This window comes from Patiria miniata, unplaced genomic scaffold (genome assembly GCF_015706575.1).
Source record: "Patiria miniata isolate m_02_andy unplaced genomic scaffold, ASM1570657v1 HiC_scaffold_1, whole genome shotgun sequence".
Taxonomy (NCBI): domain Eukaryota; kingdom Metazoa; phylum Echinodermata; class Asteroidea; order Valvatida; family Asterinidae; genus Patiria; species Patiria miniata.
Genome location: NW_024037047.1, coordinates 20,414,492 through 20,544,581, shown reverse-complemented (window position 1 = coordinate 20,544,581; position 130,090 = coordinate 20,414,492). Strand labels below are relative to the sequence as shown.

Below are 130,090 nucleotides of genomic sequence, written 5' to 3'. Positions count from 1 at the left end.
TTGCAAAGAAATTACGGATATCCCATTTTGAAATGATTTTGTACCATCCTAAATGTCCGAAATGTCCCATTCCACTTGTATACACGGGTTCAGGGACTCTCAAACTGCATTCTATTCGCGCCCCGAAAAAATCAGTTTTGAAACAGAGTCAGCCTAATTAAATTAATCCAACGATTGATAATTACGATACAAAAGACCGGTTTTTGCAAAGAAAATACGGATGTTCCATTTTGAAATGATTTTGTACCATCCTAAATGTCCGAAATGTCCCGTTCCACTTGTATACACGGGTTTAGGGACTCTCAAAGTGTATTCTATTCGCGCCCCGAATAAATCGGTATTGAAACAGAGTCAGCCCAATTAAATTAATCCAACGATTGTTAATTACGATACAAAAGACCGGTTTTTGCAAAGAAAATACGGATGTTCCATTTTGAAATGATTTTGTACCATCCTAAATGTCCGAAATGTCCCGTTCCACTTGTATACACGGGTTTAGGGACTCTCAAAGTGTATTCTATTCGCGCCCCGAATAAATCGGTATTGAAACAGAGTCAGCCCAATTAAATTAATCCAACGATTGTTAATTACGATACAAAAGACCGGTTTTTGCAAAGAAAATACGGATATCCCATTTTGAAATGATTTTGTACCATCCTAAATGTCCAAAATGTCCCGTTTCAATTGCATACAGGGATTGAGGGACTCTCAAAGTGTATTCTATTTGCGCCCCGAATAAATCGGTATTGAAACAGAGCCAGCCCAATTAAATTAATCCGACGATTGATCATCACGATACAAAAGACCGGTTTTTGCAAAGAAAATACGGATATCCCATTTTGAAATGATTTTGTACCATCCTAAATGTCCGAAATGTCCCGTTCCAATTGCATACACGGGTTCAGGGACTCTCAAAGTGTTTTCTATTCGCGCCCCAAATAAATCGGTAATGAAACAGAGTCAGCCCAATTAAATTAATCCAACGATCGATAATTAACGTACAAAACAGCCGTTTTACAACGAAAATACGGATATCCCATTTTGAAATGATTTTGTACCATCCTAAATGTCCGAAATGTCCCGATCCAATTGCATACACAGGTTCAGGGACTCTCAAAGTGTATTCTATTCGCGCCCCGAATAAATCGGTATTGAAACAGAGTCAGCCTAATTAAATTAATCCAACGATTGATCATCACGATACAAAAGACCGGTTTTTGCAAAGAAAATACGGATATCCCATTTTGAAATGATTTTGTACCATCCTAAATGTCCGAAATGTCCCATTCCACTTGTATACACGGGTTCAGGGACTCTCAAACTGTATTCTATTCGCGCCCCGAATAAATCAGTATTGAAACAGAGTCAGCCTAATTAAATTAATCCAACGATTGATAATTACGATACAAAAGACCGGTTTTTGCAAAGAAAATACGGATGTTCCATTTTGAAATGATTTTGTACCATCCTAAATGACCGAAATGTCCCGTTCCAATTGCATACACGGGTTCAGGGACTCTCAAAGTGTTTTCTATTCGCGCCCCGAATAAATCGGTATTGAAACAGAGTCAGCCTAATTAAATTAATCCAACGATTGATAATTACGATACAAAAGACCGGTTTTTGCAAAGAAAATACGGATGTTCCATTTTGAAATGATTTTGTACCATCCTAAATGACCGAAATGTCCCATTCCGGTGGTATACACGGGTTCAGGGACTCTCAAAGTGTATTCTATTCCCGCCCCGAATAAATCAGTATTGAAATAGAGCCAGCCCAATTAAATTAATCCAACGATTGATCATTACGATACAAAAGACCGGTTTTTGCAAAGAAAATGCGGATATCCCATTTTGAAATGATTTTGTACCATCCTAAATGTCCGAAATGTCCCATTCCACTTGTATACACGGGTTCAGGGACTCTCAAACTGTATTCTATTCGCGCCCCGAATAAATCAGTATTGAAACAGAGTCAGCCTAATTAAATTAATCCAACGATTGATAATTACGATACAAAAGACCGGTTTTTGCAAAGAAAATACGGATGTTCCATTTTGAAATGATTTTGTACCATCCTAAATGACCGAAATGTCCCGTTCCAATTGCATACACGGGTTCAGGGACTCTCAAAGTGTTTTCTATTCGCGCCCCGAATAAATCGGTAATGAAACAGAGTCAGCCTAATTAAATTAATCCAACGATTGATAATTAACGTACAAAACAGCCGTTTTACAACGAAAATACGGATATCCCATTTTGAAATGATTTTGTACCATCCTAAATGTCCGAAATGTCCCGATCCAATTGCATACACGGGTTCAGGGACTCTCAAAGTGTATTCTATTCGCGCCCCGAATAAATCGGTATTGAAACAGAGTCAGCCCAATTAAAATAATCCAACGATTGATAATTTACGTACAAAACAGCCGTTTTACAACGAAAATACGGATATCCCATTTTGAAATGATTCTGTACCATCCTAAATGTCCGAAATGACCCGTTCCAATTGCATACATGGTTAAAGGACATCCAAAGTGTATTCTATTCTCGCCCCGAATAAATAAGTATTTTAACAGTGTCAGCTCAATTAAATTAATCCGACAATTGCTATAAATTAACATATAAAACACCGGTTTTCCAAAGAAAATACGGATATCCCATTTTAAAATGATTTGCCTTCAAAGGGATAATCGAAAAATATTTCATATAAAGCGCCCCGAGAAAATCTGTTGATTGAAAAACCCAGCCCAATTTTTTTCTAATGCAGTTGGAGGAATTGGGCAGACTTGTAAGGACACACCGCAGACCTCACACCGGGAAACACTGTTCTATCAATCAACATGCAGATAAGATAATTGACCTCACAAATAAGTCCCCAGCGGCCAGCCTGGCCACTGCCAGCCACATGGTCGTAAAATTAATGGTTCCCATGTGGATGGCCTGCCCGAGCTGAGGCGTATGTATCAGCCCATAGATCAGCCACCAGCCAATCCAAATACAAGTAGTGTGGTTTCGCTATATGGTATGGAGCGATTGTGTGCTGAAATATAGGTGGACAGGTTTTTTTTGGAACACAATACATACGGAGTATTAGTTTTTCCTTCCTATGGTATACCACACTAATCCACAAACTGTCCCTGATTATGTTTTAATAAATCATGCTGAACAAGGCAAGGGCAAATTCACCAAAATGTTCCATACTGTTCAGACATATTTCAGCACGATAATTTTATCTGCACGCTCATCAAAGTGTCAGGTTTATTTGGAGTGAGGAATGGCATTCATAATTATATTACAAGATAAGCGCCGGGGGGGGGGGGGGGTGATTTTATCTATACTCATCAAAGTGTCGGGTTTATTTGGTATGGTGTGATGAATGCCATTTCACATACAAGATAATGAAAAGCGTATACATGTATGTTTCTGTAATGTAAGTGATTTTAGTTTCCATATTGAGCAACATGCAATTTTTAAGGTTGGCATATTATTGTAATTTCATTGATCTTATGGGTATTGAAATACGAAATCTAATACACACCACTATTGGTATTTACCCACATGAGTGAATTTGTCCATGTCCATGATTTGACCACACTGTAATGAAGTCAAACCCTATTTCTATCGACTATGTGCAACCTCTTCAACTATAGTCGTGTTCCCTAACGAGGCGCACTTCGAAGCTTACCCAACTTTCCTCGTGAAGTGCTGCCAACCCTCTTTGTTGATAAACCTCAAATTCATGCAGTAAAATACTGGTACTTTGACCTTATTAATGCATGCTATTTAACCTCTTTGAACTATTTCGGTTTCATAAAATTTAATCCGAAATTTAAAAACGGTGGCGTCCGGAAATTGGGCACAAATTCGCGGAGTGTTCCCTAACGTGGCGCACTTAAATAAATCTCGGAAAATTCCAAATTAACATTTAAGAATTTCTGTAAACTTGATAAATTCTGATAAATCATTATTATCTCTACTTACATACCCAGCCAGATGTTCGTCAGAAAATGATTTTCTTATTTTTCGGGGCATTTTCAAAGTGTTCACTTTGCACTTGAAAATAAAATCGAAAATCACGCCAAAATATTTGTTTCTTCTAACTTTGTAACGGGTGAATAAAATCACGATTTATGAACGGGAGTGTTTAGAACTTGATGAAATGTCACTTTCTGTGAAATTTCAGTTAAAACTTTTGCTCTAGCTAGGCGCTACAGGCGAAAAATCAAAGTGCGCCACGTTGGGGGCCGCGCCACGTTAGGTACCCTATAGGGTACATCAACAATATTAAAAGTGCAGGGGATGCATTTTGTTGTTCTGATAAACAAGATGGGAAATTGGACTAGGGTACATAATTATATTTCGACTGACTTCTGATGCAGCTTATAAAAAATCAAATGGTCGAGGCCGATTGATGAATGACGGAACTTTCACGTTAATCATTACATTTGGTATCTTTCATTTACTATCCGCTCCGTGCACAAGTAGTACCCCATTAACGGCCAGAAAAGGAGAGTTTGGGGTGATCTAGACTGGTTCCTGATCCATCCACTGCGTATTTCGAATGTCTCCAAAGTTATTGGAGGCGGAGATTAGTCTCAGAGACCCTTGCAAGTTGAATTCGAATGTATTCGCGCGCCGACGACGCCTGACGCTCTTGCGAAGACACGGTTGTTATAGCTTTTGCACCACTGATCTCTATATAAAGACTGGATAGCTAATAAAGAGCCGCACAATGTACGAATTTGACGCCATATTGGTGAGACCGGCTGGTGATCTACAAAGGACAAGTTGTCGTTTTTATAGACAGCATGATTTCTTTTGTAACGTCGCGGTTCACTTGACTTATATTTTGGCCACCACCACTGACCAACTGACCAAGGTTTACTACAATTTTTCTAACGTCGTGGTTACTTTTATAATGCCGCAAATCACTTTTTCGGCGTTTTTGAAATAATAATCACTACGGAAATGTGTCTTTTTTAGAACATCATAATATGTGTACACGACCAAAATGCGCGTCAACTGTTGATACAACGCGCGCGTATTTACGCGTAGAACGTTCGTATATACGCGGCCATCTTCGTGAGACCGGGGGCGAATTGGTCAATATGCAAAGTCTACTGTGTGAATGTTGTATGCATATCCGCTATCCAGTCTTTATATAGAGATCAGTGTTTTGCACACTCAGGAAGTCGTGCGTACTTTGCGCACGAACCAGTACACACCGTACGCGCACGCTGTGTCCCCCGTCCACGGAGCTATCAAAAGAGGTAAAAACGTGCCCTCTTTTGGTCGCGCACGGAGCCCATACTGGTGCTTCTTGGATTAATAAATTCAAGGTCATCCAACCCTTACATATTTTTAAAACAATGGATAGCAAAAATGGTAAAAGTAAAAGGGTGACAGAAGAGGAATTGTTGTCATTAACAAATTCATTCCAATTAAATCTAAAGCCAGAAATCACTATTTCTGATGAAAAAAATGTTTGTTTTGCCCGAATTTTAGCCTCGGTATGAAATTAATTGGGCTCAGAGACTGTTTCAATACCAATTTATTCGGGCGCTTAAAAAATAAATTTTGAAAGACATTTCACCCCCTATCCATTCAGATCTGAATTCTTTTGTAATTAACGATTGAACAAAATCGTTTGAAAATACGGCTTTCCGTTTCAATCAATGTCAATGGATGGCAAAAAGCCTGATCTCCGTCTCATAATTAAATTAATTGGGCGGTGCTTTTTAACGAACAGATTTTCTCGGTGCGCTTATAAAATCTTTGTTGATCATCTCTTTGAAGGATTGTTAAAAAAAAATAGAATTTCTGTCACTAACGATGGAACAAATTCATTCCAAAGCCGGAAATCGGTATTTCTGATGAAAAATGGTGCTGTTTTTTTTGTCTGAATGTTGGCCTAGGTATAAAATTAATTGGGCTGAAACTAAGTCATCACCAATTAATTCGGGGCGCTTATGAAATAGACTTTGGAAGTCACTTTACTGAAGTATCGAATTAGATCTGGAAATTTATGACATTTACGATCGAACAAAATCGTTTGAATATACGGTTTCCGTCTTACTTTTATCCCAATGGTGGAATGCGTCCGCCTTATATTGATCACGGGGAGACAGGGCTCAACGGTCGGCCGGTGCGCAGCGGTCCGCGCCTGCTAGCGCCGGACGGGCTGTGACTGGAACAATATTGGCCGCCGTACTCGGTAAAAAATTATTTTAAATTGGGATATCTGTATTTTCGTTGTAACACGGCTGTTTTGTACGTTAATTATCAATCGTTGGATTAATTTAATTGGGCTGACTCTGTTTGAATACCGATTTATTCGGGGCGCAAATAGAATACACTTGGGATGTCCCCCAACTCGTGTATGTAATTGGAATGGAACATTTCGGACATTTAGGATGGTACAAAATCTTTTCAAAATGGGATATCCGTATTTTCTTTGCAAAAACCGGTCTTTTGTATCGTAATTATCAATCGTCGGATTAATATAATTGGGCTGGCTCTGTTTCAAAACCGATTTATTCGGGGCGCGAATAGAATACACTTTGGATGTCCCTCAACCCGTGTATGCAATTGGAACGGGACATTTCGGACATTTAGGATGGTACAAAATCATTTTAATTTGGGATATCCGTATTTTCGTTGGAAAACGGCTGTTTTGTACGTTAATTATCAATCGTTGGATTAATTTGATTGGGCTGACTCTGTTTCAATACCGATTTATTCGGGGCGCGAATAGAATACACTTTGGATGTCCCTCAACCGTAGTATGCAATTGGAACGGGACATTTCGGACATTTAGGATGGTACAAAATCTTTTCAAAATGGGATATCCGTATTATCTTTGGAAAACGGCTGTTTTGTACGTTAATTATCAACAGTCGGATTAATTTAATTGGGCTGACTCTGTTTCAATACCGATTTATTCGTGGCGCGAATAGAATACACTTCGGATGTCCCTCAACCCGTGTATGTAATTGGAATGGGACATTTCGGAAATTTAGGGTGGAACAAAATCATTTCAAAATGGGATATCCGCATTTTCTTTGCAAAAACCGGTCTTTTGTATCGTAATTATCAATCGTCGGATTAATTTAATTGGGCTGACTCTGTTTCAATACCGATTTATTCGGGGCGCGAATAGAATACACTTTGGATGTCCCTCAACCCGTGAATGCAATTGGAACGGGACATTTCGGACATTTAGGATGGTACAAAATCAATTTAATTTGGGATATCCGTATTTTCGTTGGAAAACGGCTGTTTTGTACGTTAATTATCAATCGTTGGATTAATTCAATTCGGCCGACTCTGTTTCAATACCGATTTATTCGGGGCGCGAATAGAATACACTTTGGATGTCCCTCAACCCGTGTATGCAATTTGACCGGGACATTTCGGACATTTAGGATGGTACAAAATCTTTTCAAAATGGGATATCCGTATTATCTTTGGAAAACGGCTGTTTTGTACGTTAATTATCAACCGTCGGATTAATTTAATTGGGCTGACTCTGTTTCAATACCGAATTATTCGGGGCGCGAATAGAATACACTTCGGATGTCCCTCGACCCGTGTATGTAATTGGAATGGGACATTTCGGAAATTTAGGGTGGTACAAAATCATTTCAAAATGGGATATCCGCATTTTCTTTGCAAAAACCGGTCTTTTGTATCGTAATTATCAATCGTCGGATTAATTTAATTGGGCTTACTCTGTTTCAATACCGATTTATTCGGGGCGCGAATAGAATACACTTTGGATGTCCCTCAACCCGTGTATGCAATTGGAACGGGACATTTCGGACATTTAGGATGGTACAAAATCATTTTAATTTGGGATATCCGTATTTTCGTTGGAAAACGGCTGTTTTGTACGTTAATTATCAATCGTTGGATTAATTTGATTGGGCTGACTCTGTTTCAATACCGATTTATTCGGGGCGCAAATAGAATACACTTTGGATGTCCCTCAACCCGTGTATGTAATTGGAACGGGACATTTCGGACATTTACGATGGTACAAAATCTTTTCAAAATGGGATATCTGTATTATCTTTGGAAAACGGCTGTTTTGTACGTTAATTATCAACCGTCGGATTAATTTAATTGGGCTGACTCTGTTTCAATACCGATTTATTCGGGGCGCGAATAGAATACACTTCGGATGTCCCTCAACCCGTGTATGTAATTGGAATGGGACATTTCGGAAATTTAGGGTGGTACAAAATCATTTCAAAATGGGATATCCGCATTTTCTTTGCAAAAACCGGTCTTTTGTATCGTAATTATCAATCGTCGGATTAATTTAATTGGGCTGACTCTGTTTCAATACCGATTTATTCGGGGCGCGAATAGAATACACTTTGGATGTCCCTCAACCCGTGTATGCAATTGGAACGGGACATTTCGGACATTTAGGATGGTACAAAATCTTTTCAAAATGGGATATCCGTATTATCTTTGGAAAACGGCTGTTTTGTACGTTAATTATCAACCGTCGGATTAATTTAATTGGGCTGACTCTGTTTCAATACCGATTTATTCGGGGTGTTGTGTTCGTACGTCAATAATACCCGATTAAGGAGAGACTGAGATTAGGGATACTTTTCTGGTTGCTTCGTATTGTATTCACGTTCATAACACACTAGAGTACACACGTACTAGAATGTACAGGCGATCAACAAATGACGTCATACACTGGTTGCACTATAAATAGATCACTGCAGTCTGCATACACTACATCCTCTCCCCCCTTAATATGGAAGTTGTACACACACAAAAACATCATTTTCAACCCTATGAAAATGTCCTCGACTGAAAATACTGTCTATAAAGCAATGTCACACCTCACAAAAAAAATGCTAATCCTACAAACACTTGTTGCAAGAAAACCAAAGTTCAAAACAAAGAAAATCCTTTTTTCCATAATTAAATCCAAGTCCCTAGACAAGGTAGCAATGGCTTTTTTTCTCTTCCTGCCCTTAATTTGAATAAACGGAACTTCCCTTAGGATTTCCTTCTTGTTTGCTTATTTTTTTTCTTCTTTTTAACCCATGACATTCCAATACCGTACAATTTCAACTGCAACCTTTTTTTTTGTTTCAAAACTGCAACTCTAAAAACTTGTTTAAACAACTTGAGTAACACGATACATGTAAACATTAACACAACTGTAACAACTCAAAGTGCAGTGCATGCACCTTTTAACTCTCATGCAGGCCTCTGCGAACAACAGTTAGGTTATTCCATAGTCTCAATGAGTCTGTCTGGGGGTTTGCTGACCCTTGACGAGCGACGTAGGGGTTTGGGTGAAGCACTGGAACCTGCGGTTACGGTCGGTGTCGCCGATTGTGAAGTTTGCTCACCATTTGTGACGTTTGAGGGTGGCGCGTGTGTACGTTCTGTCTGAGGAATTTGCGAGCCAACGACTGGAGCTGTCTCAGCGGTAGGGATAAACACCGGAATGGATGCTAGGTCAGACCTATCAGTATCTTGGTGAGCTGAGGTGTGCATCCCATTCCTTGAGTTCTGAGAATGACTGGTTGTTGACCGTTCTGCTCTTCTCATCTGATCCACGTGTCTTTTCCACACTCGACCATCCTGCAAAATTACCACATAAGACTTTGGGGCTGTGCGCTCTGCGACTGTGGCCAGCCACCAAGTCTCTTTTCGGCGGAAATCCTTAACCAACACATCCTCCCCCGCATAGAACTCGCGGAGTTGGGTCTGTTTGTCGTGGTGCAACTTTTGGTTGCTCTGCATGTTGACCACCTTGCGTTCAACGTCCGGGCGTAGCAAGGACAAACGAGTACGCAGTTCGCGTCCTAGGAACAAACTCGCAGGAGTACGACCGGTTGTTGCATGTGTCGTAGTGCGATATGTCAACAGGAAACTGTCGATGCGTTGTTGCAAACTCCGACCACTCGATTTGCTCGAGCTGAGAGCGCGTTTGAAGGATTGAACCATTCGTTCTGCTGCACCATTACTTGCGGCGTGGTACGGTGCAACTCTTACGTGTTTTACGCCATTCACCTTGAGGAACCGTTGGAACTCCTCACTTGTGAATTGCGGTCCATTGTCACTGACAAGTTGGTAGGGGATGCCATACCTGCTGAATAAGTCTCGCAGCACCGTGATGGTTGCATTCGCGGTGGTGCTACTCATGTGGAAGATTTCTGGCCATTTTGCGTATGCGTCAATGACGATCAGGAAATCGTGACCATCTTTCTGCGCGAAATCGATGTGAATTCTGTGCCACGAAGAGCTAGGCCACACCCATGGCATTAGGGGTGCCACAGCTGGAAGGTGTCTAGTCTGTTGACAGCTAGCACAGAGACGAACAGTCTGTTCGATGTCGCGATCGATGTTAGGCCACCAAACGTAGCTTCGTGCAATTTCTTTCATCCTGACAATCCCTGGATGCGCATCATGTAACTCACCCAGAATGAACTTCTGGTACTTGTAGGGTATCACAACTCTTAATCCCCACAACAAACAGTCCTGTTCCGTGGATAGTTCGTGTCTGCGATTGAAGAAAGGTTTGAGGCGTTCGTCCCTTACCTCTGCTGGCCATCCACTTTTAGTGAACTCTAACACGCGCGAAAGCACAGGATCAGTTCTTGTAGCGTGTGAGATCTCCTTACTGGTCACAGGTAGGCTATCGAGGCGTTTGTCCTCGATGTTGTAGATAGCGTCTTCGTCGTTCTCCTCCATTGTGGGTAATGGGAGACGTGAGAGCGCGTCCGCGAGCACATTCTGCGAAGATGGAATGAACTGCAAGTCGTAGTCAAATGCGGACAACATTACAGCCCATCGCTGAAGACGTTGTGCTGCAAGGGTTGGAATCGACGTCTTGGGACCAAGGATTCGCTCCAATGGCTTGTGATCAGTCCGTATGGTAAATTTCCTTCCGTATAGATATGTGCGGAAACGCTTGAGACCAAACATGATTGCCAGGGCCTCCTTGTCCAGTTGCGCGTAGCCCTTCTCATGTTTATTGAGTGAGCGTGAAGCATATGCTATAGGATGTCTGGAGCCGTCAGCGTACACATGCAGCATGACTGCTCCAAGTCCATATGGTGATGCGTCCGTTGCGAGCTCGAGAGGGAGTGCTGGGTCGTAGTGAGCGAGAAGTTTGTCTGAACTGATGGCGTCCTTCACTGCCTCAAATGCCCTGGTACATTCATCCGTCCACTGCCAAGGACAATCCCCGAGCAGTTCGTTTAACGGATGGGCCATGGTCGACAGGTTGGGAAGGAACTGCGCTTGGAAGTTGACCATCCCCAACCATGAGCGAAGCTCTGTGACATTCTGTGGAACTGGAGCGTTGTGTATCGCGTCAACCTTGTCGTCGGTTGGCTGAATCCCTTTTGAAGAAATTCGGCGTCCCATGTAGATTACGCTCTCCTGCATGAACCGACACTTTTCGGTCTTCAACCTAAGACCGTATTTCCGGAATCTCTGGAAAACGTTCTTTACATTGCGGAGATGTTCCTCATCCGTCTTGCCTGTAACAAGCACATCATCCATGATTGCGCATGTGCTGTCCAGACCTGCGAGTACTTGTTCGATGAATCTCTGCCAAATTGCAGGACTCGATGAGATACCGAATGGTAAGCGTGTATACCGATACAGTCCCTTGTGCGTGTTAATCGTGACGTATTCTTGGGATTTGTCGTCGAGCAACATTTGCTGATATGCGCATTTCAAGTCGATTTTGGAGAATTTCTCCCCACCGGCTAGCTTGCTGAATACTTCCTCCGAAGTAGGTATGGGGTACTGATCGGTGTGGATTGATTTGTTTACAGTATTTTTGTAATCCCCACACAGGCGTACCGTGCCATCTGCTTTGGGTACACACACCAGGGGTGTCGCCCACTCGCTGAAATCAACTGGGTAGATGATTGTCTCTTGCTCCATTCTGGCGAGTTCCTTTTCGACTGCGGGGCGAAGAGCCAATGGCACTGTGCGAGCCTTGTGGAAAACTGGAATAGCGTCTTCCTTGACGTGCAGTGTTGCCTTAACTCCACGTACTGTGCCTAACTCTGGCTGAAAAATGTCCTTATATTCACTTTTCAACTCAGCGATTGGGTCAGATTTCACACCGTATTGACCCTGAGAAAACAGATTAGGCCAGTCCAGCTTGAGAACTGTCAACCACTCCCTGCCCAACAAGGGTGGTGCGTACTTGTCTGCGTGGACGATGATTAGTGGTAACGTTGCTTTCTGGTCGCCGTACTGAACCTCGACAACCAGTTGGCCCAAAATTCGCAATTGGGCACCCGCGTAAGCGTGTAGGACACGATTCACCGGTTGCATTGGAATGTGCCCCAAATATTTGTGATAGTCTGACTGGCTCATGATTGATGCAGCGGCACCTGTGTCAAGTTCCATTTGTATGGGAATGTTCGCGATCTTGACAGGAACCTTGATAGTTGAAGTACGGCTGTACGTATCGGCTGTCGTGTCTCCTGACGTATCCGCTTTTGACTTATCGGAAGTCGTAACCGTAAAAACCGAGTCGACGAATGTACTGTCATCGCGACATGCGTCATCAGTGGGATCGTAAAGTTCGCGAGCGTTTTCGTCGTCTCCCACATAGCGAACGCGTCCTTTGGGCTTGGTTCGCTGTTGGGGCGTGTATTTCGTGGTTGGTGGTGCAGGGCCTGATTTACTATCAGACTTGCACTCTGACTGCAAATGTCCCACTTTCTTGCACTTGTAGCATGTGGCACTCTTGTATCGGCAATCATCGCGATTGTGATTGTTCAGTCCACAGCGGTCGCAATGCTTCCTTGGTTGCGACGACCTCGGCTTTTGCCATTTTTGATTACGCTTGTAGTGAGAAGTCACCCTATTCACTGGTTTAGTCTCCACAGTGCCCATGTCTCTCACATTCTTTGCAGCAGCCTCCTCTGCGAGAGCAAGATCCAGAGTTTGTTGGAAATTGTAGTTGCGTGCGAGCAGTTTCTTTTGGATGCTCTCAGACTGCAGCCCACAGATGAATCTATCGCGCAAACTCTCCTGCAGTTGATCCCCCGCAAAGTCACAATATACAGCCATTTTCTTCAAATGAGCAACGTATTCACAGATCGATTGTCCTGGCATTTGTCTAGCATTATGAAATCGAAATCTCTCTGCGACTGCCAGTCTCTTGGGTCTGTAGTGTCCCCGTAACAGTTTACACAAATCCTCGAATGACTTTTCCTTGGGTTGTTGCGGAAAAGACAAGTCCTTAAGTGTCTTATATGCCGTGAAACCAATGCTGCTCAACAAAATAGCCTTGCGTTTGACAGCGTTTGCCTCTGTCTCCGCAATGTCCACAGCAATGAAATACTGATCAAGTCTCTCCAAATATGTATCAATATCACCGTCCACTGGGTTAAATTCCTCGAACACAGTTCTCTGAAAAGTCGCCATTATTGTTTATCGTAGAACGTATCGTTACTATGCGTCGTCAACCATGCATGGAACAATGGCGATGTACATGTACGTTGTACTGTGTACCGCGTATCGTGTGTGCAAAAGTTATCACCGTACGTGTCGAGAAAACTTTGCAAAAAGTCCGTGAAAACTCACCGTCGTTTCACACAATTACAGTCCGTAGATAATCCAGTGCGTAACCCGTGTGTTCAAGGTTCATCCTCGTCGCCACTGTTGTGTTCGTACGTCAATAATACCCGATTAAGGAGAGACTGAGATTAGGGATACTTTTCTGGTTGCTTCGTATTGTATTCACGTTCATAACACACTAGAGTACACACGTACTAGAATGTACAGGCGATCAACAAATGACGTCATACACTGGTTGCACTATAAATAGATCACTGCAGTCTGCATACACTACACGGGGCGCGAATAGAATACACTTTGAGAGTCCCTTAACCCGTATATGCAATTGGAACGGGACATTTCGGACATTTAGGATGGTACAAAATCATTTCAAAATGGGATATCCGTATTTTCGTTGGAAAACGGCTCTTTTGTATCGTAATTATCAATCGTTGGATTAATTTAATTGGGCTGACTCTGTTTGAATACCGATTTATTCGGGGCGCGAATAGAATACACTTTGGATGTCCCTCAACCCGTGTATGTAATTGGAATGAGACATTTCGGAAATTTAGGGTGGTACAAAATCATTTCAAAATGGGATATCAGCATTTTCTTTGCAAAAACCGGTCTTTTGTATCGTAATTATCAATCGTTGGATTAATTTGATTGGGCTGACTCTGTTTCAATACCGACTTATTCGGAGCGCGAATAGAATACACTTTGGATGTCCCTCAACCCGTGTATGCAATTGGAACGGGACATTTCGGACATTATGGATGGTACAAAATCTTTTCAAAATGGGATATCCGTATTATCTTTGGAAAACGGCTGTTTTGTACGTTAATTATCAATCGTTGGATTAATTTGATTGGGCTGACTCTGTTTCAATACCGATTTATTCGGGGCGCAAATAGAATACACTTGGGATGTCTTCCAACTCGTGTATGTAATTGGAATGGGACATTTCGGAAATTAAGGGTGGTACAAAATCATTTCAAAATGGGATATTCGCATTTTCTTTGCAAAAACCGGTCTTTTGTATCGTAATTATAAATCGTCGGATTAATTTAATTGGGCTGACTCTGTTTCAATACCGATTTATTCGGGGCGCGAATAGAATACACTTTGAGAGTCCCTTAACCCGTATATGCAATTGGAACGGGACATTTCGGACATTTAGGATGGTACAAAATCATTTCAAAATGGGATATCCGTATTTTCGTTGGAAAACGGCTCTTTTGTATCGTAATTATCAATCGTTGGATTAATTTAATTGGGCTGACTCTGTTTGAATACCGTTTTATTCGGGGCGCGAATAGAATACACTTCGGATGTCCCTCAACCCGTGTATGTAATCGGAATGGGACATTTCGGAGATTTAGGATGGTACAAAATCTTTTCAAAATGGGATATCCGTATTAACTTTGGAAAACGGCTGTTTTGTACGTTAATTATCAATCGTTGGATTAATTTAATTGGGCTGACTCTGTTTGAATACCGATTTATTCGGGGCGCGAATAGAATACACTTCGGATGTCCCTCAACCCGTGTATGTAATCGGAATGGGACATTTCGGAAATTTAGGATGGTACAAAATATTTTCAAAATGGGATATCCGTATTAACTTTGGAAAACGGCTGTTTTGTACGTTAATTATCAGTCGTTGGATTAATTTAATTGGGCTGACTCTGTTTGAATACCGATTTATTCGGGGCGCGAATAGAATACACTTTGGATGTCCCTCAACCCGTGTATGCAATTGGAACGGGACATTTCGGACATTTAGGATGGTACAAAATCATTTTAATTAGGGATATCCGTATTTTCGTTGGAAAACGGTTGTTTTGTACGTTAATTATCAATCGTTGGATTAATTTAATTGGGCTGACTCTGTTTCAATACCGATTTATTCGGGGCGCGAATAGAATACACTTTGGATGTCCCTCAACCCGGGTTTGCAATTGGAACGGGACATTTCGGACATTTAGGATGGTACAAAATCTTTTCAAAATGGGATATCCGTATTATCTTTGGAAAACGGCTGTTTTGTACGTTAATTATCAACCGTCGGATTAATTTAATTGGGCTGACTCTGTTTCAATACCGATTTATTCGGGGCGCGAATAGAATACACTTCGGATGTCCCTCAACCCGTGTATGTAATTGGAATGGGACATTTCGGAAATTTAGGGTGGTACAAAATCATTTCAAAATGGGATATCCGCATTTTCTTTGCAAAAACCGGTCTTTTGTATCGTAATTATCAATCGTCGGATTAATTTAATTGGGCTGACTCTGTTTCAATACCGATTTATTCAAGGCGCGAATAGAATACACTTTGGATGTCCCTCAACCCGTGTATGCAATTGGAACGGGACATTTCGGGCATTTAGGATGGTACAAAATCATTTTAATTTGGGATATCCGTATTTTCGTTGGAAAACGGCTGTTTTGTACGTTAAGTATCGATCGTCGGATTAATTTAATTGGGCTGACTCTGTTTCAATACCGATTTATTCGGGGCGCGAATAGAATACACTTTGGATGTCCCTCAACCCGTGTATGCAATTGGAACGGGACATTTCGGACATTTCGGATGGTACAAAATCATTTTAAATTGGGATATCCGAATTTTCGTTGTAAACTGGCTGTTTTGTACGTTAATTATCAATCGTCGGATTAATCTAATTGGGCTGACTCTGTTTCAATACCGATTTATTCGTGGCGGGAATAGAATACACTTCGGATGTCCCTCAACCCGTGTATGTAATTGGAATGGGACATTTCGGAAATTTAGGATGGTACAAAATCATTTTAATTTGGGATATCCGTATTTTCGTTGGAAAACGGCTGTTTTGTACGTTAAGTATCGATCGTCGGATTAATTTAATTGGGCTGACTCTGTTTCAATACCGATTTATTCGGGGCGCGAATAGAATACACTTTGGATGTCCCTCAACCCGTGTATGCAATTGGAACGGGACATTTCGGACATTTCGGATGGTACAAAATCATTTTAAATTGGGATATCCGCATTTTCGTTGTAAACGGCTGTTTCGTAGGTTAATTATCAATCGTCGGATTAATTGAATTGGGCTGACTCTGTTTCAATACCGATTTATTCGGGGCGCGAATAGAATACACTTTGGATGTCCCTTAACCCGTGTATGCAAATGGAACGGGACATTTCGGACATTTAGGATGGTACAAAATCATTTCAAAATGGAATATCCGTATTTTCTTTTCAAAAACCGGTCTTTTGTATCGTAATTATCAATTGTATGATTAATTTAATTGGGCTGACTCTGTTTCAATACAACTTTATTCGGGGTGCAAATAGAATACACTTTGGATGTCTTTCAACCCGTGTATGTTATTGGAACGGGAAATTGCTGGCATTTAGGAGGGTACAGAATCATTTTACATTTAAATACCTGCGTACGTACGTGTCATAAAAGTATCGTAGAGGGCGCTAAACAACCCTGTAGTTTGGGAAAAGAAAATTGCGGCCGGGCCGTTTGACTTTGAGCATTCATTTTGATTACGATTTACTTTAGAGTCGAATAAACATCAGTTTCAGTTATTTAAGGTAATTCACTGTGATAAGAAGTTGAACTTTCTTTATAATTCGTTTTCTCCTAAGGTTTATTTGCAATGGTTGTCTAGGGCCACCGTAGTGGTAATCTTCACGGCGGCGCGCCGCCGTAAAAATAGTGCCTAGCCGAAAATCCGGCCAGCCGAAAATCTGGCCTGATTTTCGTGCCAAGATCAGCCTGGTATTTTAACGTAGGCAGGGAACTTCCAAAACGCTTTATTTACTCCAAATTAACTGCCGGATTTTTCGAAAACTGTGAGGTGAATCTCAAAGCAGCCTTTACTCTTTGCAAGGTTGGTACATTATAAATCCTTCGTTTTGTGTCAGTTCTGTTTATTTCTGTTTAAAGTTTGACAATTATACCCCATTTATTGAAAGGTCCGTCGTAATTTTGGTGGAAGTTTGTGCTGGTGTGGTGCGCCGAGCTGTCTGGTCAAAAATTCGCCACACGTCCTGGCGATATGGCGCTGGCATGGCCGGCGCAGGTGGCAGCCAGAGGGTAGACTTGGCAGAAGAGCACACGGTCGTCGTTTGTATTTCAATTGTAGTTTATTTTTGCTTTAGAAGCATACTCACCCTCTTTTAATATAGGCTAATATTATAGGCTAATTTTTGTGTGTGAAATTTCCAGATTCGTTTGCACACGTTTGCGTAGATCAAAATTTCAACATGAAATTTCACGAAAATTAGACATCTGAAAAAGGCAGCACTTTCTGATTAGCCTATAAAGAGGGTGAGTAGGCCTATGCTTCTAAAGCGAAAATAGGGAAAAATTCCATACTGGGCCACGACTTTACCTGCCGCTAAACACATCAATTTTCACCTCACCTTGTGATTTCACCCAAGAGGAATCCAGGAAGCTGTGTAGTGTGTTAATGCGAAACAAAATTAGGCAAAATGTGTTTTTAGAGCCCATTTTGGATGCACACGTCGTGCAGAACTAAGTTGAAGCAGCCAGTCAAAACTGATTGAAGTGTGGCTGACGATAGACAGCGGTACGCATGACGCATGACATCGACAACCATGACGTCGCATGAGCCGGCCAATGATAGTGCAATACGTCATGAATATTTATTTCTCATGAATATTTAGTTTATTTCAATGGCTACTTCAAATACGTCCAAAGATTGATTATTGCAACAGCGATCGTGCGCGGCCTAGCGGTTAAGAGTCTCGTGTTTCAAGCAAGAGTCCGAGGTTCGAATCTCGATGAAGTAAGTGACTGATAAATAAATAGGAATAAGGAAAGGAGAGGGTGAGAGTAGAGGAGGGAAAGTGGAGGGAATAACCATAAAGGATACAACTTTTGGCGCTTGAAAATTAATTGAAAAAAAAGTTGTGGCCCAGTACGGAAATTTCCCCCCCCCCCCCAAAAAAAAAATAACAAACTAAGCCTAAATGTGAAAATCAAAATTTGACAAAGTTCGACATGTTTTTGTACATGGTGGAAGTGTGGCCTTTATTTACAGAGGTACATGTAGTCCAGTAAATTGGCCACATTTATGGGGCTAGCCTGTTGTAGGCAGGTAGGGACTAGGGAGTCCCGAGAATTTCATTTTTTAGTGAAAAAAATAGGCCCTATCGTGATTTGTAAATTGTATCACTGAAAAGAGAATTATCCGGTACCCAACAAAATCAATGGCGTAACACCACTTTTTCAAGCGCCAAAAAGTTGCATCCTTTAATGATGGTCATGATGGTTATTTCCTCCACTTTCACTCTACTCTCACCCTCTCCTTTCCTTTATTCCCATTTATTAATCAGTCACTTACAGTTACATGTACTTCATGGACATTCGAACCTTGGACTTTTGCTTGAAAGACAACACTTTTTACCATTAGGCACTAGACCACGCGCACGATCGCTTTGCAGTGATCAATCTTTGGACGTATTTGAAGTAGGCCCTATCCATTGAAATAAACTAAATATTCATGAGAAATTCAATATTCATAATGACGTATTGCACTATCATTGGCCGGCTCATGCGTTGTCATGGTTGTCGATGTCATGCGTATAACGTACAAATGTACCGCTGTCTTCCAGACACTTCAGTCAATTTGACCGGTGTTTTCTTGGTAAAAACTTCAATATTTTCCCTGCTTAATTTTACTTTTTAGCACATATCACTTTCTGATGGCTAATAGGTCACTAAAGGGAAAAATTAGTGATGGCCAGATATGGAAATCTTTCCCACATAGGAATCCCAATTAATTAAATAAACATAAAGTTGATTCTTGAATCAGGTTTTTACCACTCATAACAAAAAAGTTGCAATTTTTTTCCCTGGACCTTCGCACTGTCCAGGCACGCACCGAGCAAACACCGCAATGCGGCCAGACAATGCCAGATGGCCCGCCGTTACGCACGGGCAAAGTATAGTTCCGATCCCGCTCCACACAACGCAGCACACGGAATATGTGTCCACACATTATCCCTGTTAAAAAGTGTTATAAATACTGCATGCCAGACAAAGTCTGGCAATGGCTGATTTCGCTCCACACAACACCGCAACACGGAACGTGCATGCACGCGTTATTACTGTTACCGCGTGCCAGACTATGTAAGTCTGGCACCAATGCCATCAGTGTACAATAACATGCAGTAGTAGACTAGTCTGGTTGCAATGGCATCTCATCGTTGTACAAAACTCTCTCGTTTCGCCTCTGTACCCCGACCTTTAAAAATGCTTTGCAGAAAGTTGCGGAAAGCTTTCAATCATTTCTTTTTATATGGTACCACTGTTTTAATAAAAGTCTGAACTGTGTGGGTACGAATGTGCCAGTCCGTACCATTTGTTTATAAAGTTATGATAAAAACAGTTACGATTTATCAAGTAGATATAAATTTTACACAGTTGTTTGAATGAAAGTGCCGGCTCACGCAATCTGTCAATATGGAAAGCGTGAGTTGAGAATTCGTTGCTTTTCCATCCAAGTGAATGCAAAGTTGTGAAGTAATGTTTTTGATAATAGGAGTCGGTATTCCTCTTGGTATCAGGATACTTTTTGTATTTCTAAAGTTACAAATGTACGTTGATACATTGTACTTTATTAGCATGGTTTGAAATTGACTAATTTTGCGTGGTTACAGATATATATACGGCCCCAAACCACTGGAAATTATGCAGTACTTAGGCCTCTTGTTGTAATTTGCAAATGGAGGAATGAGAGAAAAAGACGGACTGATGCATGGTGGTAGAACTAGAAGTACATTTTTGTAACTCATCCAGCATGTCCAGTCAGCTGTGTGTGTGTTAGCCCCAATGTGGCTGAAATACTGGACTACCTCCGCATAATAACCGCCACAAAATGCTAGGGATCGAAAAATCAATTTGAAATTGCAATTAATTATTTTGTCACTTTATACTTGTGACACAATGCCGTCTACAACTGCTTAATAGCAACAAAACGTTAACACACTGAGTATACAGTGTTTATACGTTGGTGAAGGGCAAAAACCTAATTTGATTTACATCACCCAGATGCAAAATTCCATATTATAAACAAAACGTAAATTCTGTACCTTCAGAGGTCTAGAAGTTTATCCTGTAATTTTGGGTTGAATATGGACGAATGCATCATGCATCATGTGCATGCAGGCGCCAGTTTTTGAACAATACTGAATGATACGCAAACAGCCATTTAAATTTTTCTTTCTCACCTCAAAAACTAACTTTTTCTTGTATTTCGCTTTAACAAAATACATAAAACATGTTTAACGTGAATATCTTGACTCTACTTACCAGTAGGATAGCTACAATTTTTGTGTAATTAAAAGCTGGCCATTTTGAACCGAAGTTGGCTGCCATTTTTAATTTAAATACTTGGCGGCCATCTTGTTTTTACTGTACATAAGAGCCAACCTCCTGCCCTGTGGTTACGATCTTGCAGCGCCATATTGTTTCCCATCATGCCTTGCGCGATCGTAACCCCTGGAATTGTGTAATTTAAATATACCAAAATACAGTACATTATAATTAGGGCTGCAGTTTATCTGTTTTACGTGCCGACGCCATCTTTAAATGTTAAAAAGTTGTGATTTTGAAGAATCAATCCTTTCAAACACAACGTTTGGACGTTGTGTTACTTAGTAAAGATTTGTATTAAATGTACGTACATGTACCCCTTTCGTGCCTTTACAACCACAGATACAGGTTTTTTTGTAGCGAAAAACGCGGCTGACATAATCCATATCGTATAGGCTTTGCGACTTTTGAATCATAATTTTTTTTTTCGTACGTGACGTTACGTGCAAAGCTAAGCGAGCGAGGGCGAGCGCATTATGGGCGTGCCCGGCGTGCAATCTTCGAAATGCCCGCGCAGTACGCTGTGAATAGCCATGCAGTGTCATTTACGTCATCACAGCCAGGGGTTAGTGTAAGGAACGAGCACGCGCCCCTGGAGTCGAGGCTGCATAAGAGCCATTGAAACTAACTTTGGGCAACCAGAAGAGGGCGGCATTGTAAAAGAATAACAAAATAGTGTTTATTGTCTTTTGGATACAAAGTCTTCTTTCAGCGCTGTAAAAAAAATGTTCATCAAAGAATTCAAAAAACAAAACAAATAGACCTATTGCATGTAAATTTGCAAATATCGTGTAACACTGGTTTTGCTTTGAATAGTTTGGTTTTGCTTTGAAGTACATGTATGAGTACTATACCGAATACATTTGTACCTAAAAGTTACACATACCGGTACGTACAGCAGCGAACAGTACCGATACGTTTCATGCTCATATTCTGAGTGGTGTGAGTCCCTGTGTTTCAGTCTCATAAGGAAATGCACGCCAAAAATCAATTACTTTCCCTTTTGCTATTGTACGTGCCTAAAGGCAAGCATATTGTACAGTGATGTTACAGTGTACATGTATGTGCATTGATTTGGCTCCAAGCACTTAATTAAATACGATTCAATACACAGGGTAATAGATACTAAAGCGTAGGGTTTGAATACTTATTTGCTTGTAGCAGAAGTAGACTTGCGTCAGTGGTGGCTGCTGTTTTGGAGCCAGTTAATTACAAATGTACCGTACATGTGCAATTGTATGTTTCATTGATTGGATATATATCAAGAAAACTCTACTTTTCCTTCTATGCTCAGGAACGCTCGGAATGTGTTGATTGAGACCGTCTTTCATTTAATTATAAATATGTTTATAGACTCTTTGAGACGTTCTTGAACTAATTGACATACTCTGCATAATGTCTTATTGCAGCCTGAACTTGCTGAGGAATATCTTGCTATTTTTAACTACACTACAAATAAATAATATTCAGTGTAGATGGATGTACATTGTACTTCATTTGAGATAATTCTAGTGAATCTCTTCTTAAATATTAATTAACCCTTACTCTCTGAGGGTAGTTTACTGCATGTCAGTTGGTTATGCCAATGCCCTCCAGCTGCAGTTTATTGGCAGATAGTTTGTCTTAACAGTGAAGGCTCCAATTGGCAGGAGTTGGAGGCCCTGGAGGGTGCCTGATACTGACCAGCTGGGGGCACTCACTTTGTTATCAGAGGACTCTCATTGTTCTCTGTGGCATGTATTGGAGTGCCTGTCCAGTTACCCTTGAAATGACATGGCAGATATGGGAGGGCCGTGCAAAAAACATATGCCATTTTCTTAAGGCACATAATGGCATGCGTTGGAGGGTCCAGTTGGGTAAGGGTTAAACTGATCCACATATATATGTACATGTATATACACAAAAAAAAATTAAAAATAATGTACCGGTACCTGGATGTACATGTGTACATGTGTAAACACAGTTTTATTCTGGTACACATATAAACATTTACGTATTAAGTTTTTTTAAACGATTTTGCATGCATAAATAATCATCTTTAGAAAACAAATCGCAGGATAATAACTACATGTACATGTACGTACACGCAGTCGTGTTTTACTATACGCCTGAGGACAACCTATTGTGTTTCCCTTTGTCCCTGTACTTTAACACTTTCCCATAGACTAAGCACATAAACGTACATGTACATGTACGATCGAGGACAGTTTCGAACAAAAGCACCGTCGTTCGAGGACTGAAAGGATCTTTTGTTCTCCCTTTTTGTGTCCGTCCTCGAGCGTAATACAAGACAGGAACACACATGTTTACATGTGGGCAATTCCACACCAAAGTGGACATGACACCAAAAAATTCAAATACATGTGACTTAAACAAATTTGGCATCAAATGAAAGCTAAAAGTCTATATTTTCAAGATTTGAAGTCGGAATTTTACTTTTGTTACATTTCGGTACCAAAAAATAGGATTACATAATAATCCTGTTTTAATCCTAAAAATGTGATTAATAGTGATATGGAAGTATTCTACCAATACACACACAAAAATATGTACTAATGCCATCAGTTTCTGTCATGAGAAAGTATTGGCCTTGAAAAACTGACTGAAACTTGTTTTTAATGTTTTGCGTAATTTGTTTCGCTTCAGTGACTTCTAATATTTCAGCCTTCGAAAATGTCCTTCCGTTACCGAAAAAATACATATTTTTAATTTATTTTTAAAACTTGCAGTATGAATGCATTGAAAGTTATTGTGCAAAGCAAGTTTAGGTAGGCCTTCAAAATGACATTATAACTGACACTGCTGTACTTCTCGTTTTGTAATTACAATTAATTAAATCACGTCCTTCCGTTACCAAATTGGTAACGGAAGGACAGTAACGGAAGGACAAATCGTATTTTTATCAAATGTTACGACATTTGTACTCATTTTTGAAAAATGAAAATCACTGCAAATACATGCATGTATAATGAGCATTGAAAGGACATTCATGTGACCCACCTTCACAAAAGCGGGATAAGCAGGGCAAGGTGTTTATTACAAAGGATGGCACATGCATGTACAACATGTACAATGTACATGTACATATATGCCGATGTACCAGTACTTGTACATGTATGGAGTTGTTGAAGAAAATCAAATCATAAAATTGCTGCCATCAGCATTCATGGACAATAGAGAAAGATACAATTTCTGTGAAGCTATCCAGAAACAAATTAAGTCAAAAATGAGATGGCAGAAAGTACCGGTACTTTGGGGCACTTTCATTCAATTTACATGTGTAAGACATGTGAGGTGCAATCTTTGACAAATTATGCCCAAGTTAACAACTTGAGTTTGGATGTTTATAAGTTAATTGTTACTACTCTAAATCATTGTAATTTGATTTCAAACATCGAATTTAGAATTCAATTAAAAGCAACACTTAAAAGTATAATGATTCTGAAGCCATCAGTTCTACCGGTAGATGTTTTTACCTTGTACATGTAGGCTGGTCGCCCCCCCCCCCCCCCCCCACTCTTTAGGTAAACCACTGAACCTACCGGTATTATTATTAAAAGTTGTTGGTGAACAAGTAACCAATATACTCAAGTACTCAAATACTGTGTATTTAAACTTTTAAGGATTGAGGTGATGGGTTTGAAGTTCATTTCTGTAGTTGTCTTGTGTTCGTGAATGATGTGTTTTGGGTTGTTTTCATTTTTCTTTTGTTATCATTAATTAGCAGGCTTCTATCTTTATCTCAATAGTTTTTTGGGTATAATTATTTATGCCAGGTCTGCATATTGTTGATTTCACATTCATTTACACATTTCAGCAATTTGTTTCACTTGTATAATTAGTGTAAATTCACATTTTGTTCATGCTATAATTGAGTAAACCTTTTGTCCTTCCGTTACCGTCCTTCCGTTACCAAATTATAATCCACTTAAAACATTGTAATTATATTACCGAAGCACTTAAAGTCAAATGAAAGGTGGTATAGTATAGATAAAGCTTCAGGGATTCCATTTCCTACCTTTAAAATATAATTGCCCCATAAAATTCACAGAGTTTACGCAAAACGCGAGTAAGTTGGAAAACCCTTGTCCGTTTTACCGTCCTTCCGTTACCGACCTCATTAATATTCATAATTCATAAACGGGAGGCATTCATGCCCCCCAAAAGTGTGGAAATTGAAGGTAGCATTATAGCAATACAATTGTGACATTTGTTTGCTGTAACTATTAACAGTGTCTGTGATACACACATTTGAAATTTTGTTTAATGAGTGAAAACGTCCTTCCGTTACCGTGGAATTGCCCATGTGTGTTCATGTACATGTGTACAGTGTACATTTGAAGCTTGCACAGAAATGTACAATTGTAAATTGTACATGTACCTGTGTGTCAGTGTGTGACAAAATTCTAAGGCATTTGAAAAACTACACCAATGTCTTTAAAAAAATTATTTCCATGAGGAAAAAAAAGTCATTTGGTCTCTGTAGCTGGAGTATTCAGGCATGCAATCACGCAGTCAGTAAATATTTAAGAGAACTTCCAAAAATACAATAAATTTTTGACTTTCTAATGGATTCGCCCTAATGGATGGGAAGCCTACAGTACCGTACATATACTTCCGACAGGCTGACTTTTACATGAACTTTCATAACTGGGTCATTCCACCGGGTTGGGGAACAATGTGTGACATATGATCATATTAAGAAAAGCATGAATGCCTTGCTAGCAGTTACTCTACATAATATTTGTTGTTGGGTGTTTCACTACTGCAGAAAGTTTGAAATCATTTCAATGTATTTTGCCAAAAATATGAGCAAAAAATGTCATTTTGGACGTAACATTGACACCGTGTCAGTGTTACGTCCAAATATGACATTTGTACCTGCTTTTTTAAATTTCTGCAAAACATTACCCAAATTCACTTTGCGTACTTCTTACTGTACTTGCAACACAATAAGAAAAGCTTTTATTATGGTAGTCACGTATCAAATGGAGCAGAAATGATAGCTTGGTTGTGTGGACGTAACATTTACATGGTGTAAAACCCAAATGTAACACTTCCATTGAGTGATTTTTACACCGTTACATCCACACTTGAGGTATTGTTTCTGCTATATTTGAACCCTGACTATACCAAAACAAAAGCTTTTCTTGGTGCTTAGGTGTCCAGTTGTAAATATGCAATGTCAGTTTAAGAAATATTTTACATACATGTAAAAAATGGCCAAAAAAGAATATTTGGATGTAAACATTGACACGGTGTCAATGTTACGTCCGAATTAATACATTTTTGCTCATATTTTTGTCAAAGTACTTTCAAATGATTTCAAACTTTCTCAAATATTGAAACACCCTTAATAGACAAATATTATGTTAAGCAATTGTTTAGAATGCATTGATACTTTTAATAATATAACCAAATATATGGAAGTAACATGCACTGCTTCCCAACCCGGTGGAATGACCCAACTAGTTTTGTGTGCACAGCTACCCAAAAGTCACCAATACCCCATATTGAAAACCACCCACTGTTAGTGATACCGGAATCAACTTGTCAGTTGAACAGGTTTCAGTGGCATGCAATCTCATCATTAGTAATTGCAGCGGACGATTTCCTCCTCAAAAAAGCCATTGAAGGAAAACCAATCCACCTCCCAGACGACCATAAAAGGCATGCAATTGACCGTATTTGGTGGAGAGCCCTACTTCCATTTCCACCTCTTTTGCACAGTAGTGATTTTGTATAATGTATATTGTGGAGGGGTTAGCATTCCAGAACCATTGTGTGTTATGAGTTTGTGGTTAGTACGCCTTTGTGTGAGCTTGTGTTTGGTATAGTAGGCTTGGTCGGAATATTTTTTCCCCCACAAATTCTTTGGACACGTAGGTCACTGTGTAATAAACAAGAATTTGGGAACTTTAAAAAGGAGTACAAATCAGAAGGTTTGCCCATTTGTATTTTCATGTATTTATAGGGATATTTTACAATATCGTAAAAAAAAAAATTTGAACCAGGAAGTTACGCTTTTGTCACTGGAAGTGAAAGGAAAAAACTTTTTTATTAAAACTTTTTTTGAAAATTTACTTTGAAGGTTTATTTATTTTCAGGTTATATGGAGATATTTTACAATATCGTAAAAAAAAAAATTTGAACCAGGAAGTTACGCTTTTGTCACTGGAAGTGGAAGAAAACAACTTTTTTATTCAAACTTTTTTTGAAAATTTACTTGAAGGTTTATTTATTTTCAGGTTATATGGAGATATTTTACAATTTCGTAAAAAAAAAAATTTGAACCAGGAAGTTACGCTTTTGTCACTGGAGGTGAAAGGAAACAACTTTTTTATTCAAACTTTTTTTGAAAATTTACTTGAAGGTTTATTTATTTACAGGTTAATTTTCCTTTTAAATACATGTATGTAAAGCATTACATCATGTTCAGTGTAGTTATCATCACTTTGTGATTGATTCCCACATGTGCACATGTATACATGTGCCGTACAATTAGCGGTACATGTTCATATGTACATGTACTGGTACATGTACATGTACAGTTTATTTATGTACATGTACATGTACATTGCATGTTGGCGATTCTGTGGTGACTCACATTACATGCAGAGGGGGTCTTCTGTCAACTCTGTGGTGTTACCGGTAGTTTTTTCGTCAAAGCGCTGAGGGAGGATTTTTCTCACAGATGATCCCTGGAAGTTACAATGTACATGTGGGTGACTAAACTACAATTATTTTTGTTGGTACCGGTAGCTCACGTTACAGTAACTCTTGTTACATTTTGTCCGCTCATGGTAATTAAAACATAAGAAACTTAAAAATCAAACAAAAAACCTCTTTTCTCACAAAATATTAACCTTTCTCTCTACCTTAATAAAAAAACTCACAATAACAAGTTAGCGTTTTGCATGTACATTGTATTTAAACAAGGTGCCTTAAACTTACTACCTACAATCCATAATTTAACCCCCAAAACCCAGTTTTTGGACAAACAAATACACCATGTTGCATCTCAGTGATCTCACTGCCACATCACTCAAATGAAAGATCTTGTTGTCCCCATACCGCACCACATTTCAGCCATGTCATTCTTATGGATTGTCCACTACATGTATACATGATTTATATCTTGTTGAATAATTTTAATTTTTAGGTGATTTTTTTTTCAGTTGAAATCGTCCATTTCTGTCAGTTTAACATACATGTACAGCCATGTGTTTTTTAATTACTTTGTAATACCGATATGATAAATTTACATTCAAATACATCTGATTTCTCCGTATTTATAAACACCAAATCACGTCACACAGACCTCAATGGGGTGGGGCATTTCAAGCACGTGCCAAGGTTCAATTGCGCACTGATACCGCGCTGCGCCCGTGTGTTGTGGTATTTTCTTATCAGAAGAGCTATGAAACCAAATACCATACATGTATTTAGCCAACTAATTCACAGGTGCTTACCGGTAGCTACTGATTAAATCTATTATACAGTATTTATAAGCTGTACATGTGCATACATGTACATGTACATGTACCTAGCCTTTAGTCAAGTCCCACGCGCCTATACCCGGACCATCCGGACACGTAACGCACCCCGGATGCTTGACTAAAGGCTATCATGTACATACATGTACAATGTACATGTACCTAGGAACAGTGTACCGTACATGTACATGTACATGTACTTATATAATGTACACATACATGTACATGTACATGTACTGTAAATAAAACTACTGTTTTATTGTACAATGTACATTTTTTGTACAGTTCATGTACATACCATGTACATGTACATGTACATGTGTAGAGTGACATGCTTTAATAAATGACGCAACATGCCGGAGTTCATGAGATTAAGGTTGATAATTTTCACTTTCATCAGCTACTTTTAGTTTTACTGTACATGGGTTCATGGATTACATATTGTACATCATGTACATGTACATGTACCGGTATGTACGTACATGTGTATGTACGTATGTACATGTACATTTTTGTACATGTACAATTTTCATAGCTCCATGGTTGAACTTTCAGTTTATTGGGACTTTTATGTAAATGTGCACATGTGTATGTGTACATACGTGTACATGTGTACATGTGTACATGTACATGTGTATATTTGTATGCACATGTACATGTGTATATGGCTTGAACATGCTCCATATGTTTTTACAAATGTGCAATCCCCAGTTGCATAATTACATTGTCTGTAACGGTAACCCGTACATGTATGGCATTGTACATTATGTATACAATACATGTAGGGGTTACAGACATAATGCGGATATAATTTATTAGTCAGAAGTATGAAACTGAAATAATACATCTGATAGATGGCGTTCACGAAAGTGCAGTTTACCCTGTAAAGCTACATCAAATGTATAAAGCCTCCAGACAACTTCCAGGATTAGAAATTTGGGGTTGGAGTTCTTCTACGGATGAACCCATGTTTTACTTCAACAGGTTTCCCTTACTACCCGTAAATGCACACCACTAGTACTTGCAAATTTATTGTAAACTTGGGAGTTCTTTTACGGATGAACCCATGTTTCACTTCAACAGGTTTCCCTTACTACCCATAAATGCACACCACTAGTACTTGGAAATTTATTGTAAATCACACTGTATTCAGTACATTGTTTACTGTCTGTCATGTACTGTTGCATATTGTGAGAGATGTACAATATATTGCACAATGCGCCTGTCTGTGAAAGTGTCAGGTTAGCCTTGGATGAGGAAGGAGGGTTACGAGTTGACCATGGAATCAGGAAGAGATAACACTTGGCTTCTAGCATGCGTTCCGCAAATTCCACTTCCCGATTAGATCCTCAGTCTGTGGTTATGTAGGCTGTTAAATGGAAAATCTGAACGATGAATCTGTTTTTTTTCTTCCCCCAGTCATAGTCTGTAATTTCACCCACTGAAAAGTGATGTTTGTCATTTTTTGGAGGTGTTGATAAGACTGCAGACAATGTATGCGTGACTGCATCTTTACACATGTACATGTACCTTTGATCAGCTGAATTCCTTGTTTCTCACTTGACTGGTACATGTACGTGCATGCCATTTAAAAAAAAAAACCCAAAACTGAGCATTGTACATGTATACAGTTTTGTAAAGCTTTGAATTTCCTCTTTTTTGGGGTCACTTCCAAGTTGCATGCTTGTGTATGCATTTTGACTGCTGTCTGTAGAAAAACATTAACCCTTTCCCCAGCCAGCCAAACTCCAACCAGGGTTTGTTGGAGTCTGTTAGGATGAGGACTGCACTAGTTAACTGACTGTATTTTGCATGGGATTAGGCATACCACAAATAAACGGAGTCCAACTGTTTTAATATGTGTACAGTTTACCATAAGGTATTGGGATTTGCAAGGAAGAGGAAGGTTCCTAGTAAATCACCCTCAGAGGGAGTTTAAAGGGGCACTAGGTCCTGAAATCCCCGCAAATTTCATGTTTTGGATTGTTTACTTCTTCAAACATGTGGTTGAAAGGAAACCAACCTAATGTCTTACCATTCCCGAGAAAAGAGGAAAAATCCTGGTTGTTTACGTCGGACACCACGGAGTACGAATACGTTTTTCGTGTCGTTCTCATACAGTGTACGATATACACGTTGTGTGTATCGGGAACAGCGGTGACTAATCACCATTGATGCAAAAAGTGTGGTTTCTTCAACGTACGCAAAAGGCGAACACTCTACGAATGAAATCACAACTACCAGTAGCATCCAAACAGCTCGAATTTATGGGGTCGCAAAAGTGGACCCCGAAATTCGTTCTCGCACACATAATAACACAAAAACGCCCAGTTTTTGAAGGATAGTTGTGTGGATGTTTATATCCTAGTTTTAAATGTTCTTTCCGAATAACATAATCTCGTTCAAAGCGTGTTTTGTAGCCCAATTGGGCTGTTCCAGGACCTAGTGTCCCTTTAAATGGGATCCCACATTTCATGTTTCAATGTTTCTTTTTCATCAGATCTGGTAGACTTTAATCACCGGCCACCATGTCGGTCTACAGCGACGATAACATCCTCAGTGCGGAGGGCAGTTTCTGGGAGATGGGTCAGTACAAGCGGACGGTCAAGCGGGTGGACGACGGTCACCGGCTCTGCAACGACCTGATGGCCCTGATTCAGGAGAGGAGCGAGATCGAGCGCAAGTATTCCAAGTCACTCCGGCACTGGTCCAAGCGCTGGAACGAACTCATCGACAAAGGTGAGTGAACGATGGCAGAAACAAAAAGTCAACTGTGAAATGGTACATGTATGCAAATAATGAGTGGCTCAGAGTGCTTTTTACTTGGTTGGTTCTTCTCCTAAGGACTTCCACAAGGGAGTATAACTAGGAGGCCAGAAACACCGGGCAAACCCCTTCTCTTAGCGATAAGTGTTACAGGGTTCTTTTACGTGTGTTAGGCCTTAGGCCAACTCACGGGACCTCCGGCTTAACGTCCCATCCGAAAGACGAAGCAATAATGGTTAAGTGCCTTGCTTAAGGACACAAGTGTCCGGGCCGCGGCTCGAACCCACGCCACTATTGCCTCTGAAACACCAGAGCATGAGTCCGGTGCTCTTAACCGCTAGGCCATGGAATGGGAGGAATATTATCACAAGGTAAAATCTGGACTTTTCTATTTCATGAGGCAAAGCCGAGTGAAATGGAAAAGTCCACATTTTACCGAGGGATAATATTCCTCCCATTTCGCAATTTAAAGCCACTCAATATTTGTTTTATATTTAACTGACATATGCCGGTAGATCCTTTTGATTTACGCAGTTGAACTTAACCTCCATTTAAATACAAAATTGAAGGGAAATGTACTTCTCTCTTCCAATCCACCCCTTCACGAAATGTTTGAACCCGACTCTGTAGCTACTGGCTCTTGGGAACGTTACGCTCAACGCGCACACCAGCATGCATTTGCGCACAAATACCGCGTCATGGAACAAGGCTCTTGGGAACAATACGCGTTACGCGCAATGCTCAACGCACACACCAGCATGCATTTTGCACACCAATACTGCGCCATGGAGCAAGGATGATCCTAACTGTTTTATATTAAATCCCATTCACCATGGGCCAATGGGACTTTTTCACCCCCTACATTTGTTTTTACTTCCGCACAAAAAAAATTATTAAAAAAAACCACTGATTTTTACTTCTGGCTGCAAAATATTCACATATTTTGATAATGAAGTATTCAGATTTAGTCACAGAACTTTATTGACTCCACTCAGCTTGCACTTCCTACTTTGTGTTTCTTCAGGTCCTGAGTACGGCACCGTCAAATCAGCCTGGAAGTCCACCCTGACGGAAGCAGACAGCAAGAGCGAGAGTCACCTGGACATAGCCAAGAAGCTGATGCAGGAGGTACAGGGAGCCGTCAAGACCTGGCAGAAGGAGAACTATCACAAGAAGATGATGAACGGATTCAAGGAGACCACAGAGGCTGGAGAGGGATTCGCCAAGGTTTGTAACCGCTCTCTACCTATAGACCAGTGTAACTAAGAGTGGGGGGCCGGTCGGGAGGGGGGGGGGGGGGGGAGAGAAAGCTGATGAAGGAGGTACAAGAAGCTGTCAAGACCTGGCAGAAGAAGAACTATCACAAGAACATGAAGAAGAAGATGAACGGAATTAGGGAGACCATGGAGGCTGCTGAAGGATTCGCCAAGGTTTGTCACCTCTCTCTACCTATAGACAAGTGCAACTAAGGGTGGGGGCCGGGAGGGGGGGGGGGAGAGAGCAAGCTGATGAAGGAGGTACGAGAGGCCGTCAAGACCTGGCAGAAGGAGAACTATCACGAGACGATGATGAACGGTTTCAAGGAGACCACGGAGAATGCCGAGGGATTCGCCAAGGTTTGTAACCGCTCTCTACCTAAAGACAAGTGTAACTAAGAGTGGGGGCCGGTCGGGAGGGGGGGGGGGGGGGAAGGGGAAGCTGATGAAGGAGGTACAAGAAGCCATCAAGACCTGGCAGAAGGAGAACTATCACAAGACGATGATGAACGGATTCAAGGAGACCACAGAGGCTGGCGAGGGATTCGCCAAGGTTTGTCACCTCTCTCTTCCTATAGACCAGTGTAACTAAGGGTCAGGGCTGGGGGGGGGGGGAGGGGCTGGGGAGCAAGCTGATGAAGGAGGTACAAGAAGCTGTCAAGACCTGGCAGAAGGAGAACTATCACAAGATGATGATGAACGGATTCAAGGAGACCACAGAGGCCGGCGAGGGATTCGCCAAGGTTTGTCACCTCTCTCTTCCTATAGACCAGTGTAACTAAGGGTCAGGGCTGGGGGGGGGGGGGCTGGGGAGCAAGCTGATGAAGGAGGTACGAGAAGCTGTCAAGACCTAGCAGAAGGAGAACTATCACAAGAAGATGATAAACGGATTCAAGGAGACGACGGAGGCTGCTGAGCGATTTTCCAAGGTTTGTAACCGCTCTCTGCCTATCAGGTCTTCGATAACCTGATGTTGTATGACAAAACAAATGGCAGCTACTGACCGATCAACAACTTTGGCCGGATTTCTGCTCTCAATGACGTCACGACTTCAAAGAGCAGCTCCAATTAGCTGGTGTGCGGGGTCACGTAAAATCGACATGCACAGATACATCAGATGTCTTGTAGTGTGGCTCTGCACATGGGAACGTCTGATACTCAGACTTCATGTATGTCATCTCTGTTTGTTTAACCCTAACCGCCCTGAATCCTTTAAAATCCTCTTTGCCAAAGTGGAGGAATTTGAGGGATTGAAGTTACATGCCAAAAGCGTTAGTTACTGATTTCGTAGGATGCACTTTGTCAAGGTCTTGGGCCGGACCGTGTGTTGTTTTTGCTCAGCTATGCATAAATATAGGCCTGGATTATGCTTGAAATCCTCCGTACTGCTCCAGGATGTCACTGGCCAAGCCTCAACATATTGACAGTCACTGCCGCAGGATTTGGCAGGATTCAGGCAGTGGTCACCCCTCCACGGACCATATTCAAGAAATAATGGAGGAATTTGCAGGATTGAGGCTATATGCTATTTTTCCATGAGGCCAATTGGAGGTTTTTGCAGGATTGAGGCTACATCCTAGCAAAAAGGCCTAGGGAGATAGGGTTAAATAGTACATGTATGAAACTCATTGGGCAAACACTGTAATTTGGTTTTTTATCACTTGTCCAATTCTTTAGGCTCAGAAACCGTGGGGTAAGTCTCTGAAGAATGTCAACGCCAAGAAAGCAGCCTACCACGCGGCCTGCAAGGCAGAGAAACAGGCCCTCAGTCAGGAAATGACCGCCAGTCAGGATTCGTCACTCTCACCGGACCAGGTTAGTGGCTCAGTTAAATGATTGGGCTACGACTTACAATTACCCATAGACATAAGTGTTACTGTGAGCCGTAGCCTTAGTAATTAGAATGTGGCTTGATTGAGCAAAATATCTCCTCATCAATCCAGGGCCCAATTTCTAAGCACTGTCGATATCAGAATTTTCAATCATCTATATCAGAATTTTCAATAATCTATATCAGAATTTTCAATAATCTATATCAGAATTTTCAATAATCGTTATCAGAATTTTCAATAATCTATATCGGAATTTGCAATAATCTATATCGGAATTTTCAATAATCGATATCAGAATTTTCAATAATCGATATCATTACAAAATTGCTATCGGTGATATCGATATCAAAATAATATCGAATAATATCGATATATCGACGGTGCTTACCAATTTCATGGCTAAGCTTACCTTTAGCGATGAACCCCTGCTTACTGTAGCAGAAAAATTTCCAGCTTACGGGAAACGTATTTCAAGGGTTAGTGAGGAATTTTGGCTTCTGCTTATGCCTACATCCCGTAACTAAGGATTCTGTGCTTACCGGGTTAGCGCAGAATTTTCTGCTAGCGCTGTTTTCTGCTAGCATGCAATGGGGTTGTAAGCGCGGAATTCTGTGGTTAGCAGAGCCATGTAGCATTAGCATAAATCACAGCCTTTTGCTTGATCGTACTTTGAAGATCAAGAAGACGCAAGACAAAGTGGAGCGAACCAAGCAAGAGAAGCAGAAGTTGGAGGAGAGGTATCGGACGTCGCTGGACGACTTGAAGGCCCTCAACCCACGCTACATGGAGGATATGGGCATCCAGTTTGACAAGACACAGGTATGACAAGCACTCTATTATTATTACTATCTTAAATACCGGTAGAACCATTAGGGAGACACCTTAACCCTAACCCACCTCACTCCTCCAAAATCCTCCTGGCGGTTTTGGAGGATTCTAGAGGATTGAGGATGAATGGTGATTGAATCAAATGAGGATTCTGGAGGATTGAGGATGAATGGTGATTGAAGCACATGAGGATTTTGGAGGATTGAGGATGAATGGTGATTGAAGCACCAGAGGATTTTGGAGGATTGAGGATGAATGCATTTTGAGGCAGGACTGTCTGATGATTTTGAAGGATTTGGCGTTGGTTATCCTTCATTTAAACACGAGTGCAAAGTTTTGGGTGAGGATGATTTTGGAGGATTGAGGATGAATGCGTTTTGAGGCAGGACTGTCTTACAATTTTGAAAAATTTAGGCGGAGTTGCAAAATTTTGGAAAATTTTGGAGGATTTTGGAGGATGGTTGTAAGCAACAAGGGCCTAGGGGGTTAGGGTTAAGCCAGCCTCAGGTCGACTGGTTCGCGCACGAATGGCGGAAAGTAAAGTAAGTAAAGTCTGTCACGAGCCAATGTGGCCCATCAGGCCGGCGTTTATCACTGGTTTCAGTAGCATGAAACGACTGAAATGAAAAAAAAATGCTAGTCCATCGCAGGTTACTCCCCAGCTAATGCCGGTACCCATTTATACTCCTGGGTGGAAAGAGGCAAGTGGGGGTAAAGTGGCATGCCCAAGGACGCACTATATAACCAGCAGCTGGATTCGAACCCCTGACCCTCTGATCATGAGTCACAAACCCTAACCCCTTGGCTACACTCCCCTGGCTAATTATATAGTGCGCTCATTATAGTGCGCTCATTCGGTGTGTCCTCCCACTGGAGCTTTTGCAAGTGGTAAATAGCGCCCTCTATTGTTTCTGCACGGAGTCCATAGAATCCATCGTGCGATCATGTAATGCTGAATGACGTCTTCCTTTTGTTTCAAGAAACACTCCCGTTCCAAAAAACAAATTCTCTGCAAAAAATTAAAGAAAGCAAGATGACGTAATTGATGCCATTTTCTCATACGCAGGTATTTGAAAAGAGGAGGATTGAATTCTTCAAGCAGACGTTGAAGGACATGCACAAGGTCCTGGATCTCTCCAGCAGTCCCAGGTAAGACTCCAGAGGTCGTAGGTCAAGAGTCTATATCGTATGTCCCTGACCTATAGAGGGCAGTATTATATTATTGTATCTGTGGTAACATCAAAGATTTCCTCATGTGTGCAATATATAAATTTGAAGAAAAGTTGCATTTTTTAAAGCATTATGCTGACGCCGAGGATAACAACTCAACTTTCAGTTGGAATTGTTTTGTTTTTCTCCAGTTTTGCTCAGATTTACACGGATTTCAAATCGACGATAGAAAACGCAGACCCAGACAAAGACCTGAAGTGGTGGAAAACCAACCACGGGACCGGCATGGCCATGAACTGGCCGGACTTTGAGGTATGATACACCCCCGGCCCTATCCCTATCCCCACCCCTATCCCCTACCCCCCCCCCCCCCCCCCCCGGCTCCCATCCTCATCCCGAACCCCATCCTTGTTCCCAACCCAAACCCCACTCAACCCAAACCGCACTCAACCCAAACCCCACTCAACCCAAACCCCACTCAACCCAAACCCCACTCGACCCAAACCCCACTCGACCCAAACCCCATTCGACCCAAACCCCACTCGACCCAAACCCCACTCGACCCAAACCCCACTCAACCCAAACCCAACTCAACTCAAACCCAACTCAACCCAAACCCAACTCAACCCAAACCCCACTCAACCCAAACCCCACTCAACCCAAACCCCACTCAACCCAAACCCAACTCAACCCAAACCCCACTCAACCCAAACCCCACTCAACCCAAACCCCACTCAACCCAAACCCCACTCAACCCAAACCCCACGCAACCCGAACCCCACTCAACCCGAACCCCACTCAACCCAAACCCCACTCAACCCAAACCCCACTCAACCCGAACCCCACTCAACCCAAAACCCACTCAACCCAAACCCCACTCAACCCGAACCCCACTCAACCCGAACCCCACTCAACCCGAACCCCACTCAACCCGAACCCCACTCAACCCAAACCCCACTCAACCCAAAACCCACTCAACCCAAACCCCACTCAACCCAAACCCCGCTCAACCCAAACCCCGCTCAACCCAAACCCCGTTCAACCCAAATCCCTCTCAACCCAAACCCCACTCAACCCAAACCACGTCCAACCCAAACCCCACTCAACCCAAACCCCACTCAACCCAAACCACGTCCAACCCAAACCCCACTCAACCCAAACCCCACTCAACCCAAACCACGTCCAACCCCAAACCCACGCCCACCCCACCCCATGCCCACCCCACCCCACCCCACCCCCACCCCACGCCCACTCCCACCCCCACCCCAACTGCTTGACTTGTAATTGACTTAATATTGACTTGTCAATCCCGATTGACTTGTGATCTGACCTGGGATTGACATTTACGATTGAGTTGTGATCTTGACTTGTGATATTACTTACATTCATACTCCTCTCCAGCCAGGAGTATGAATGGGTCCCTGTGAGGGTAGAGCACCGAATGTGCGCTGATATTGTCTGCCGCGTGGGGTCCCATGGCCTGATGAACGGGGGAATAATTGTGAAGCGCTTTGTAGATTGTTGATACGATGGAAAGCGCTATATAAGCATTACAATTTGCAATTTATATACTTGTGATTGACTTGAGAATAAACTTGAGATTGACTTGTGAATTGGCTTGTGACAGACTTGTGAATGGACTTGTGATTGACCTGCACTTGACGTGTGGTTGTGGTTGAATTGTGATTGACTTGTGATTGAATTCTGATTGACTTGTGATTGAATTCTGATGGACTTGTGATTGAATTCTGATTGACTTGTGATTGAATTCTGATGGACTTGTGATTGAATTCTGATGGACTGATGGTGAACTTGTGATTGTCTTGAGATTGACTTGTGAATTGGCTTGTGACAGACTTTCAAATAGACTTGCGATTGACCTGCACTTGGCGTGTGGTTGTAGTTGAATTGTGATTGACTTGTAATTGAATTCTGATGGACTGATATAAACTTGTGATGGACTTGTGATTTGACTTTAACCCTAACCCTGCCAGACGCAACACAGGGCATCAAAATCAAAAGTCAGGTGTATTTTGATGCATCCAGCTATCAACACCAGTGCATCAACCTCCAGTTCTGAGACAATGAGAGCTAGTCCCATAGAACAATGCCACAGTTGTATCCTGCTGCATCCGGTGACCACGGACTCTGAGGCAGTGTGGCCTTGAAGCTTTTGACCTGCTGGATCTTGCTACACTGGTCAGGCTTGTCACTTACTCAAGTGTTGCATGCTGCTGCGTTTGGCAGGGTTTCTAGCCAAAATACCCTGGAGGGTTACGGTGTCTGACTTGAGATTGACATGTGATTGACTTATGATTGACTTGACTTCGACTTCGCGAATCTCAACAGGTCGGTAAAAATAAGGATTAACACGGATTGATTTCCTGATTAATCATCCTGCCTCTCATTACAGGACTACAAGGAAGAGCTCCACGCCATCGGCAGCAAACGAGCGACGATGAAGAACTCAGTCAGTGGAGGCGGGGACGGCAGTATCACCGTCAAGACTGTCAGATCCATCAATGACGACTACAACAACACGGAGTACAACGATCCCCTGGCTTACGGCGACAGGTAAGTCAGTCTCCGGCTCCCACTGATGCGCCTGTTTTTACAGGAAGGAATTTTCTTTTAAGACCACAATCAGTGCGACTGGATAATGACAAGCAACTTCAAGCGAGAACTATAGTTAATCATAGTTTGGCTATCGTCCTTTGAACCCGTGTTGTCGGATATGTACTGTAGGTGTACTAGTCTAGTCACCAGTCGGAACCAGCCTTCAGAGGTTGACAACATCGCTGGTTACAATAGCTAGACACATAAAGCATAGCGAGGAGCCTGCACCCGATTTCATGGAACTCATCGTAACTTACAATGCATCGCAGCGCTGCGACGCGTCCTATACCTACGATGCGTCCCAGCTGCGACGCGTCCTGCAATTCATTTCACAAAACATGCCATATGTGCAACGCATCATAAGTGTATATTTATAGTACAACACGGTGTCTGTTATATATATTTTTTCAACGCAGAGTAAAATAGTCGTCTGATTTTCAGCAAAGAGTCATCGGATCTGTTCTCGAAAAGATTTTCAAACATTAAACAAAACGGCTGACGCATGATGCAGTTTTAAAGGAAAGCAAGCTCACAGTGGACTGTTTGTTGTCTGTACTTTGAAATTTCAGCTGTAATATTCAAGGTTTATTCATATTTACTTCGATGCATATTCCATTTACAACGTCACGCACTTTGTCTTGATATTATAGTCTCGTTTGTTAAATATTTATGGCCTAAAACTGGCTAAAAAAAGAAAAGGACGCTTCTTATTTTGCGATGACCACTAGACACGTCGTAACTTGTGGCGTGTTTTAAACCATTGTCAGGGAACTTGCGATGCGTTCAACGCATCGTAAAGTTTCGTGAAGTGGATCATATGATGCGTTTCAAGTTGCGACGTGTTACGGGTCATAACTGGAGTTGCAACTCGTCGCGGCGCTTCGTGAAATCGGGTGCAGGTCCGGGAAGCTTAAAGATGACATTTTCATCATCATTTTGATTTAAGGCATTCACTTAAAGAGGTTGTGGAATGCTCGAAGACATTTCCGTCATTTTTCAGGTAAATGTAGCCTAAGGTGAGATGAAATAAAAACGACTATTGTTTCTGTCATAAAATGAGTACAAAAGGTACTTTTGAGAGCTGTTTTTCAAGTCCTGTCATGCCTGTTTCGACCCGAACGTGCAATTTGTGTAAAAGTCGTCGTTGCGGGCAGCAAACAAAACACAGTAAATCGTGACGTAATAAACAGGACTCCCGATGCAGAGTAGCATAAACGAGTCCTGTTTATTACGTCACGATTTACTGTGTTTTGTTTGCTGCCCGCAACGACGACTTTTACACAAATTGCACGTTCGGGTCGAAACAGGACCTGAAAAATAGCTCTCAAAAGTACCCTTTGTACTCATTTCATGACAGAAACAATAGTCGTTTTTATTTCATCACACCTTAGGCTACATTTTCCCTGAAAAATGACGGAAATGTCTTCGAGCATTCCACAACCTCTTTAATAGTGTTGTGAATGCACAGACGCGTCTAATTTACATCACCAATCAACCACTAGACTAACGGTCTCGCTTGCACTTGCTTTCATAATGAAACTGCACATTAAAATTAATTTTATTGTGAAATAAATTTTTTGACAAGTTGTTTGCTTGACAAACTCTCCATTCTTTCTCTCTCCGGTTTTTCTTAACATTCCCTGGTTTTTCCCCGCGGACTACGATGCTTTTCACTCCCACCCAATTTCTTCTCATAATTGTCCACACCCTTAACCTACCCGCCGTACTTTACCGCATGCTGGATTGTTCACCTCTTTGAAAAAAAAACCTTGCCTGAATTTGTTCGTCTCTTCCATTTTTATGATACCTATATCGCATCTTTTTGTAAAACTTTTGTAAACACAATCATTCCAAAACAAATATCGTCTACCAAATTACCAAAAACATAATGTGTTACATCTCTGCCGGTCTTCGTACAACTTTTTGTTCAAAACGCCATTGATGTTTATCATTGCCCCCCCCCCCCCCATGCTCAATTTGCCGAACTTCCCTAAACTCTTTGAACCCCCCTCCCTTGGTTCCTCAACAAATGTCCAAATCGGATAATATTACCTGATACACAAAATCCTTACCTGTCTTCCAATCTTTGAACTACTTAAATAAACCCCATCAATGTTGATCTTCACCTTTGACCTTCAACATTAACCTCTTTGATGACCACCCTCCCTCCCATGGCCCACCCCCATTTGTTCCCCAACAAATGTCGGAAACTGAAAACAAATTCCTCACTCCTCTGCCAATCTTTGTACAACTCCTACATGTAATAAACCTTACCGATGTTGACCTTTAACTGTTTACCTGTGACCTATTGCCCCCATTGACTACCGACCCTCCCCCCCCCCCCAATGGGTACCCCAGTAGTAGTTACGATACCCCCAGCCCCTCCGTGAGCTCTACTGCTTTTAAATGGCCGCATCACAGCGACATATCGGAGCCCTCGTCGCCATTCACCAGGTATATTTCACACATGTTGCAAACTGCATGCTCAGTATGACTGTACCGTAGACTACATTGTACATGTTCTCTGTGGTGCCTTCTTCTGTTGTCGCCAGTGAGGGCGCTCTTCTCTTTTTTACGATTTTACGCTCGAACATTCATGATGTACAGTACAATGTTTCTGTATGGTACAGATAAACTGTACATTTGTGTGTTGGTAACTTGGCTCAAGTGTTGTAAGTGGTCCTTAGTACAACATTCCATCATGTTTGTTTTATAACTTCATGTTGAGGTAAATAAATAAAGTACCGGTACTTTGTAATTGTAGATAGAAGTGATTTTGATGTATTTACATTTTTACTAGATAATAACATGTGTACACATACATGTATACGGTACATGTACATGCTTGTACATGTACTTGTATTGGCTTTTGTAGATGGCTTCAACAGAACTTTTTAACTAATATTAATCTTAAGAGCGTTTTGGTTTTCCTTGATGAAACCTGGGATATTAATGAAGTGATATCTCTCTTTTCCTAATAATTTGTTTAACTGCAAGTGTCAGTGATGATTTTAACAGGCAAATGTTTTTTACAAATTTAAGTCCGATGCAAACACGGTTGTTTGTATTGTTTTGTGTCTGTGAATTATTGTTGGCTTTACATGTGTCACTGTGTCTTGTTCTCTCTCTACATGTGCCACTGCTTGTGTGTCTCTTGCTCTCTTTGCATGAGTCAGTGTCATTGTCTGTGTCATCTTGCTTGTCACACTAAGTGTCACTGTCTACATGTACATCTCTACATGTGTCACTGTCTGTATCACTGTCTCATCTACACATGTCACTGTCTGTGTCTGTGGTTCTCTCTCTTCATGTGTCACTATCGGTGTCTGTGTCTCTGGCTCTCTTTCTTCATTTGTCCCTGTCTGTTTCACTGTCTCTCTCTCTACATGTGTCCCTGTCTGTGTCGTTCTCTCTCTACAAGTGTCACTGTCTTTGTCACCAGTCACTGCTTCTCTCTACATGTGTCCCTGTCAGTGTCGTTCTCTCTCTACATGTGTCACTCTGTGTGTCACTATCTCTCTCCACATGTGTCTCTGTGCATCTTGTCACCTCACCCTGCAGGCACCCTATTCCCTCACCATCACAATCCATTTCACTGACAATCCATTAACCGACGGGTTTCCCCCTTTTTGGTATGTCTTTTTCTCCCCCTCTCCCTCCATCCACCAGTAACTATCCCGGGTACACACAGTATGATGATAACGATGGGTAAGTGGTCTTGTAATGCATGCCGGTGTGGGTGTCACTAACAACTACTTCTTATTCAGATGTGGAATTGGTTGTGCACTAATGTTTTAACCCCAAAATGCTTTTTGACACCACCTAATACCACACTTTGGGAGATTAATATTAATACATGTATACATGTAGTTATTCCACGAACGCGAGTGGAACACGGAATAATGTAGTGCATCTGTGTCCCATATGCTTCGGCCAATATGGGATACAGATGCACTTCCATGTTCCACGAGAGCGAGTGCATAATGAGTTTACTCACATGTATCTTCAAGCAAACTTGGATCGTAGTAAAGATGGAATGCTCATGCTGTAGATGCTTTCAGCAGTTATCCTACTTCGTGCGTACAGCAGGATTAGAACACTGCGATACCGTACGTGTGGTGATGAGTATGTAAACACTGGCAATCGTGGACCTAGGACTTGGGTTAGGGCACAAACAATACGTCCATGATTGACAGAACGTCCACGATTGAAATTTGTGAACAAAACCAATGAGAGCTGTTGCTAAAAAGTTAGAGTACAAACAAAGGAATGAGGATAAGGGACAATAGGGGGTCCACGATTGCTGGTGTTTACAAAGATGGTGTGTGGACTGTGGTATGTACATGTATCAGGGATATTATCTTCAAGCAAACTTGCAAACTTGAATCCTGCATCCTGATTGGTCGATCCATGGCAACAAGCCGTGCTACCGGTACATATCCATGTGGCACAGCCACGGCCCATACTGCATTCCGCGTATTCCGCTATTCTAAGATGCAAGCGCCATTCCGTACAACATGCACGTGTAATAGGATAACCGTTGAAAAGTTCGTGTACAGCATGCGTGTTTCATCTCTACTGCGCGTCAAGTTTGCTTGAAGATAAATTTGTTATATTTGTGGAACACGGAAATGTAGTGCGTCTGCGCCTCACATACCACTCGGCCTTCGGCCTCGTTGCATGTACCGGTAGGACACAAACGCACTAGATTATTCCGTGTTCCACTCGCGCTCGCGGGATAACTAATAATATTGTTGTTGCCACGGATCAACCAATCCGAATCGTGGACTCAAGTTTGCTGGAAGATACATGTAGTGATATATTTTGCAGAAAAAAGAAAGACTCATAGCTTCTCACTTTGGACTAATAATAGAAGTAGCATACACAGCCCAAAAACGGAGAGCTGCACCATGTTATTTCACAACTTGCAGAGGTTTATAAAAGCCGTGCACAAGTACCCCCTCACAGGCGAAAATAAGAAAGAGTGCCTGTATTGAAGGACCACTGGGCGCCATCTTGCCTGATGGAAGCTGGTGTACACATAGATTATATTAGTAGTGGTCGTGAACCAGTGATGCGTCTGTCACTCACTGTCTTTGTAAGGCTACAAATACCTTTCTGCCCATGCACAAACTTGAGATGCTTAAATGAGTGGCTTGATGAGGAGAACTAGTACATTTTCAGTGGCTCAAAGAGTCAAACAAACTGGGGGATTTTGATGGATTCAGGAACTGCAGGATTTTGATGGATTCAGGATACCTCTATATTGAGCTGTTGGGGGGACTTTGATGGATTCAGGATTCTCAACAGTTTAACTCTTTGGCTATGTTTGTGGTCCAGTAAATACTGCTTGTAGTCCTGCCAAGTCTTTCACACGCTTATAAGGCCTCAGCGTATAAAGAAGGATTATGTAAATAACCCATCCAGACAAAGCAATGCTGGGGTCGCCACCTCCATTCATTGGTTAGTGTACTGGGTATGTAAGATGACATTATTATCCATTGAAAGAAGATATCAATGTGTGAAATATTTTATGCACAGTGCTAATAAATGCTGAATAAGTCATGCTTCAGTAAACATGAAATATACAGTACATGGAGGACAATGGCTCATTGAAATAACCCTTACAGACAATACACACATCATGGTGTATGTATACCATGTAATTACTCACAGCCCAAGTTGAAAGGAAAAACAACCCCACATCATATCCACCAGCAGTTGAACCATGCAAGTGGTTTATTTTGATGGATCCTATGCAGCAACACACATCACAATTTTCATTCGAGCATGGTATCCTGAATCCGTCAAAATCCACCAGAAATTTAGGTGATGGATTTTGAAGACTCTATGGAGAAACATACATAAAGCCACCATGGTATCCTGAATCCATCAAGACTTTTTCTGTTGGACTTTGATGGATTCAGGATACCTCCAGTATTTACACTGGTGGATTCTGACACCAACTCAGGACACCAACATTTTTTGCGTGACAAAATTGGTGGATTTTGGCGGATTCAGGATACCTTCTAGTAAAAGTGCCCAAGGCGTTAGGGTTAAATGTGTATACCTAGGTTTTGCTGGACCCAGAGAGCCAGCGTAATCTGACTGGCTGACTGTCACTTGTGACTTACACATGTACGCTGGTTGTAGACTGTGGAGCTGGGCAGTGCTATTGTATAGGATATACTCCGTACTGCCAATGAATGGACTACATGCAAATCTGGCCCATTGAGTAGATGTGTTTAAAAACTGCTAGTGAATAGCCATTCTGGATCATTTAAATAAATTTGTGAGTTTTAATAGACTTGCCATTTCTGTCAATTTATTGAACAAGTGTGCCAGTTTTATTGTTCTCTTTGCTTGGTTAACCATTTCTATCCATACTCTGTGGTGTGTGTGCTTGCTAACATCATAGTAATTCCATACTATACATGTAGTTGTCTGCTCCTTAGGTAACCAATTTCTCTGTGATGTACCGTACTCGAGTTTTAAAAAGGGTTGATGATTTTAAGACATGACAGTACATGATTTTAAAGTTTTAACTTTGAATTTAACATGTTTAAATAATAGTTTTAATAGATATTTAACTCTTTCATGAAATAAATACATGTAGTCAGAACAACAGATAAACATACTTACACTACTGTAGATATTCTTGTATTTGTTTTTGTTTTTTCTTTTGTTTACAAAATATACACATGTTCATATGTAGTGAATTAACATGCATACAACCGTAGATGTTTCCATGAACGACTTGATTTTGCTTTCCTATCCTACAGTGTTGTAGATTCGACACACGTCATGTGTGTAGAGTACAATACATAACGTTCATTTTTTGTAGTGCATGACTTGTGACTTACATGTGTGACAAATAGACTATTTGCATGGCATCCATCTTATTAGAGGGCATTCAGTATTTGAGATGTTGAATGAAGAAAAAGTCTAGTCATGCCAATCCCAGCAGACCAAAGACATTGCCCTCTAAGATGGATTCCATTCATAATGTTTATTGTACACCGTTTGTATGTGAACACTCTTGTTAAGACGAGGGGCCAATTTCACGGCGCTGCTAAGCACAAAAATTTGCTTAGCACAAAAAAAGTGTGGCTTATAAAAGCAGGTAACCAGCCAAAACTCCACGTGACGTATGTTGCTCATGATTAGTATTCAACTGTTGTTTGCTTAGCATGAAAATCACATGGAGTTTTGGCTGATAACCTGCTTTTATAAGCCAGACTTTTTTTGTGCTAAGCAAATTTTTGTGCTTAGCAGCGCCGTGAAATTGGGCCCAGTTTACTTTCAGTTTTATAAATTATACATGTACAATAGAAGTTGTTTGGCATAAACAGATTTTATGGCTTCTGACTAGCACCCCTTGAAAAAAAAAGATATTGACAAAAAAATGGGGAACTGCCAACATAGGGCTGGATAGCTCAGTTGATAGAGCACGGGAACGGCAATCCAGAGGTCACAGGTTCAAACCCTGATCCAGCCAATTTCTTTGCTCAAGTTTAAAAATTGTTTACATTTTTACAGTTTGGACTTTGGAGAATGAGAAATGTTGAGCTTCTATTTCATTTTTCTGAGGGCTTCATATATTTTAGTAGAGCTTAGAACTAAAAAAAACAAAACTTACTTTCAGTTCGTGATTTTTATTTTAGTCTATTCAGCAGTTTTTGTTCAAGTCAAAAATGTGCACAGACCATGGGCGGATGGATTTGTTAGGTGATTTGCTGCTTCTTGTCTTGATTGTCCACAGGCAAATGTCGCAAGAATCGCATGATGAGGAGGTGAAGGTGAGGGCGCTCTACAAATACGAGGGTCTAGAGGACGATGAATTGTCCTTCGAAGTGGGTAAGTCTGCCGATTGACCAATCACAAACCAGCATTTGGTTTTAAAATTTATGGAGAGGTAGTATACAAATATTGAGTGGCTCAGCGTGGAATGGGAGGAATATTATCGCAAGGTAAAATCTGGACTTTTCACGAGGCAAAGCCAAGTGAACTGGAAAAGTCCAGATTTTACTGAGTGATAACATTCCTCCCATTTCACAATTTAAAGTCACTCAATACTTGTTTTATATAACTGACATATAGATCCTTGTCATTTGATATATTTGAACTTTTATTTCAATACAAACTGGTGGAAAATGTATTTCTCTCTTCCAAACCGCCCCTTCCCGAAAATGTTAGGACCCAACGCTGTAGCGCTGGCTCTTTGGGACAATACGCGCTACGCGCAACGCTGAACGCGCACACCAGCATGCATTTGCACATGGAACAGAGAATGATCCTAACTGTTCAATAGTATTTCCCATTCCCTATGGATGGGTGGATAGTACTTTTTGAGCAAAAACAAATGTCACGTGATGTGAGTTCCACCAATCAAATGACAAGGATCTGTATGTTGGTTATATAAACATGGACAGCGTATGCCCATTACGCCATACTTTAATTTATGCCACTTTTTGACCAGTTCGCCCCCGGTCTTCCAAATATGGCCGCCGATATAATGCAAACATTCTACATGTCCGCGTACATACCAGCACCCGCTGTATCAAGATTTTACGCGGTTTTTGTTCACGTACACATATTATGATGACATGTGAAAAGGACAAGTTTCCGTCGTGATTATATTTCCAAACGTTGTAAATTGTAAACTGCGACTTTCAAAAGCGGCGTTTAAAATACTGTGAACTACGGTGGACAAAAGGTGAACCAGCATGTTACTAAATTGAAACGCAGCATTTAAGAATAGATGTAAGTCGGCAAGTATATACATGTTTAGATCAGTGGATCGCACTTGCCAGGTATTTGGACCGGGGGGAACAAAAACTGCCAAATTTATGCTAATGTATTCATAATTTATTGATGTATTCCAGGTGACATATTAACAAAGCTGGAGGATGAGGACGAGCAAGGCTGGTGTAGGGGGCGGTACAACGGCCGGGAGGGGCTGTACCCGAGCAACTACGCTGAACCTGTCTAAAGACCACACCCCACACGTCTACTTATCCACTCCTGTCATCAACTCTTCCACTGATTTCCTTCGAGTGGATCCCGGTTCTGTGAAGTGTGGATCCACTAATATGAAATTTTGCAAAAGAAAAAGACTCCATTGGCAACTTTCTTCAGAGGTTATCACACTAGCGGTTTATACATCTATTGTCGTGTGATCCCTTTTTAGTGGATCAACTGAATATATCTGGATCAACGAATATATTAGTGGATCAACTAATATATTAGTGGATCAACTGAATAATATCAGTGGATCAATAGAAAATGGATCACTCAACTTGTACAGTCCATCCAGTTTTGTGATCAACTCATCCACTAATACAAATCCACACAGTTGGTCCTCTTAAATTGGTTTGTAAATATCAAAAATATCAACGACATCAGCTCGTTCAGTGGATCAACCCATCTACCGTTTGCGTCAACTAAAACAAGTGGATTCACTAACTGGGCCAGTAATAAATTAAATCAGCTATCTTTAATCAGCAGTTAGCCCTTGCTACCTTTTTAAGTTTATTTACATAATGGAATCTTTGAAATTATCTTTATTCAGTTTTTTTCTATTATCTATAAAGTATACAGAATGATTGCGAGGTCACAAAAAGTTAACTTTTCTGTCAGCAAATCAAGACTGCAAGTCCACTTCATGTGGATCCACTAACACTCTTCATATTGTTCCACATGCCGTTGATCCACTCTGATTTTGCTGATTCACATGTCACCGATAAGCTGTATTAGGTTTGTGCAGACGTATCTTCATCAGCATATCAGCGCTTTGCAGTCGCTTCAACAACAATCAGTGGATCCGCTCGCATTGTAGGTTGATTGTTGCATTACAAATTTCAACTCTAGTTGATCAACCAATTCCGGTTTTGTTATGTTTCCCCTCATATTTTCACAGCTCTTCCCTCTTCGTGTTTTCAATGTAATCTGTACAAACTAAAAACAAATCTTTACATCAAACTAAAAAAAAAAAAACTCATGCAAACGATACTAGACCATTCCTTTGTTTTCTTTTAAAAACATATTTAAAAAAATGTTCATTGCCAAATAAACCTTTAAGTGTAAATTTTTCGGGTTTTTTTTGCAAAGTAAAAAAAAGGCGTATTTTCTGTTTTGGAGGTCATTGGCAGATGAGATATTTTTGTACCTAGGTGAAAGACAGTTTGTAAAAAAAAAAAGAGTTAAGACGATATGGTTTTTGAAAAGATTGGAAAAGAGGTTGGAGGTACATGCATTTAATACGAAGTGGCCCACTTTCCTGGAGCTGCTTAACAGAGAATATAGCTTAGCGAGTTTGCTGTGATAAGCAAGTTAGGCCAAATGAAAAAATAAACCAGTTTCTCGTTCCCTCTCGCTTCTTTTTTTCCCGGCTACTGTTTTTTTTTAAATTTTTTTTATTCATACATTTGCGCTATTTTTTGCACGTTTATTGTTCGTATATTGTCTTATTTGTTTCCAAGAACATTGTAGCTATGAAGGATGATGGCCTTTGGACACAATTTTGTATCAGAAAAAGAGTCGAGAAAAGTGAAGAATCTGTCCGCCATCTTGGAAAATCCGCCATCTTGTGAAAAAAAGAAGAAGAAAAAAAGCAAGAATACAAAAAGCGCCCGTCTCCTACATATCTTCAAAAAAGCCAGACGAGAAACTACTTATTTTTTTTACTTGGCTTTAGTTGCCATAAGCCACAAGCAACATCAATGCACATCACATGACTTTTCTGCTGCTTTCCCATTTTTGCGATGGAACAATATTTTTTTTCTTCTAAATTTAGACAATTTTGTGCTATTTAGCCTTCCACAAAATTGGCCCGGTGTGTGAAAAATCGCAAAGGTTTTTTAACCGATTTTGGCGGGGAGCTGTTAAGCACGTTAACTTGCTTAGCTGAAACAGGTAAAGCCAAATAAGAAAAAAGAATAATTTCTCCTCCAATTTTTTTTGGAAAAAAGGAGGACGCAGGCACTTATTTAACATTTTTTTGGGGGATAATGACGGATCCAAAATGATGCAGGTTCTTTTTTCAAAAACATCCAGCACTTTTCCAAGAGGCTGGATGCTGTTTTCTACAAAATGCACATCACTTTTCTAAGATAGGCTTTTGATTTATCTCAAAATGGAACTCATTCATTGTTGGAAACAAGTATTAAGACATAAGATATTTCTGATGGTGAAAATGTAAAAACAAAGATGGCGGATTTCGCTACTTAAAAAAATGATTATTTAAAAAAAAAAAATTGATACGGCTGGAAAAAAAGGATGCGGGCGGGGACAAGTAACTGGTATACTTTTGTAGTTGGCCTAACTTGCAAAAAACATATGATATTGCGTAGAAGTGGTTCCTGGCAAAATTTGTGTCCACCGTGTACAATTTTGCGGAGCACTACTTTCCTTCCGAGCAGCTCTACGAAATCGGACCAAGATGGAGACGGCATGCTGGGCTCCAAGGGTCTCTTTCTTGAAACTGCCCAGCAGAAGCAAAAGACAGCACTGAGAACCAGTTGAAGCGCTGCTACTCTGCATGGCATTTTGACTGGTATCCTGCGTTACCTTTTGCTGAGCAAGAAGTCATTTTGCGCTTCGCAAATTGTTCGTCAGCTGAGCAGATTGGAAACTGGCCCTTAGTGGAGCGACAAATGTTTTTAAAAAAATCAGGTGATTCCAGCCTTATTGTATTCCTTCATTCATTACGTTTTTTTTTTTTATTCGTGTAAGAGTAGAATTGGCATTGATAAACATACATAGTATCAGTTTAGTTGATAATAATAATGATAATGTTCTATGCGTGCGATTACTTCCCCTGTGCTTAATACTCGTGCAAGCGTGACTGCGTTCAATTTAAAGGGAATATACAACATTTGCAAACATCGAAAAACAAACCTACCTATTTTTTACGAAATACCTTACTAGGATGTTGGTAAATTACAGTCTAAATCATCCTGTAAAATTATGGCACCATGTGTAAAGTCATTTTCAAGAAAAGTGGTATTTTGTATAAATTTACAACGGTGGTCGGCCGACCACCATCGGAAAAACCTAACTATTTTTCAACTACTGCTCCAAATTTACCATTTTTTTTCAGTCCAAATTTTGTTTGCTTTTGGTTACATGTTCATGAACGGGTGCAGGCCAGTTAGACTGGTTCCATTACCTTACAATTTTCCGGCATCTATAAATTGGTCCATTTCATCTTTAGTGAAGTCAGGGAACAAGACTACTTGAACATTTTTGTTTTTCTTGGTTTTTCCATTTTTTTTTACACAAAACTTCAAACATGTCAGTGTAACAATATTTGATCTGTTATACTAACCCCTCAAAATAGTTCATTTCTGAAAATTACAGCAAAAGCCAATGATGTACATTCCCTTTAACTCTCACGTGACTTCTCGCGCTTAGTTGAGCCTGGTCCAAGTAACCGACCCACTGAGCGGGTTACTTAGGTACGTATCCCACAATACAATGTGAAAACATGGCGGCTAAGTCTAACGCTGCGGCGCCGGGATTCAAAAGTGTCTCCGCTTCACTTCTCACGAGTAGTACTACTAGTACTAGATGACAGCTCGCTTTCAACGGCTCGTCGCTTTCGGTACTCAGTTCATAAGTGTGACATCATTTCAACTTGACCCACACCCACTGCGCGCGCACGGAGTAGCATTGGAACCATAGACATATAATGAAACCTAGACACGACATTTGCTATCGCGCCTGTGAGCAAAATGCTGCGCTTATACATGAACACTCTCCACAGGTGTGACGCGTCGTGCAAGTGAGCGGTCTCACTGCGCGCGTTATTTGAAATCTTGTCCCGTACCCGCGTGGGAAAAAACTAAGTGGCGCACAAGTGCATTGGCGCTGGCCTGAACATGGAATACGTGGAATTCGTATGAAGCATGCGCGTAAATCAAAGCCACATGATATTTCGCGTCTCGCGCCAGGCTGCGTGACGCCGCTCTTTTTTGCTCACAGAATTTACAACGTAAAAGCAGATAATGTCGTGTCTAGGTTTTATTGTATGTCTATGATTGGAACCGGAAGAAGTACATAGTGGTGTTTTTATAGCCAATACGCGCTTGTAATCAATGGTGCGTGCGCGTGTATGACGCAGTCCCTTACGGAGCACCGAAGTGTGACGTCATTTCGAACCAGAAAGTGTAGTGCAAACGAATGGAGTACGTGCGCGTGTTGGTTCACGGGCTGAATCACGCGCTAATGTCTTTCACACACATTTTGTGCGCGTGACGTATTCACTTCGGTACTCCATACGAAATGGATTGGGATCGTGTAGGAAGCTCAACTTCCACCAGTCCCTCTGTTGGCCATTTTTTTGAAAGATTTGGTGTCTCATTGTCATATTAGACCAATCATATGCCAGATAGTTCATTGTAATGCGTGCCGTGCTTGTCGTGGCATATAGCCTGTTAAATAGACAAAGCGGTTGTCATAAAATTGTCCATGTAAATTCTAATGATAGCAAATATGCAAACACAAAAATAGTATCGATATTTTTGTTATAGTTTTAAGTTAATAGACTGTATTGTTTAGTCACTTGTGAATGTAATTAAAGACAGTAATAATGTGTGGTTTGTTTTAGTTGCAAAATATTGCAATGTAAATTTATGGAGGTTAATTATTCGGGGCTTGTAATGTATGTATAACATTTTTTTGTATTTAATCATCTGATATATTATTATTGTTATTGGTACGATTGCATTACCACAGAATGAGCGAAGCAAAAACATTTGTACAGATTTTGAGATATAAAAGAGAAAATCGAATAATTTTTATTTGGAAAAAAAAAATGTAAAAACGTTAATAGAGATATCGCTGACAATAATAGTGCTGTAAACATGGTATATTGCTTGAATGTTAAATGAACATTAAGAAATCGCTGAATTCCTTTGTTCAGGGTAGGGCTATGTAAAATTCTAAAAATCCATCCATTTACATGTATAATAGGTGTATCAAATATAAATACTTTTCCCGCCATCTTGGCGTAGTTCCCAGAATCCACAGTGAACAGTGTACACATTACCTCACATATACTGCAAGCACCAGACTGGGGTTTCACGCACTTCTATTAGTGATATCGTCACGATACTGAGGTTGATCCTCAAAATTCTATTGACTAAACTTATTAAATTATGCATATATTATTATTGTTTTTATTTAATTGGCATTTGTTTATCTGTACATGAAGTGCATGCATATAATGTATACGTTGCACATGCATGTCGTAGCTTATTATTTAATTATTGGTTGAAACGGTCAGGATAAATATTAAACCAAAATACTAAGTTCCATTACGTCACCACAGGATAGACATTTTTCACAGGTTTTTTTTTTTTTTAACTATAACCTTAAACTAAACCTAATTTTAAGAAGGAAAATGGGTTTCTTGTTAAAACCACAGGAAAACCTCTTTAAAAACAACATGAAATTGTTTTTTAAAAATTGACCTGTGACCTCAGTAAACCAATATCCGCAAATTTGGACTGCAGAGTTATGTTTTTTTTTCCTTTTATGTACTTCGGCACATGCTATAAATTCTTTTTGAATTTTTCACATTGGAGTTTTTGCTCCCCATAGTTGAACTTTATCTATTAATAATTTGATGTTTCTTCAGCATAACTTTGATCTTTTATCTTCTCATGGTCCCCCATAGTTGGGGCCTAAATCTGCTGAACCTAATCTAAGGGTTTGAAACCCCCCTCACCATTTGTAGATTAGCCCCTCCCCTCCACAGAATTCTTATTTATGCAGGACAAAAGTTAACATATTGAATGGAATACTTAAAGGGAATGTACAACATTTGCTTTTGCTGCAATTTTCAGATATAAATGGATTGGAGGATAAGTATATTACAGAAAATATTGTTTAACTGACTTGTTTCATGTTTTGGGCTTGTAGATGCTGGAAAAACCAAGAAAACCTATCATGTTTTTGTAGTCTAGTTCTCTGACTTCACTTAAGATGAAACAGAGCAATTTATACACTTTGGGGAATTGTAAGGTCAGAGAATCAGTCTAGCACCCTTCACAGATGTGTAATCAATTGCAAAGAAAAGTCAGAACCAAATATGAAAAATTAGGAACAGTTCTTGAAAAAGCCAGTTTTCTCCAATGCTGGTCGGCCGACCAGCGTTGGGAAAATACAAGTTTTCTTGCAAATGTCAGCACACCAGGAGCAACAATTTTACAGGATGCTTTAGACTGTCAGTCCCTAACAATTCAGTAAGGTATTTTGTGATAAGTTGATCGTTTCGTTTTGTGATGTTTGCAAATGTTGCGTCTTCCCTTTAATCCTAATTTGCTCGTTACCTTTCTCTCGAATTGATATTAAATCCTCCCCATCTGCAATTGTCTCAAATTTTCCCAAATAATTCGCAGTAAATTACAAAAAAAAATCACGCATTCCTTTCGCTGTTTTGGTGGTTGATGCTTAATATGATTCACTGTAATTGGAGTAATAATGTATATAAATTGCTACATGTAACTAGGTTTTTGTTGATTTATTATAAAAGCAGGCGTATTGCTTGGAGTGATTTCTCTGGTAATAAATAATCACAAGGTTTATAGAGAAAAAGGTGTGGTGAAAAAATTCCTTGTATTTTTGTAAGTCCTGAAATCTAGGTTATTTGAAAACACCAACGTTGACATGGGCACAGTATAAATGGAATTTGTACGTGCAAAATTTATTCATTCAAGGTTTGCATACAATTGATAATCATATTGATTTATAATAATTTAGTACAATCATTTTAGTTCTAAACACATTTGACAGTGAGATGTAGGATATTCACACCCACCAATTATATGTTTGTCTTAAGTTACCTGCGACTACAAACCTATTCTATATCTTTTAGGCCAAAATGATTTATTTTCCGAAGTTGAAAGTCAAAACCTGGTATTCTCTCAATCGATGTATATATTCACACATTCGAATTTAAAGGCATATTACAGGGTCATTTGCTTTTCATGCATTTTATTCGTTTCCAATTATAACGCCACTCTAAATCAAAAGAAGAATGTTCAAAACCTAACCTGTTGAAGTTGAACCGTAAATCCCCAGTATAATTTACTAGGAACCGTACCCATTCAGGCAAATTCCAACACCCACATGGGAAATTGTACACACACACTGTTGGACTTGATTTCTGGAGGTACATGTATGTTAACCCCAGTGTAAAAGACCATCAGTTTAGGGGTACTGTACTTATCCCAACAGATTTAAACAAAACCTACTGTTGAACTTTGATGGGATGAATTCTGTTAGGGTTAAATGGAAATGATCCCATGTGCCTTTAAATATGTTCATCAGAAGGGGCATTATATAGAACAAAAATCGCTCCGTAATCTATAAAAACGGGAATAAAACTCCACTATCACCACTGAGACTTCAGGGTCCCAGACCAAGATGTCTCCAACTGTCAGTACCAATTCTCCCCTTTCCCGAAAACTGAAGAATCAATTAGGCTGGTGCCAGTTTGTGATTACAATTTTTACAAAAGATCACCATTGAGACTTCAGGGTCCCTGACCAAGATTTCTCAAACTGTCAGTACCAACTCTCCCCTTACCCCACACTGAAGAATCAAATAGGCAGGTGCCAGGTTGTAATTACAGTTTTACAAAAAGGTTGCCATTGTGACTTCAAGGTCCCAGACCAAGATGTCTCCAAACGCAAGTATATCTCCAATGTCCCCTTTTTCCCATATAATTGAAAAAATTGCAATAGGCTGGTGCCACTTTGTGATTACAGATTTTACAAACAGATTGCCATTGAGACTTTGGATTATCAGACCAAGATGGCCGCTGGAATCCATCATTAACTCCCACCGCCGCCCCCTCCTCTTCCAGAGTCTTGCTGCCCGCTGGACATCATGACGAATATAACCACCGGCACAATGTACATCCACTGACAAAAAGGAAAGAGAAATGTTCAGAGATAAATGTTCATTTTCACAAAGCTTTCTACTTTCTTGGATGGGAAATGCTGGAAGAATCATATTTGAATTCTATGCAAACATACATTGTGTGCCAAGTTGTCCTTTCAGTCAAAATCAATCAAGGGACTGTTTTTAACAGTTAAGATCTCACAGCAACATAAAGCAGGATTGACTGGCTGTGACTGTTTATGTAACTTGATACAGCTACGCTTTGACTGTAGGTGATTGATAAGCCAGCTGTGCTTATCACCTATCTGCTTTTGTCTGTTGACTGAACTTGACTAGTCACAGTGCTTGCTTGAAATATGATCTGACTGTTGGTGACTAGCCTGTGTAAAAGGCATGGCAGGGAAGAGGATTGATTTGTTTGACTGACTGTCCATGACTGTTCAAACAGCAAGAGGGTTTAGGATTTTAGTAGACAGTGGGGTTAGACTTACATATTTGGCAAAGAAGGAGCGATTATCTGCCGAGTTGCCCTTGGCTTTCTGCGCTTTCTCCTCTTCTATTTTTTGAACGTAGGCTTGCGTCTCCGGCCTGTACAATTAAATAAGAAAATGTCATCAATGAATCATCTTAATATTTCAGTATCCTCTTTTACCTCTTATTGTAATGGACCCTTCCTGCCTGTCAGTGTTTAGTGCGCATTGACCAATGAGATCATGACCTTTGGTCAGTGACCAAGGTAGCTCAGTCAAACTTTGTCACAAGGTATGTGAGAAATGTACACAAAACACAGGTGGGCGGAGCTTAGGGCCTAAATGGAACGGTCCAATGTTGTCAGTGATCTAGGATTGCTATTGTTAATGCACTTCACTGTTGTGCAGCGTTATTTAAACAGTTCACCAATCACCATTCATCATTTATGTCGCAAGACAAACCATTTTTTCAAGAGGGGTGGGCTTGGTTAGGTACATCCCACTCATACTTACATTGGCGCAGGCACAGTGACTTCCAGCGACACCGTCGTGTTGAAGTAATTCAGCGCAGACGACTCGATCTCGGTCTGATCACATGACCCTCGGAGGGGGACGATACTGACGCCCATGACGTTCCCTGATTGGTCAGCGTGGACGGTGATATGATCCGAAAGCCGCGACTCCACGAGGGCGCACTGTATTCAGTGTGAAACAAACGGGTAAATATACTCCGAACTTTTAGGCAATGCGATTTTACAAAATAATCATCAACTACTCTTACCGGCCAAAAAAGTACAAAGATAAGTTAAAATACAAACGAGCAGAGCATGGAATAATTGAAAATCTCACCGCTTTTGTAAAAGTCGAGACGTATTGGACATCTTCACTGTCAGTGGGGGCGCCAAACTTGGAGGCTACGCGTATTCTGTACAGCCCTTCTGTCCTTGCCACCTCCTAAACAGAATCACAACAAAATGAAATTTATGTGAAAATAGACATTTTGGTTACGCACGACACGATTTGGGGCATTCATCTTTACTGTGCTACTTCAATTCCTCCAAATTTCCAACACTTGGAGCTGTATTGTATCGCACACATGTGTATTTTTTTTTTTATTGGATTCACGCTGCAAACAATTAACAAATGTGAACCAAAGGGTACAACCAATGTGCCAATCAATGGTTTTGCTGAACATGGAAAAATTTGTACAGGGTGAGTAAAAAAAAAAAAACCGAAACCCAAATATCAGGACTATTGTGTTATTGAATTTCTGCATGTAGCACTTTGAAAATCTAGGATATGAAAGCCCAATTCATAAGCTTTCTTTTACTACAAAAGTCATTCAAATCTCACATGTACTTTTCAAGTTACGGAATTTTAAACACAACCACCGTTTTAAAGTTGTGTCCGCGGATCACAAAAAAGGGGTGTGCGTTCTTTCAGCAAAACGATAACAATTCACGCACATCCCTATGTGATTTGTTTTCGTTTTGCTGAAAGAACACTGAACTTTTTTGGATCCGTGGACAGAACCTTAAAATGGTGGTTGAGTTTAAAATTCCTTGAAAAACTTGAAAATTACAGGAGTGATTTGAATGATTCTTGTACTAAAAAAAAGCTTATGAATTGGGCTTTCATATCGTACATTTTGAAAATGCTACATGCATAACTTCACAAAAACAATGGTCCCCACATTTGGGTTTCGTTTTTTTTTTTAATACTCACCCTGTAGTATCCAAAGTCCACTATCACGATTGTGTACCAAATCTGTGGGAAGTCAAAATTTTTTTTCGTGTATTTTCCAACAGAATTGACCGTCTGTCAAGGTCTGGATAGCCCAGTTGGTAGAGCACCGGAACGGCTATCCGGAGGTCGCAGGTTCAAGCCCCGCTCCAGTCAATTTCTTTGTTCAACTTTTCAAAAATTGTTGTAATTCACCCAGTCAGTTTCCCTTTGTGGTTCATTTGAAAATTTGTAATAAAAGCAGATCCTCTCTGAGAGATCCCCGTTTGCTATTTCCTAGGTCTGTATCGTGACTTTGGGCGTGATCCCTGGCTGTATGGCATACTGGTTTATGGCATCCGACTAGCGTCCCTTGAACAAAGATATTGACAAATTTGGGAACCGCCAACATAGGGCTGGATAGCTCAGTTGGTAGAGCACAGGAACGATAATCTGGAGGTCGCAGTTTCAAACCCTGCTCCAGTCAATTTCTTTGTTCAAGTTCTCACGAATCTGGAAACATTTGCGATGACATGTACATTTATTTTGGTTCTAATTTCCAGACAAGGTTGGCCCATGAGATGGCAAGTACCTTGAGTTTTCGCTTCTCTCCAGCAGTCAGCGCCGTGCCTTGGCTGAAGGAGCCCGGCCCTGCCTTCAAGGATCGGAAATTGAGGGTACCCCTGTTTGTGAATTTGATGTTCACTCCTGAAAAAAGACAACCGTACCAAAAAAATACAATCAGATATAAAATCGGCAGGCAACACTGCAGAATTCATTATCAACTACCACTCATTGTTTACTCACCAGGCTCAAATGAGTGTTCAATCAGCAGTGAGTTATCGGACGAGTAAGGTGAGAAGTCATCATCGTTGGCTGACCTCTGGTCTCCCTGTGCGGATTTCAATGAAGATTTTAGGAGTGAAAATTAAGATTTCATTTATTGTATAATATCATGATATAAATACGTACAAAGTTAAACAACTAAAGAAATTCATCCGATGAAAACCTCTATTCATTTGCACACCAGTTTTCATCGGTTGCTATGCCTACATGTATGTGTTAACATTCAGCACTCCAGACCAGATTCAATGTGTTCAAGAACATTGACTTTCAAGAACATAGGTCTGGGAGCTAAATGAGCCAATGTGAATAAAAAAAACCCTGCATAGAGAAAGTGGCGTCTGAATAGATAGCCTATGTACCACAATGACAGATACAACAGTAAAAATCTAGTCTGAGTATCACCCGTTATCCACGGAGCCAAGTCTCCTGTCTAACGTCTGATATGTCTTGACATGCAGATATATGCAAGCCGGCCGCGCGCCAGCATATCGGAGTCATCTTTACTAAATCGTGACATCATTTCATTCCCAAATCAGGACTAATGGCAGTGGTTTGATTGGTCAATTCGTACAAAGTGTTTTGTAATACAACAACAGCCGGGCGCATATCGCATTACATGACACAGTGTCACAGAGCGCATGACACAGGTTTTTTTAAATCCATATCTATGACGCGCAACGGAACGGGTGATTGTCCGAAAACCTGACATATGAAAGCACCGTACCAACTGAATGATTGGTCAAAATCTAAAGGTCAAGATGCAGTTGTCTTGCAAAATTAAACAGCAAATCTGCTCAAATGTAATGGTCTATTACATAGACTAGTAAAAATCAGCCCCCCCCCCCCAAAAAAGGTACACGCCCCTCTTTCTTTGTTAAAATTAAATAGAATTTAACAGTTAAAAATAAAATCACTTCTCTCTTTTAATTTTTTCCTGGATAAATGAAAACGAAAACGCACATATTTAATGATTCTAATAAAACACGTGACAGCCATCTATTCTATGTATCAGAGCCCATTATTACCTTCCTGGATCCACCAACCAAAAGAAAACAGACTAAAAGTGCACACAAAAATGACAAAATTTCTCGTGCACTGAAGGCTGCCATTTTGACTAAATGATTTCTGTCGCTTGAGGGGGTTGTCATATTTTACCACGCGCGATTTCGATTTCTTGTGCGATTTTTTTTATTTTTCCCAATGGTCAAATCTACGGAAGCTTGAATTGCCTTCCGAGATACCGCGTTACCGCGATAATTTATCGCAGAAATCAGGAAATCAGAGATAATTCCTTCCGCGATACCGCGTTACTGTGATAGTTTATCACAGAAATCCAGAAATCAGAGATACCTTTTCCTCGATACCGCGTTACTGCGATAATTTATCACAGAAATCCAGAAATCAGAGATAATTCCTTCCGCGATACCGCGTTACTGTGATAATTTATCACAGAAATCCTGAATTCAGAGATAATTCCTTCCGCGATACCGCGTTACTGCGATAAATTATCGCAGTAACGCGGTATCGCGGAAGGAATTATCTCTGAATTCTGGATTTCTGTGATAAATTATCACGGTAACGCGGTATCGCGGAATAGATATCTTTGATTTCTGGATTTCTGTGATAAATTATCACGGTAACGCGGTATCGCGGAAGGAATTATCTCTGATTTCTGGATTTCTGTGATAAATTATCGCAGTAACGCGGTATCGTTGAATGATTTATCTTTGATTTCACGATTTCTGTGATAAATTATCGCAGTAACGCGGTATCGCGGAAGGAATTATCTTTGATTTCCTGATTTCTGCGATAAATTATCGCAGTAACGCGGTATCGTTGAATGATTTATCTTTGATTTCACGATTTCTGTGATAAATTATCGCAGTAACGCGGTATCGCGGAAGGAATTATCTTTGATTTCCTGATTTCTGCGATAAATTATCGCAGTAACGCGGTATCGCGGAAGGAATTATCTTTGATTTCCTGATTTCTGTGATAAATTATCGCAGTAACGCGGTATTGCGGAAGGAATTATCTTTGATTTCCTGATTTCTGCGATAAATTATCGCGGTAACGCGGTATCGCGGAAGGCAATTCAAGCTTCCGTACAAATCAAATCCTTTAGAAAATTACCATTAAACCCCATAACAATTTTTCTCACGCACATAGAAATTAGGCATATAATCTTATCGTAAGTTTAGTGAAAATGTTTGCATTCAAATATTCAGGGACCATTGTGAAAATTTTGATATAGCACTATCCCCTCCTTTCTGAATGGGATGTGCCACTTTCATCCGGAAGTTTATCATGAATATTCATGTTATTGAATAAAAGTGGCCATTGTCGATATCGATCGATACGTGGCGCCCTTGCGAGCGAACGTTCCGCGCGGAATTTCCTTGAACGTCGTCGATGACTCGATTTTCGTCAGCCAGGGAAATTGCCACGCCCGCGAATTCGCCCTTGTTATAAAAACAAAAAACATCCAGGATCGGACTTGACGAAATTTTGAGAATACAGTTCCTCTTGCAAGTGACTGACGAGGTCAGGATTGTGATAAAACTCGCTGCATTTTGGCAGGTAAGTTGACAGATTTTTTGCTGTTGTTGACGCGATTTTGACGACGCTTGTTGAAGAAAGCCGTTGCAGTGTGGGAATTAATTTGTAGCGGGCTGGAGCGGGGTTGCTGACGGGGCCGAATACGGGTTATTTTCTGGCTGTGTGCGGTGGTTTTTCAAGGTGCGTGAAATGAACTTGCAGTTGACCCCGCTAGGGCTACATGAATGTTTACAAGCATGCGACATAAGTGGTTTGTGTATTCCCTGACTGTCTTTCTACAGTCAGTAGTAAGGCTAAATGTAAATGTGAAAAGCATTAGCAAAAAATATCGATAGCGAAAGAGGTTTAGAATTAGATTTAATGGATTGAATGTGTTTTGTTTTGTTGATTGAAATTGTTTTGACCATTTGAAATTGGTGAGATTGTCTGTGATAGGCCTACCGCAGTATCAGTACCACGACAAAATGCTAAAGCAATGAAGTTTGGAAAGAATCATTATATATAAACTTTTGTGTGGACATTTATGATGACTCTTTGATTTTTTGGAGTCGATGTAAAAAAATCACATTCAAGTTTTTTTGTTACATTTCTGTACAAGCCCAAAGTCTTTCTTTGCCTTAGATGTTACACACATTAAAGCTATAGTCCATCATTTGTAATTAGTGCATTTTGTTCGTTTGAAGCAACAAAAGTGTTCAAAATCTAATGAAGGATACTGAACAACTTACTTGATGAAGTTTCAGCTCAGCTTCAGCTTCATATTCTGAGAAAAACAGCATTCTAGGATCTTAATTTAAAATCAAAAGTTGCTAAATCATGTAGGCCTATCGAATTGTTTTGAATTGCAGCTTTACGCGATGTTGCGCACTGATCCAACGAATTATAGCAACCGCGCACGCCTGTGCGTCATTCCAATGCTTGTGCGCGCTGCGCCGAATAACAAAACGAACAACTAATTTAAATTTTCCTACGGTGCTTCTTAAGAAGCACCGTTGGAAATGCCTTCTTTCGTTGATTTCTTCAAAATGAGAGCTTGCCAGAAAGGATAATTTGACAGGGAGTTTAGTCCCCTTACTATCTTTCAACCAGTATGTTTTTCAACAATAATTACGCCGGTTACTTTTTTGGATAGCTGCAAATGATGGACTCGGGCTTTAACCTAATTATACTTTAATGCCTCAGATTGCCACCTTAAAAAAGACTTTCAAAATGTTGCCATGATTGTATTTAAACTCAATACAGTGTTCCTTCCTCCGTGGTGTAATTTATTCCATTCAAAGTACTAAAAGTACAACTACAACCCGCAACATAAACAAGATTTGTGTAAAATATTACTAGGCTAGTACTACATCATACATGTAGTTCTGGAAAGCCCCAGCTAAAAATAAAAACACCATGCTTGCCTTCAGGGAGTCTTTCATAGCAGTTATGATTGTCACTTTTTTGGTTTGGATCATGGTACATGATATTGTTGTATGACTGCTGCAGTTGTATCGTTTGTCAAGTCAACAAACTTTGCAGTCATGCTGTCGTGGTTTGCTGCATACACGTAGTGGTGTTTATTTCCTTAGGGAAGGGAAATCAAATTTCATGTGTCTCACATGATGAATCAAATAAATTGAATTGAATTGAATTGAAAATGAGAAGTACACGTACGTGTATCTCTGCTTATAGGTTTCCATTTTCCAGAGAACTCACAACCAAAGGGTTGCGAGACTATTGTGGTTTCTTTTTGTCATGAACCGCCTGGCAGGTTCGGGAAATTGAGGTTAACAGTTACCGGTATTTACGTAATGCAGGAAGTGAACGTCTCCCATTGCAAAAACAGGGAAAGTTCAGGGAACCCCCGTTTTGCTTGAAAGGAAAGAATTTTGCATCCTGACGCCGCTTTTTTTTTGTCGTAAACTAATTATCTCAATGAAGGACGGTCTGAGTCGTTGCAAAAATGCTGAAAAGGACATGAATCTGGGACTGAAAAACATTTCCAATTCTGCTAGAAAATACTTTGAAAACTGCACCCGTCCCTCCATAGACTTTGTACACAACCAAAGAAGTGGCGTCTGGATAAACAACATTCTTTCCGCTTGAAATTTTTACATTTCATGCTTGAATTGAACAGCAACACTTTTTCGTTGCGAAATACCGGTAGACCCTTTTACGGATGGCCAGCAGACTGGAAATGTGCATGCAGTAAAGGTATGCTACCAGTACACTGCATGTTTGGACAGTTTGCGCTGCTAAAACCCCATTCGTCGCAAAAACTCTCCCAGAAGGCAACGTGCAACATAAATCCGATCGATGTAAAACAGCCCGTGTACATGTACTACCGGTGTACTGTGTATCATGTGTATTCTCTAAAGCGTGAAACCTGTTCCCTTTGTCATTAATTATTTGAAGATTTGTAATAAAAGCCATATCTTCTTTGAGTGATCCACGTTTGCTATTTCCTAGGTTTGCAGTAATGTCGCTAACATCGTGGCTTTGGGTGTGATCCCTGGCTACAGGTTTAGGGCTTCTGATTAGCTACCCTTGAACAAAGACATTGACAAATTGGGGAACCGCCAACTGCCAACATAGGGCTGGATAGCTCAGTTGGTAGAGCACCGGAACGGCAATCCGAAGGTCGCAGGTTCAAACCCAGCTCCAAGTCGATTTCTTTATTCCACTTTGAAAATTATAATAACGAGCATAGTCAGTTTCCATTTGTGATTTATTTGAAGAAGAAAAAAAAAGGAAAGATTTCCATATAAGAAGTTCACTAATTTTCCTCTGTATTGACTAACAAGCCCCCAGATAGCAATTTCATGTCATCAAAGTCAATTTCAGCAGTGAGAAAATACAAGCATTTTCTTAGAAAACTCTTAGAATTTGTCAGTCCAATCTCATAGGGTTTGTACACAGGGTGTTGAGTGAACTTCGTATATGGAAATCTTTCCAAAAATCCACCTCAAAATCTGCATAGTACCGGTACGGTATGTACTGTGTATTCAATGGAGCAAAAGGTCAAGGTGAAATATTGTGCGTGCTTGAATTGGTCGTGAACGCTTCGCTACCACTGAAGCAGAAAAATCCACCTGATGATTCATGGTGTGCAACTGCAAATAAAACAGACGATGAAAAAAAAGCTTTGTAAAATGCTTGGTTAAGGTGATCATAAAACAACCTTTGTTACTACCGTACATTTTTAGCATACATGTCCTGGTACATGTACTGTGTACATCAAATGCTGTAGGAAAAGAATTGTTTAAAAACTCACCAAAAAAATGTATGGAATTTATTTGCGGAGTTTGAATGAGAAATGCTGGTTCTGTGTTCAGCAAGGCGTTAGCCAGCATTTGAAAAAGTATACGGGAAGAATGTAGTATCCAGACTGCACTTCAGCGGTTGTGTACAAAGTCTATGGACTGTGGAGAGTCAAGAATATTTTTTTTAAGTATTTCCTAACAAAATTGGAAATGAGTCTCAGATTCATGTCTTTTCAACATTTTTGCAAGACTGACCTTTTTTGAGATGATGAAGAGAGTGCCATCAGACTGCAACAGTCTTTCCAGTTATACCATAGAGCAAGGACCCACAGGGTTAAATTCTGCCTCAAAATGAAAAACAGTGCATCAAAGTTGTTCTTAAACACAATACCTTTAATACTACGGTAGGTATCCAAAATAGTCTTTAACTTTAAGGTGTCCAGAAAGATGCTCAGATACATGATGTTGTAATGCCTCTGGTAAAAGTGGAAATGTCCTCTTGTTGTGAGCTCAAAAATTAAAAAAAAAATTACTTATTTTACAAAAAAATAAAGACATTAATTAGACCAAACGATTCTAAGATCGAGCAGTAGTGATGTTTTCACATGATATTGTATTTGTAGTCGTCCAATGTATGGGATAAATCATGCTGCATTTTCAGCAAAGTACACCCTACAACATTCAAGTCCCTGAAAATAATAAGAATAATTTCATCTGCGAAATGTATTCATGTAGTTTCATCTGCTCGTGAGTGTTTGCGCTGAAAAGCATTGGTATTAGATTTCCCGCAGACCCACGGACCCTGCAGTTTTAGATTACTACATGCCAGTCAATTGCCTCAATCGATATGACATTGCGAGCCTCTCCATTGCTAGAATATGAGGGTTGCAGTACGAGTTTTTCCCCGTTTCTCGGGGATGTTAAGTAGCCCCCCTCATCAACAAAACGCAGACATCAATCACAACGTGTCGCGTCGACGATGCTCATGGTGACCTGCTGTCCGGGGCCGCGACATTTCATCGTTTCTCGTCGATGCGTTTTCCTGCGACCACCCTGGGATTCTGTGGTTTATTCTGGGCCGGGTAAAGGCCACGGTGAATCAGAATCGTGTTTGTGGTGGCCCCATGTCTTGAAAAAAAATACAGAAAAATCTCCAATTTTATTGTATTTGGTCATTTCACCCTTTTCTGTAATACTAATTGAATGCTACACATTCACCATAGATTAAAATAATGTAAATGAATTTAGGAAAATACAAAAATACATGCAACAAAAACTGTTCCAAAATTCTTGTTGAAGTCAAAATACGGGAAACGCGTACATGTTTGCACAATTACACTGGCCACACACTGATATTACATCCATTATACATGGCTCCAAACTGCTTCTCATTATGATAGCGAGCATGATTGCAGACAAAGTCCATCGCCTAATGACTCTGTCTGCATTTGTGGCTGTGCGTACATAGTCGGCGGACTGCTTTCACTTATTCACGTTCAGTAATTACCGATACTTGGGTCTGGTCATGAAGACCCTGGCTGTCTTGTAATTCGTGTAGGTTTTGTAGTACATGTACATGTTTACGTAATTTTGCAGCATTTCTATTACAGTTTGCCGCAGAAATTCTGAATGTTCAGTATTTTCATATTTTTATGCACACTGTATCGTGTTACTTTTTGTACGAATTTTACAAGTCCTACAGAACTTGATACATGAAGTTAATTTTGTTTCTGTAGAACGTGTAAATCTGGAAAAAAAAAATTGTGTTGAATTAATTTAACATTTAATCAGAAACAACAGATTTATAAATCATGCCACAAGAAGGATCGATTTCTTTGCGATTATTAATTTGATGGCTAAAATAACATCTTCACATTATTTTGTTTGTGCAAAGTACATTTACATGTACCTGAAGTTCACAGATATCTATGCTATCAACTTAATGGGTTTGTTGTACAACTTTTTTTTAATGTATACATTTGTTCATGTCTGGTAAATGATATTTTCCTTTTGTTTTCACTCAATGTAAAACATGCCACTTATTGTACACTTTAATTTAATTAGTATACATGTATGGGCGACTCCCAATACAGTGCGCCAGCGAGAGTTTGCCAGGGAGAGTCCATTTTTTCAACTTTACAATCGACAAAAACATGACCGACTTGCCGCAATTTGAAGAATAGAAATTTGTAAAAAGATTGAGACGCATCATTCTGCCGACATGAATTCACAAAAAAAAAATGCCACCGTGAAAAATTTAAAAAGGAACTGAAAAGAAAAAAGATACTTGAATCATGAACTAACAAAACTGGGCAATTCCACACCAAAGTGGACATGACACCAAAAAATTCAAATTTATGTGACTTGAACAAATTTGGCATCAAATGAAAGCTAAAAGTCTATATTTTCAAGATTTGAAGTCGGAATTTTATTTTTTATACATTTCGGTACCAAAAAATAGGATTATGTAATAATCCTGTTTTAATCCTAAAAATGTGATTAATAGTGATATGAAAGTATTCTACCAATAGACACACAAAAATATGTACTAATGCCATCAGTTTCTGTCATGAGAAAGTATTGGTCTTGAAAAACAGACTAAAACTTGTTTTCAACATTTTGCGTAATTTGTTTCGCTTCAGTGACTTCTAATATTTCAGCCTTCGAAAATGTCCTTCCGTTACCGAAAAAATACATGTTTCTAATTTATTTTTAAAACTTGCAGTATGAATGCATTGAAAGTTATTGTGCAAAGCAAGTTTAGGTAGGCCTTCAATATGACATTATAACTGACACTTCTGTACTTCTCGTTTTTTAATTACAATTAATTAAATCACGTCCTTCCGTTACCAAATTGGTAACGGAAGGACGGTAACGGAAGGACAAATTGTATTTTTATCAAATGTTACGACATTTGCGCTCATGTTTGAAAATTGAAAATCACTGCAAATACATGCATGTATAATGAGCATTGAAAGGACATTCATGTGACCCACCTTCACAAAAGCGGGATAAGCAGGGCAAGGTGTTTATTACAAAGGAAGGCACAGGCATGTACAACATGTACAATCTACATGTACATACCGGTATATGCCGATGTACCAGTACTTGTACATATATGGAGTTGTTGCAGAAAATCAAATCATAAAGTTGCTGCCATCAGCATTCATGGACAATAGAGAAAGATACGAATTCTGTGAAGCCATTCCAGAAGCAAATTAAGTCCAAAATGAGATGGCAGAAAGTACCGCTACTTTGGGGCACTTTCATTCAATTTACATGTGTAAGACATGTGAGGTGCAATCTTTGACAAATTATGCCGAAGTTAACAATTTCAGTTTGGATGTTTATAAATTAATTGTTACTACTCTAAATCATTGTAATTTGATTTCAAACATTGATTTTAGAGTTCAATTAAAAGCAACACCTAACTGAAGCCATCAGTTCTACCGGTAGATGTTTTTACCTTAAATGTACATGTAGGCTGGTCGCCCCCCCCCCCCCCCCACCCTTTAGGTAAACCTTTGAACCTACCCGTATTATTATTAAAAGTTGTTGGTGAACATGTAACCAATATACTCAAAGAGTTCAAATACTGTGTATTTAAACTTTTAAGGATTGAGGTGAGGGGTTTGAAGTCTATTTCTGTAGTAGTCCTGTGTTTGTGAATTATGTGTTGTGGGTTGTTCTCGTTTTTCTTTTGTTATCATTAATTAGCAGGCTTCTATCTTTATCTCAATAGTTTCTTGGGTATAATTATTTATGCCAGGTCTGCATATTGTTGATTTCACATTCAGTTACACATTTCAGCAATTTGTTTCACTTGTATAATTAGTGTAAATTCACATTTTGTTCATGCCATAATTGAGTAAACCTTTTGTCCTTCCGTTACCGTCCTTCCGTTACCAAATTATAATCTGCTTAAAACGTTGTAATTATATTACCGAAACGCTTAAAGTCAAATGAAAGGCGGTATAGTATAGATAAAGCTTCAGGGATTCCATTTCCTACCTTTAAAATATAATTGCCCCATAAAATTCACAGAGTTTACGCAAAACGCGAGTAAGTTGGAAAACCCTTGTCCGTTTTACCGTCCTTCCGTTACCGACCTCATTAATATTCATAATTCATAAACGGGAGGCATTCATGCCCCCCAAAAGTGTGGAAATTGAAGGTAGCATTATAGCAATACAATTGTGACATTTGTTTTCTGTAACTATTAACAGTGTCTGTGATACACACATTTGAAATTTTGTTTAATGAGTGAAAACGTCCTTCCGTTACCGTGGAATTGCCCAACTACTGACCGGACAACTAACAATTTGAAGTGTCCTACGCCATGGTGAATTTGTCCACCGTTTCCCACAATGCACTGCAAAAAATTGACTGTCTGTGGAAACTCTTGATGGGGCAGTGTAATTAGGAATCACCTGTCTTCCTCATAGCATTACTAAAATCAAGGCCGGCCATGTGGTTTTTAAAATTTCTCTGGACACTGTAATGTAAGTGGGCTGAAGTGTACAAGCCCCACCCAGACCATTTCCCCTGCCTTTGTATGTGATCACAGTGCATGGACTTGTTTACCTGTAAAATATAAAAATTGTAACAAGGTGTAATTTGACCCTTGCCCGTCAGTGTACACTACATGTATATTTGTACACGTACCGGTATACGTGTACATTGTCGTGCACATGTACCATTTGGAAATCAAATTATTGGCCATTTGGAAATCAATTTAGTTTTGCTGTCAGTGACCCTAAACATTTAAGTGGCTGTCTCCGAATCCCCGTGCTCTGCAATAAATTGATGGAAAAACAAATTAAAACGTACCGGTATGTTTCATTCCAACCAAAACGTCCGTGTTTCATTTCATATTTGGGCATCTACATGTACAAGGCCTGTGATAAAAAAGTTTGTATTTTGGTCACAAACAGATCTGCTTTGCGAATGTACATGTACTGGTATGTAAACTATCTATACTAATTGTGGGCGGGAACCAGCCTGCCCTGTAAGAAAGGAATTATCCATCTGTAGGCCTATGTAATTTGAAAGTTGTTGTACGGTACATGTATGATACATGTAATTTAATTCAATATATTCTAGGCAGATTTTTTTTTTTATTGATCAATGTCTCATTCAAAAGTGAATGACTTTTGTATTGTTGTAGGCCTATTGCTACAGAAATAACAATTTACAAAAGGAATCTATTTTTCAGGAAGAAACTTGAAAACAACACAGAGAATGAAACTTATAAAATTGTACTGTGCAAAGGACTTGATGTCACTACAGCTAGTCGGCAGAGTCTTGAACTTCTTGTAGAACGGAGAACGTTCCTAGCCAAAATGTTTTATGAGTGATGAGGGTACCGGTACATAAGGTCAACAACAAAAAATACAATGTAGTTCTGCTTTCGGTTTCCCTACTGTATATACGGTACCCTATTCTGACAGCCCCTACTCTTTTTTTTAATGGGAAAAATGAGAAAACAAAACACCCAAAACCAGCAATTACCACAAGTACCTTTTACCCTTGACTACGGTATGCAGACGCCTCCATAGGTACATGCAGACGCCTCCATATGATCGTACACACACAAAAATTGCCCCCCCCCCCAACAAAAATTCCCTACCTACCTACATGTACCCTCTATTTTCCAATGCCATGTAATCGGAAGCAGAACTATTTTTTTTGGCCTAATATTTAAACTGTGTGTAGTGGAATGCATAAATTTGCATCCACATGATCAAGGAGATTGTAAATGCAATATTGGGTTTTGTCCTTCACAAAAGTGGTTGCAAGTACCACCCAAGTAGTGAGTTTGTCTCGCTTGCCCTTGGACAGCACTGAATTATACAATTACATAGGCCTAAGTCATTGGCAAAGGTAAGGCAAAAAAAAAGTCTCTGGTTTCTGGTATGCGCGCGTCGCCGTAGCCATGCGCGTCGGCAAAATTAAAAAGGTTTTTTTTTCAATGTACAGTTGACTCTCGTTAGTACAAACTCTGTTAATACAAAATGCTGGTTATAACAAACATAAAACCGTGCATTTATGTGCACAAGGAATGGGATTGATGTTCCTCTTATTAATACAAAATTCTGATAGCCCTATAACAAACAATTTGGCTAGGTCCGAACGAGTTTGTATTAACGAGACTCGACTGTACCGATACATGTAAGATGATGTCTCAAAACCGCCAAACTCACTAGTTTGACTGGAATCCCGCTGCGGCACAATTTTAACGTGTTTTTAGATGGGGTTACGATCGATTATAAGCTTTATGTGGCCTCTCTGGGCTCCAAAACATTTTGCAATAAATTTAGTCGGGCAACATTTGAAGAAAAAAATGTAAAAAAAAGAAGGAAAAAAGCAGCGTTGCGGCACCACTTTTGGGGCAAGCTCCATGCCAGAAACCAGAGACTTTTTTTTTGGCCTAAAAACCGAACATGTAAAACTTGGATTCATAGATTTGTTTGCGGTAAAGAGACAATAGTGAAGTAGGAACTTCAAGTGTAAAAATGCTTCCGAGGTCAATGCTATCATGTACATGCGAAAGAGCTGTTTGCTATTAAAAAGAAGGAAATTCCTGTTTTGTTATTTGATACCGGTAGTTTGGCAAAATGACAAAGAGGAACTCGAGCATGAAATAAAAATGTATTAGAAAGTTGTTTTAAATTATACCTGTACATTTTACAAAATTATTTGTACATTTTTATTGTTTGAAATTTAAACTTACATTGTACATATTCACATACAGTGCGTACATGTACATGGTAGGTACATGTACATGTACAGGTATGAACTAAATATGTGTATGAATGGGGGAAAACGTATTGTCATAACCCGCGATCTTTAAAACGTAAAATCTTACATTATTACAATAGTATATACATGTATATACAAAAGTATGTGATATTTGAAGAGTTGAAAATGTTACAAAATGTGATACATTTTGAAAAGAGCACAATCTTCAAGCATTACTGATGTGAAAACTGCATGCTGATACCATCTTTAGTTCAAAAATTATGGAAGCCGGAACACCAAGAGATGTGATGAAGTGATGTGATGAAGTGGCCCTATTTTGGCTTGAATCTCCAAATGAAAATTCCTGACAAAGGACCCATTAAGCTTGATTGCATCACATTTGTTGACGTAATTATCTGACAGACATATAATTTTGGTCTCAATTCAATTAAGTTTTAAATGAGATATTCGTCTACAAACAATTTCCCTTGCAAGTGAGACACCTACACATGTACATGTACATTGTACTGTACACGTACATGTACATGTACGTATGCATACAGCGCGCTGTTATGTATGTAATGTAGAATGCATAGCTATCCCCCCCCCCTGCATTAAATCAATGGGAGCTGTTAAGAGAAGCGCGTTATCATCATCCGTAATGGTGGACGCGCAGTCCAACCGACCCCTGGATTCATGAGTAATGATCCCTCCTTGTTGACCAGCAATCCGGACTTTGCATTCAGCTGTGATGAAAAGAACCATTCTGTTTTGTTCTTTTTTCTTCTGCGTGATCGAGGTTGCGACGATGACGACGGGAGGCCTAGTTTCTATTTTTAAAACTCCGGGCGTGGACGTCCATTCGCTTCAACAGCTGTTTGGCAGAGACAGAGCGATTGGAAGGTCAATTGTATGCAGGGTGAATGCTGAGGGAGTGGTGTTCAATGACGTGTGTACCGGTACATGTTCATTGTGAGTTGGTCGTGTGTTAGTGTTATGCATTTTGGAATAATTTAGTTTTCGGTTTATTGGAAATCGAATTTGATCGAATAGTGAAATATTTCAACACTGACATTGAGGTTTTAACACATTTTTATGAATATGTATTAATCACAAATTATTGATGTCAGTTTTACATACTATGTGCAAATGTATGCATGTCATGCATTTTCTGTATATGTACAAAATGTACAGGTATGGCTGATATAATTTGACAGATATGCAAATTAGGGGCTAATAATCCTCACAAAAGCCTCAAATCATGCTTGTAAAGTGGCTGTGCACAAAATGTGGTATTTGACAAACAATAAAACCTCCACAAAAAAAATATAAAAAAAATTAATAATTGCATACATGTATACATGTACAGCCTCAATCCTCCAAAATCCTCAGTTATTTCGTGAATTAACATGTGGTCCTTGGGCGGTGACCACTGCCTCAATCCTGCAAAATCCTTCAGCTACATACCAGTCAATATGTTTAGGCAGAGCCAGTGACATCCTGGAGCAGTGCGGAGGACTTCAAGTATAATATGTGTGCCTAAATTTGTGCACGCCTGGGCATAAACAACACAAGGTCCGGCCTAAGACCTTGACACAGTGCATCCTCCAAAATCAGCAGCCTCAATCCTGCAAAATCCTCCATTTTGCAAAGAGGATTTTGGAGGATTTGGAAAGGTTCGGGTTAATCGCAAATTTCAATTTTTGATTTAGTCATCGGAGCAGACTGGTATTAATTTGTAATGAACTTTTGTTTCATTGCTTTCATTGTCAAGTACTGGTACATGTTTTAGAAATTCTCAAAATAGAGTGGAAATAATGATTATACGCTGTATACTAAAAAAAACCACAAAACATTGCAACAGTTTGCGGCCGACAAACGAACCTGTTTGTCAGCAATGATGTTAAGTATAAAATTAAAATTATCAAACTACATTACTTGTGTACATTTTTGGACAATTTCTCATACATACGTACTTCCTTGTTCTCTAGGTGTGTATTTTTTTCCCAGCTACAATAGTAAGTATAGTTTCAAGTAAGAGCTTTGCCTTGAACGTTATTTTTTTTATAGTTTAAACTACAGTATATGCAACCCTTGCTCTGTTTGTATTCCTTCCTCCATGCTCTATGGTACAACTTATTACTGAAACCAAAAGTTCCCTGTGAAATCACAGTCTGGAAAGTCATTGTTGGCATACTTAATAAGAACTGTTTGGACTTGCCACATTCTTGTTTGCTCTGGGGCCTTCCCTTATCAGTTTTGTCCACAAGTAATGGCCGTGGGTAAATAGGCTCTGAGGTTTTGATAATATTATACTGTACCATTCCAATCCTATCAAGTATCATTGAGACTTGAGAGTGAACCATGGTTAGGTTCTGGACAAATAAAAAAGCTGACTGCATAAAGTTCCGTGCATTTTTTTCAGTCCATTTTGCATGTTTTGTGTTTGTTTTGCAGAATTTCATGACGTGCAGGGGTAAGCGTACATGTACATGTGCGTACATGTAATGGTACATGTACATGTACTGGTTCATGTACATGTACATACCTACATGTACATAATAATCAGCGAAACCGTACGTGTACATTGAAAATATGTACGGTACATGTTTTTTCTCCAATCATGCCAAAGAAAAATTCATTGCAAATAAGTTTATTAATTCTACACTTGTTGCTTTTCGTTTAAAGATATAGTCCATTTGTAATTTGTGCATTTTGTTCATTCCTCCATGTTTGAAGCAACAAAAGTGTTCAAAGTCTAAAGAAGGGTACTGAACAAATAACCTGATGAAGTTTCAGCTCAGCTTCAGCTGCATATTCCGAGAAAAACAGCATTCTAGGATCTCAATTTCAAATAAAAAGTTGCTGATTCATGTTATGAATTGGGCCTAAATTCAGTGTCCGAGACACGTTCTCACTGAGCCGATTGCAGCTACGCGATGTCGCACACCGATTTGACGAATTATAGCAACTGCGTGTGCGTCGTGTCAACGCTTGCGTGCGCTTCGCCGAATAAAAAAAACACGGACCAACGGTGCGTCTTGAGATGCACCGTTGGAAAGGCCTTCTTTCGTTCATTACTTCAAAATGACAGCTTGCCAGAAAGAATAATTTCACAGAGAGTTTAGTCCCCTTACTATCTTTCAACCAAGTATGTTTTTCAACTATAAGTCCGCCAGTTACTTTTCGGATAGCTGCAAATGATGGACTATAGCTTTAAGAAACAAAGAATATTGTCAGCATTCAATCTTAATCACTTCTTTTCTCTGGAGATCAAAGAGATGAAATGAAGCCTCTTGCCCGCGGGAGTACGCAATCGTTTTCCGTGACAAATTGAATTGAAGGTGTTCCGTTTGATACGCTCTCATTGCAGAGTCTGTGGTGATGACGAGTGCTTCAAGTTGTCGTTTAACACCTCTTCATTAAATTGCTAAAATGCCGGGGCTTTGGAGATATCTTCTTTATTCATGCCAATGTGGTGAACAGTATAGCCCATAATGGGTTATTGTAAAAAAACAGAATCAAGCGAACAGACTGTGGTATCAGCATGCAGTTTTCACAGCAGTAATGCTGAGATTGTGCTCTTTTCAAATCTGAACTTCAAAAATTGTTGACCAGGGTCGACAAACGACTCATGTAGCCTGATCGCATCACATATGCTCCCAAATCACCAAGTTACAAATGTAGGCCTACTGTACATGATGTCAATATCTGCCTCATTCTGCCTTCACGGTACTAGAGGCGTAGTGCACCGGTTACATGTACACAGTACCGGTGGCTCTAGTCCAGCTCTCTTGCGAGCTTTTTTTCATCCCCGTTAAGACACAGCCTCCCCAAGAGAGTCTCAGAGAAACAGGTTCTAATTTGATTGCATCAAATTGACATTCCGATCACAGTAGTTGGCACCCTGGGGCCAAACGATAGATAGAGACGGTCTAGATGTAAATTATGCATCAGGCCTGGCAGGGTGGGTTCTTTGCATGCTATGAGCTGCCACATTGATCACTATATAGACACAGTGCTGGATGTGTTAACTTGAGACAAGGGTGTATTGTGACTGCAGGTTCACTCTCATCTTGAGCTACTGTACCTAAAGTGTGTACACATGTGCATGATGTCTTGGCAGAATATGGATATTTTTGGCAGAGTGTGGATATTTTTGGCAGAATGTGTATTTTTGACAATGTGGATATTTTTGACAGAATGTGGATTAGAATGTCCACTATGGATAATTTTTTGTGGCAGAATGTGGATTTTTTGACAGAATTTGGATACGGTACTTTCGGCAGAAGGTGGATATTTTGGCGAAGAATGTGGATATTTTTTGGCAGAATGTGGATATTTTTGGCAGAATGTGGATAGTTTTGGCAGAATGTGGATATTTTTAGTAGAATGTGGATATTTGACAGAATGTGGCTACATGTAGTATGTATTTTTGGCAGAATGTGGATATTGTAGAATTTTGACATGACAATGTGGATTTTTTTTTACAGAATGTGGATTTGTTGACAGAATGTGGATACTTTTGTTAGATCAGGGGTGTGAAATCTCAGCTTTAAAGCTGATTTCAGCTTTTTTGTTTTGGATTTCAGCTTTTTTCAGCTTTTTCCTTCACTTGCTGTGTACAAAGGTATAGGAGATTTCCAAAGTTCAGCTTCTTTACACTTTTTTCAGCTATTTTCAGCTATTTTTATAAGTGGTCACTCACACCCCTGTTAGATCATGGAGGTAGAATTAGACCTCCATGGTTAGATGTACCGGTACCAGTACATGTACACATGTTACACTTTTACCCTGCGTACTGGTACAGGTACAAAGTTGAAATGTCATAACTTACCTTTGAAAAATGAGTGCCCAAATAACTTGTATTGATGTAGTTCTCAACATGAAATATATGTGACGTTCATACACGAGTGTACCCTGTTTACATGTACAATGAACATGTACATGTACAATGAACATGTACAAATGTACATGTCACATGTACGTGTGCTCTATTCTTGAAATATTGACCAGTTTGGCATGTCATCTGACAGCCAAGAGATACATGTGTCATATAATAAGCTCCCAATTCAGTTCATACACTGGCAAAATAAACATGCTCCCTTCCACCGATGTGTGAACAGCGAGAAAGGCGCGCTCCTAAACCAACGCAGTATAAACACTCGATGCTGAGGGGCCCATCTAAATCAAAGCTCTCACGACGCGAGGCTGTTGACTCGTTAGCCGTCGTTTCGGTTGCGTCAAAGCTTTTTACGATATTAAAAATTGTCACAGTTGTGTAGATTTATTCCGTGTAGTGTACAATACATGTCTAACGGCTTGGCCAATTAAAATATTAAAGGGACACTGTGTCCTGGAACAGCCCAATTGGGCTACAAAACGCGCTTTGAACGAAATGATGTTCATCGGAAAGAAGATTTAAAAGTTGGATATAAACATCCACGCAACTACCAGTATCCTTTAAAAACTGGGCATTTTTTGTGTTATTGCGAGAATTTTGTACAAATGTGTACATTGTGCATGTACCGGTATGCGGTATGCGTGCATACAATTACATTGTGTATTGTAATACAAAAGAATTCGTCTCTGGAACAGTTGCTCCAGTTCATGTTTAGCTCAAGCCAACATTCATGTCATTCACCGACACGCAATGTAGGCCCTATGTACATTGTAGGTCATGTTGAGTTCATAGAACCTAAGTGGACGTATTCCAAGGAACGCACTATTTCAGGGACTGCCTCGTTGTACAAGTTTTAACCTGTTTCTAACCGGTACATCTTCAATTTAATCTGTTGTAATTGAATGGCACGGTTGCGGATTTGTATTGAAGCGGTTAGTACCCAACCGCTGATGTCATGAAGTGCCCGACCGCTGATTTCAGGAACAGGTTCCAGATTATTGTAACATGTACGTCACAAACAATGAAAAAGAAAGGTTTTGAATGTCATTTATGGGGAATGGAAAACAAAACAGATTCATGCTCACTCCACACAAATGTATTTTGCTGTATTGACGCACCGATGTGGTGCCGGTAGTACCAGTATTATCGTGCGGCCCCATATGAACAATGTGAAAAGTAACATCCGAGATTTACATTTTTAGGTTGGGTTTCTTTAACAGGTACCGTATTGTACCCATGTTTTTTGCAATCAGGAACCCAATTCCTGTACTTACTGTGCATGTAACCCTAGAAATGATACAAACAGGATTGACTGTTATTAATGCAATACACGGCACTAAGATCCACAAAGAAGCAACGTACCGGAAAAAAATTCTCAAATTGCAACACGTACAAAATAATGTAAATTGTAGAGTAATGAGTGAAATAAAACTACATTTTAATGTTTCTACTAAAACCTACACATGTACATACCGGATTTCCTGGTACATTGTGGAAAACGTAATTAGAGTACCAACATATACACGTATGTGTACAATTCAGAAACATTTCCGAGACAGTGGGCAGATTTCCCTTTTCCAAACTTACAGTAGTTGTTGATGAGGCACAGTTTTCTGCTGGAAAATCGAGATACATACTTGTATATGTATATGTATGTATCTGGATTAAATTATTTATTTAAGTAGAAACTTTTCTGCATACGGTAAATGGTTTAAAAATGAATTTTACAGGATCTCAAATGCTTTCACTAATGTTTCGGTTTTGATTTTTTCTGAAAACTTGAAATACATACATGTTTATACAATCTGCATCATGGGCTCAAATTTATTTTAGAGTGAATTTTACAATCGGAAATTTTGAAACCCTGAATCACGTTCTTCATGTTCTTACCATGGATTGTTTGTATACGTACATACTTTCACACAACCATCAGACAGTCAACAAATATCTCAAGACTTGAGATTAAATTAGTGATGATGTTTCATGAGGGATTGGCGTCCTTTCGCAGAATGGCATTTGTTTGTAGAATTCTCAAGCATGAGATTTTTTCTCAAGCCTTGTGAGTTTTTTTTTTTTGACATCATGTGAATAGGCTTTTGATGCCTACACTACATTGAATGGTCATACAATAAATTAAGTTCAAGGCAGTTATGTGATTGTGTTTTTTTTAATGAATGCAATTTCCTAATGATTTATTGATCTTGGGTCAACTGTTTTTTATTGAACATCTGTTTCATTTGCTCCTAAGGCTGCCAGGGTGGTTTTATTGGAGGCTTTCTGTGTCATTAAAAGCTCACGCGTATGACAGTAATAAATCTAAAAGGATCAAATTTCTTAAAGCTGCAGGTACCGGTACATACGTGTGTATAGTGCACACATACGGGTACTGGTATTGAATACAATTGTCTATTTTGAAAGAAAAGTATTTATAGAATCTAGTATCCCCTTTTATTTTGAAAGTTTTATAAAAGAAAAAACAAAACAAAACAACAATCTTTATTGATGTATACATGTACATGTACTACAACACCTGAAAAAATGTATTTTCAATAAATTCAGTGTACATGTACACATGTACCGTACCGAACATGTATACATGTACATGTACGTACATGGGTACATGTACATATTTGCAAGAGTACAGTTAATGCACATGTACATGTACCAGTACCGGTATTTTAAAAAGTTCATATGTCGGGTGTGTTTAAAATACAAAATATGGAATTCATTTTATACATGTATACTGTACGGTATGTACCGGTACCGGTATTTACCGGTTCCTGTATGTAGAATTCTTCACTTTATTGCCCATTGGCCAATCCCGGTGCTCATGCAAATGAGGTCTGCGACCAATAGCCAATGGAGGTCAATGACTCATTGTGGACAATTTGAATAATTGATACAGGCCTGTAGAACCAGTGCAGTGTAATTGTATGTTAATTACGGTAGTTTTACAAGTACATCATGTACATGTTGTACTTGAAGATGTACACACGTACATGTACTTGTACCGTGCGTATCTAAATTGAAAGTGAATATCTATTGTACATGTCCATGTGTACGCAAGGATAAAAGCAATTTAAACAAAATCTAATTTTCGGGGTGCACTCGATAATAATCACAGACAGATACCGATACTGTATCTATTAAAAAATATTGACGTAATTAATGAAATTGCTATACATAATGTCCTATCATCAGCCTGCATACAGTGGACACGTGCATTTAAGTGCTCAGTGTAGGCAGAAATGTGCATGCAATTTAGGCTCCTCATGTTTCCTGCGTCCCTCATTGTAATTTTATTCCAAAGATGCGACCCTGGCTGCATCACCATGGAAACAACAGGTTGCCATGGCAGCCGGGGGGCTCACGAGGGGGACGGCTTGCACAGGTGGGGATATTGTGTCTCTGTTCTCTCTTGTCTGCGAGTCGAGAAAGAAAAAAAAAGAGCAGTTTTAAAAAAAAAAAATTAGTTCATCTGAAACCTGTTTGAAAATTCATAGTGAGTTTGGGCAAAACAAATTGGAGAATTTTTTAACAAATACTAGTGTTGACAGTAAATTTTGTTTTATAGGTTAGCTTTTGCTGTAATTTTCAGAAATGGATGGATTTCAGGGTTACTAGCAAATTCTATTGTACTGACCAGTTTAATCCTAACCTTCCCAAATCCTCCAAAATATTTTTGGCAAAATGGAGGATATTTTGCAGGATTGAGGCTTTACTCGGCAAAAGTGTGTGGCTGATTTCGGCAGATGCACTTTGTCAAGGTCTTACTCTTACTAGCCGGACCTTGTGTTGTTTATGCTCAGCTAGCTAGCCGTGCATAAATCTTGGCCTATATTCTACTTGAAATCCTCCGCACTGCTCCACGATGTCATATGGCTCTGCCTCAACATATTGACAGTGATTGCTGGAGGATTTTGCAGGATTGAGGCAGTGGTCACCCCTCCAAGGACCACATTCAAGAAACAAAGGAGGATTTAGCAGGATTGAGGTTACATCCTAGCAAAATTTCCTGGGCACTTTTGTGTTAATAGACACTGGAGAAAGCAAGAAAAAAATTCTGTACTTGTAGTCTGGTTCCCTGACCCTACTTCAGATGCAACAGAGCGATTTATAAACGTCGGGGAATTTTCAGGTCAGGGAAGCAGACTAGCTGGCTTGCACTCCTTAACGGATATATGTAACTGATTGCAAATAAAATTTGGACTAGCTAAATTGGTACATTGTGCAAATTGGGGGCAGTGTTTGAAAAAGTAGGGTTTTTTCAATGATGGTCGGCCGACCATCGTTGGAAATTGATAAACAATTCTACTTTTCTCGAAAATGATAGCACACCAGGCGCCATGAATTCACAGGATGCTTGAGACTATTTTTACAGTCAAGCACCGGTAAGGTATTTCATAATACCGGTACATGTTAACTCTGTTTTTGATGTTTGCAACTGTTTAATATTACCTTTAAAGTTAATATTTTTAAAGATTCATCCATGTACCAGTACCACTGTTTTATGTCATTAACTTATAAGCTGAGCTATACATTGTGTATTTTAAGCACTTTTTTTCTTTTTAGTGATTAATTCCACACGATCTGATACCAGCACATAAAGTCAGCACAATTTCATCAGCCTTGCACTCTTAATCTCTAACTAATCGTAAATGCCACAGACTAATGCATTAATTAATCATTTCAAAATAAAAAAGTACTGATGAAGGTAGTAAAGTGAGATTCATCAATGCATGTGAAAATAAGTTAGTCACGCATAAAGGCTTTTATATTAAAGGGAATGTACATCATTGGCTTTTGCTGTAATTTTCAGAAATGAACTATTTGAGGGGTTAGTATAATAGATCAAATATTGTTACACTGACATGTTTCAAGTTGTATGTTCGAAAATGCTGAAAAAAACAAGAAAAACAAAAATGTTCAAGTAGTCTGGTTCCCTGACTCCACTAAGGATAAAATGGATTAATATATAGATGCCGGAAAATTGTAAGGTAAGGGAACCAGTGTAGCTGGCCTGCATCCGTTCATGAACATGTAACCAATAGCAAACAGAATTTGGGCTGGAAAAAAATGGTACATTTGGAGCAGTAGTTGAAAAATAGTTAGGTTTTTCCAACGGTGGTCGGCCGACCACTGTTGGAAATGTATACATAAAATACCATTTTCTTGAAAATGACTTCACACCAGGTGCCAGAATTTTACAGGATGCTTTAGACTGTCATTTACCAACATCCTAGTAAGGTATTTCATGAAAACTTGATAGTTTTATTTTTCGATGTTTGCAAATGTTGTTTATTCCCTTTAACTTGGCTGTGCTCCCCTAGTGCCTTAGGCACAATGTCAATTCAGTTGTACATTTATGCAGTAAGAGGCACGTACATTGTACATTAACATGTAGGTCTACATCATACATGTGTGCCATACCTGAATGCTCTCTAGTCTGAGTTTTTCATAATTTGAAATTTGCAAAGAAGTGCGAAAAACCTGTAGGCTGTAAATTATACATGTACAGTGAATAATTCCCTTGTATCAGCTCTGTATGTAATTCGCATTGCATATGAGGCTAGGTTTTTTTTGCTATCCAGAATTTCTCCAAATATACCGGTACCTACGTGTACATTTTTGTACATGTACCGTACATCTACATGTACATGTACACACTGTACATGTGTACAATGTGTGCTTTTGCTGTATGAAATAAGCTGCAAATTACATGTACCGGTACATGTAGTCACTGAGAAATTGTTTGTCTATTTTCGCTTGTTTTGCATGACCTGTTTAATCTAAATTTATCGTAATTTGAAGAAAGTGCCTTTATGTACGTGTACATGGACATTAGGCCATTACGTATGTACTATGCGTATTGTACATGTAAAAGGGGTGTGGTTTAGTTGTACATGTACACGTATGTACCGTACTTGTATGTAAATGTGATGAATATTATCAGGCAATTTGCATAGTAATATTACAAACTTGCACGGGCTGTTTGAAACCATTAGTGCATGACAGTCACGAAATGTCTTATAAATATTTTAAGGCATTAACTTTAATATCCCCAAAGGAAAGAATTTTACATGTGTGTCTGTTAGTCTGTTAATATTTTCATAATGAAGTAAAGAGGTTGTGGAATGCTCGAAGACATTTCCGTCATTTTTCGGCTATATGTAGCCCAAGGTGTGATGAAATAAAAACGACTATTGTGTCTGTCATGAAATGAGTACAAAAGGTACTTTTGATAGCTGTTTTTCAGGTCCTGTTTCGACCCGAACGTGCAATTTGTGTAAAAGTCGTCATTGGGGGCAGCAAACAAAACATAGTGAATCGTGACGTAATAAACAGGACTCCCGATGCAGCGTAGTATAAACGAGTCCTGTTTATTACGTCATGATTTACTATGTTTTGTTTGCTGCCTGCAACGACGACTTTTACACAAATTGCACGTTCGGGTCGAAACAAGACCTGAAAAACAGCTCTCAAAAGTACCTTTTGTACTCATTTCATGACAGACACAATAGTCGTTTTCATTTCATCACACCTTAGGCTACATATACCCGAAAAATGACAGAAATGTCTTCGAGCATTCCACAACCTCTTTAATCTAAAAGTAATAAAAATATAATCTGAGCCTCAGTGCTCCTACCACGTAATTTAAAAATTTGCTGTTTATTACAGGCCCAAGTCAGTCAATTTGGAAGTACATGTATAACGCGTTTCAGAACCGGTAACTTTATCTTTTTAAACTAAAATGAGAAATGATTTGGTATGACATCAGAGGTACAGGTAGGCAAGACACATTAAGCCAAAGATCGCAACGTCCGCGATGTTGTTTTCAAACATTTCCTGAATTGAGCCATCCATCACTCGTTCCATCCCAGATCTTAATCATCCAGAAAGCCAGAATTCCCCCGTTCCGCATCTTAGCCTCTGCACTGTCACACCTGGTGCGTAACACATCTCAACAGCCAGCTTATCAAAAGCCTAGTATTACATGTATTTCCCTGAGGATTTTATCTAAAACTCGGCCTGGGAAAAACAGTGTCTTATAAATTTGCGGATTTCTAAGAAAATGTGCAAATGCAGTTCCTGTACTGCCTCCAGAGTGCCCTGCCTGTTACTCCTGCCTGCCTGTTGCTTTTGTCAATTCAGAGATATAATCAATTTAGTGCGATACACCAAAATCGATTTTGTGCCACTTTTATGCATGGGCAGAGTTGTTTCGAGTACTGTGCCATGCTGTCTTGAAGCTCACACCAGAAAGTGGCACAAACTCGATTTTTGTGTTCCGCAGTAAAGTGGAGTTATCTCTGGATTGACAAAAGCAAATGAAACAAAAAGTATTGGAAAGCCTGGTCTTTTTTCTTTAATGTGATGCCCAAAACGACTTACTTATGTTGAGATTTAATATTGAAAAAAAAAAATCGTTTTCGATTGTACCATTTGTTTTTAGACAGGCTGTAGCCTACTAGTAGTTTTAAATATACACGTAATAGTAATATAATAGTAACAATTCTATACTGCCCCAAACTGAACAACACTGTGTGGTTAAATTCATCCAGTGATGATTGGGAATAGATACAATGTAATACAGTGTAGTAGTATTAGTGCTATATTGTAATGTACCAGTATACTACATGTACATGTATAGTGCTTGCAGCAGTGCAGCAATGAATGATAAAATCCAAAATATTAAAATTTAGACCCTAAGTTCCCATCAAAATTTGAATTCACGCCAAATTTTGTTTCCAGGATGATTTCATCTTTCTGGGGAGAGAAGTAACACCCCTTGTATTGTGCTTATGGGTGTCATTTATAGAAAGAGAAACTTTTCATGCTTTTGGAATTTTCCAAAGTGTCACCAAACTTTGCGTCAGTCAATGAAGTTTGGAAGGGCCCAGCCCAGTGCATTGAGCAATGCACCCTGACTGAGCATGATGACTAATACTCAAACTCAACCCACTTTGAAAAGGACCCCATTGTTACAACCCTCACCCTAAACAAAAAGAAAGGTCTAGCTCTTTTTTGGGAGGCAATGTGTGTGTATACAGATTGTTCGGTCAGCAGTGATTTGCACAGGCAGTACTGTTCATGACCTAACAATGGCGCTGGAATGCCATTGTAGGCGGGCCATGTTGGTCCAAAATCTTGGGTACGGTCCACAATTCATGTAAAATTTCCATTCTTCATTTGGACACATTTCAGAGTAGTGAATGACTTTAATTTGAACCAAGAAGATACATGTAGATGCCCTTTTTTCATTATAGACGCTTGTATTGAAGTCTACATACCGGTATGAAAACCACTATTGAGTGTTTTTGTGAATATATGTACGCATGCCCATGTGTAATTAGAGCCTACCGAACATGTAAGGGGTGAGTCAAAAAGAAAGTGATCAAATTTAGGAAAAATAAAAAAACAAAAACAAAAAACACAAGTGTAAAGTACCGTACATGTACTTGTCATTGACAAGTAACTGAAAATTTCACGTACCGGTACTTTGCATACTCTATTCCCAAGTTACCGGCACGTCTATTTTAATATGAAGATCACAAAATTCAGCTGTACACCACTGATCATTTACCATTCTGATGAATACCCATTAAATTATACAATAAAACATGGACATGTTTTAGATGCCCAAACACAATCAAACAAAAAATCCTTAAGTGCGGCATTTTAGTTTAAGTTCGGATAGTGTTTCCGAAAAAAAAATGGCTGTTACTTAAATACAGGTCAATTTGGGTACATCGTCGGAATGACAAAATGCTAGTGAAAAAAAAGTCACTAGTTTAAATTTGTGACAAACATGGATTTAATTTGTCTGGCCAGATTCAGTGTAGGCACAACGTAAGCGCGCATGTTTAAGTATGTAGGTGTTACCTGTACACAACGTACTGCGGGTCGTCCCATGCTCACTCGCATGTGACCACCGAATAGTGTACAGAGGGTGTGGTGAAAGTTGAAGCCCCATTCAGTTTCAGTTCGCCTGACTGTCACTTTGCTTTCTCGTAAAATTTGTGGAGCATCTGTGCTATTTTGGTCGTCCATCTGCTGACTGAATTGCAGGAAAAGAATAGTGTTAGCAACATTTTGGTAAGGATTTACTGTGTGTCGATGCTGATCGATCAGTTCACCCTTCTGGATTTTTGAAGTTAGAAAAAGTGTAAGTTGGAATTTCTTTTGGTTATGATTTTGTGCGTTACATGTACACATACTGTACATGTATCATGTGCATTGCTCTTTCAGTAAATGTACTACATAAAGTACTGGTATGTACATATGTATACAATGTATTTATATGTAAGAATGATTGGTAGGGGAGATGGGGGTTAGTTGGAACACGGGGTTAGTTGAAACAATGAATTTTTCTTGATCATCTTAATTAAATTTTATAAAATGTTGCCCTCAAGAGATGTCCCTTAGCAACAGCCATCCACCATATTGCCTGCAGTTACACTGCAACAATAGTGCTCAAGTGGGAAAGATAAGTTTGTTTTTTCACCTTTTGAGTAATTTTTTCACCATTCAAAAAATGTGTACTTTCTTAATGATGTTTATAGATAACAGTGACTAGTTTGGGGGTATTATATGCTCGAGTACTAAGCTACAAAATAAGGTTAAAAGATATGTTATTGGAGCCCCTGTTTTGTAGAGTGAGCAAACAAATGTCACATGGGCCACTGGGGCTAGTTGGAACATTTTGATGGGGGCTAGTTGGAACATAATGATGATAATTGAGGAAATATTCTGACTTAGCAAACAATTTTGAAAGCACATAGACAGGTCACGTTGACCTTACCTCAATTTTATGCAAGCTTTTCATGTTATTTTTGGGAGTTAAATTTCCCATTTTGATGTTTTCTTTTTATGATCAGGCTTGTAGCTGACTCTTGCCTCGCAATTTTCCTGTGTTTTTTTGTCTTGGTGCTGTTTGTGCCATTTCTTGCCAGTTTGTTAATTAAAAAAAATGTGAGGAGCATCACCAGTGCTTGGAACAATTATTTTATTTGAAACTCAAATATAAATGCAGTTTTTAAGTAATTGTAGTATACTTTCAGATTAACAGCATACCAAGTTCCAACTTACCCCATACCATGTTCCAACTAACCCCATAGGAGGGGTTAGTTGGAACGCATGTCATAGTTGTGATCAAGATGGATTTTTTAAATAACCATCAACAATTCTGAGAAGTTTATATGCTACATTTGCAACACACATGTGTATGAATAAATTGGCATACATGTAGTTGTTGTTTCTTGAAGAAAACCTGTTTGTGTTATGGATAGGTTTTTGTGAAAATCGTTCCAACTAACCCCCGTCTCCCCTACAGTGTACAATTGAACTGATTTTTTTCCTGTAAAATGTACATTTTCGAGTACATCTCCATGTGCAGTCCTGAATCGCCTGTCTTTTTGTTAAGGAACAATGACATAAAAGTTGAGTATACACAACTTGTACATGTAGCTCTCTCACAGTAGAAAAGTGAATTATGTTTATTGGAAGATGACTTCACATACCAGTAGCATTCTTATTTCTTGATCTACCAGTACTGGTACACTGTAAAAGGTTGGATAAAACACTGTTGGGCAATGTAATTTACCCAGCATTGGTATGAAATTACCTCATATTGGGTTGCATTGGGTAAAACCTGTCAAAACTATTGGGAAGAATTTGCCCAAAAGTGTAGGCAGTTGATAATTCGACCAGCATTGGTCGAATTGTCAAACCCATTTTGCCCAACTGTTTTACGGTGTACAGTTGTACATGTAGGGTGCTCTACAAATTTCAGAAAACAGTCAGTAAATTCTGTCAGAATTGCAAGAAATTTTCTATGGGCAAAACAGGTACATGTGTTTGCTGTTGGCTCTTGGTGATCAGAATTGGAAAAACAAGTTCGGATTTTGGAGGGAAAGCTTGTTTAAAATTCAAGGAACAATACTCTTCTGGCATTTGTATTTCTGCCTTTTTCTCAGTAAACAAATTCCAAGTTTGCCCTTGCAACTTTTTATGATCGATGATCGCACTGTTTTTGTAATTTCGTTTCGAAACTGGTTCAAATCAGTACACTTCATTGTATCATCATGGTGGTAAAAATTTATGTTTCTGGATTGTTCTTTTTTTTTGGTTTCATTGCAGAATTTCTTCGGTGTTTTTTCCCGACGCGGCCCAGAAGCCAGCTTGCCTAAATGACAATGGAAGGGTGTGGAGCCAAATGCATCAAATTTCTCCTTTTTGTGATCAACTTCATTGTGGCAGTAAGTGTGTGATTGCAAATGAATTTTGTTGTAGACAACAAAACGAAAACTTGTTGGCGCCAGAAAATGGCAGTGAAAACAGCATCATTTCCCATTGTGAACATGGGTTCAGGAAAAAATGTCAAATTCTGAACGTTTTGAGATTCGAGACACCTTTAACCCTTTAACACCTGATATAAATTGTATAACATCAAGTGTATAGTCGTGTTCCCTAACGTGGCGCACTTCGAAGCTTACCCGACTTTCCTCGTGTAGTGTTGAGAAACCTCTTTGTTGACAAACCTCAAATTCATGCAGTAAATACTAGTACTTTTACCTTATTAATGCTTGCTATTTAACCTCTGTCGTCTGTGAACAATTTCGGTTTCATAAAATTTAATCCGAAATTCAAAAATGGTGGCGTCCGGAAATTGGGCACAAATTGGCGGAGTGTTCCCTAACGTGGCGCACTTGAATAAATCTCGGAAAATTCCAAATTAAGATTTAAGAATTTCTGTAAACTTGATAAATTTTGATAAATAATTATTATCTGTACTTACCCGGTACATACCCAGCCAGATGTTTGTCAGAAAATTATTTTCTTATTTTTCGGGGCATTTTCAAAGGGTTCACTTTGCAATTGAAAATAAAATCGGAAAATCACGCCAAAATAAATTTTCTTCTAACTTTGTTACGGGTAAATAAAATCGCGATTTATGAACAGGAGTGTTTAGAACTTGATGAAATGTCACTTTCTGTGAAATTTCAGTTAAAACTATTTCTCTAGCTAGGCGCTACAGGCGAAAAATCAAAGTGCGCCACGTTGGGGGCCACACCACATTAAGGTACATCAACAATATTCCCCTGAGAATCAAAATCCATGCTTGGGAAGTTTTGGGCAGTATAGGGAGTAATACATACCGGTACGTGTACATGTACGGTAGGTACATTTTTGTATAGGGCTGTTTTGGGCGGTTCCCACTGTCAATTGTCATGAACAAAATCCTGGAAAGTCCTGGCATTTAAAACTCACGGAAAGTCGTGCAAAACTTATGGAATTTTGTTGTTTTACATGGAGTCATAGAAAGTTGATATTCCTTGAAAACAATTATGGAAAGCCATTGAATCCTGCACAACCCATGCGTGATGATGCGTAATAATTGCCTGTAGCCGTCTTTCAGTTTAGATTCCTGTTCACTATAATTCCTGTACTTGTATGTGTTGCATGTTCACTGCACCATCGTGATGCTTTGAAGCTGGAAACCAGGGGCGGATTTAGGATTTTTGGCGGAAGGGGGGGGGGGGGGGTTCATCAGCAAACAATTCTGAAATGTAGACAAGTTTTTTCTCCGGACACTTGGCCTCCAAAAATCAATAGGGGGGGGGGGGGGGGGGGGGGGGGGGCTCGACAGAGCTGGGTGGGGTGGGGTTTTGACAAACCCTAACCCCAACAGGTTTGCTCTAGGCACCCTGCCAAATGCAACAAAATACAACTTGGCTGAAATGAGAACCATGCTAAATGCAACAAATTGCAACAGTGGATTCTGTTGCATTGTGCAGTGAACCAAGTGCATGCCAGCCTTGGCACCAAGCAGTCACCCTGCTAAATGCAACAAATTGCAACAGTGGATTCTGTTGTATCGCCTTGGCACTATGAACAGTTACCCTGCTAAATGCAACCAAATGCAAAAGTGGATTCTGTTGTATTACCTTGGCACTATGAACAGTTACCCTGCTAAATGCAACCAAATGCAACAGTGGATTATGTTGTATCGCCTTGGCACTATGAACAGTTACCCTGCTAAATGCAACAAAATGCCACAGTGGATTCTGTTGCATTGTGCAGTAAACCCAGTGCATGCCAGCCTTGGCACCAAGCAGTTACCCTGCTAAATGCAACCAAATGCAGCAAGGGATTCTGTTGTACTATATCGCCTTGGCACTATGAGCAATTACCCTGGTAAATGCAACCAATGCAACAGAGCACAGGGACTTACATGTAAGTTGCCTGCTAAATGCAACAGTATGCAACAACTTTTCACCTTTGTTGCTTTCTGTTGCATTTTATAGAATGGTTGGGGTTAATAAAGAGTTGTGGTTAAAGGTGTGGAAAAGCTAACATCCATTTTCCGCTTGGTTCCATTTTTCTCCCCTTCCAATAGCTATGTGGTCTAGGCCTGATTGCCACAGGTCTTCTCATCAAGTTTGGAGCCGTTGACTTTATCCCCATCGACGATGTGGCCAACCTGCTGAACAGCCAGCTGTTGCGGAGCGCCGTTTACATCATCATCGCGGCCGGCGGCTTCGTGTTCCTCGTCGCCGTCTGCGGCTGCTTCGGGGCGCTGTGCGAGAGCAAGTGTCTGCTGGTTCTGGTAGGTAGAAATCCGCTCCGTGAGCAAGTACCCCCTCAACGGTAAGGAAAGGAGAGTTGGGGGAGACCACTGGGAGAGACATTCGAACGCATTGCCGACGACGCCCGACACTCGCGCGAAGACGCTTTGGCTTTGCGCACATTCAGTATACAATTATTTGTGCATATACTTTGTGGCGTACGCGTTCAAACCAGCATGCGCATGTGGTGCGTCCCTGCCACGGGGCTTTCAATGGTGGTAAATGAGCACCCTCTCTTGTTGGCGCACGGAGCCTTTAGGATCCCCTGCATGGACAGTAGATGGCGCTGTGTCACTTCTCGCGAGGAGTGGGGGAGTCAGGCCATGTACGCGCTGGTTCGCGCGTGTATGGCGCAAACTGTGCCTGAGTTATTTTGTTCTGCATGAACACAAACTAGTGGTGCCTGTGCGTGAGCGTCCGGCGCCGTTTGCAATGCGTTCAGTAGTCCCTCTCGCTTGCCTCCCGTCACTTTCTCTCAACTTTGGCCGAAGGGGGTGCTTGTTGACAGAGTCCAAAGAAAGTGAACCAAAAAGCAGGACAACTTTCTCACTGGCCAAAGATACCGGTATAAGACAATGTGTAAGGACCACATTCAAGAAATAACGGAGGAATTTGCAGGATTGAGGCGGTATGCAATTTTTACACGGAGGCAGTTGGAGGATTTGCCAGGATTGAGGTTGAGCTGGCACTGTGATTGACTCCTGTTTTGGAAGCATATTTCCATAATTTTTTAAGTCGGGTTTTATTTCTTGTTGTAGAGACAATGCAGTGGTTTGCACGTCACCTTCGTTTGCTCACAAGCGTGGCCTGTTATAACGATTATTGTTTGTTTCTTCTTGCAGTATTTCTTGCTTCTGTTCATCGTGTTTGCCGGCCAGATCGCAGCGGGCATTCTGGCCGCGTTGTACACGCGTCAGATCACTGATTATCTGACCAATGAAAGCAGGGATTTCCTCAAGACAAACTACAACAACACCAACACCACCACCAACGAGTTCGCCACAGCGGCCTGGGACCTCATCCAAACCAAAGTACGTCCGAACAAAATTCAACAAAGTTCTCTTCTTTTTTTTTCTCCAAACAAATTTTGAACTTGTGTCTGAGATTGATTTGAAGGTTTGCATGGTGGAAAGATACTAAGACAAGATAAGTTTTGCGGTAGCACCATGTGAATAAATCTCTTTTGTGAGTATGTGTGGTTCTGAAAAGAACCGGAGGGACTTAACTTGTGTCTATTACTAATGGTATCAATGTGTTCTTAGCCGGTTTTAAACACTATGTTTAAGACCGGTTGGAGTCTGGATGGGCAAATACAGTATCAGCATCCAGACTCCAACTGGTCTTAAACATAGTGTTTAATACCGGCTAAGCACATATTTATTCCCGTTCATAAATACCTTTTTGGTTAAAAAATCAAAATCGTTCCGTCCTAAATTCAATACAAGTCAAAAATAGATAAATTTCCAACGATTTTGTTCGACCAACCTTTTGGTCGGCCGACCAGCATGGGAAAAATACAAGTTTTCTTGAAAATGTCAGCACACCAGGAGCCACGATTTTACAGGGTGCTTTGGACTGTCATTCCTTAACAATCCAGTAAGATATTTCGTGATAAATTGATCATTTCGGTTTTTTTTATGTGTGCAAATGTTGTATCTTCCCTTTAAGCAATTAGGGGTTAAGAACAAAATGAAATTAAAATATGAAATGAATCTTCGTATTGCACGCTGTGAGTGGGGCAAGGTTAGAACCCTTCTTTCGAGTCCGGTGTCTTGACGTGCAGTCATCTCTTTCCCTTTCAGCTGGAGTGCTGCGGGGTGGAAGGTAGTGCAGATTACGCAGGCAATACATTCATCGTTAACGACAACTTACCGTACCCGAAGTCCTGCTGTCCAAGTTCGGAATGCAGCAACAACGTTGTGAGATCTAATGTAAGTAACAATTGTTATCAAAGTTGATGTTTGACCCACAGTAGTCAAGCTTATTTTAGTGGACCAACCCAACAAAATGAGTTGGGGTTGCGTGAGCTACTTTTTGAGTTCATGCACAGCAGCCAGTTTCACGAAACAGTGTGCGACTGCACAACATACGTTTCACTTGTGCAACAAACTTGTTGCGCAGCTGAGCGATAATGGTACAATCAATTTCACAAAACTTGGCGTAGCCGGGCAACGTTTTAAAATAATTTAAGTATTTTCAGGCAATGTAACAATTCCTCGGATCAGCTGATTTCCCCGTTTTTCACTTCGCACTCAGGCCATTAAAAATTGAAAAACACTGTACAAAGTCTTGTTAAGATACCGTAGGAGTTTCCTTGTTTTGTGTTTCTTCCAAGGTGCATGCCTGTATTTTGCACGAGAATAATAACGCTGAATCACCTCCGCCCACCATTCCGACTTTCTTCGGAATCGTGCGGCAACTCTAACAATTCTGTCATGAGTAAAATAGCAATGCATTTACCTCTAACACAAAGCTGTGAGTGTCTTGTATCAACCTTGACAAGTTGTGCAATTATTGGCTCCGCGACGATCACGATTTGCTAGTCAAATTGTTAATTTTCAATCGTTACGCCACACCTTACGCTACCTAAACTGATTGCGCAAGTTGCACCACAATTTGTTGCGCGCTATGAAGCCTTTTGTGAAATGTTGCGCAGCTTATGCAATAATCTGTTGCGCAGTTTACGCAATAAACTGTTGCGCCGGTGAAGTTGCGCCATTTCGCAAAGTTGTGAAATGAACAGCAGGCGCCTTTAAAAAAAAACGGAAATCAGTAGGAACTGAGAATGTTTTGATCCACATAATGTCCCTACTCATCAGGGCCCAATATCATGGCGCTGCTAAGCAAACAATTTTCTGCTAACAGAGCCTCTGTCTATTTCATGGAGACTGTAAGCAGTAAGCACAGCTACATGTACCTCAGAGGAAAAAGTTGCTTAAATCAGTGACGTAACAATAGATATCTCCATGCGCGCACAACCATTAAGACATGCCACGTTTATCCCGAAGTAAAAAAAATCATTGAATCTTGTCAAGCACATGTTGAGATATAACTTTTTGATGAGTGTTGCATTTTTTTATTGAGAATATGGCAGTTTGCTGAGTTAAAAAAAAGTTGAATGTGGTCACTTTTTGATTCTTCAACAGGGATGCCAATCAGCAATTGAAAAGCTGATCTCAGACTATGGTACCATCATTGGAGCAACTGCGGTAGGAGTAGCTTTCTTCGAGGTAAGACCATTACATTTCTCCCGCAAAAAAAGCTTGGAATTTTGCACAGCTTGGGTTAGTCACCGCTGTACTAGAAATCACAAACAGTGTATGTGTGTGTGTGATCTGATACACCGTGCCCTCTGGAGACGTGCACACAATAGGGAACAAAAGATTGTATATGTCTCCACAGGGCAATTTCTATAGATGAATACGTCTCCACGAGATTTTCACGAAATAGATATATGGATTTTACTCAAAAACTAGGAATTTCCAAGGTGGGTTGATCTGTCGCAAATGGAAGAGTTTTAGAAAAGGGATATTAAGTCCGAATTTCAGCCAAGGAAATTACTTGTGGTTAAAATAAGAGCATTTTGAAACTTCACTTTCAAACTCGAAAACTTTACTACACGAGAACAAAGAAATGTCTCCACAAGAATACAAATTTCAGTATTTGTGGGTGGGTTTGTTTAAGGTGTATATCGAGGACACGCATGTGAAACATCATTGAGTAAACGCATGTGAAACATCATCGAGTACATGTAAGGCCAAAAAAACAAATAAGTCGGTCTCTGGTCAGCGCGCGCGTCAATTTTAATCGTGCACGTCGATTTTTTTTTTCCCCAAAAATGTCCTGCGGTAGCTCCAACAGCGCCCTCTATTTCCGCACCTCCTCAATTTTTTTTAACCAAAGAGCACCAAGGAATGGGAAATTGCACCAAGGCAAATGATCGAAAGCACCAAGGCAAATTATGGAGGACACCAATGTACATGAGGACACCAAAAAAGCAAAATAGTACTCCACCTTGTCTGTACAATCCAAGCTTGAAGAAAAAAGAAAAAAGCAAAAAAAAAAAAAAAAAGCCGCGTCGCCGCGTCAATTCCGGAACTTTGGTCTGACCAGAGACCGAATATTTTTTTTGTTTGGCCTAATTGAGGACAGGAGTCAAATCGAGGAAGACCTCGGTTAGAAAAAGTGTACAAAACCTATGTGGGCTGTTGCAAATAAACAAAGGATTGATGATGAGGAACGATAGAAAATCCTCGATTTACACCATAAACGAATGTAGGTGTTCTAACCTTGCAGACTCTTTGGGGACCTGTGAATAAAAGAGGTCCACAGGAAGCAGGAAGCGTGAATGCTGTGTGGACTTGCATAGGTCCACACTAGGTTTCCTCTTCTCTTGAAAACAGGTTTTTTTTTAGGGGGGGTAGGTTTATCAGTCACAAAATGAAGAGGAAAACTCAAGGAAATCATGATTAAAAAAATTGGGTTGACAGAGTGTTCACAGTGGGAGAAAAACAATTTTTTCCTTCGGTTTAACTACACGAATACAAAGAAATGTAAGTAGGAAAGTTACTGTGTTCAAAAATTGTTTGCGAGTTGATCACAAGGTGATTGTTCCCTTCTTCATCACCTGCGATTGCCCGCAGAGTGGGGTGACTTGCCAGCGTAGTGGGTGACAGATGGCAAAGTAACAGGCGAGGCGAAATGAAATCTTGCCTGTAATATTGGTACATGTATGGCCTGCAGGGATGTATTTCATAGAGCAAAGTATTGACCAGTTCTACAGGGTGAGTAAAAAAAAAGCGAAACCCAAATGTCGGGACCAAATTTTTAATGAAGTTCTGCATGTAGCACTTCCAAAATCTAGGATATGAAAGCCCAATTCATAAGCTATATTTTAGTACAAGAATCATTCAAATCACTTGTGTACTTTTGTGACGGAATTTTAAACACGACCACTGTTTTATTGTTCTGTCCGCGGATTATCAGAAGGTTAGTGTTCTTTCAGCAAAACGAAAAACAAATCACTCAGGGATCTGGTGAATCGTTTCGTTTTGCTGAAAGAACGCACACCTTCTTTGTGATCCGTGGACAGAACTTTAAAACGGTGGTTGTGTTTAAAATTCCGCAACTTCAAAAGTACATGAGCGCTTTGAATGATTCTTGTACTAAAAGAAAGCTTATGAAACGGGCTTTCATATCCTAGATTTTGGAAGTGCTACATGCAGAACTTCCCTAAAACAGAAGTCCCGACATTTTGGTTTCGCTTTTTTGACCCACCCTGTACTATGGCAAGTTCTGTGGTCTAGATGATAACATACATGCATTAGGAAGTAGGAGGGTGTTGGTTTGAATCTCACCGACTTCCCACATGTTCTTGTTCTGTATTTGTGGGGACATACACTCGTCTCTACGCCGTATTTTTGGGGACCGAAAATGCTGTGGGGACAGAAAAAAGTCCCCACAACTCGGTCCTAATTACCCTAACAAAGAAAAACTTCCCCATAACGCGGTGTAGGCCAGGGCACTTGAACGATTAAGTGATTTTCCTTCACTCACGAGTTCTCTTAGCTCCGAGCAGAATTTTGTGTGCTCTGGAACCACCTTTTGTAGGCTTGCCTTGTCTGAAATGTGGTGCGAATTTACTCTGGTTCTTTTTCTCCGTTTGCAGCTGTGTTGTATGCTCCTTGCCATCTGCGTCTGCAGGAACGTCGACTCCGAAGATTAGTAAACGACTCGGCAGTGTAAAAAAAACAGCTAGCTTAACGTGTAGAAAGAAACAAGAGGCATCTTGATGTAAACAGTTTGAAAATGTGTACACAAACGCTCATAGGCTTGAGAGTTTTTCCCCCGTAAAAAAAAACAAAAAACGTGTGTGACCAGTCGGTTGGACACACGGAAACAACTTCCCAGCTTTTTTAGCAATTTACAGTTCCAGGTAGGACATTTCACCCCCGTTTATTCCGCCCCATAAATGTGGTCTGAACGTGGTTTGACGATAGTATTTTCATATCACGTAAGACAAAAAAATCACGGCGTGTGGTAAAGTCTGTGTTACCCGTTGGAAAACAAAGTAGAAACCATGTAAAAAAAAAAAGAAACTAACAGGTCAGATTTTTAAAGTATTTGTAGATAAGCCATGTTACAGGTGAGACTTAATGAGATATATTATTCAAACGAGTGCCTGTCTCACCATTACCTCTAGAGGGCGTGCTTCATGCTTTTTTTTAAACCGTCAGGTCAGGATCACGGGATATCTGAACAAAATAGTTTTATTTTGAGAGAGAATTGGAAAAAAAGGTGACGTACACATTTTAGTTTTGTAAATTAATTCATCCCCCCGATTTACAAACGCTAGAAATAGAAAAGAAATGAGACTCTGTAAATATCGTTCCGGAAAATATAGTAGGGGAAAATATGAAGTGATAAAAATATTTGAATATAGATCGAACTTTTAGAACTTAATGACCTTAAAACCTGTAGTATTAACTCCAATTGCCTTGTAGGTAGAATTGCTATGCGTGTTACTATAATGTGTCATATTAAGAAATGCGACAAATGGTGCGAAAATGCTCTAATGTGTAAGCAAAGAAGATGTCTTTTTTTGTGCATTTTAAGAACGAAAGTTCTCTTTTTTCTATACCTGTATTGACTTATATGGTAATATTTGTGACATGTGGTAAAATGTTCATTGTCGTTGACAAAGTTTCTGTAAAAAAAAAAAATTGGCTTAAGTAGGCGGCCATTTTGGGGAGGACAAAGAAAAGAGGAAGGTGTTACGGTTTTATTAGATGGCCCTGTGTCATGGATAAAATCAATGGCCCTTTCACATGGATCAATTCATTCATGTCATCTGATGTACGTGTAGTCGTTTCCTGTCCTGAGTGAGGGGCCATCGCCATGGCAACAATGATGTCAGGACTTACTGAAACATTTTGTAATCATGGCTACCAGTATGAAATTTCCCTTCTTTTCTTTTTTTCTTCCCTTAAAATGGCACAAAGAACTCTTTTTCGCTGTTCTACCTCGATCTCGACTGAAGAAGAAATTTTTAAAAAAGGGCTTCGTCTTGATTATAGATTGACAAAGGAACACTGTCGTGAAATAAATAAAGGATTTTGAAATAGAAATTGCATGATACACCGTGCCCTCTGGAGACGTGCACTGTATGACTAAATTGTACTGTATGAAATATAGGCTATGCATACATGTATAGCTGAAGAATGTCTTTAAAAGAAGTGAGTATGTATTCATCTCCCAGATATCAGTGCTGGTGATTGGTCATTTAAAATTCAAGGTCTCTGTCCTAATTTGGATTGACCAATTGAAAGGTACTTCACAAAAGATGCCGGTATGACGGTGTTCCTTTGCTAATAAGGCTCTCAGGCAGGGCACCTTGTATGGTGCCATTGTACAAAAAAAGCTGCAGCGTCTGCGTGCATCTAGAAATGTGTCCAAAACAAAGTGTGACGTGTATTAGGATCGTGTCTTTCAAAGTTTTAACGAGCAGCGGAGTTTTACGAAGGTGTGTTTCTTCAGGTACTGTAGGTTAATGCATTTCTGTACATGTAGCTTACTAGTGTGTCATATCTGAAAATAAGCCAATGTTTTGAAACTGATGCATTTTGCGAGATCAAGAAGTAGTCACAATTGTAGTTTTTACGGAAGGCAGAACAGAAATTATGAGGATACATTTTTGGAACTGGTAGAGTGGAGATGGCTTATTCAGTGTCAGGTTAAAGACATTAAAATGCTTAACAGGGAGGGGGAACATTGTACTTATCTAATCATTCCTGTAAATGTTTGTTCAAAGAGTATAGTACATGTACTTTCAAGATTCCAGATCTTTTGACATTAAGTCAGTTGATCAACATTTCCTAGTAATTTTTTAGAACCGACGTCGATAACCGGAGTGAATTGTGCTGTTCAAAATCTGCATCATGGTTTTAAATATTCTGCATATTGATTAGCGCTGTAAACTTGAATATTCACTGTTTTGAGTCATTCTGATAATTTTTCTTTTTTTAGAGGCATTGAAGTTCGTTCTTTATTGTTACATTGAGGAAAATCTTGAGGCTCTTTAATTTTGCGTGTAGATTTTTTCAAGCTTGTGGCAAAATGCTGCTTTTAATTGTCAATGAATTTGGTCATCCCTCCTTGTGAAGTTAAATGGGAGAGTCCACTGTAACACCCGATTGAGTGGGAAAATCCATTCCTAAAAAGCAGGGATGTTCGCGGTCACAAAAATAGAAATACTGTATAGTTTTGTTTGTGAAGAGAACACATTTTGCACAGTCTTGTCTTATTTGGAATTCTTTTTGACTCGGCTATTTTTTAAATTTTTATTTTCTCAAATTTCTTTTCAAACAAAAAATCTGCACAAAGTGAAATCTTTTGGTTTTGTTGTATTGAAAGCGAATGTACATTTAAAACAAAACAAAAAAGCGCAATTGTTAGAAAGGAAAAAAAAAGTACTTAGTATGTACTATTATAAGACAGTAGTCGTTTTAATGATTGGTATTTAACCACACTTATCCTAAACGTTGTAGTGACTAGACGGAAGGTTTTTCTTTTTAAATGTCTTTAGAAATAAGTGCATGACTTCTTAAAGGATTTTGTATGTATATACTAGAACGATTGTACTGTGTGTGTGGTTTTGGTGGCGTCATAAAAGTAGCATACTAAGTTCAGTATTTAGGTGAAACTATTTAAAAGTTATATTTTGTACTTTTTATATGTGGAGGCTGTATCCAGGGGGGTAACAAATAAACTAGGAGCAGAGAAAATTGTCCTAATTAACAGTAGTTGGGGCTTACACTTTCTGCATTCACAGTAGAAGAAGTTAAATTGATGTTGAAGTTATTTTTAAGGCATTTGTTTTATACTCTGCACGTACAGTCTACTGCTGTACTACTCTGTCAAACTGCAAGAAAGTTGAAGGCGGTCCTGAGCATCATGTCCGACATTTAAACGACTGTCCATTCAGAGTAGGTAACACACACTTTCCAAAAAAAAATCGGAACAATTTCACTGGTTCACACAAGTTTGTCAAGGTAGAAGCAAACGCCTCGTGTACACTGAGGCCACTGCTGTTGACATTGTGATCAAGTGTGTGGGTTTTTTTTAAAGACAGGAGCCATCTTGGACTAGTTCCCATAGAGCATTATAAAGATCTCTATTACTAAATGCCGCCACAATGTAGGCTCCAGCCTATTGTGCATCAAACATAGCTGCTCCCTCATTGTACACTCGGTGCATGGTCAACTCCCATGCTGTATTTTTCCAGTACTTTCAGTGTTTATGGAGAACGTTCCCTTTTTCTCGTTGTGCAAAAACTTGACTATTTAACTGTAATAAAATTGTCCACAATATGGTAACTGTACTTTTATGACAGAATTTTTTTGGAGCTATACTTGCACCGTTGTATGTATTCAGAACTTAAGTATAGAACAAATGTAGGGATGCTGCATTTTAGAACTTGGGTATATTCCACAAGCTGTAAACTCTTCAGTTCTACTTGAAGACGTGTCATTGGTTGGTACTTGGTATCACTGACCAATCAAAAGAGCTGTATTATCACACCGTCTGTGGCACCAGTATGTGTCGTTTGATTGGTCAGTTTTGCTCATAGCAAAGGCACGCATTAATTGGCATGTGTGAAATACTAACAGTGAGAAACAAATAAAGCGAAATAATATTTGTTTTCTTGTATGAAATACCCAGACAAAATATTTAAAACAATTGCTGAAAGCTTAGATTTGTGTATATTTACCCCACGTTTTGTTGTGATACAGGGTCCTATGTTGCTATGGTGATGTTTTGTATGCTGTAAAAATAAAACAATTATGATATATTTTGTTTATTCATTTTAATCCCTGTACACTATTTGTTTTTGCTTATTTTTATTATAGCTGAAGTATATTTTTTTTGAATAGGAATTAAATTGTTGGATTCGACTTCAGATTTTTTTTTAAAACAAATATTGTAGCTTGGAAGTAGTTAAAGTAAACTAATTTTGGATATTTTCAGTTTAATAGTGGAAAAAAAGTACCCAGATCAATTTCAATTGGCCCTTTTTTTGGGTTGCCTAGCAACCTGGACCCCCAACAAGTCAAGATGGCCGCATGCTGTCCTTGCCGGAATGTTAAACTTTTAGTGCATCTCCAACACTAATTATCCAAAATTTTGTCTCGAACCAAAAAAGCAATCTGGCAATTCAGATGTTGAACACATTTTTGTGCATCCTTTATTTAATACCCCTTTGAAACTTATTTTTCTCATTTAAAAAAAAAAATTATGTTGAAGAAACATTTCAAACTGAGATTCATATTATGCAGTTAACATAAATCATAATCTTAATAGAAGTAAATAATGGGATAAAGTCTGGCATTATGAAACATTTAATATGTCTGGTAATTTTGTCAAAAGCTAAACATTTTGGTCGGTCAGAAATTTGATGATACAATTTGACCTTTTATTACTTTGGCGTCCTCCTTTTGTCAACTGAATGAAAACCATAATAACGATGCTGTAAAGAATGGCATAACAAAAAAAAATGCTTTAAAATTGTAATATGAATTGTGTAGACCAACGTAAATGTGATTTTTGTCGTAAGTTGTAGACATAATGTATGTTTCATGTATTCAGTAAGGAAAGGTGAAATCGAATAAATAAAGGTGTAAAAAATGTAGCTGACTGTGATATGTTGTTGATTTTCTTTGTGAGTTTTGTTTAAAAAAATTGCTAATAAGTGAACAATTCATAATGAGCTACTTTGTCGTTATTGTAAAAAAAAAAAGGGGGGAGGGGCTGAAGTAAATAAATAATAACATCAATTTCCCCTAATGAAGAAAATCCAACAACCCAAAAAGAAAAAAACAGACAAATCAATTTATTTTAGTGGGCATGGGAAAAAAATAACCCTACATGTACATGTATATATGTATACATGATATAAGTTTAATTGAGAATTCGTATTTATTTCAGACGCATATATAGGCCTACATCAACAGTTTACTGGTGCCGGCTAAATTATTCAAAACATGGGTGCGGTCCAGTCGTGTACCTATTGTTTAATTATTCATTTATTATAATGACAAAAGAGGAAGGTTCCATTATTAAATTAACGGGGCGCGGCAAGTGTGCATATATAATTAGGTTAAATGTCACGAAAATAGTCTGGTTACCCCTCCGCTGTAGCATGATAATGAAATAGTGTGCGGTCAGTTATAAGACTTACTATAGAAAGTGAGAGTGTTCCCACGGGCACAGACGCCGTTTCTAACGACGGATTTTGACTGATAATAACACCGTTTATTTGGCTCAATGTGATATTTATTTGAGTGGGTAAGTGAGTGGGTATTATTTTGTCATGATCAGGGCTTACGTGGACTTACTTTATCGGATTTGGGAAACGGTTGTTGGATCCAACTTCGTAAACTATTGTATTCAACAGGGGGGGGGGGGGGGGGGGGGGGGAGGGGGGAGGGGGGGGCACTGATCTCTATATAAAGACTGGATAGCGGATATGCATTCAACATTCACACAGTAGACCTTGCATATTGACCAATTCGTCCCCGGTCTCACGAAGATGGCCGCGTATAATACGAACGTTCTACGCGTAAATAGGCGCGCGTTGTATCAACAGTTGACGCGCATTTATTCTAAAAGGGACACATTCCCGTAGTGATTATTATTTCAAAAACGCCGAAAAAGTGATTTGCGGCATTATAAAAGTGACCACGACGTTACAAAAAATTGTAGTAAACCTTGGTCAGTGGTGGTGGTCAAAATAAGTCAAGTGAACAGCGACGTTACAAAAGAAATCATGCTGTCTATAAAGACAGCAACTTGTCCTTTGTAGATCACCAGCCGGTCTCACCAATATGGCGTCAAATTCATTCATTGTGCGGCTCTTTATTATAGGCCAAGTACTAGCATGACTAGAGGGTTACACCCATGAATGTGGCAACGTTTTGATCTACAGTATTGTGATCCGCAGTTACTGTGATCGAGTGACCATTCTAGCCGAATTTCGGCTAAATTTTACAGAATGTTTGCATACAAAAATGAGTTGCACAAAAACTTTAGCAGAATATTTTTTTCAGCAGAATTAAGCAGATTGGTGTTTCTGAAGTGAAGGAAAAAGAAAAGGATTAGAGAAATACATGTATAGGGCCGAAATATAGCATATTTGGTTTGAAAAAGCTTCATTTTTTTAAAAGATCCCAGAAACAAACCCTTGCAGCACAATATGACAATGGAAAAGCATATATTGTGTGATTTGGCAGATTGTTGAAGTGGATTTAGCAGAATTTTATTACAGTCATCCTGCCATGTAAGACAGGAAGTCGGGTACCCGATGGTGGGACTCCTACCGTTTTGTGTACGCGGAACTCGGGGTACCAGAGTATCATGCGTGTCTTTGATTTTCTGATCATTTTGAACACGTTCGTTGTGCTGTTTTTTTTCCATCAAATTTCTTGGCATGACAGATCCAACACTCGCGTAAATTCACAGGAAGCCTAACAAGTAAGTGATTTACCTATGAGCAAAATTATACATGGTTATATGTCGCGGATCAAAAAATAAAATGATTTCGCTTGTATTTAGGCGAGGACGGCCCGTGGCGTTGTTTACCACGTTCACAGGTCTAGACTAGGGTGAAATACAGGTAAAGAAATTCCATTATAGGGCTATGGCCGTCACTTATTTTTCCCTGCAGTGACCTATCACACACCAGAAAGCGATAACTGTCCTAAAAAGTCAAATTTAGTAGGGAAAATATTGGAAAATATGAACGCAACCAGAGGCCACTTTTTTCTTCATATATCATCTCAATGAAGGTCAGTCATTGCAAAAATGATGATAAGATAGACATGAATCTGGGACTGAGAAACATTTCCAATGTTGATTAGGAAATACACATTTTGTTAGAAAATGGCAAGAAACGCCTTCCATTTAAAGGGAATGTACATCGTTTGCTTTTGTTGTAATTTTCAGAAATGAAGTATTTGAGGGGTTAGTATAATAGATCAAATATTGTTTCACTGACATGTTTGAAGTTTTGTGTTCGAAAATGCTTGAAATACCAAGAAAACAAAAATGTTGAAGTAGTCTGGTTCCTTGACTCCACTAAAGATAAAATGGATCAATTTATAGTTGTCCGAAAATTGTAAGGTAAGGGAACCAGTCTTGCTGGCCTGCACCCGTTAATGAACATGTAACCAACAGCAAACAAAATTTGGACTGAAAAAATGTAAATTTGGAGCAGTAGTTGAAAAATAGTTAGGTTTTTCCAACGGTGGTCGGCCGACCACCGTTGGAAATGTATACAAAAATACCGTTTTCTTGAAAATGACTGGACACCAGGTGTTATAATTTTACAGGATGTTTAAGACTGTCATTTACCAACATCCTAGTAAGGTATGTCGTAAAAACTTGGTAGTTTTATTTTTCGATGTTTGCAAATGTTGTATATTCCCTTTAATGTCTGTTAACCACTGCCCCCTCCCTTTGGCCTCTCCCCCTAAAGTTATCTATGCAGCATGTGTACCTGCATGTAGACAGTTGATCCTCGTGTACCTCAGATTACAGGAAACTTTCTGACGAAATATGAAGTGCCTTTTTCCTCTGACCTTGCCAAGTTGATGTCATTAGCAATCCAGCAGTTCATAATGACCTATTACTCACTCTAATTGTTTCCTGTCATGGCTGCGTACTTGGTTTATGGTATGCAATTTCTTAGCCGGAGCACTGTCTGACTGTGTTCATTACTTTGAGTGCCCCAGATGTAACTGTAGAATTCAAAAGTGTACAACATTTGTCCGGTCATAGATTTCCTTTCAAATTGAAGGTAATTTTGATTTACTTGAACATGTACATGTAGGCCTAATGTTCAGAATCGAACCAACTACGATCGAGCTTCAATATTTTATAACTAGTACAGCCTAAAATATCTTGTACAATTTTCTGGTAACTTCTCAGGTTGTCTAGTGGGCTTGTCGGAAAGATTTCCATATAAGAAGTTCACTCAACACCCTGTGTACAAACCCTATAAGAGTGGACTGAAAATTGTTAAGTGTTTTCTAGGGAAATGCTTGTATTTTCTCACTGCTCAAATTGACTTTGATGACATGAAATTGCTATCTGGGGGCTTGTTAGTCAATACAGAGGAAAATTAGTGAACTTCTTATATGGAAATCTTTCTGGCTTGTCAAAAAAATGGCAAGAAAACTTCTGTGTAACTCATTCAAAAAGTATCAAATAATTCTATGGGCTTAAGTTAAAGAAATACTAGAGTGCTAGGTAGAGACTAAAATGTTGTGTTTTTTCTTCAGTAGAATGGAACAAATAGGTTGGTACAAGGTTTTGGTTTGATTGAATTCATAGTGTCGATAAGGATTGATATGGCCAAAGCCACTCAAAACTTAGGTGCAGGCTGTAAACTAAAAAAGAGCAGACAAAGAAAGACTTGATTAGAGAAGAACGTTTCATTTTAAGTTTTGCTTGAAATGTGAGAGATTGAACTGTAACCCTGACCCAAAAAGAGGTCTTGGGTTATAGTATTATTTTATATGACTGTGTTTACTATTTGCATAATTTCCCTTTTCTAATCTTTTATGATGTTTCATCTTTTCTACTGGTGACTTGTGTTCCAGTAGACCTTTGATCTTTTCCTACTTTTGTTAAAGCCTGTCTTTGATCTTGCCCACTTCCTGGAAGAATAGAGGATGTCTTTTGTGTCTTCTGCTTTTTTATTACTGACTGGTGCACCCATATGGAGCAATTTTTGAGACATGGGGACTCCCACCACAAATCCTGTAGCAATGCTACATGCTACGGACTGGTAACCTGCCATTGCACGTGTAAACAAAGGCGTATTGTGTTTACCAGTGTGAAGCATTTCATTTGTGCACAAGTCAACGGTGTAGCACTTTTTTTGCTTCTTGCCAAGGCCCCTTACTTCTCGCCCTTTCATTTACGCGTGTAGCACTGTGTAGCATTTAAGTTGTGCTCAAGTCAATGGTGTAGCACTTTTTTTCCTACTTGCCACTACCAGCCACTTCAGTTACATGTAGTGTGTTAAGTATACACCCTGGTCTGGTTCTTTGACCAAACGGTGGCTCTGCCCATTCGAAAAAATCATCAACGTATCACCCGACTTACTATTTCTTGTAGCATGTAGCAGTGCTACAAACACAGACCTTGAATTCATTTGTCTCAAAACTGGCTGGGTAGGGCCTATACCTTTTATTTCACTGCACCGTCTAAATGACAAGAGTTGTCATTTCCACTCCCGTCTTCAATTGAACTTTTCGTCTTCAACTGGACCCTTCGTCAACTAGTCTGCTTCGTCACATCATTTGTCAATTATCTTCAAGCTCTTCTACGTTATGATGGACTCCGAACTACCGAGGATGGATGAATCCTGAGTTTAACCATTTTATGGTTTTGGCGCCTTTTTTTTCTGAGCTCTAGCTTTGTATTTTAAATTTTACAGGATCCTGTGTTTTCTGTGAATTATATTTAACCTCATTGCATTCTTAATTTGTATTGCCATTGCTTGATACCACTTTATTTCTGGCTATAAAACAAATTTCATTGTGTACGTAAATCCTGAATGGTATGAAGTCAAAGAGTTTTTTTCAAAAGGGAGTTAAATTAATACAAGATTTGGTTGCTGTTATTTTGAAGTGTGAACCACGGGTTACATAACATTAAAGAGAGTTCCAACGAGAGGCTGAACGCGGAAAAAAAAAAACAAGAAGAATATTTTTCAGTACTAGCCTTTAGAAACTATGGATTGCTTGAATGTACGGTTGGGGGAACAATATTATAAAAATAGTAAAGTAGGCTTCACATGTACCGGTATTTGTACTGACACTTGCCCAATGAAATGTACTTTTAATTAAATGTAATTGGGTCTTAAATCAATCTGTGTAGGTCTCGTTCAAATGACGTCATTTCCTACAGACCAGCCACGTGCATCGGCATTTTGAGCATCAACTTGCATAACGCGCTTCGGCTGCGTCGTATTTTGAACACACTTCGAGCAACAAGCGCGCGTGTTTGGAACGTTTCCAACACTGCTCAATGCGTGCTTGATTGCGTAAAATATACAGTCGGGGTTCTCCTACAAAAGATGACCGTCTTTGAGAGAAACCTATTGAAAAATTTAAATAAAAGAGCCTACAAAAATGCTGTCATTAACGATTTGATTTTTAAATCTTTTCAGTTTTTAATTATGCAACTGAAGTGATCTGATCAACTTTACCCACTGGAAATTTGTGCCTTGGATCAAACAGAAGAGGGAAGCTCAGGGACTCTGAAGTAACTGGGGCAAGGTTTTTGAAGGACCAGACAACATGGTCAGCTTTGAGGCGCCCGTGTCCACGCTGTCGTGCTTCGGCAAATGCTTCAAATGGTCGCTGTATCTGTTCTGTGTGCTCTTTCTGGTAAGTATGCATTGGTTCCTAAGGCCAAAAAAAAAAATAAGTCGGTCTCTGGTCAGCGCGCGCGTCGAATTTTTTTTTTTTCCAAAATGTTCCGCGGTAGCTCCAACAGTGCCCTCTATTGCCGCACCTCCTCATTTTTTTTTACCAAAGAGCACCAAGGAATGGGAAATTGCACCAAGGCAAATGATCGAGAGCACCAAGGCAAATTATGGAGGACACCAATGTACATGAGGACACCAAAAAAGCAAAATAGTACCCCACCTTGTCTGTACAATCCAAGCTTGAAGGAAAAAAAAAAAAAAAGCCGCGTCGCCGCGTCAATTCTGGAACTTTGGTCTGACCAGAGACCGAATATTTTTTTTTTTTGCCCTAACCCATGTTGTTTAGTGTACATGTGTATATGTACACACATGATTGTTTATGGTATAAATCAAGGATTTTCTATTGTTCCTCTTCTCTTTTCCTTTGTTTTTAACTTTTTCGCAACAGCTGTCATTGGTTTTGTACACGTTTTCTAATCGAGGTCGTCCTTGATTTGGTTCCTGTCCTCAATTCATCGATGATGTTGCACGTGTGTGTCCTCGATACTGGAATTTGTATCCTTGTGGAGTAATTTCTTTCTTCTCGTGTACTAAAGTTTTCGAGTTTGAAAGTGTAGTTTCAAAATGCTCCTATTTTAACCAGAATTAATTTCCTGGGCTGAAATTCGGACATAATATCCCTTTCTACATAAAATACTTCAATTGCGATGGATCAACCCACCTTGGAAATTCCTAGTTTTTGAGTAAAATCCATATCTGTTTCGTGATTAACCTTGTGGAGACGTATTCATCTATAGAAATTGCTCTGTGGAGAGGTATTCAATCTTTTGTTGGTTTCCAGGCCCTTCAGAAAAACAGGCTTTTTTTCTTTTCTAATAGGAATTATCAGTTTGTATGTTTTGTTTTAACAAAAAACTACTTCATTCTGATTTTTTGGAGTCTGCAACCCTCTGGAAAAAAGGCTTTCATTTTGTTCACAAATGAACCCACCTTGCGAGAACCGAATTATCGTCTGGCAGCCAATAATTCAAACTTTGTGACGAAAATAATTCAATTATTCTGTACTTTGTGTTTGTCTCGTTTTCAGTTTGGCGGCATTGCAGCCAGCGGCGTGGGAGTATGGGCCATCGTCCATCCTACCAGTTTCCGCATTGTGATCCTGACCAACACGCGCATGTACGTCTTTGCGGCAATCATCCTCATCGGGGCCGGCGCGGCCGCCACGCTGGTATCCGTCTTGGGATGCTGCGGGGCACGCTACGAAAACAGATGCCTGCTTGTATTTGTAAGTCCTGCCCATTTGTATCTTTATTGTTAACAATGTTGTCCTAGCAATGCCAAGAGGCGTGCGAAGAGTTTTTCTCCAAAACGTAATAAATGCCAAATATTCGCTCGTACACATGTACCCCACCGCCCTGCAAACAGGGCGCTGGGAAGGGCAGATGAGCTTCACGGAATCTTGTCAAGGAAGTGGGGATGGCATTCTGGGTAATTTGTCATGACCTATGTATAAAGCATCTGGCTGCAGCTGTAGACCGCGGTTAGCCGATGCGCGCAAATACTATCCGAAAAGTTTGCCATCGAAATACATACACATTATACCGGATGTGATTTTTTTTTCATTGCGGACCATGTGGACAAATTTTGAGCGTCGAATGATATGCATTTCCACCCTTCGTGAATTCGAAATGGAGCCTGAGCAACTGACGGGAGTTGAAAATTTTCAAAACAGAAAAGATTTTCAATATTTACATTATTATGCATTTCTTAATTTACATTATTATGCATTTCCAACCCAAAAAGGGCGCGGCATTTATGAATGGGAATCTGAAAAGAGTGATGAATGACCCAGTCTTAATGGCCGTTTCAAATCTTGCAGGGTCGCGGTCGTGATGACTTGCAGGTCACAGGTCACGCAAAATCTATCCAATCAGAGTGTTAATTAGTCAGCCCTTTCCAGCATCCTGTTTGCAGGGCGGGGGGTACGAGCGAACGCCAAATACTGGTACCTTTTGGAATCCCCCTCCCCCCCACTCTTGGTTGCCTGAAGTCAGTTTCGACAGTCGTTACACATGTATTATAGTTAAACACAATTTAAGAATACAATAAAACAAACATGTAATTTAGAAACAGCTTTAATTCTGTGTGTGCTGTATAAGATTTCATAAACTCTGCAACTTTATCACTTTTTACAAATTGATCACATTTTGGAAATAAAATCTTTATATCTTTGCAGAGTTATGAAGCGCAAACTTTTCTTTGCATGGAAAAAAATCTAAGAAGATTTTTCCGCTCTCCGTTTAATGACATTGAGCTGAAGGCCATTTTGTTTTGGTCAAAATCTCCTGTGGAACATCTAACAAATACTGTTCAGTAATGTAAATTATCGAACCGGCCAGCCGATCCTGGCAAGCTCTGTGGTCGAGTGGTAAGACGTCTGCACTAGTAAGCAGGAGGTCGTGGGTTCGAGTCCCTCCCAAGTAGTTTGTGAGTTTTTTCTCACAATCACTCAGGACCACACTGCGTATACAGCGTTTATAAAATACATCGTTGAAAGGCAAAACCTAATAAAGAATTTACATCACACCGACCACCGACGCAAATAACATCTTCATGAATAATGTAAATTTTGTTGTCTACTTGACAGAGATTGTACCAAAAATAATCCAAGCAGTGCAATTTCCAAACATGAGTGGTGTATAAATTTACAGAACTTTAATGTTCCTATTGATTTTTATTTTTCCAGTTTGCTGTGTCAATGCTTCTGATATTTGTTGCTGAGTTCTCTGCTGGAGTACTTTCCTTGGCGTTTTACACACAGGTCAGTAAAATATCCCTTTCGTAAAAATTCTTCGAATGTTTTCTTTCAAAATAGTTTATTCAAGCCAAAGGTAATACTGTTATGCAGTCACTTTACAAGTCATCACAAGTCAATTGCAAGTCAATTGCAAGTCAATCGCAAGTCAATCACAAGTCAATCGCAAGTCAATCACAAGTCAATCGCAAGTTAATCACAAGTCATCACAAGTCAATCACAAGTCAATCACAAGTCAATCACAAGTCAATCGCAAGTTAATCACAAGTCATCACAAGTCAATCACAAGACTTGTGATTGCAAGTCAATCACAAGTCAATCACAAGTTAATCACAAGTCAATCACTAGTCAATCACAAGTCAATCGCAAGTCAATCACAAGTCAATTGCAAGTCAATCACAAGACTTGTGATTGCAAGTCAATCACAGTCAATCGCAAGTCAATCACAAGTCAATCGCAAGTCAATCGCAAGTCAATCGCAAGTCAATCACAAGTCAATCGCAAGTCAATTGCAAGTCAATCACAAGTCAATCACAAGTCAATGGCAAGTCAATCGCAAGTCAATCGCAAGTCAATCACAAGTCAATCACAAGTCAATCACAAGTCAATCACAAGTCAATTGCAAGTCAATCGCAAGTCAATCGCAAGTCAATCACAAGTCAATCACAAGTTAATCGCAAGTCAATCACAAGTCAATCGCAAGTCATCGCTAGTCATCATAAGTCATCATAAGTCATCAAGTCAAGCTTAAGTCAAGGGACAAGCTATTCAACAATGTGAAATGAAGTAGAAGAGAGTCTTGGCTAACGTCTGTTTTTGATGACTTGTGATTGATTTGTGATTGCCTTGTAATGACATGTGATTGACATGTGATTGAGTTGTAATTTCCTTGTGATTTACATATGATTAAGTAATGATTGGCATGTGATTGACTTGTTATTGGCTTGTAATTGCCTTGTGGAGAATTTCCCATGAAAATCACCAACATTCTCTGATTGTTTCCGTCCAGATTGAAACGTTTGCCAGTAGGGAAATGAGAGATGCCGTACTCCTCAAGTACGGACAGGGAAACTACATAGAAACCACAGACGCCTACAACTACATGCAACAAACGGTAGGGCCCAATTGAAAAATATTGCCCATGTTAGAAACAAGCAAGCAGCTCCGAAGTCGGCTGTTGGGCAATGTTGTGCATTGAGGTTTTCCTACATTTATAAGAACTCTATATTTAGTGCAGTCAGAGAGCTTTTATAGACAAAAATGCATAAACTTGCTCAGGTGGGAATCGAACCCACAGCCCCCTGCTTACAAGTGCAGATGACTCAACCTCTGTGATTTTATTTGTCATCTTCACCCTAGTTTGACTGCTGCGGATTCGAGGGGGACAGCCACGACGCTGCCCAGCTCTATCAGGCCTCGCTGTGGTTCGATGCCAATTACCGTATTCAAGTCCCTCCATCTTGCTGTACACGCAACCCTAACGGGGAACCCATCAACCTGGCCCATTGCCAGAGCCGGTTCAACACGCACCTGGCCTTCATAAACAACATCGTGAGTGTTTACATTGCAAATTGCAAGGGGGGACGAATCTGTGTTCATGGGAACGGAGTGCCCATCTCATTTTTGAAGCGATCAGGCCAGACTCGAGTCCATGAAATGCTGCTGTGGGGGGATCGCCACACCTCCTCCACAACGAGTCTGTTACCTTCCCAGCATTGAATAATGCCGGTGTAGCGTGAATATCCGACTCCATGAAATGTGGACTCATTGGTAGTAGTGCGCACGCGTGAGTACGATACTATGCTATTTTTAGGATCGTTTGGGGAGAGTGACCTGTCACGTGCGAGGGTTGAACCAATAAAAGGGAAAAAGGGGTCCGATTTTCATAGGAGTCGGATTTTCATGTGAGTCGGATTTTCATGTGACACCGGTACCCATTTAAAACCTGGGCTGAGAGGAGTGATTGATCAAATTAGGTTTTGCCCTTCACCGACGTTTAAACACTGTATACTCAGTGTGTTACCTCCCGAGTGAAAGTTGGAAAATATCACTCGGGTGGAACTCGAACCCACGACCTCCTGCTTTCTAGTGCAGACGTCTTTCCACTCGACCACCGAGCTAACGGGATCGGTTGGCCGGTTCAAATCTTATGTACGTAACAGCGGGCACCACATTAACTATTCATAAGATGGAATTTTGCGTCGGGGCGATGGAAATCAAATTAGGTTTTGTTCTTCGAGTGGGTTGGAGTCCCACCCGAGTGATTTTTTCCAACTTTCACACGGGAGGTAACACACTGAGTATACAGTGTTTACACGTTTGTGTAGGGCAAAACCTAATTTGATTTACATCACCCCGACGCAAAATTCCCTCTTATGAATAGGAGTTATTGAGTTAAAGCATCTTACTCAAGGGCACAACACGCATGGCCATGGCTGGGTTGAACTCACAATCATGAATCCTGTGCCAGCTAGACCACACGTACCCACAAATTGCAATGTTGGAGTTCATTTCTTGGATATTCCCTTTCCCTCCCCCTCCTGATTTCCTCATCCCCAATCTTAAATAGATCCTTCCTGTCTGTCAATCCAACAGTAAGCACTGACCAATTAGATCATGAGTTTGGATCAGATGACCATGGTAGTCCAATCAAAATTGGTCACAAACACTGTGAGAAAGGTACACAGGCCAGAGATGGGCGGGGAGGCCGGCCACTCCATTGATAATAATGGAATTGGATTTGGCAAAATGTGATATTGGATTCTCAGCTAAAAACTTGTATTGTAAGTGGAATTAAGTCTCTTTTTTTCTGGAGTTAAAACAAAGAAGGAAAAAATACATTGTTAAAGCTAACTTTTAACAAACCGAAGTAAGCAAATTTAAAACCTATAAGCCATTTCGGTATCTTGATAAAGTAGTCCATGTCAAAGGTCATTCAGGATAAAATTGCAGTGATGATACGCGAGGTTACGCGGACGCCAATTCTGCTTGTAATTAACACGCGCGCATCATGGGCCCGGATCCATGCGCATTCACGCACCTTTAATGATTATCCCGGCAGGATCAGGGTTTAATGTATACTTCACTGATTCCAAGTTGTTCAAGTCTTGAGATTGCGAGTCGTCGCTAAGGCCAAAAAAAAAAAAAGTCTCCAGTTTCTGGTATGCGCGCGCGTCGCCGTAGCCATGCGCGTCGGCAAAATGAAAAAGTTTGTTTTTCAATACAAGATGATGTCTCAAAACCGCCAAACTCACTGGTTTGACTGGAATCCTGCTGCTGCACAATTTTAACGTGTTTTTAGATGGGGTTATGATCGAGAATAAGCTTTATGTGGCCTCTCTGGACTTCCATATATTTGCACTAAGTTTAGTCGGGCACCATTTGCAGTCATCAGCCGACATTTGAAGCCAAAAAAAAAAAAAAAACAGGTAAAAAAAAAAAAAAAAAGCCGCGTCGCCGCACCACTTTTGGGGCAAGCTCCATACCAGAAACCGGAGACTTTTTTTTTTGGCCTAACCCCTCTTTGCTTCATTCTTACAGGGCTGTAAAGAGGCTGTAAAGGCGCAGGGTATCCACTTTGCTACAGTCATCTCAGCAGTCGGTATCGGCCTCGCCATGTTACAGGTAAGCAAACAGTTGATACCTGGTTCAGAGTAGTCTTAGTCTAAAGCCGCGTCCGAATTGCCTGGCTGTGGCTAGCAATAACACACGTGTCTATGGGAAGTGGCTGCAGCCGCTTGCATAGCCCCTGTGTGATTGCTAGCCATAGCCCAGTAATTGGACATGACCTTACAGTCTAAGGCTAGATTCAAATGACATGGCTACGGCTAGCAATAACACACGTGTCTATGGGAAGTGGCTGCAGCCGCCTCCATAGACGTGTGTGATTGCAAGCCATAGCCCAGTAATTGGACATGACCTTACAGTCTAAGGCTAGATTCAAATGACATGGCTACGGCTAGCAATAACACATGTGTCTATGGGAAGTGGCTGCAGCCGCCTCCATAGACGTGTGTGATTGCAAGCCATAGGCCAGTAATTGGACATGACCTTACAGTCTAAGGCTAGATTCAAATGACATGGCTACGGCTAGCAATAACACACGTGTCTATGGGAAGTGGCTGCAGCCGCTTCCATAGCCCCTGTGTGATTGCAAGCCATAGCCCAGTAATTGGACATGACCTTACAGTCTAAGGCTAGATTCAAATGACATGGCTACGGCTAGCAATAACACACATGTCTATGGGAAGTGGCTGCAGCCGCTTGCATAGCCCCTGTGTGATTGCAAGCCATAGCCCAGTAATTGGACATGACCTTACAGTCTAAGGCTAGATTCAAATGACATGGCTACGGCTAGCAATAACACACATGTCTATGGGAAGTGGCTGCAGCCGCTTGCATAGGCGCGTGTGTAATTATGTAGCCATATCTATGTAGCCATAGCCACATGTAATTTGGACATGGCCATAGATTTTGAAATACAGGGCGAGTTAAACAAAAAAAAGACCGAATGTCAGGATCATTGTTGTAATGAAGTTCTGCATGTAGCACCCTAATAATGTAGGATATAATAATAATCGGCATTTAAGAACGCTCTTATTAGTAAACTAAATCACAGCGCTTACAGTATTATTATTACCCCTGATCATTGGGCCAATTAAATATTCCAAATACCATCTCAGCTCCCTGGGGAGTATACAGCTCGATGCTGTCTGCTAGGCACAAGCTAATTCAATCACAATAACCATCTCTGCCCTCACAGGTACCCATTTACTCCTGGGTGGAGAGAAGCAATGAGTGACAAAGTGCCTTGCCCAAGGGCACACGCATCATGACCCCGGCTGGACTTGAACCCACAACCTGCAGCTTTACCCACAGACCACGAATCCAGTGCCCTTAACCACAAGGCCACAGCACTCCACACTGTGTGTTGTTGATGACGACAGTTATGAAAGCTCAATTCATAAGCTTTCTTTTAGTACAAGAATCATTCCAATCACTCATGTACTTTTCAAGTTACGGAATTTTGAACACAACCACCGTTTTAAACTTCTGTCCACGGATCACAAACAAAGGTAAGTGTTCTTTCAGCAAAACGAAAACAATTCACATGCATCCCTATGTGAATTCTTCATTTTCAGAGCTGCGCATACCTTTACATACATAGGATTTCTGTGTAAAGTTTGTCGTTCTGAAGCACGGTGCCAACAGGCTTTTAGAGCTACCAGCGCCAGGAAACAGGTGCTGTCACAAGGGCAGGAGTAGGGCCTGCGGAACACTGGTGCCTAGGGCCTACAGAACACTTAATCAGGCCCTGACTGTAGAACGCTAGTCTGAAATGGGTGAAGGTTATGGCATTTTTGTCACCTTTGACAAGTCACAGAAATGTTTAGATATCTGTGAAAAAATTAGCTGTGTGTGTCGTGATAAACGTTGTGAATTTTTTTATTTTTATTGCAGCTTATTGGGATCGTCTTAGCGTTCTGTTTGTTTCGGCGCGTGTGAGTATGGCCGAGGAAATCATCGAAGAGAAGGAAAAAAAAAACTGCCGTCATCAAACAACACGCATTTAAGGACATGAAGCAGTCCAAGGGACACCGAATTGCACACCGATTCTCAGAGGTCTAGACAAAACATTGGACAGACCTTACAAAAAGTTGATTCGTTGCATCAGGTAAGCCTATGAATGTGGGACTAACTGCACCCACTGGAGACAAAATGGCATCATACACCGTTACAAAAAAAATGAATTCCTTGCGTACATTTAACTTGCAATATAGGTAGTTAATTCTGTACTCTAAGATGTAAATGTGAAATTTTGCAAAATTTTTAAAGTTCCTTTTAATGTCCCTATTTTTTAACTTCAGAAATTTGATAAATGCTCTCAAAGTAAGTTCCCCATACATGATACATGTATATTATTTTTTTTTTTGGGGGGGGGCGGGGGTTGGGTTTTAGCCTCTACACTTTTATGCTCTAGAATCTCACTTGCCTTGTTAAAAAACAAATTAAGATTTGTTGTCAGATTGAATTTTATGTACCGAAAAATAGGGCTGTCTTGAATATTTGAATATTTGGTCATCGACGGAATATTCGAATAGCTTTTTACTGGTTCAAATGTAAAAATAATCCTGTACACATCTCTGATATTATTTTAATTGTAAAGTTGCGGCGCTTTATTTTGGCACATCCTTTTAGCAGGTTAAAGCCCTGACAGTTACAAAATACTTCAATTCTGCAAAACACTGCAGCTTTTAAAACTCATTTGCTGTATGTACATGCTTGAATACTTATTTTATTTCTGTCATTAAAAATATTATTTTTATTTGTTTTATTTTGGTGCTTACCATCATTGTGTAAATAGGCATGGGCCGATTTGTATAAAGTTTGTTTTGTGTGATTTGCCTTTTCCTGAGGAGCGAACTTAAGGCTTGTCTCAAAAAATAACTTATTGTTTACATTTATCATCCCACAGTTGTTTTGAAAAAAGAAAGATATTTATTGAAAAATTTTTGCCGTCCTTACAAGCAATTTATTTACCTTTTTGTGCAATCAGTGAATCTGAGAAAACAAAACATGGGTGGCTAGTGCGTAAAGCACTTGCCTCTCATCACTGTGGCCTGGGTTCGATTCCCGACTCGACTATATGTGAGTAGAGTTGTTGGTTGATTCTCTACTGCACCATGAGGGTTTTCTCCGGGCTCTGTGATTTCCCTCCCGCCGCTAAAATCAAACACTTTAGAGCTGGCTGTGCTCCGTGGTCAGACATGGGTCGTATGTATGGCGGCTGCCTAAGGCACCTTTACATGCCTGCGGCTAGACCACGTTGTAGCTGCATCCTTCGCAATTCAGCTTCTCAGCTGCGAGTAAGGATGATTAGCCTCCCAAATTATTAGTATTATTACTAAATATTAAACTATTTCCCAAATTTACATCTTGGACTGGTAACAAACACACCCTGTTGACTGGCTTTAGTTACAGCAATAATTGTCTAAGTTTTGAAATTCAAATAGTAAATAATCTTTTTATATTGTCAGTAGATACAGGAATATAAAAAACGGAACGTTGATTTGGTTTATACTTTCTTGTAAAAAAATGCTGTGTTGGATATGGGCTGAAAAACAAACTTTGGCAATACAATGTATTTGTGAACTGTAATGCAAAAACATGTCTTTCAACTGTTCAACTTAATTTGTATCGTTAAAAGAGTGAAGAAAAACAATGGCAAGAGCAGGAATGGAACCAGCTACCACTGAAGTGCAATATTGGTGCTCTACTAACCGAGCTACATATCCACCCTTATGTCGGCCAACATAGTGATGCGCGGCATTTTTGAATGATTTAGTACTTGATTATGTTATTGGACGAAAATCGAATATTGAAATATTCGACATGCGTCAGCAGCCTGAACTGGTCAAGATTTTGCATGTGCCTGTAATTTTCCAAAGTTGACAAAAGAATTAATTGAATACAAAGAACATGCATGCATTGATATATATTTTTGGAGGTGCAATGTAGTGAATTGGCTGATACTTAACAAATTTGAAGGAAGTATAATTTGAGCTAATATTCCTCACTGAATTTAAAGCTCTCAAAGCATGCATTTAAAGAGGATTTTGACAAAAGTGTGGCGTTTGACAAACAATAAAACCAGACAACCTACCGTATTTTTCAAATGTGTGAGTTGTTCTGGCAAAATGAGATGGAACTGGGCATGGGCTGTAGTGGTGAAAAATGCACACACAAAAACAAAAAAAACGAAAGGGGGTAAAAAAAAATTCTGATTTTCAGATTTATTGATGTTTTTAATCTTGGATATGTCTACTACACATTTTTAAAGAAATAGTATAAAAACCTTGGAATAAAAGTGTTTATACGGAAAAACAGTTGGTATCTTTCATTTTCACAAGTACAAAACTCAAAATTTCAAGGCCATTGTCTCAGTATTTTACTTTTTTGACATGTCGATGAATGCAAATTTTATAAACAGCCATAACTTGTCAACGGAATGTCTGATTGAAGTGCAATAAACAGTATTTTATGGAGGATTTTATTCTCGTTCCTAATACCAACAAACCCTCGTTCTAGCCTCTGCCCAGGTCTGCCTCAGTTTGCCAGAACGCCTTACATATTTGAATCGTGAAAAAATGCTATTCAGATATTTGTTGAATGATGGAATATTCAAATATTCGTTAAATATGACACAGCCTTAACCCTAACCTCCCCCAATCCATTGTTGGAACCTGTCGGGATGGGTACAGTACCCCTAAACTGACAGTCTTTTACATTGGGTTGGCACACCTCCAGAATCAAAGTCAGAAATGTGTTTGATTTCCCATATGGTGGGGTTTTTTTTGCCAGGATAGGTATAGGTATAGTTCCTGGTAATTTATGCTAGGGTTAACATGGCTCAGTTGGTAGAGCGCTGGTATGGTGTTTTGGAGGGTCACAGGTTCGAATCCAACACGGGCTATATTTCTTTGTATAGTTTACTTGGTATTTGTAGAGCTGTGCAAGCATGAAGTGCCTTGGAAGTTAAAAGTGTAGAAGTGGTTTTGAGCCAAGTATTTATCAGATACATTTGTATCAATGGTAAATGCAGGGATATCTCACGTTGACCTTGTATATTTATAGTGAATTTATATTTTGTAAGTGAGTGTAGTCGACTGTGCAAGAGGCTGGTACCTGGGATGTAATGGCTGAACTCCATAGTGATTGTGTGTCAGGTCATAGGGCATTTGACAAAGATGGCTGCACTTTATTATTTTTTTAGGCGTGTAATAATTGGTGTCATGTATTACCCTAAACATTCTTAAAGAATTAACAAATTTCCCTGAAATTGCCAAGTATTAAGATAAGTTGGTTTTCTTTTACTTTTTTATATAAAAAATGTATATAAAACGAGTGTATATAAATGTGTTGGAGTGAATGCTGCTAGTGTTTTGAAGCATTAAAGAAAACTAAAAAAATCAGGTTGCTAAACAAATTGTTTCAGTTGTTTGTGTGTAGGAATCTGTCTTCAAAAAGAAATCTGACAGCTTTATACATGATTCAATGAATGCTGATTTATTTTTTTTGCATTCAATGTTTGATTTCAATTTTGTGTCGAGGCCTAGGAGTCCATGGCTCAGTGGTTACTGTGTTTTGACTGCGAGGAACATGGTGTTTGTGCCCTTGGGCAAGACACTTACCTTTTTAACTACATTTTTTCTTCAATTTTGGTCAAACAATTAATTTTTGATTCAAATTTGCTGCAAAGATGCCTAAGGGATCCTAGAACACATTCCAATTCGATTTCTGGACAGATGTGCTTTTGAAAATGTAATTTCGACGAATATTTGGGGGTAAATCAGTCAAAAAATGTTAATTGTTTTTCTCGAAAACTCGATGATTTTTGCCAAAATCTTCAAATATTTGATGTTTGAATGTTGATTGATGCTCCTCTTACCTCCAAAGGAATTCTGCATTGTTTGGAGCAAAGTCAATTTTTGGTCAAATTTGGGTAAAAATGTAAGGCTAACCCTTACATTTTTTTCAATTTTGGCCAAAAAATGCAAATGCTTGAAACTTGCTGGAAAGATGGCTAAGGGATCCTAGAACACATTCCAATTCGATTTCTGAACAGATGTGCTTTTGAAATGGTAATTTCGACGAATATTTGGGGGCAAATCAGTAAGAAATGTTAATTGTTTTTCTCCAAAACTCGAAGATTTTTGCCAAAATTTTCAAATATTGGGTGTTTGAAAGTTGATTGATGCTCCTCTTACCTCCAAAGGAATTTCTGCGTTATTTGGAGAAAAGTCAATATTTGGTCAAATTTGGGTAAAAATGTAAGGCTAACCCCTTACATTTTTATCAGTTTTGGCCAAATAATGCAAATGCTTGAAACTTGCTGGAAAGATGGCTAAGGGATCCTAGAACACATTCCAATTCGATTTCTGAACAGATGTGCTTTTGAAATTGTAATTTCGACGAATATTTGGGGGTAAATCAGTCAAAAATGTTAATTGTTTTTTAACCAAAACTTGATGATTTTTGCCAAAATCTTCAAATATTAGGTGTTTGAATGTTGATTGATGCTCCTCTTACCTCGAAAGGAATTTCTGCATTGTTTGGAAAAAAGTAAATTTTTGGCCAAATTTGGGTAAAAATGTAAGGCTAACCCCTTACATTTTTATCAGTTTTGGCCAAATGATGAAAATGCTTGAAACTTTCTGGAAGATGGCTAAGGGATCCTAGAACACATTCCAATTCGATTTCTGGACAGATGTGCTTTTGAAATTGTAATTTCGACGAATATTTGGGGGTAAATCAGTCAAAAATGTTAATTGTTTTTAACCAAAACTTGATGATTTTTGCCAAAATCTTCAAATATTAGGTGTTTGAATGTTGATTGATGCTCCTCTTACCTCGAAAGGAATTTCTGCATTGTTTGGAAAAAAGTCAATTTTTGGCCAAATTTGGGTAAAAATGTAAGGCTAACCCCTTACATTTTTTTCAATTTTGGCCAAAAAATGAAAATGCTTGAAACTTTCTCGAAAGATGGCTAAGGGATCCTTGAACACATTCCAATTCGATTTCTGGACAGATGTGCTTTTGAAATTGTAATTTCGACGAATATTTGGGGGTAAATCAGTCAAAAATGTTAATTGTTTTTCTCCAAAACTTGATGATTTTTGCCCAAATTTTCAAATATTTGGTGTTTGAATGTTGATTGATGCTCTTCTGGTTTCGAAAGGAATTTCTGCATTTTTTGGAGAAAAGTCAATTTTTGGCCAAATTTGGGTAAAAATGTAAGGCTAACCCCTTACATTTTTATCAGTTTTGGCCAAAAAAATGCAAATGCTTGAAACTTTCTGGAAACATGGCTAAGGGATCCTAGAACACATTCCAATTCGATTTCTGGACAGATGTGCTTTTGAAATTGTAATTTCGACGAATATTTGGGGGTAAATCAGTCAAAAATGTTAATTGTTTTTCTCCGAAACTTGATGAGTTTTGCCAAAATCTTCAAATATTGGGTGTTTGAATGTTGATTGATGCTCTTCTGGTTTCGAAAGGAATTTCTGCATTTTTTGGAGAAAAGTCAATTTTTGGCCAAATTTGGGTAAAAATGTAAGGCTAACCCCTTACATTTTTTTCAATTTTGGCCAAAAAATGCAAATGCTTGAAACTTTCTCGAAAGATGGCCAAGGGATCCTTGAACACATTCCAATTCGATTTCTGGACAGATGTGCTTTTGAAATTGTAATTTCGACGAATATTTGGGGGTAAATCAGTCAAAAATGTTAATTGTTTTTCTCCAAAACTTGATGATTTTTGCCCAAATCTTCAAATATTGGGTGTTTGAATGTTGATTGATGCTCTTCTGGTTTCGAAAGGAATTTCTGCATTTTTTGGAGAAAAGTCAATTTTTGGCCAAATTTGGGTAAAAATGTAAGGCTAACCCCTTACATTTTTTTCAATTTTGGCCAAAAAATGAAAATGCTTGAAACTTTCTCGAAAGATGGCTAAGGGATCCTTGAACACATTCCAATTCGATTTCTGGACAGATGTGCTTTTGAAATTGTAATTTCGACGAATATTTGGGGGTAAATCAGTCAAAAATGTTAATTGTTTTTCTCCAAAACTTGATGAGTTTTGCCAAAATCTTCAAATATTGGGTGTTTGAATGTTGATTGATGCTCTTCTTGTTTCGAAAGGAATTTCTGCATTTTTTGGCGAAAAGTCAATTTTTGGCCAAATTTGGGTAAAAATGTAAGGCTAACCCCTTACATTTTTATCAGTTTTGGCAAAAAAATGCAAATGCTTGAAACTTGCTGGAAAGATGGCTAAGGGATCCTAGAACACATTCCAATTCGATTTCTGGACAGATGTGCTTTTGAAATTGTAATTTCGACGAATATTGGGGTAAAATCAGTCAAAAATGTTAATTGTTTTTCTCCAAAACTCGAAGATTTTTGCCAAAATGTTCAAATATTGGGTGTTTGAAAGTTGATTGATGCTCCTCTTACCTCGAAAGGAATTTCTGCATTGTTTGGAAAAAAGTCAATTTTTGGCCAAATTTGGGTAAAAATGTAAGGCTAACCCCTTACATTTTTATCAGTTTTGGCCAAATGATGAAAATGCTTGAAACTTTCTGGAAGATGGCTAAGGGATCCTAGAACACATTCCAATTCGATTTCTGGACAGATGTGCTTTTGAAATGGTAATTTCGACGAATATTTGGGGGTAAATCAGTCAAAAATGTTAATTGTTTTTCTCCGAAACTTGATGAGTTTTGCCAAAATCTTCAAATATTGGGTGTTTGAATGTTGATTGATGCTCTTCTGGTTTCGAAAGGAATTTCTGCATTTTTTGGAGAAAAGTCAATTTTTGGCCAAATTTGGGTAAAAATGTAAGGCTAACCCCTTACATTTTTTTTTAATTTTGGCCAAAAAATGCAAATGCTTGAAACTTTCTGGAAAGATGGCTAAGGGATCCTAGAACACATTCCAATTCGATTTCTGGACAGATGTGCTTTTGAAATTGTAATTTCGACGAATATTTGGGGGTAAATCAGTCAAAAATGTTAATTGTTTTTCTCCAAAACTCAAAGATTTTTGCCCAAATCTTCAAATATTAGGTGTTTGAATGTTGATTGATGCTCCTCTTACCTCGAAAGGAATTTCTGCATTGTTTGGAAAAAAGTCAATTTTTGGCCAAATTTGGGTAAAAATGTAAGGCTAACCCCTTACATTTTTATCAGTTTTGGCCAAATGATGAAAATGCTTGAAACTTTCTGGAAGATGGCTAAGGGATCCTAGAACACATTCCAATTCGATTTCTGGACAGATGTGCTTTTGAAATTGTAATTTCGACGAATATTTGGGGGTAAATCAGTCAAAAATGTTAATTGTTTTTTAACCAAAACTTGATGATTTTTGCCAAAATCTTCAAATATTAGGTGTTTGAATGTTGATTGATGCTCCTCTTACCTCGAAAGGAATTTCTGCGTTGTTTGGAGAAAAGTAAATTTTGGGCCAAATTTGGGTAAAAATGTAAGGCTAACCCCTTGCATTTTTTTAAAATTTTGGCCAAAAATTGAAAATGCTTGAAACTTGCTTGAAAGATGCTTAAGGGATTCTGGAACGCATTCCAATTCGAATTCTGGACAGATGTGCTTTTGAAAATGTAATTTCGACGAATATTTGGGGGTAAATCAGTCAAAAATGTTAATTGTTTTTTTCTCCAAAACTTGATGATTTTTACCCAAATCTTCAAATATTTGATGTTTGAATGTTGATTGATGCTCCTCTTACACCTCCGAAGGAATTTCTGCGTTGTTTGGAGAAAAGTAAATTTTTGGCCAAATTTGGGTAAAAATGTAAGGCTAACCCCTTGCATTTTTTTAAAATTTTGGCCAAAAAATGAAAATGCTTGAAACTTGCTTGAAAGATGCTTAAGGGATTCTGGAACGCATTCCAATTCGAATTCTGGACAGATGTGCTTTTGAAAATGTAATTTCGACGAATATTTGGGGGTAAATCAGTCAAAAATGTTAATTGTTTTTTTCTCCAAAACTCGATGATTTTTGCCCAAATCTTCAAATATTTGATGTTTGAATGTTGATTAATGCTCCTCTTACCTCCGAAAGAATTGCTGCGTTGTTTGGAGAAAAGTCAATTTTTGGCCAAATTTGGGTAAAAATGTAAGGCTAACCCCTTGCATTTTTTTTCAATTTTGGCCAAAAAAATGAAAATGCTTGAAACTTGCTGGAAAGATGCTTAAGGGATTCTGGAACGCATTCCAATACGAATTCTGGACAGATGTGCTTTTGAAAATGTAATTTCGACGAATATTTGGGGGTAAATCAGTCAAAAATGTTAATTGTTTTTCTCCAAAACTCGATGATTTTTGCCCAAATCTTCAAATATTTGATGTTTGAATGTTGATTGATGCTCCTCTTACACCTCCGAAGGAATTTCTGCGTTGTTTGGAGAAAAGTAAATTTTGGGCCAAATTTGGGTAAAAATGTAAGGCTAACCCCTTGCATTTTTTTAAAATTTTGGCCAAAAAATGAAAATGCTTGAAACTTGCTTGAAAGATGCTTAAGGGATTCTGGAACGCATTCCAATTCGAATTCTGGACAGATGTGCTTTTGAAAATGTAATTTCGACGAATATTTGGGGGTAAATCAGTCAATAATGTTAATTGTTTTTCTCCAAAACTTGATGATTTTTACCCAAATCTTCGAATATTGGGTGTTTGAATGTTGATTGATGCTCCTCTGATTTCGAAGGAATTTCTGCATTGTTTGGAGGAAAGTCAATTTTTGGCCAAATTTAGGTAAAAATGTAAGGCTAACCCCTTGCATTTTTATCAGTTTTGGCCAAAAAATGCAAATGCTTGAAACTTGCTGGAATGATGGGTAAGGGATCCTAGAACACATTCCAATTCGATTTCTGAACAGATGTGCTTCTGAAAATGTAATTTCGACGAATATTTGGGGTAAAATCAGTCAAAAAAGTTAATTGTTTTTCTCCAAAACTCGATGATTTTTGCCAAAATCTTCAAATATTTGATGTTTGAATGTTGATTAATGCTCCTCTTACCTCCGAAGGAATTTCTGCGTTGCTTGGAAAAAAGTCAATTTTTGGCCAAATTTGGGTAAAAATGTAAGGCTAACCCCTTGCATTTTTTCAATTTTGGCCAAAAAATTAAAATGCTTGAAACTTTCTGGAATGATGGCCAAGGGATCCTAGAACACATTCCAATTCGAAATTTGGACAGATGTGCTTTTGAAAATGTAATTTCGACGAATATTTGGGGTAAAATCAGTCAAAAATGTTAATTGTTTTTCTCCAAAACTCAATGATTTTTGCCAAAATCTTCAAATACTTGATATTTGAATGTTGATTGATGCTCCTCTTACCTCCGAAGGAATTTCTGCGTTGTTTGGAGAAAAGTCAATTTTTGGCCAAATTTAGTTAAAAATGTAAGGCTAACCCCTTGCATTTTTTTTTCAATTTTGGCCAAAAAATGAAAATGCTTGAAACTTGCTGGAAAGATGCTTAAGGGATTCTGGAAATTTCGACGAACATAGGAATTTCTGCATTGTTTTGGAGAAAAGTCAATTTTTGGCCAAATTTGGGTAAAAATGTAAGGCTAACCCCTTGCATTTTTTTTCAAATAAGGCAAAAAAATGAAAATGCTTGAAACTTGCTGGAAAGATGCTGAAGGGATTCTGGAACACATTCCAATTCGATTTCTGGACAGATGTGCTTTTGAAAAGTCAATTTTTTGCCAAATTTGGGTAAAAATGTAAGGCTAACCCCTTGCATTTTTATCAGATTTGGCAAAAAATGCAAATGCTTGAAACTTGCTGGAAAGATGGTTAAGGGATCCTAGAACACATTCCAATTCGATTTCTGAACAGATGTGCTTTTGAAAATGTAATTTCGACGAATATTTGGGGTAAAATCAGTCAAAAATGTTAATTGTTTTTCTCCAAAACTCAATGATTTTTGCCAAAATCTTCAAATACTTGATATTTGAATGTTGATTGATGCTCCTCTTACCTCCGAAGGAATTTCTGCGTTGTTTGGAGAAAAGTCAATTTTTGGTCACATTTAGTTAAAAATGTAAGGCTAACCCCTTGCATTTTTTTTTCAATTTTGGCCAAAAAATGAAAATGCTTGAAACTTGCTGGAAAGATGCTTAAAGGGGTTCTGGAAATTTCGACGAACATAGGAATTTCTGCATTGTTTTGGAGAAACATAATATTTGACTTAATTTAATTAAAATGTAAGGCTTACCCCTTGCATTTTTTTCTTCAATTTTTGCCAAAAAATCAAATTGCTTAGAACTTGCTGGAAAAATGCCCCAGGGATCCTAGAGCACATTTTATTTGATTTTTAGACAAATGTGGTTTTCAAAGTGAAATTTCGGCGAACATTTTGGGGTAAAATCAGTCAAAACATCAGGACAATTAACATTGAACAATATTAACACACTGACAATTTGGATACAAAACTTTACTTTTATTGTTTGCACTGCTTTTGCTAAAATTAACATTTTACGAAATGCTGTGTCACGATCAAGTAAAAATTTTGTATACATGCATTGTTTCATATACAAAAAATAAATGTTAAAAAGCTAGTCAATACATTCGAATACAATGGTAAGGAAGTCATTAAAAGGAACAAAAACTGCAAATGTCCAAAAAGATGTCAACTAATTGATTGTTTGTTTTCGTTTTGTCATTAAATCTAAGCTGTTTGAGCTATTCACACAAAACCATGGGTTCAATAACGGTAACATGGTAGGCAATAAGCCATTTGCATGTTAAATTTGAATAAAATCTGGAACGCTGACTTAATACAATGCTTTGCACGTTTTAACCTAGCATTCTCCCGACCAAAGAGACTGTTACTATATCACGTGATTCGGGGCAAGCCTTATGCTAGCAACCCCCAGTTCCAGCATGGTCTGGTGTCTTTGTGCCATTCTCACCCATTGTGAACGATGTATTGGTGCTGAGCGTCTCTTACGTAACTATGCAAGAGCTTGCCCCGAATCATGTGATTAGCAACAGTGTCTTTGGTCTGGAGAATTCACAGTTAAAATGTGCCAAGCATTCTGAGCAAGTCATTGTACCAGACGTTTTTCAAATGTAAATCCCAAAGGGTATAGGTTACACGCAAATGGCTTATTATATTTCAACTCCAAAAAAATCTCTAATGTCCAGGCAAAGTTTTCAAGCATGGTACCCACACCGTACATGTATGTCCATACAGATTGCATAGTGTGACTCCAGGGGACAATTCCAAGATGGCTGCTTTGTCTAATACCTGGACGTTGCATACCTCCTGTTCCCAACAAATTTTCATTTAAAATGATCCCTACACTATTAGTTTTATTTACACATAAGGACTGAGTTGCATAATATACATTTCTTAATTATTAGTACATAGTACAAAATACACAAACTAATGTAGGCAAGTACATTTGTCAGTATAAAAGATGTATAATCTAGGATAGGCCAGTTCGGTATTTCAACTGCGCATGTGCACAATGTTACAGGTCAAAGGTCATGTGGGATAATCAAATGTTCATCTAAGGCGTATGATATGAATGTGCACGGACGTAGACGGGCGCATAATGCTTGCGCATTAATTACGAGCAGAATGGCGTAACATCGCATAACATGACATCAGCAGCGATTGCATCCCAAATGACCTTTGACCTGGACTACTTCATCGAGATAGCGAACTGGAGACGCGAAGCAAAGTACTACGACTATTGAGTACTGAAAGTAATGTCTACAATTACGCAACCGATACCATCACTTTGATACCAAATCAGTGAATAATATGCTCATTTAAGAAAAAGATCAGCTAGTGTTATGGAACAACTTGTTCGTACAAATTTAAACAGCCTTGATTTGTTCCATGTGAGAATTTAAGAAATCATAGGTATGTATGGCGTCTGTGCACCAACAGTAGGGGGGCACGTGTAGTCATGGGGGGGGGCAATGGGGGCCATGGCCCCCCCCCCCCAAAAAAACGAACCCAATTTTTTTTTTTAAGTGACGTCACCATAAAGGCTGGCACTGCGTACCAGTACACCACCATCTTTTCCTAAAAATAATTTGGTTAAAGAGGTCAGAATTTGCCTCAGATCGCACCACAGAGCATCTAGAATCCAAATTTTTTGGGGGGCTGATTACCCGAACCCCCTGCTTTTCTTCTTGGACCCACTTTTTGGGGGACCAAAAATGTTCTGCTCTGGATCCGCCCTTGCATGTCGTTGCCCAGGAGCACAGTAAGTGAGCCCTACTGTATCAATTTATTAGTATCGGAGGAGACAACGCTACGGTATCTAAAATATTTATTAAAAAACTGTTATCACTTTCGGTATTAAAATCGATTACATGACTGGACTAAAATATTGTCAAATAAATATAGATACAAGAAAAGCAACTTTAAATAAAAGCAACACACTGCAACTAAGGGCATTAACCAGTTGCCACGGCAACTGGTCAATGATGTCATGTCAACGATAATCCATCCTTGCTTTCATAATAATTAAAGAGATGATTTGATCGTTTCAAGGAAAGGTATAAAAACTTAGCACCAAAGTGAAAACAAAATACTCCCACTATTTAAAAAAAACACAGAAATTCTCAATTCTTTTAAAAAAGACTTGAGTTTTAAAAGCAACAATCTACAAAATGGCTACCGAAAAATTTCTAGACTACTGTCTGAATTTTTGTACACACGGCTCACACTTTTGGTATTACAAACCAGACACATTTTTGTTTCACGCGCTGGGCTGAAAAATCTTCACAATCTTTAAGAGGAGAAATAAGAATACAAAAGTTGCAGGAGAAATTTACAGATTTAGGCTGCAGCAGAATATGTACATTTTTGCACATTTAGTTGTTTGAATACTGTGACCATTACAATGGGCTTGAGAGAGACTAGTACAAGACTTGGCATATATCCTTTTATATAACTGACATACAGATCCTAGTCATTTGATTGGTGGAACTCACATCACGTGGCATTCATTATTTCTCCCATTCATGCCATGGCTCAAAAAGTACTATCCGCCCATGGGGAATGGGAAATACTATTCACCAGTTAGGATCATGACGCGGTATTTGTGTGCAAATGCATGCTGGTGTGCGCGTTCAGCGTTGCGCGTAGCGCGTATTGTTCCAAAGAGCCAGCGCTGCAGCGTTGGGTTCAAACATTTTCGTGAAGGGGTGGTTTGGAAGAGACAAATACATTTATTTTCCTCCAGGTTTGTATTAAAATAAAAGTTCAAATATATCAAATGACAAGGATCTATATGTCAGTTATATAAAACAAATATTGAGTGGCTTTAAATTGTGAAATGGGAGGAATATTATCGCTCGGTAAAATCTGGACTTTTCCATTTCACTCGGCTCCGCCTCGTGTAATGGAAAAGTCCAGATTTTACCTTGCGATAATATTCCTCCCATTCCACGCTGAGCCACTCAATATTTGTATAAAGGCTGTGTTTGAATTCGGGCGATTCACAATGCAGAGCGCCACCAATAGTTTGCCACGGAGAATTCATTTTTCCCAGTGCATTGTGGGAGATGGTCGACAAATTCACAGCGCGGGACATTTGAAATTGTTCGGGTTTTTTTTCGGTCAGTAGTTTCGTAAGCGTATTATTTGAGTACCTTTGCCCTTTCCTTTTCTTTGTATCAATATGGTGTTTTTGGTAAGGCGGCAGAACGCTATGCTCCAATCCTTAACAAAATAGCTCAAGTTGTCTACTGATACTTGTTCAAATGGGCCGTGTTTTGTCGACCGTAAAATTGAAAAATGGACTCTCCGTGGCAAACTCTTGGTGGCGCAGTGCATTGTGAATCGCCTGAATTGTGTGCCCTCTGGGACCGGCTTCACTAAGACTGCCTCGTCTTGTTGAAAACAGTTTGGAAAAAAAAGAGAAGAATTTAAATAATGCTGACACTCTGTCTATACTACTACCCCCGATCAGCAGGCTTATAGTCATTCCCAGTTCCACCTTAACTCTAAGAAGAGAAACATACTAACATATCGTCGCGTCAGTGCAACAAGCTTGTAACTCGATTCTGCAACAAGGTCGTATCTCGCACAAATACGCTCCATGCAACAAGTATCTCGACGTCCATTAACTTTGTGTGTACATCCGGGTTATTTTAAGTGCGATTTTAAGCGACATTCTTAAACTCGCGTTTTGCGTTTATGTCATTTTAGGAGATACGACCTTGTTGCACTGATGTGATATGTACATCTGGGTCATTCTATAAATTTTAGGTTCAATGTTTGACTTTTTTTTTCCTGTTCCTGTTAACTTGATACTTTGTAAGTTGCCATACAAATATCATAAGTATCATGTTGGACAGGTAGTTTGCTATTCATAATCACTCTTGGAGGATGACTGCATTAATCCTAACCCTGCAGTGTATTTTGGCTAGAGACCTTGCCAAACGCGGCAACATGCAACACTTGTCTAAAACAAGCCAGCCCAGTGCAGCAAGACCCATCAGGTCAAAAGCTTCAAGGCCAAACTGCCTCAGAGTCTGTGGTCACCCAACGCTGCAGGATACAACTGTGGCATTGTTCAATAGGACTATTGTTTCAGAAGTGGCCGTTTATGCACTGGTGTTGGTAGCTGAATGCATCAAAGTGCACCAGACTTTTCCACCTGATGCACTGTGTTGCGTCTGGCAGGGTTTGGGGTAAACTCAGTGCATCCAAAACTAGGAAATCAAAGATTTCAGGTGTAATATTTATAAAATGACCCATCTGCATTCGGTGAAATCTACTGAACACTGTGGACTATCATCTGAAAATAGCTACGCACAGTTGCTTTAACCCACCCTGCTTTTTTGGCCTAAAGTGCTTGCACGTTGGTTAGTAGGGTTCTTGCTCTTCGTATCTTAGATGACAGTAGAGACACATAGAGAAGACCAGTCCAAAAATCTGTCCAAAACAAATAAGAAATAACACACTTTAGAACCAAATAATCAAATGTAAAACCCAATATTTACTAGCTTTACTTGAGTAAACCTCTCTTCAAGATCTCAACAAAATGGTTAATGTGGGTCAAGTCACTGCATAGTACCCACTTACCCACAGCATAATGGTCATAAATTCTAATGATTTACCCTTAAAGGGAAAATACAACATTTGCAAACATCGAAAAATAAAACTACCAAGTTTTTACGAAATACCTTACTAGGCTGTTGGTAAATGACAGTCTAAAGCATGCTGTAAAATTAAGGCACCTGGTGTGAGTCATTTTTAAGAAAAA

At 39.4% G+C, this 130,090-nt stretch overlaps 6 protein-coding genes across 12 annotated transcripts in view; 3 read left to right on the top strand and 3 right to left on the bottom strand.

Annotated features, from left to right (window-relative positions):
- Positions 1 to 9,260: 9,260 nt before the first annotated feature.
- LOC119731563 (uncharacterized protein K02A2.6-like) lies at positions 9,261 to 13,439 on the bottom strand. The gene has a single exon (XM_038204745.1). It carries the CDS (start codon positions 13,437 to 13,439, stop codon positions 9,261 to 9,263), a length of 4,179 nt encoding a protein of 1,392 aa, XP_038060673.1.
- Positions 13,440 to 17,352: 3,913 nt separating this feature from the next.
- On the top strand, positions 17,353 to 50,600 carry LOC119725262 (protein kinase C and casein kinase substrate in neurons protein 2-like). 2 transcript variants are annotated; one of them, XM_038196607.1, is made up of 11 exons: positions 17,353 to 17,462; positions 30,971 to 31,209; positions 32,261 to 32,463; positions 34,170 to 34,307; positions 35,000 to 35,143; positions 36,219 to 36,301; positions 36,514 to 36,634; positions 38,736 to 38,896; positions 42,608 to 42,646; positions 46,701 to 46,795; positions 47,824 to 50,600. In XM_038196607.1, the coding sequence occupies exons 2-11, from the start codon at positions 30,999 to 31,001 to the stop codon at positions 47,928 to 47,930; spliced, it is 1,302 nt and encodes a 433-aa protein (XP_038052535.1). In that variant the 5' UTR covers positions 17,353 to 17,462; positions 30,971 to 30,998; the 3' UTR covers positions 47,931 to 50,600. The 2 variants fall into 2 exon arrangements, with proteins under 2 accessions (XP_038052535.1, XP_038052544.1); XM_038196616.1 differs by lacking the exon at positions 42,608 to 42,646.
- A 4,540-nt stretch (positions 50,601 to 55,140) lies between these two features.
- LOC119725252 (ER membrane protein complex subunit 10-like) lies at positions 55,141 to 60,051 on the bottom strand. The gene is made up of 7 exons (XM_038196596.1): positions 59,913 to 60,051; positions 58,849 to 58,933; positions 58,634 to 58,749; positions 57,169 to 57,273; positions 56,833 to 57,014; positions 56,341 to 56,437; positions 55,141 to 55,869 (listed from the first exon to the last, which is right to left on the bottom strand). Exons 1-7 carry the CDS (start codon positions 60,033 to 60,035, stop codon positions 55,780 to 55,782), a joined length of 798 nt encoding a protein of 265 aa, XP_038052524.1. The 5' UTR covers positions 60,036 to 60,051; the 3' UTR covers positions 55,141 to 55,779.
- Positions 60,052 to 61,241: 1,190 nt separating this feature from the next.
- LOC119725222 (tetraspanin-18-like) lies at positions 61,242 to 100,650 on the top strand. 3 transcript variants are annotated; one of them, XM_038196581.1, is made up of 7 exons: positions 61,242 to 61,467; positions 87,475 to 87,593; positions 89,735 to 89,944; positions 90,806 to 90,994; positions 91,766 to 91,894; positions 93,110 to 93,193; positions 95,632 to 100,650. In XM_038196581.1, exons 2-7 carry the CDS (start codon positions 87,525 to 87,527, stop codon positions 95,686 to 95,688), a joined length of 738 nt encoding a protein of 245 aa, XP_038052509.1. In that variant the 5' UTR covers positions 61,242 to 61,467; positions 87,475 to 87,524; the 3' UTR covers positions 95,689 to 100,650. The 3 variants fall into 3 exon arrangements, with proteins under 3 accessions (XP_038052509.1, XP_038052517.1, XP_038052512.1); XM_038196589.1 differs by lacking the exon at positions 61,242 to 61,467 and adding an exon at positions 85,253 to 85,431; XM_038196584.1 differs by lacking the exon at positions 61,242 to 61,467 and adding an exon at positions 85,253 to 85,501.
- A 537-nt stretch (positions 100,651 to 101,187) lies between these two features.
- Positions 101,188 to 114,809, top strand: LOC119725189 (tetraspanin-18-like). 4 transcript variants are annotated; one of them, XM_038196576.1, is made up of 8 exons: positions 101,188 to 101,306; positions 106,268 to 106,417; positions 107,546 to 107,743; positions 109,205 to 109,279; positions 110,283 to 110,387; positions 110,633 to 110,824; positions 112,814 to 112,897; positions 114,734 to 114,809. In XM_038196576.1, exons 2-8 carry the CDS (start codon positions 106,328 to 106,330, stop codon positions 114,776 to 114,778), a joined length of 789 nt encoding a protein of 262 aa, XP_038052504.1. In that variant the 5' UTR covers positions 101,188 to 101,306; positions 106,268 to 106,327; the 3' UTR covers positions 114,779 to 114,809. The 4 variants fall into 4 exon arrangements, with proteins under 4 accessions (XP_038052504.1, XP_038052481.1, XP_038052497.1 ...); XM_038196553.1 differs by having other exon boundaries at positions 106,198 to 106,417; XM_038196569.1 differs by lacking the exon at positions 101,188 to 101,306 and adding an exon at positions 103,797 to 103,815 and having other exon boundaries at positions 106,198 to 106,417.
- A 13,527-nt stretch (positions 114,810 to 128,336) lies between these two features.
- LOC119725178 (CD151 antigen-like) overlaps positions 128,337 to 130,090 on the bottom strand; it is a 17,807-nt gene continuing 16,053 nt past the window's right edge. The window contains exon 8 of the mRNA XM_038196542.1: positions 128,337 to 129,759. Within this exon, the coding sequence (XP_038052470.1) occupies positions 129,691 to 129,759 (69 nt within the window). The 3' untranslated portion in view covers positions 128,337 to 129,690. The remainder of the gene's footprint in view (positions 129,760 to 130,090) is intronic.

Bases quoted from the DNA above. Each gene is read 5' to 3' on its own strand.
- LOC119725222 (XM_038196581.1), top strand. From the start codon at position 87,525: ATGACAATGGAAGGGTGTGGAGCCAAATGCATCAAATTTCTCCTTTTT. The intron at 91,895-93,109 runs GTAAGTAACAAT...ATTCTTCAACAG, and splicing joins ACAACGTTGTGAGATCTAAT to GGATGCCAATCAGCAATTGA. The intron at 93,194-95,631 runs GTAAGACCATTA...CTCCGTTTGCAG, and splicing joins TAGGAGTAGCTTTCTTCGAG to CTGTGTTGTATGCTCCTTGC.
- LOC119725252 (XM_038196596.1), bottom strand. From the start codon at position 60,035: ATGACAACCCCCTCAAGCGACAGAAATCATTTAGTCAAAATGGCAGCC. The intron at 58,750-58,848 runs GTGAGTAAACAA...GTCTTTTTTCAG, and splicing joins TGAACACTCATTTGAGCCTG to GAGTGAACATCAAATTCACA. The intron at 57,274-58,633 runs GTACTTGCCATC...GATTCTGTTTAG, and splicing joins GAGAGAAGCGAAAACTCAAG to GAGGTGGCAAGGACAGAAGG.
- LOC119725262 (XM_038196607.1), top strand. From the start codon at position 30,999: ATGTCGGTCTACAGCGACGATAACATCCTCAGTGCGGAGGGCAGTTTC. The intron at 34,308-34,999 runs GTTAGTGGCTCA...CGTACTTTGAAG, and splicing joins CGTCACTCTCACCGGACCAG to ATCAAGAAGACGCAAGACAA. The intron at 36,635-38,735 runs GTATGATACACC...CTCTCATTACAG, and splicing joins TGAACTGGCCGGACTTTGAG to GACTACAAGGAAGAGCTCCA.
- LOC119731563 (XM_038204745.1), bottom strand. From the start codon at position 13,439: ATGGCGACTTTTCAGAGAACTGTGTTCGAGGAATTTAACCCAGTGGAC.
- LOC119725189 (XM_038196576.1), top strand. From the start codon at position 106,328: ATGGTCAGCTTTGAGGCGCCCGTGTCCACGCTGTCGTGCTTCGGCAAA. The intron at 109,280-110,282 runs GTCAGTAAAATA...GTTTCCGTCCAG, and splicing joins CCTTGGCGTTTTACACACAG to ATTGAAACGTTTGCCAGTAG. The intron at 110,825-112,813 runs GTGAGTGTTTAC...TCATTCTTACAG, and splicing joins TGGCCTTCATAAACAACATC to GGCTGTAAAGAGGCTGTAAA.